Source organism: Silene latifolia, chromosome 7 (assembly GCF_048544455.1).
Source record: "Silene latifolia isolate original U9 population chromosome 7, ASM4854445v1, whole genome shotgun sequence".
Lineage (NCBI taxonomy): Eukaryota > Viridiplantae > Streptophyta > Magnoliopsida > Caryophyllales > Caryophyllaceae > Silene > Silene latifolia.
Genome location: NC_133532.1, coordinates 58,836,757 through 58,980,935, shown reverse-complemented (window position 1 = coordinate 58,980,935; position 144,179 = coordinate 58,836,757). Strand labels below are relative to the sequence as shown.

Genomic DNA, 144,179 nt, shown 5'->3' with positions numbered 1-144,179 from the left:
CTAGGACCCGGTCTATGGTTGATGCTAATATCGTAAAATGGGTATCTTTAAGCCTAAGCAATTGACAATGTTATTAGTACCAAGTTTATCATGATTATATGCTTACCTTTGCATGCGTGACCCGAACCCCTTAGACTCTATTTTATTATATAATTTATATCATTATTGTTATTAATCACCAAACAATCAAACCAACCCAAATCGTAATCGACCTTGATAAAAATCTACCCATAACAATTCACGACGCGATTCCCGTTTCCTTGTGTTCGACCCCTATTGCTACATTAACTTGTTGTTTAGGGAATTTTATCTTTGCATAGGTACGCGATAAGCCTATCACATACCTCATTGTGAATCTGTGATAGGACCGTGTTATCATCTATTGTTGTGAATCTGGGATAGGACTGTTGTGTTAGATGTTTTATGTTGGTAATCGTGACCAGTGAAAGTATAGTCTCATAGTTGCGTTGAAGCGTGTCTGAATAGTTCGATGTAGTAGTATAAACGATAGTCGAGTTGGTAATTCAAGTAGTGGTTCTTCGAAGGCTTGAGTGTGTGGTGTGTGCTAGACAATTGACGATGAAGATGTTTGATGGACATACGTAGTGGGATAATGCTTCTAGAGAGTTGTTGACCTGTGTCGGTGAACGGTGGTGTCGACCTTGGTTTCTTGTCGTTGGTTTTGGGGGAGAATGAGTCGAACTTCGGGACGAAATTCTTTTTAAGGGGGGGAGACTGTAATACCCGTCCGTTTAGGGACCCGTTGACCAACGTTGACCGACCTTTGGGGCAGGTGTTAGTCTTTAGGAATGCGTGCCAGAGATGTCTTGTGTCTTAATAAACTTTGGGGATGAGTGGTACTCGATAGAGTAGAGGCTACTCGATCGAGTAGCTTGGGTACTCGATCGAGTAGGGGTCATTCGATCGAGTAGGTTGGTTACTCGATCGAGTAGCGTCTTTACAGCGGGGATTTATAATCGTGTTTTGATAAACCGCAAATCATTTCCGCCTCCTTCCTTCAAACCTAGATGTCGCCTTCCTTCTTTCCCTTCACCATAATTCCTTCCATGGGAGCCTTTGAGGATGCTAGTGCCTTAGGGATAGATTGCTTGAGTCGGGTAGCGGTCTTAACGCCGATATGCGATGCGTAGGTATTTCATCATCATCATCTTTGTCTTTGTCTTTGTTGTTCCTTGTAGGATTGTGGTGGTAGTAATAGGTGTTTGTACTGTTGGTATAGGGGTTTTGCTTGCTTGGTTGATGTCATGTTGTTGAACAAGGAATCGATGCGGTTGGCTACAGGTAGGTTCGCCTACTCAGTTTCTGTTGGTTGTCTAGTGTGTCGGTTGCTGTATTGAGTGTAGTGTCGGTGTGGTTGTTTGATTTTGGTAATCGGTTGGTGTTGCGTTGTTTCGTTTGTTGTTTTTGTTGTGATGCAGTTGATTGTGACTGATTGTCTATGGTTCTCGAGGTGCGTCCTCGGCTGAGTGGAGTCACTTGCGGGAGTGGCTTCACGCCCTAGTTTCACCCTTCGTGGAACCCGCCACGGGAGGGGATGTGCACATTAATGGGACAGGGTTATCGCTCGGTATGATGAGCGGGGCTTAGGTGGGTACGGCTGCGGTCCCCCACTGGCAGGGTTGGTCCAGTGGACAGTCGGTGACGATGATTGGCTGGAGTGGTTATGGTTTGTGTGTATGCTTGGTTGTGTTTGTAGTATGTTGATAGTTGTTGTTGTATCTTGCCTCAGTTGCTGACCTTGTGTAGTTGTTTCTTGTTTGTTACTGTTGTGTCTGCCGTGATCCCTTATGGTGAGCAGTCAGTCTTAGCAGGTGATGTATTGGATGGTAGCTGGAGTCTTGACGGGATGAGTCTTCACGAGTCATGACAGGAGTAGTCTTCATAGTGTTTGATGAGTTGTAGCGGTTGTATCAGTAGTTTGGTTTAAATCACTTGTAAAGTTAATATAAATGTTCTTTTATCGACTTTTGATGATTACTTTCCTCGGGCGACCGAGATGGTAATGCCCTTATATGCCTTCGGAAGATCTTTTTAAGGCTCCTTGGTATATGGGGGTGTTACAAAATGGTCCTATCGCAAAGAATGCACTAGGACAATGTGGACAATGGGCCCACGGGGGCGTTTGGGAGAGAGAACAAGCGTTTGCATTTTGTGGAGTCGCCACCAATTTATTTTGGAAAATTGGAAACCGTTCGAATACCTCGTGCCATGTCAAGACACAAAGTAGAGACATGAACACCAAGAACTCGTTACCCTTAGCATTCTATGTCTAGAATGACTCTCGTGGATGCCAATGAACACGGATGTTCACAGAGATCTGGAGTAAGGGGTGAGGGTACGTATTAGGAAGCTCTTTTGATCGAACACCTAATCCCGCCCGCGTCGATAGCGGCCTCTACTAATGATTAGGGACATCATCTATACTCGATATATCGTCGATTATATGCATGCAATGCAACATCGAAGTTTTGATCCTAGCATGTGAAGATTAATACTAAGTTGGTTAACACGTAGTTTAGCAAACAATTGGGTCGAAGTGGGATTTAATGTTGAATTACATGTGAAGGCATGCAAGTAATACAATGACAAACACAATAAAATTACAATAAAAAAAACAATAATTACAATGGATTTAGCGATTTATGTCGAAAATACCTTTAAAACGGATAATTTGAGAAAAAGAATAAAAGAAAGGATTAACGAACAAATCAGTAGGCGATAATACGATTAATAGTCAATTATACGTAAACTAATTAAACTAAGTCAAGGCAGAACGGGAGTTCAGAGGCAGAAATCAACCTGGAACAGGCGCAGCAGGACTGCGCCCTTTGGAAGAAGCGCAACAGTTGCTGCGTCTGTTCCAAGGGTGAGTTCTTGCTGTGAAGCCGGAACTGCAAATCGTTAATATTAATTGGTGAATTTAAGGATTGATTAATATATTTACTCGGATGGAAGTGATTATCAGGTTATTTACATGTGATTGATGGTCATAAAAGCGATAAACATGGATGAGACGGATTAAGATGAATTATTTACATGGATGAAAGATTGATTAGTGACATGGGTGAACAAAATAGGTTAAACATGATGAATTAATGACAAACTAACGATGAATATGCGATAAATATGAAAATATATCAAAGGGCGAATTCCAGAAACCCGATATGAACGAATCGAATTTCTACAACCCGGATTGACTTTCATGACGAAAACCCGCAAATATGAGATTATAAGGGATTTAAGCCAGAATTAACGACGAATTAGACATATTAATGATGATGAATAATATACATGTGAGATGATTATGTTATTATATCAAAGAATCAACAAGAAACAAACAAAAGTTTGACGAATTACAGAAGACGAAGGAAGAAGAAAGGAAGCAGGAACTGCGGCAGCCTCACGAAGAGGCGCAGCAGGTACTGCGCTCCTTCGAAGAGGCGCAGCAGTTGCTGCGTCCTTTCTCGACGGTTTGTCTTCTGCAAATCCGTAAAAAGGGTTTTAAACGAGGTTTTAGAAATCGGTTTTAAGAGATGTTTTCGAAATAAACCTTACATTAATGATACAAAAAGGTAAAAAACAATAATAAAAGAGAGATTTACACCCTCAGACTTACATGTTTGACGAAACGAGATGAACTAAGTTTACGATTAGTGATGCTCGACTCGAATGTAACGAAAGTGCCCTCGTAAGAGGAAAAAGATTAAGATTAATTAAGTTGATTGATGTGGAATTGGTCAAATTGGTCGGTCATGCAAACGAGGCAGGTACTCAGAAGGATCCGAGCTTACGTGGTCGAATGTTCAAGCACGTAGACGCCAAAAAGTAAGAACAAAGGTCTAGAATACAAAGGGAGAAGAGAAGGGCGGACACTCGCGTGAGAAATATGAGGAGCGAAGGCTCCTATTTATACTAATCACGTGAAGGAATAGGGTTTTCGGAGAGACTTTGGAAGTGAATCTCGGAAATATATGAAAAAGATACGAAAAATACGCAGAAAAGGACCTGGGAAGAGGCGCAGATTAGCCATGCGTCTCTTGGAAGAGCGCAGAGACCGCTGCGTCTGTTCCCAAGTGGTTTCCTCCCGCGGAAGAAAGATTTCCGCGTTTAAGTTATGGAATAACGGGATAATTTGGTTTTCCTTAATATTTTGTATGAATATTACGGGAAATTGTTTACCAAAGATTAAAGATTGTGAAATATTTATAAAATATGGAATAGAAATATCCGGAACATTCCAGAACATTCTGACTCGGGATTTAGCGGTTATCAGAAAATGAAGACGGTTTTAGGCCCGGACTCCAAATGTACTCTAATTACTGTCAAAATGACCGTGTCGGCGCGTAGATGACAACTAAGAGGTAGACATCAGTGTTTGAGCAATCACTTGACGATAAACTTATGAACTGTCATAAATCGTTCCGCGTACTAAACATGCGGCCCAATCATCACCGGGTGGTTTGCGAGAGGTGCAGAAATGAGGTATCTACAGAGCCCCCACTTTGACTGAGGCTTGGACAAGGCAAAAGTCAAAGTATAGCCATCAGGTCAATCGAAGATTATAACCTGACGACTATGGCGACGCGAGGCGGCTCAAAGGGGTCTGAGCCAAGGACCTGTCGTCGGGAACATTTTAGAGTCTGTCGACTTTCGGGGAGGGTCGTTTAAAGTCCATTAGACTATGTAAGGAGGCTCGCCAGCCATAAGAAGAGATCATACCTGAGACTTCTGGATGAAACGGGACTGAAGAAGCTTCGGCGAAACTCTTTGGTCTGAAGATAACTTCGTGTTCTGAAGGTATGAAGGTTTATCCTGAAAAGGGGTATCTGAAGGATATGAAGGGTTTATCCTGAAAAGGGGTATCTTAAGGATCATAAGGAAACGATGACTTTGAGGAAAGACAGCAGGACACAGTCTTGAACTGCTGGGGGAAATCTGTTTGTGTTCAGCTTCAGACAAACTTCGGAAGAATTCGGGGTCGATGTTGATCTCCATGTCTCGAGAGGAAGTGACTGTCGGTCGTGAACTCTCGTTGGGGAACATAATCGGGAACTTATCTCCATGTCTCGAGAGGGAAAGTCTATCCGCTTACTCTCGTTGGGGAATATAATGAAGGCGTGTCGAAACACCTATGAAGAAATACCTGCTCGTTGTGACAAGCGAGATCTTGGAAGCGATAAATAATGTATAATAGTCAGTTGTTGGCTTAGAAATGCGGGTCTGAACGAAAGATAATCGTCAAACGGACCAAAAAAATAAAATGGCAACGGGGAAGAGGCACACCAAAGATGGGCCCACAAATAACGAACTCATAACGAATTTTTGAAAACTCGTATGGAGGGAACACCAGGAAGAGGCGCAGCAAGAGCTGCGTCTCTTGGAATAGGCGCAGCGCGGCCGCGTTGCGTCATTCTCGGAGGTGTCTTTTCTGCGTAAAAACGCGATAAACAGAGGGTTTTAGTTCATTTGTTCGAAACACAATTTCTTCAATTTCTCTCTCAAATCTTAACCATTTCCGCCAAAATTTGATCCAAGAGCTTGCATTCATCATGACTAATCGAGGTATGTATATTGTTCTTGCATCAATCTTCTATATTTGTTTAATCTGGATCGAAAAAATTAGTGTTTTCAACCTAATTAATTCGAAAATTTGGGGCTTTTCCCCCAAATTGATTTGCCTTGTAAAATTGGTATTATAAACGGATAATTGGTAGTATAAGGAACATAACCATGTATTTGTTTCGAATTTTTATTGAGTTTTGAGCATTTGAGTGAAATTGAGATGGTTTCACAGCTAAACCGTAAATTGCTTCGAAAATAGCCTTAAGATTGCCCATTTGCGATGAAACTTGATATTTGGGATCCTTGGATGATGGATAAACTTCCTACCATCTCGAAATTTCGGTTTGTGACGGCTTTTTCAGGACACTTTCTAGGGCATAATCGCCGTTATAACGAAATGCTGCCGAAATTTCGACTTGAACCCATGACTAGGCTTCAACTTAGGCTTTACTTGACCCTAATTACCACATGAGTGATCGGGTTTATGGGAATATGGCCAAAGATGGCGAGAAAAGAGCGATTTCAGGGCTTCCGAAGGCTCGAAAATCCCCTAATCCAGGCTTGTCGTCACGTGACGCGGCCTAAATTACTTTAATGTTGCAGGTGATGAGGCTTCTACTTCTGGGAGAGCTCCCATGGAGATAGACTCTGCTGTGGACCCTTCTCGTGTCATCGAGGAGGCTTTGGAGGAGGCTTTCACCGCTGCGGTGATGGCTGCTGGGGACGAGGTCCACGAGGAGGAGGCTGTCGAGGAGGAGGAGGCCCCGAGAAGGGCCAACGTGGGACGAGGAGGTCGTCAGCTGAGGGGAGCACCCGCGTGGCCGAGACACGGGACAGAGCACTTGCTTTGGGCTGCGGAGGGTCACCTGTCCTATAGGACGGTGAAGAGCTTGGTAATGTTGAATTCATTACTCATCACTCATCTTCTTTCATTTCACTTGCTCATATCTTTTCCAATTTTCATTCAAAACTAAAGATAGCTTTTTGTTTCAAATCACAATAGGATGCCGGGAACATCAGGTCGTTCTCGGGTTACACGATAGCGATGGTGCTTCGAGAGGCTGTCGCCGGAGGAGCGCGCCATGATCGAGCGTGGAGCGTTCGGTGCCTTGGTGCAGTCTTGGAGGGATATTACGAAGAGGAAGCTGCGGGCTAACCTTAGCCTGGTCTGCGCTTTCTTGGACCGATTCTGGGACACGAATCCACTTTTCACATGCCTTTTGGTGAGGTGGGATTCACTCTGGAGGACTACGGCATGATTTATGGTCTGCCGTGTGGGACTGAGGCGGTGGAGTGGCCGGAGACTGCCATGAGGGTGGACTCGGCCGAGGCTAGGAGGTTGATCGGCTGGAACCTGTCGCCGAAGGCTGTTAAAGTGCCTGGTGTGGTGGCCAGTTCCTATGTCCGAGACTACTTTGCGGGGAAGATCCCGGCACTGGTGACGATCGACGGGAGAGAGACGGCTCCTCCTCCCTGTACAGCTGAGCAGAGGGCTCGTTTGTGGCTTTGGTGGTTTCTGTCTTCGATCTACCTCGGAGACAAGGGAGAGAGGCTGTCGACGAAGCTTCTTCCCTTCCTTTCTGACCTGATCTCCCTAGGGCGTTGGACTGGGTCACTGCTGGTTTGCGGTCCTCATCCGCTTCATGAGGGCCATGGTTCGTCCGGAGCTGATGGAGAAGGGGACTTCTCCTGGTGCTGTCGACCCTGGACTGCTGCTGAAGGTATGAACCTTCATTTGGATTAAAATCAATTCTTTTCCTTATCAAATTACGAAAGATCGACATTGACTATCTCGCTTTACAGGCGTGGGTGTACTCCTACTTTCCGAGCCTCTCGCCCAAGAGAACGGAGCCGCTGGAGAAGGCCTATCCCGTCGTGAGGGATTGGGTGATGTACAGGATGAGGAGCAAGCGTTCCTCTCACGGTGCCTACCGGCGGGACGTGAACGCTCTTCAGCTGGACAGCGTGAGCATCTCACTTGTATTCATTTTGCTTCTATATTGCCTTTAATCGATCATAAGAATGATTCCTTATTTGTCTTGCCCCAGTGGGTGCCTAGGCCTTGGGCGGAGTACGCTGGAGCGCCTCCTTTTGTGGCTGAGGTCCTTCGACCTAGGAGCTCGAGCCGGCTGCTGTTCAGGACGTCGATGGGTCATGTGTGGTACTTGGACGAGTGCTTGGCTCGTCAGTGCTCCCGGGATGTGTTGACGGTTCCCATCGACCCTCCTTGGACGATGTTCAGGGAGCCTTCTGAGGCTGAGAGGGAGGCTGACTTGGCTGGCGTTGGTGGTGACGCCCTCCTTCTTCCTGGGGAGGACTACTCGGCGTTCCTCTACGGGAGGTTGGCGTACTGGCCGTTTGTGGTAAGCATATTTATCCTTCTTTATTTTTGATTTTGGGAATACGATTAAAGATCATCAAGTAACGAGAAACATCTGACTTTGCAGGAGGTTGAGGCGGCGGGCATCGAGCCCCTAGAGTACCCCGAGACCCTTGAGTACACTGACGCGACTGGGAGGACGACGATCTCCGAGCTGCGTGATTTTGACGTGGCTATGACGGATGCTGGCCTGGACGATTGGCAGCATCTGATTCGGAGGGTGAGCCTCTAATTTGCATGATATTTGTGTAAGAACACATTTGATCGAACTTATTCAATTATTGCAGGTTGCGCCGTCTCGGTTCGTGGCGTTGTGGAGGGTGGCCAACCGGCTGCGAGCTACTGCCGTCGAGGCACTTGTCGGCGGTCGAGGTCGTCAGGTATGAACCTTGTGTCTATTTCATTTTCGAATTTTGATTTTCCAAACTTCTCTTGTAATTGCTTGAAATGATTGACATGAGCCAATTTTGTTGTTTACAGGGGGACCGTGAGCTGGAGCGAGAGTTGGCTCAGTCTCGGGAGGAGACAGCTCGCTTGTTGAGGAAGCTCGAGGTTCGAGACACCGAGATTGCTGCTCACGCGGCAAGAGTTGCGGAGCTGGAGGGCGATCGGCAAGTAGTTTTGCTTTGTTGTTTGTGTCTTGTACATTTTGGACCTTTATTTTGGACATTTTGGACTTTGCTTGGGGCTCGAGCCCCCAGTTTGTTGTACACTTCCCTTTTTTATTGTATATATGATGGCCTGAGTGCCTTTGCTGCTGGGTTGCGTTGCTTGTACCTGCAGGTTAGCTGTTGAACAGGTTTGGTAGATGACGGTTTATGCCGTCATGCTGCCGAAATTTACATGGAAATCACGTAGAACATACATTTGTATATACACCCGGCCTGAATTAGCGCAAAACGAATGACTCAAAAGAGTGCGAAGATGCAAAAATGCAAAAAATTTGCCGGAAATGACCGGACGGTAGGGAGGGTTACCCCTAAAAAAAGAAAAAAAAATAGAAACCTATAAGTTAGAAATGAAATGATTAAAAGAATAAAAGAAATATAGAAATGAAATATACAAGTTTCGAAATGAATTAAATTACAATGAAAATTAGTTTCTAAAATAAGTTACAATGAAAATTATTTCCTAAAACAAAAATATACAAGTGTGTTAGAATGACGGGAATGCTATATTGCCTCGAAATGCGTGCCCGCGAAATTAGGAAACATGGAATATGGTAATTTCCACGTTTTTACCAAAATAATCACCCGTAGGAATAGGAAATTATCCGTCAAGGAATTTAGGAAAGATCCAACGCGGAAAATCACAGAAACCTTGCTGAGGAAGAGGCGCAGCACGAGTTGCGTCCCTTTGAAGAGGCGTAGCAGGTGCTGCGCCTGTTCCCAGGTGTGTCTGTTCTGGCAGATTTTAGGAAACAGAATTTAGTATAAATAGAGACGTCGATAGAGCTTTTATTCACATAATTCTCCCGTCTCTTCTTCGTCTTACTACATAAAAATTCTTAATATAATCACTCATCATGAATACTTTGGAGATTCGCCTAAAAGAGTGGACCAACGAGTTTTCCAACATGGAGAAGTACGACATGAGCGCCTATAATCTTGGATCTTTGTTGAGTTTGAAGCTTATCAAGGTTGTCAAACCGTTCTTGGATGCTTGTCTTGATTACTAGGACCCGAATTATCATGTTTTTGCTTTCCCTGGAGGCGACATTTGCCCGTTTCCTGAAGAAATTACTGCAATCGGTGGGTGGGATCCGGAACACTTGTCTGCCATTCCTTCTACTTCGCAAGGGTATAAGAGCAAATTTAGAGACTTGCTTGGATTGACTAGAATTGAGGTGGACCGTTTAGTGACCTCGAAGGGAGTGCGAATGTTGGACTTCATTGACCAATTCATTAACAGGGCCGACCCCACCGTTTCCTATGTTGCTAGGCGAATGGCATTTGGATTTTGCTTGTTACATGTTGTTAGGCCTGGAAATCCGCAGACCACCCTGATCAGCATTTCATCTAAACCCGACTGCTAGGCTCTCAGGGTGCCAGGCTCTCAGGGCACATGAAGATAGGCGCCAGGCCATGGAGAGGACAACGGTCCAAATATCAGGACAATATTTGACCATATCCGCATATATTAATGGAAATAAATACGCAGCATTAAGTATGAAGATTATGCAGTAAATACGGTAATTAAGAGGAAATATTCAAAGCAATTATTACCATGGCAATTATGGAGAATATTCAGCCTTCAATGCTTGATCATACAGCCGTTCAAGATAGGAAAGCTATATAAGAGACACTTTGAAGATATTGAAGACACATCATTCGTACACAAGAAGAAGAACACGTATTACTTAGAGAAATACAAGCATTGTTGTTATCATAATAATATTCTCTCAAATCATATAGTGAAATCCTCTCCTGGCTTGGTGCCCGTGGTTTTTTCCCATTCAAGGGTTTTCCACGTACAAAATTGTTTGTCTTGTTATCGTTGTTATCTTATTTACAGCTTAATATCGTACCCTGTCAACCTGACCAATAGTCTAATTAGAGCTAGTTAACCCTACATAATATTACGACCGATTTCGCCCCCGCGCAAAATCCACACAAAACAATTGGCGCCCACCGTGGGGCATCTAGCTCTTTAATCCTTTTTTCTTATCTTACAAAAACTTAAAAACCTACAAAAATGGCTCAACCCACCGTTGAAGAACAATTGAATGCAGCTCTCCAAAAAATCGCTGAGTTGGAAAGCCTCTCATTCTTATGCGAGTAGCTTCGCCCCTCTTCCTTAGCATGAAGATAGCCCAAGCTATCCTGTAGACATAGAAGGCCTGGTATAATGAGATAGAGAAAGAACGTCTGTTGGTGTTTTCGTCGGACATCCCTTTTTTCGATAATTTTAATTTTCGCCAGATAAATTGATAAGTCGAGCGTTCCCGACCCAAGAAAAAGTGGCCCAAACTGAAGCAGAAATCCTACAACTGAAAGAATCTGAGTCAGCCCTGAAGCAAAAATTGGAAAAAACCCAAGGGGCAGGCTCTAGATTCCAACCAGGAACCCCATTTTCATCAATCATCAAAAACATTGATTTTTCCAGTTTTGGGAGCCCAAGTACTCCTAAAATCACTAACGTAGATGGTGATGAAGAGCCAAAAAATGATGATAAACCTGATGAATCTGCAGCGGCCATCATGATGGAAGTAGTTCAGGAGATCAAGAAACTCAATGAAAAATTCGACAAGATACTGTGAGTACCGCCAAAGCATGGAAGAAGTCGCCCGACAAGTATCTTTGATTCACCCTTCATAGACGAAATAGCCAAAGTAGACCTACCAAAGAAATTTACAATTCCATCCATGAGGGTCTATGATGGAACCACGGATCCACAAAATCACGTGGCTCTTTACAAGCAGAAAATGTTGGCTGCATCCATTCCCAGCGAATTCAGACAAGTTTGCATGTGCAAGGGATTTGGAACGACCTTGACTGGTCCTGCCATGCAATGGTACATCAACCTGCCTACTGGCAGCATCCATTCCTTTGCCAACCTGATCAACAGTTTCAACCAGCAGTTTGCAAGTAGCAGGGAGTTGGAAAAACAATCCAGTGACCTTTACCGAGTTACACAGAAGCCTGATGAAACTCTCAGGACATTCCTTGCAAGATTCAACAAAGAAAAAGTATCTATACCCAGGTGTGACGTTGGAACAGCAGTGGAGGCATTTAGACAGGGGTTACTACCACATAGTGACTTATACAGTGAACTCACTAAGTATCCCTGCCACACCTTCGAGGATGTTCAGGCCAAGACCCTTGCCTTCATCAGGCTGGAGGAAGATAAAAGCTACAAACTTGGATCACCCAGTGGACCAAGGGATCATGAAAGAAGCAATAGGAAAAGCAACAAAGGGAACAACTACAGACCTACTCCATATTCCAGGCCAGACCAGTCAGAAGTTAACCTGGCCCATGAGTATCAAGGTAAGGTTAAAGTTTATCCACCTATCTCCGAACATAACTTCAGTATTGATATTGCAGGATTAATACAGAGACTCGACAACATGGGACCAGCTGTTAGATGGCCCAGGAAATCAGAAAATCCAAATCCCAGAAGAGACAATTCAAAATGGTGCGAAGTTCACATGGATATTGGACACACCACGGATGATTGTTTTACCCTGAGGAAGGAAGTGGCCTACCTGCTGAAATCAGGATACTTAAAAGACCTGATCAAGTCAAAAGGCAGGAATGCAAACCAGGATAATGAAAATGAGGAGCACAAGCAGGATCGAAATCTCCCTCCACCACCACCACTCTATGAAGTAAAATTCATATCAGGCGGTTCAGAGATTTGTGGCCTGACAAGCTCAGCAGCAAAAAAGATAGCCAGGACACCGAGGACCGTGTCACCTGCAAGCCGGATCTGTTCCAACAATCACTTTCAATGATTGTGACTGGTGGGCATCCGATGTTCATCACGATGGCCTGGTCATTTCTATGCAGATTGGAACGACCCACGGTAAGAAGGATCCTGGTAGATGGAGAGGCTCAAGTAAACCCGATCATGCTTGACGTACTGAAAGCCATGAAGATAAACGAGGATCAAATCACCAAAAAATCTAGCGTCCTAGTAGGGTTCAGTGGTGAAACCAGGAGCACTCTAGGAGAGATCCACCTCCCAACCTATGTGGAAGGAGTCTCATCCTATGAAAAGTTTGGGGTCCTTGACTGCTTGTCATCCTATAACGCCATCCGGCGGACCACTCGGATTCACAATGTCAAGGCCGTACCATCAACCTATCACCAGTGCATTAAGATACCAACAGACTGGGGCATAACCACAATCAAAGGGGATCACAAGACAGCCAGAGTGCTACACAGCGACCTTAAAGCCTTCCAAGGCGGGTAAGTCCCACGGCAAAGCAATTACAAGACTGTTAGGAGCACGTATGTAGCACCTCCTAGAATGGAAACAGATCAGGTAATTCTAGACCACGAGTACCCGACAGGTATATTTTAATAGGATCCGACGCACCGAGATAGTGTCGCCCGAACGGTAAAATTCCTTAAAAATAAATCATCTTGGTTTTCTTGGTCACATTTTGATATGACTGGAATTAGCGCTGATATTATTACTCGTAAGCTCAATGTTGACCCATCTTTTAAGCGTGTGCAGCAGAAAAGGCGCAAATTTGAAATTTGAAAGAAACACCATAATAAATGAAGAAGTAGAAAAACTCTTGGATATGGGGATGATCGGGAAATAATGTACCCGAGTGGTGGCTAACGTAGTTGTTGTGCGAGAAAAAGAATGGAAAGTGGAGAGTCCGTGTAGACTACACTGACCTGAACAAAGCTTGTCCCAAAGATCCATTCCCCCGCCTCATATTGATGCCATGGTAGACGCAACAAAGAGGCCACGAAATGCCGACATTCATGGATGCTTCCGGTGGATTCAATCAAATAAAGATGCACCTGGCCGACCGGGAGAGTCGCATTCATTACGGATCGAGGCATATATCGTTACACCGCCATGCCTTTCGGCTGAAGAATGCGGGGCAACGTATACCTCGCTGGTCAACATGATGTTTAAAGACCGGATAGGTGACATCATGGAAGTATACATAGATGACATGGTGGTGAAATCCAAGAATGCGGAAGATCATGTGAAGCACCTAGAAATAACATTTGAGATATTAGAAAAATATAACATGAAGTGAACCCCGCAAAGTGCCACTTTGGGGTCTCTGTGAGCAAATTTCTTGGATATATGGTCACAAAGAGAGGCATAGAAGCAAGCCCTGAACAGATAAAGGCCATCCTGGAACTACAGTCACCCAAGTCTGTCAAAGATATCCAAAAATTGACATGCCGGGTAGCTGCCCTGAACCGCTTTATATCAAGATCTTCTGAAAGATGCAAAACATTCTATAACCTCCTCAGGAAAAATAAATAATTCCAGTGGACGGACGAGCATGAGGCAGCTTTCCAGGATCTAAAATCCTATTTGTCATCTCCACCCTTAATGGCTAAACCAGAAAAAGGAGAACCTTTGTCAGTATACCTATCTGTCATTGACACAGCAGTCAGCGCAGTCCTGGTGAAAGAACAGGACGGACAGCAACATCCAGTCTACTATATAAGTAAAAGTCTGCTAGATGCTGAGTTGAGGTATGGACTACTTGAAAAATATGTTTTAGCTTTAATAATGTCATGTACTAAGCTGAGACCTTATTTTGAAAGTCACCCAATTATAGTCAGGACCAACTTACCTATAAAATCTGTCCTGCGTAAGCCTGAACTTTCAGGCAGGATGGCCAAATGGTCAGTACAGATTAGCACATATGACATCTCCTTTGAACCCAGGGCAGCGATCAAATCGCAGGCCCTAGCAGACTTTGTGGCTGATTTTAGCCCTAACCTAGAACCAGACCTAATAAAAGAGGCCAACCAACTAGAAAATAAAACCCTAGACTAAGAATGGACCCTATTCATATGGGTCATCCAACGCCAGGGGGACAGGGTTAGGACTAGTACTTAAATCACCACAGGGAGATGTGATAGCTCAGGCTGTAAGCTGTGAGTTCAAAGCTACCAACAATGAAGCAGAATATGAAGCCCTGATAGCAGGCTTAAAGGTATGTTTAGACCTTGGTGTTCAAAACCTAAAGGTAAAAACTGATTCACTCTTAATTGCCAATCAAATAAAGGGAATTTATACGGCTAAGGATGCAAAAATGATTTCGTATTTAGAATATGCAAAAAACCTTACCGCTAAATTTCCTTCATTTGATATAGATCAAATATCTAGATACCTAAATACCCAGGCTGATGCTCTGGCCAGCCTAGGTTCAAACTTTACCCCCGCTGTTTTTGATAAAATACCAATTGTGCACTTATTAGAGCCGACCATCAGCAAACCCGAACAGGTCAATCCTGTCAATCAGGACGATAACTCTTGGACTAAACCTTATTATGATTGGTTTCTCCGAGGAATACTACCTCAGGGAAGACATGAGGCAAGGGCCTTTAGAATTAGAGCTTTATCTTATGCTATAATCAATAACACCTTGTTCAAGAGATCGCAGGCTGGACCCTACCTGAGATGCTTGGAGCCTGACGAAGCCAAACTAGTACTTCAAGAGATACATGATGGACACTGTGGCAACCATAAAGGAGGAAAGAGCCTGGCAAGCAAAGTTCTCGGGGACAGGCTACATGCGGCCTACACCGAGGGCTAACCGCCGGAATACTCTTCAAAATGCGAAGCCTGCCAAATTCATGCACCAATCATACATCAGCCATCTGAACTCCTTCATTCAATTTCCGCGCCCTGGCCATTTATAAAGTGGGGCATGGACATCGTGGGAAAATTGCATGTAGCTCCAGGACAAAAAGTCTTCATGTTAGCCATGACTGATTACTTCTCCAAATGGATTGAGGCTGACTCTTACAGGCAAGTAACCGAAAAAGAAGTAATAGCCTTCATCAGGACAAACATTATTTGCAGATATGGAGTCCCATCAGAAATAGTATGTGACAACGGAACTCAGTTCGTGGGAAAAAGGACCCAGGCATTCTGCCAAGAATGGAATATCAATCTAGTAACATCGACCCCTGGATACCCAAAAGCTAATGGCCAGGCAGAGTCAAGCAACAAGGTAGTCATAAGCTGCCTAAAAAAGAAGCTGAAAAGAAGACGGGGCAGATGGGCTGAAGAACTCCCATTAGTACTATGGGCGACAGACAACTCCAAAGATCGCAACGGGCCGGACACCTTACTCCCTAGTGTATGGGCTGTGAAGCTGTCATTCCCGGAAGTACGGTACCAACATCCAGATGCAGTCTAAACAACGTTGAAACAAACAAAGACCTGATGCAAGATAACTTAGTCCTAACAGAAGAACTAAGACACGCTGCCAAAATCAGGATGGCATCATATCAACAAGCAGTTGCCAGGACTTACAATAAAAATGTCAGGGTCAGGGTCTTCAAAGAAGGAGACCTTGTCCTACGCAAAGTATTTCCAAATAAAAAGGAGAAATCAGCAGGTAAGCTAGCTCCCACATGGGAAGGCCCCTACTTAATTGATTCAATTATTGGACAAGGAGCATACAGGCTCCAAACACTAGAAGGGGAAATGATCCCAAGATCCTGGAATGTAACTCATTTAAAACTGTTGGGAAATGTGTCCTCAACAATAGTGCGATCACATGATTTAAATATCATTATTAAATCTCATACCAAGAATACGAAAGGGATGATTCATTACATATATAGTCAACTGGTCCACACATATCGGTAATGATTGGTTGGCTAGAGTTTGACATTCTTCGCCGTCGTGCGGACGGTGGTGACAGATTGATCCTTGAGGTCACACCTAAAGGACGATTCCCTTAATTGAAAAGGTTAATTAATTGTATACCGATACAGATTAATTAATTCCTTAAAATTGAACAAATTATCATAAGAGAGAAAATGACATCTTATTATAATGTGATTAAATGAGATTTTATTTAGTAATTTAAGAAGTTATATTACTAAAATTAATCGGTGTTTGCGAAACACGCGAGAAGAGAATGATAAGTTAGTTATAATTACAAGATATTGTGAATTATACTAACTAGTAATTTCATCTTCTAAAAATGGCAGGGTGGGTAGAATGGCGTTTAAAGCGGACATGAGCAAAGCCTATGACCGGTTAGACTGGAATTTTATTAGAAGGACTCTGGTTTTGATGGGTTTTCCCTGCAACTTCATTCAGCTGATTATGAAGTGTATCACGACGGTATCCTATGAAATTTTGGTTAATGGTGTTCCTTCTCGGCGTATCTACCCGAGTTGCGGACTTCGTCAGGGCGATCCACTTTCCCCATATATTTTTGTTCTCCTTTGAAATTCTCTCGTTAAACATTCTCGCGCATGGGAGAGGACTGGGCTTATACAAGGAATTAAGGTTAGCAGAAAGAGTATCCCTATCTCTCATTTGCTCTTCGCGGATGATTCTATGTTTTTTATTGAAGGTAATTCTAAGAGCTGCGTTAACCTGGACAAAGTTATTAAGGAGTACTGTCATGCATCGGGTCAGGTTATTAATGATAATAAATCTTCTACGACTCTAAGCTCGAGCTCTAATCTTTCCTTTGCTCGAACATGTTTGAAAACCTTCAACATACCGTGTGGTACTAAAATGGGTTCCTACTTGGGTGTTCCTACTGATGTGGGTCTCTCAGGGTGTAATAAAAGTAAAAGAGAAATTTTTGAGTTTATCATTGACAAGGTTAGGAAGCGATTATCATCGTGGAATTGTGTTCTTCTATCGTCGGCTGGTAGGTTGGCTTTGATTTCTTCGGTCTTGTCTTCCCTTTCTGTTTACTTTCTATCGGTATTCAAAATACCGATAAGTGTGACAAAAAGATTAGATGCTATATTGTCACATTTTTGGTGGGCGGGTCAAAAGAAATCTCCTTCTATTAGTTGGTGTAGTCGGCTATTCCTAAGCCAACCTAAAGGGAATGGTGGTCTGGGTATTAGACGTATGAAAGAGTTCAATCAAGCTCTCTTAGCAAAGATTGGATGGAGAATGATCACACACCCAGATTCTATTCTTAGTAGGTCTATTGGTGCCAAATATGGCCTAAGGTGGCGAGATGGCAACCTGATTTTTAATAATGGTAAGAGTTATTCTTCATGGGGATGGAAAGGTATTGTTTGGGGTCTGCAACTCATTAAACCTCTTTTAGCTTGGAACATCTCTCCATCTTCTGATCTTAGTGTTTGGAACACTAGAAGGGTTAATGGAAGGGTGCCGAAACCACGATGTTTAGAGCTTCTTACCGATCCCCCTAATTTGAGTAACTTGAGAATCAAAAACATTATTCTTAACTATAGGTGTTGGGACCGTAGATTAGTGTCTATGTTTTTTGATGAAACATCGGTGAAAGACATTCTTGCTATTCCGATTCGATGCTCTGAAGGCAGTGATAACTTCTTTTGGTCGGCTTCTTCGTCTGGAGATTACTCTGTTAAGATTGGCTACCACATTGCTCTAAAAAACTCCTGGAATACTTCAGCTACACCGAAGGACCTTTCAAGAGTTCCAGCTGCGTGTATGGGTGTTTTTCAGAAAATCCTATGGAATCTTCCAGGGCCGAAAAGCTGGATCATTCTTATTTGGAAAACTCTCACTGAAACTTTGCCTTGTGGGGAGGGTTTCTTAAAGAGGGGTTTTGATGGTCCATTTACTTGTGTGCTTTGTGATTCACAAGAAACGGAAACGCCTGATCATCTTTTCCGTGATTGTTCATTTGCTAGTAGAGTTTGGGCTGGAAGTGTTTTGGGGATCCGGGCTCAATCAGGGGATAATTTGAACCTCCGGTCTTGGGTTTGCAATTGGCTTTCTGTTCTTTCTAAGGCTGATAATAAACAAGAGGCTTGTCTTTCCTTTTTGTGTACCTTTTGGACTATCTGGGTGGTAAGGTGCAGAAAGGTTTTTGATAATTCTGAGTGTTCCCCTATTGGTGCTATCTTACTATACCAAGATTCTCTTAAATGGGCTCTCTTGGCTGAGGATAAGAAATCAGAGTCTATAACATTCCAAACACCTTTGGAGGAAGAATTGACTAACCTTAGGAATGGAGTTATCTTTCCTTTGATCCAGGGTTCTCTTAACTGCTCACAATCTCATATTTATGTGGATGCTGCATGGTCAAAAGAGCTTGTTGCTGGTTTGGGTGGGTGTATCATATTTGATAATGAGGTTGTGTCTGAATTCTGTATCAAAGGAAGCGCTGAGAATGCTGAGCAAGCTGAAGCTTTGGCAATTAGGGAGGCCTTGAAGTGGGCGCTCTCTCGCAATATCCTCCATGTTACAATTTTATCTGATTGTCTACAGGTTCTTGCTCAAGTTCTGAAGTGTTCTCAACTCAAACATTGGATTAGGAATACTGTTGAAGATATCACTGAATTAGCGGCAAACTTTCACTGCGTTTCTTTTGCTTATGTTCCTAGAATTTGTAATAAAGCCGCTCATAGATTAGCTAAGCGTGCTGCTAAATTGTAGAACTCTTTTAACCCGATTGTCAAAAAAAAAAAAAAAAAAAAAAAAAAAAAATTAATTACTAGTCAATTTGTTAAATATGATTTATTTAATTTGTAAATGATATTTAATTTGTTAAATATGCATTTTAAATTAAAACATGACATAAGACATGTCACATGTCACATGACATACAATTGTACAATTCACAAAAATAAAATGGACTCCATATTACACACATAAACCGAAATTGGTGGGCATTGTGAGATGTTTTGTCTTTTTCCATTTGTCTTATTCATTTGTCCAAATTGCATGATAGTGACATGACAATGCAAAAGACTTACACCTATTTGTCTTGTGAAGACAAAAAGAAAAATAATAATGGTCCTAATATACATAAGGCCACCGGTTTTGTAAGGGGTGGATAGAGAATTTTTATTCTCTTAATTCATTTATCATTCATTCATATAACACATGCAAAAAGTTCATGTATTTTTCCTCTCTTCTCTCTCTTTAATATTCATCAAAAAGATAAGTTTTTGATTCAAATTTGTTCAAAAGATTACTAAAATTATTAATGTAATATATGAGTATTAGTAATCAATTTTATGGTAAACCACAATATAAATATCTAGTACATATTAGTTTGTGGGATTAAGGGATAGTTTTGGGTGCTACTAATTGGAGGGCTTCTATTTTGAGGTCATGTATGTTCATCCAATATTGGAAAGCTCAAAAACTAACAAGAAGGAGATCTTGTTGGTGCCCATTTGACCGAAATTTATTTGGTGAGAAAACGATTTCTTCACTTATTTATTTTAGTTTGCATGCATAAGATTTGTAATTAATTTTATGACTAAATTAATTTAAAACATATAAGAATATGTTAAGTAATGAGATATAGATTTCTAACAAGCGGTATCAAGAGCACAAGGTTATTTGCATGCAAATCGGTTATAGTTTTTCCGAGTTATACGATTAACATATAAAACTTGTAAATTTGTGTTATTATGATATATCACGAAAATAATTTATGCATGTTAAAGTTTCTGATCCTAAAATGTATTTATGATATTTTGGTTAATTTATGGATTTTTATTGTTCATTTTATATAATATTGGCATTAAAATGTGATTTTTATGATAAAAATGTCATTTTTGGACGAAAATTAGCTAGACTTCGAATTTTCCAGTGGTTTTTGGATATGTTTTCACATATATTATTTTTAGATGATCTGGAAATGTTCATAATTTTATGAGTTCTTATGCTCGAAATATGGATTTTTCATGTTAAAAATCGAATTTAGATGAAAAATAGGTTAATATGAGAAATATTTCGAATCTGGTCATAGAAATTTAGTATGTTGTCACATGCAATTTTACAAGATGTGTGTAAAATAATAGGCTATAATAAAGTCTTCATGCATGATTTATGGATTTTTGATGAAAAATAGCATAAATAGTGACTTAATTAGTGAATAATTGCTAAAACATACTTCATGACTAAGGAAAAACGTCACATGTTGCATTTTATTATCTTTTTCAGATCTAAAATTTAAAAGTTGATGAATATAATTTTTCTCATGTTTTTATGATTTTATTGATAAATCCGAAAAACCGCAACATAGTTTTTCCGATAATTTTTCGAAATTTTTAACCTAAGTTTTTTAATATTATGAGTGTCATGGTATTTTTCCAGAATGTTCATGAGTTTAAATTTCAAATTTTGAATTTATTTGAAATTTTTGTGATTTATTTGAAGTTTATAGCATTTTATTGTAATTTTGAGTCCTTTTATGAACAATAATAAGAAATATGAGTTAATTATGGTCAAATGGTTAGTGGAGACTAATTTTTGAGTCCTAAGAAGTTAGGGTAATTAACTTGTGCATAAATATGAATTTATGTAATTTTAGTGATTATAAAACGTTGAATCACGCAAATCCGTAAAAACCGTGTAATATACGATATTGGCTCCTTAAAGGCGATTTAGCAGGGCATGTTCATACATATTATAATGCTGCATTTTATTTATGATTGTCATAATTTTATTTTATGTAATTTTTGAATTATGTAATTTTTACTTAGTATGGCCTTAGTTTTTAATTGATATTACCCGAAATGTATGGGAATATCGATTCGGTTGTAATTTATTGTGATCTCGTATCACCGTTTTGTAATTTAATAGATTTATTTTATTTTAATTACAAATGTATAATAGGAAATTATGTAATTTATTATGTACTTTATTTATTTCGGAGTTCCTTGAAGACGGTGTCACTCAAGAAGGAAATCCATTAAAGACGGTGTTACCTCGAGATGCGTGCCTCAACCGAAGTTCAAGGGACCATTGGAGTTGGTTTCCGAATATGTAATAGTTAAATAGTTTTTATATTTTAGGAAGGTCATACTAGGATTATTTTATTTATGCTTTGCATTTTATTTATATGTCGCATGCATCGCTAAATCGCCATAACTAAAACATGCATTATCATTTTAATCGAGTATATCGACCGTGTCAATTACAATTATCGTAGTTCACCGCTTTAGTTCACTTAAAACGTGATAGATAATAAATTGACATGACCTCTCGCTAAAAATAAACAATTGAGACTTGGCCTTACCAAAGAGTAGAAACCATAAAAACCTATTTCGTGAGGGAATGCGCTCGGCCACACCGGGGTACAAACCTTGTTACGTAGGGGAAGTGGGTGATAAATGTCTATCCACCGAATTCATGTTGATAAGGGATGTATCGGCCACACCGTGCCCAAGTTGATGTGGATTTGGATCATGGACACATTTATTCGAAATTTGGGTTGAACTCAACAAAAGTTTTTGATAAGGGATGTATCGGCCACACCGTGCCCTTGTCGGATGTGTTTTGGGCTAAAGATAAATGTTAATGTAATTTTATCGACCAAGAGTTCTAAAAGTAGAATCGATTAAAGAGTTAATCCACCGAGTTATATTGATAAGGGATGTATCGGCCACACCGTGCCCAAGTTAATATGAATTTGGATCTTGGAATCATTTACATAGTTGGGTAGAGGTCACTATGTAAATGCTATACTTGTTTACAAGAATTATTATAACGATAAATGTTTTGTTTTCATTATTCCGTTGACGTATTGTTCTATTTCTTTACCACAATTCATATACGATATCATTTCGTTTTTTGATTCAAATCTCAATTAAAACATCGTAACTAAAGACAAATATGGATTTGCTTCTAAAACCTCAAATGAACCATTGCTAAGGATCTCTTGTAAAGAGTATAGATTAAAGTTATTCATTATCAAACAGGTTTTTGATTCTTGACTAACATATCTACTTACAATGAATTGTTTCTCATATGCTTAATTAAATTAAGTACCTCGAAGCGATAAATTGTTTTGGTAATTAGATTTGTCAGAATTCGTAATTGACCAAAATAACGCAACCACGTCAATGAAAGTTTTAAGACTAAAACGAACAAATGAAGAGTAATCTTCATGAATTCAATTTTGCTTCTCAAAGCAAAGACTCATTGAAATGAGTGGGAGCATTCTCTTAAACCGTTAAGATGAGGACGAGGTTCAAGAAGTAAAGATTATAATGGAATTGATACAAGGTAATGTTAAAAGTAAAGTTGTTGAGAATAGCGATACTAAACCTACCAATCCCAACCGATAAAGTTTCCACTGTCTTAAATGTTGGACACTAGAAAGGAAACTACCCCAAATTATTGAAGAATCAACAAGTTAGTTGTGGGACATCTAATGGGACCTTCTTCTTTAAATGTTTATTTGATTAAACATAAATTTTGCTAGTACTACTACGTCAATATTAGAAACCAGTGGTGGTTTTCATCATTATGTTTGATACATAGGATGATTAGAATATGACGACTAGCAACAATGAAGTCGAGAGATAGAGTCATTGTGTACTTAATCTAGTTTTTGGGTTTGGAGTTGTACTTAATTGTGACTATTAAGTACATAAACTCTAAATAAGAATACAAACTTGTTAAGATATAAAAGAGATTTCACTTTTGTGACCCTATACACCATAAGTTGATGTATGGCTAGCCCATTATCAAGGTGATTATATTCTAAACCAAACTAGAATAATATATCATGAAGATGATGCAAGACTCAAATTGGTAACCCAAGATCAAACCTTAGATTCTGGAATGATTAACGCAAAGAGTTATCGAGTACTCTTGAAACCATTAGATCTTATGGTTTATGCGTATCTTGTATTCAAAGCAAGATATCTCGTGCCTTTTGGTTGAAAAGGAGATCGAGGTTGTAAATCATTGATCCATAATAGGTTGATCATTATCTTTTACCAACGATTTAAGTTGAGACTAATATGTTCACTTAATAAGGTAAATAGAGAAATCTTTGAAGAATTTCAAAGAGTTCAAGGAATCACGATTTAATCGCGATGAGATTATCAAAGTGAAGACTTTGATATAAGCCAAAAGAAATGTGATATAGTATCACAAGTTAATCTCTCGTAACACACATTATGGGATAATGTGTGGTTGGATAAGAAATCAAACGCTATTCGATATGGTTTGGACTTCAATCAAGTTACTTTGAGTTACTTGATCCTTTTGGGGATTTTATCATTTTGTCTAAATTATTTTTCCACTAAATCGAATCATATGAGATATGAAATGGTAAGGGTACCATGCTTGTAAGTTTTCACAAGAAACAAATGCTCATTTTTCCCTTTTCAATTATCACGAGTACACCGTGTTTGTGGCAAGTGAAGCTGTCTTTCTAAAAATACAAGTTTATTTCTAGAAGACAGAGTGGAAGAAAATTATTAAAGAGCCCATAAAGAATGTTATGTCGCAAGAAACTGGTCTTTCTTGGCTACATGAGACGTTTTGTAAGATGTTGTTTCTTTAAAACCTAGGAAGTTAAATTCGTCACTTGTTAAAGATGATGAATTTATGCTACTTTTAAGAAAGTAAAGAGCTTATAACTTACAAAAGAAATTGTTTGATTCAAGTTGATTACTTCTGGAAAGTAATAAACATATCACTTACATGAGAGTGTTTAAGTCACAACTCAATATAAGGCTTAGAGCCATGAAAATCCGAAATAAAAAGGCTTGATTAGTGACAAAGGGTTTTGCACTAATAAAGAGAGATTTCAAAGCTTGATTGGGAGCAAAGTGTTTTGCACTAGTTGAAATGCTTAAGTCTATTTGGATCTTCTTAGGGATTGTGTTTCATTATTATGAAATACATAGCAAGTGAAATCTAAAACCCACTTCTTCAATTAGAAGGAATGTATTCAATACATGTCTTGAGTTTTATAGATTCTTGCAATCCTAAGATAATGTGAAACTTAAGAGAAGATCTTAAGTAGGACATCAATGAGTTGGAATCAACATTTTGATCATGTGATAAAACATTTCTCGATAAGTCGAGAAATTGTGTTTATACATGAAGTTTAGTGGGAGTTACGGAAATTTTAATTAGTCTTATATGTGGATGACATATTGATCATTGCGAATGATTTAAGACTTTTGGAGTATTATAATACATCTTTAATATCCGGATTTATGAAGATAAATCCACATGATATTGGCGTCAATAAGAAGTCTTACGTTGATAAGATTCATGACTAGTTCAATTAAATTGAACTTATTTGATTGATTCCATTTGCTTCCGCTGCCGGATCAATTAAAGAAGTAATGATGTATAACACTTCATATACCTTGAGTATGATGAATTGTTTTCAAAATCGAATTTAAGTAATCTTTACCAAGTAAGCAATAAAGATTACCCTTAAGTGCTTGCAGAAGCATTAAGGAAGTAAAGCAAAGTGTTTATGATGCAATTTTGTGTAAGGGTGTTACACAAGTGACAATTGACAATTGAGATTGCGCATGGTTTCCGACAAAACCATAATCAAAATACATTAGGATGGTTAAGATACCATTGTGGCTATGTTAATTAAGAAGTAGATTTTCTAGAATCGTTCTAGGCAATAAAGAACAATGAGAAATATTTACAACGGAAATTGAGTACACTTGCAATCATGAGATGTGCAAGAAGGAAGCGTCCCACACGCTGTGAAAACAGTAGGAGCTATTCTAAGGCTAGAGGGCCTATGTCTTGATTGAATCTCGACACGTACTCAGAAAGTTTTGTAATGCAAATGTATACATTACAAAGGAAAATGAGTATGTAGTAAGGTTGGGTAAGGTACAAGAAGTTGATAAAACCTACTAACCAAAGCCTTCTCATAGGCTTAACATGATGAGTCATGTCATTTCAATTCAATTGAAATGAACAACTACATACAAGATCAAATTAGATTATAGAACATGAAATAGTAATCAGGCATTGACTATTCATATGTGATAATCACATTTGTCGTTCGAGTTTTTACTTTAAAAACTCCTTTTATACTTTGTTACATCCAAACGGGTTGTAGAGACAACATTGAACCCCGTTAAAGTGAACACGGATTAATATTGTATTCGCCCATAGTCACTTGTATGAGGTGACGTCTCGAAGTGACTAGAGTGTGATGCGATTGATGGCAAGTTCAAGTGCCATAGAGTCATGAGAGATGACTAGTCGATCACATAGGCAGACTGTTAGGAACACTTTGTTGGGCAGTGACCGCCTATAGAGTTCTGGCAAATTTATATAGCCTGGTCGTGGCGAGAGCTACTATAGTATTCTAATGAGTCGATTCTTTTGACTAAAGACTGTTCGCCTAAGATGGCACAGATTCAGATTAACTTTGATTTGTGTTACTACGACCTTCGTAAATGGGTTCAAATGGGCATATTTTGGGTTATGATGGCTGTGGCTAGTCGAAGGGAATAAGTGCGATAGGAATTGTCCACCCCCTTGTCAGGGTTAAAACAATATCTCAGGGCCACTCGAGGAGTAATGAACTGGAAATGCGTGGCCACGCTCGGAAGGTATCCAAGGTGGATAAATTCCGGTCAATCAGTTATTCTCCAGATCGAGGAAACCACTCTCGATATGATCACTTGCAAGTACGACCCGAAAGACACCTTGCATTGAGTGGGAGATAGTAATAGGACAAGAGAATTGGTGACGCACACTTGTCGAGGACAAGTGGGAGATTGTTGGGAAATGTGTCCTCAACAATAGTGCGATCACATGATTTAAATATCATTATTAAATCTCATACCAAGAATACGAAAGGGATGATACATTACATATATAGTCAACTGGTCCACACATATCGGTAATGATTGGCTGGCTAGAGTTTGACATTATTGTCGTGCGACGGTGGTGACCGATTGATCCTCGAGGTCACATCTAAAGGACGATTCCCTTAATTGAAAAGGTTAATTAATTGTATACCGATTAATTAATTCCTTAAAATTGAACAAATTATCATAAGAGAGAAAATGACATCTTATTATAATGTGATTAAATGAGATTTTATTTAGTAATTTAAGAAGTTATATTACTAAAATTAATCGGTGTTTGTGAAACACGCGAGAAGAGAATGATAAGTTAGTTATAATTACAAGATATTGTGAATTATATTAACTAGTAATTAAATGACCATTTTATGAGAAAGTAATTTTAATTACTAGTCAATTTGTTAAATATGATTTATTTAATTTGTAAATGATATTTAATTTGTTAAATATGCATTTTAAATTAAAACATGACATAAGACATGTCACATGTCACATGACATACAATTGTACAATTGACAAAAATAAAATGGACTCCATATTACACACATAAACCGAAATTGGTGGGCATTGTGAGATGTTTTGTCTTTTTTCCATTTGTCTTATTCATTTGTCCAAATTGCATGATAGTGACATGACAATGCAAAAGACTTACACCTATTTGTCTTGTGAAAACAAAAAGAAAAATAATAATGGTCCTAATATACCTAAGGCCACCGGTTTTGTAAGGGGTGGATAGAGAATTTTTATTCTCTTAATTCATTTATCATTCATTCATATAACACATGCAAAAAGTTCATGTATTTTTACTCTCTTCTCTCTCTTTAATCTTCATCAAAAAGATGAGTTTTTGATTCAAATTTGATCAAAAGATTACTAAAATTATTAATGTAATATATGAGTATTAGTAATCAATTTTAAGGTAAACCACAATATAAATATCTAGTACATATTAGTTTGTGGGATTAAGGGATAGTTTTGGGTGCTACTAATTGGAGGGCTTCTATTTTGAGGTCATGTATGTTCATCCAATATTGGAAAGCTCAAGAACTAACAAGAAGGAGATCTTGTTGGTGCCCATTTGACCGAAATTTATTTGGTGAGAAAACGATTTCTTCACTTATTTATTTTAGTTTGCATGCATAAGATTTGTAATTAATTTTATGACTAAATTAATTTGAAACATATACGAATATGTTTAGTAATGAGATATAGATTTCTAATAAAAACTATTCCATATGTAAAGATCAGATCAGGCTACAGTCAGGTACAAATTCAATCACTACTAAACCTGATGTGCTATGTGATGAACTACATGCTTTATATGACTTGGCTGTATTTTTTACCTGTTCAACTAACCCGCCTATTTACTTTTTGAATCCTGAACAATTATACATAATAAAAGATTACACGCATAAATATTCAGGATTGAGGGCTACTCTACTATATATTCCTGAAACAAAAATTTTGCACTTAACTGTGCCTGACGAGTTGGTAACCACCACCAGATATAGTAAAAAGTCAGGACCAATCGGGCATGAAATAATTGCCTGCCCTGACTAGGTTTACTGCCACGGATTACAACCGGCTGGACGCAGCAAGACGGTGCAAGGGTGTTTTATCCCGGCCATCAGTCTAAAATGCCCTCTTAACAGGTCGAATACCAAGCCCTCCAGCTAGGCAGGGGACATAAGCCCTCCTGACAGGCCGGATTTCCCACCCTTTCAACCATTATAGCAAAAAAACTATACTTGGTTGAAATACTCATGACAAAAATTGAAACGAAATGTACAGGTTATTTAACCAGAATAATGTGCAGATCATGCAAACAAAATATTTGACAGGTCCAACAGGATGAAACTCACAAATCAAGCAAAGACAAAAGTGAAATCAGCCAAAAGAAGGCCATCATGCCTATATTAATAAACCTTTACCCCCTGGGGCAAAGGCGCCAAAATATTCATAAAAGCCCGGGAGAGCCTCCCTGACCCAAAACAGGAAAATAAAAATAATGTCTGTCCAGGGACATCCCCCTTGGATGGGCCAAAAAACCAACTGAGAATTAAAAAATATTACTGCTTCTCCTCAGAATCAGCAGCATGAACAACCTGCTCCCCACTCTTAGCCGGCTCAGCCTCAACGTTCTGCTCCCCTGGAGAGTCGACCTCCTGTTCATTTTCCAAATTATGCAGGTCAGGATATTTCAAAGCAGTAAAAGCCATTTCAACTGCAGGATCCCATTTTTCCCTGGCCTTGACAGGCTCCGACATGGCAGCCGCCCTTCCCTTGATGTAAAAATAGAGGGAGGCATCATCCAACTTGAACTCCAAGTCATCCCTCTCCTGGGTAAGCTCTTCATTCCTATCCAGGGCCTCCTGCAACAGCCGCGTGCTTGAAGCTGCCTCAGTCTTAGCAGCATCCCTCTCGGCCTGCACCTTTGTCAAATCAGCAGTTTTAGCAGCCAAGCCAGCCCTTGCAAATTCCAGCTCAGACTTCAACCTATCATAATCTGATCTCATCAGATCAATCCTGGCTACCAAAGAAGTAGCCTGATAGGCATTATGGAGACAGGCTGCAGCACCCTGATCAAAAAACAAAAGAAAGAATGAATAACTTACCATAAAAATAAAAAACTACAAAAACAAAGTACACATAAAAGTTGTCCCAACCTACCTCCCTTACGGCAGCCAGGGCACCAGCCAAGAGGCTGACCGAATTATCCACTGAAGCAACTGCCTGAGTAGCAGTCTCAACAGGGTCAAGGGTGAGCATGACATCCGATTTAGAAGCTGCATAGTCCCTGATTTTCACCCTAGCAGCCTCCATATTATCCAACCTGGCTCTCACCTCCCTGACCGGGGCAGAAACGTCAACATCTTCAATTCTCCTCTTATGGGCTGCTGAACTTGTTTCAGAAGGGACAGCATCCCCGCTCCCCTGGGGACCTTCCTCCTTGATCTTCGCCAGCCTGGCTGAAAGGTCAGCCATGCCAAACCTGGCAAGGCGAACAGATGACCTGGTAGCTGCAACACGAAAATCTTTGTATCGCAATACAAACCAAACATTATCAGGAAGCCCAGGTAAAAAGGAAGGAAAAGATTAAAATAGACTTACTGCCCGAAGTGCTGGCACCAGCAGCCCCTGACACTTTAGCCGCCCTGGGAGCACCGTCAGCCTTCAAACAGCGAGGAAGGTGACCAACCCCGCAACAAAGAGGCCAGGACCTCTCCAAAGGAGGGATAGCAAGGAAAGCAGAAACATTGGGAGTAGGATACTCAGTTTCAGTAACCTAGTCGTCAACTGCACACATAAAAGGTATGACTTATTATTTTTTCATTTTTTCACTAACAGAAAAAACATGCAGGTCAAAGAAAGAAACCAAAAGAATCACCAGCCACACAGGCCTAATGATTCATATACGCCAGGTCAGGACCCATAGAATTGGTCCTGACAAACATATAGCCAGCAGCCCAGCCCTTATCATGGTCGCTGTCCAAATTACTTAGAAGAGGAGTAGTTGACGGCCTGACCTTAAAACTTATACGGCCAGGACTGTTTGTTTTAACAGCATAACAGGTCTTCAAATCGTCAAGAGAAAAAGAAATATTGTGTTTTTTACAGAGGTTCTCAATAGAACATACAACTTTCTACACCATGGGCATTAATTGATAAGAGGGAACACCAATCTCCTTAATAACCTCAACCATAAGAGGAGAAAAAGGAAGCTTACAGCCTGCCCTGAAGGCCCAGTCATGGATGCAGAACCAACCAGGACAAGCCCAGTCGGCCCTGATAGGAGAATCCTCAGGGATCCAGACTTCAAAGATCGCAGGATAATCCCCTTATCCTTCAAAATTTTCTCGAACTCAGGCTTCAAATGGTTTGCAGGAGACTGATCTTCATTTAAAGCCTTCGTGGGCTTAAATTGAAAAGCACCATGAGATATTGAGATCATCTCCAATGGAGGATCACTCAGCTTGTTTACTGTGGGAGATGGAGCAGCAGAAGAAGCAGGCAAGGTTTCAGAAGAAACTTCCTCAGGATTCTGAGGAGGAGGAGTTGCAGGAACCGCTGGCCTAGTAGATTTTTTCTTTGCAGCCATTACTTGAAGAATTATGGAAGATTGATTAAAGATTTGGGAAATTAGGAATTAAGAAAACTGAAGAGAAAGAAAGTTAAGAGAAAGAAGACGAAGAAATTGTGTTGATGAGTTCAAATTAATGAAGCATCCAAGTATTTATAGCAAAGAAGATCAGGGTTCCAGCCGTAAAATCATCAAGGAAGTTGCAGTAAATATCCACGCGTCACAAGAATCGATAAAAAAGAGCCGTACGGTGAAACTGATCAGGGAAAATTTAACCGTTGGGTGATCTTATCAAAACTAAAGTTATCTCCTCATTTTTTCGTCCTGGCACTACTAATAAGGAGATAAGGGGCAATTGTTAGGCTTGGAAATCCGCAGACCACCCTGATCAGCATTTCATCTAAAACCGACTGCCAGGCTCTCAGGGTGCCAGGCTCTCAGGGCACATGAAGATAGGCGTCAGGCCATGGAGAGGACAACGGTCCAAATATCAGGACAATATTTGACCATATCCGCGTATATTAATGGAAATAAATACGCAGCATTAAGTATGAAGATTATGCAGTAAATACGGTTATTAAGAGGGAAATATTCAGCAATTATTACCAGCAATTATGGAGAATATTCAGCCTTCAATGCTTGATCATACAGCCATTCAAGATAGGAAAGCTATATAAGAGACACTTTGAAGATATTGAAGACACATCATTCGTACACAAGAAGAAGAACACGTATTACTTAGAGAAATACAAGCATTGTTGTTATCATAATAATATTCTCTCAAATCATATAGTGAAATCCTCTCCTGGCTTGGTGCCCGTGGTTTTTTCCCATTCAAGGGTTTTCCACGTACAAAATTGTTTGTCTTGTTATCGTTGTTATCTTATTTACAGCTTAATATCGTACCTTGTCAACCTGACCAATAGTCTAATAGAGCTAGTTAACCCTACATAATATTACCCTGACCTGATTTCGCCCTGCGCAAAATCCACACAAAACACATGTGTATGTCCTCCAAGAGCATGTTGATGAAGACTTGAGAGGTGATCCCCGTCTCTTGGGCCTAGTTGAGCAAATGGAGCTGCGCAGGAGCCCAGCTTGTTTATGCCTAGGAGAGATCCTGTTGGGCTTGGATAATAGGAAAGCCAATCGTGACCTACCGTACTTGGGAAGTCCCGTTATTTTGCAGGTAAAAGAACTTTTTCTCTTTTTTTCTTTTTTTTTTCTTTTCTTTTTTTTTCTTTTCTTCGTTTTTTTTTCGTTTTTTTATTTTTTTGATGTCTAATACCTGCTTTTGGTAGGTTTGGCTTATGGAGCGTCTTCGATTGATCGAGCCCCCAGTTCATGTTCCTTCTTATCATGCTCATTCGATTGCAATGAGGACCAGGCTATACATGGTGGATTTCACTCGAATCTGCAATTATTGGGAGAACAAATTGAAGAGTGATGATGGCCTCTTGATTAGGTGGATCGTACCATGGTGGCACCTCAAATCTGTCACTGGCGTGTCTTCTTTGGATCCTACTCGATCTGTGCGCATTCCTGGCTTGGAATTCATGGTGTGCATCTTCCCGGAAAGGCTGATGAGACAGGTTGGACTAAAGCAGACGATCTTGAAGCTTGACACCGTCCCGTACACTGCCGTGGCGCTTACTACCGAGAGCCGAAGGGAGTGGGCCATTAAATGGGCCCAAAGAAACGTGTGGTTCTTGAACTCTTCTGCTAATGCCTTGTGGGTGTCGGATTCTTATCTGCGATGGAGGAAAGCTACTACTCCGGAAGAGCGCGAGAGATTGAGAAAGCGCGAGCCTGTTGACTACAAGGTGCGCGAGGTGGAAAAGGAGAAAGAGAAGCATTTGACTGAGGGAGAGGAGGAAGACGGGTTTCGAGTTGTTCATCCTTCGAAGAAACCGAAGACCTCTCCTGTCATGGATAAAGTGATTGATAAGAATGGGAAGTCTAGGCCTCGATAAAGACCGTTGGTGATTAGGTCCGAAGTGGCGCAAGAGCGTCCGGCTCGAGGTCGTGACAAGAAGTATGACAAGAATGACAAGAATGACAAGGGCAAAGGGAAAATGGAGGAATAGCCCAAGTCTTTATTATTTATTATTATTATTGTAATAAAAAAGTGGGGTTTTTAGAATCCTAGCCTATTTTTATTTTTATTATGTAACGTATTATTACTACTAGAAAGTGAATAAAATAAAAAAGGTTAATTGGTTATGAAACCGTTGTGATTTTCTATTTATTATTCTTGTCGAATTCCAAATGCAATGCAAATGTCCTTCTATTTACATTTTGAAAATAATGGGTTGTATCCTTTGAAGGATTGCCTACGTATTCATTTAAGAAAAGAAAATCAAACCCTTGCGCGTAGTTCGAGTAAATGTAAAAGAATAATTGTTCTAAGCAAGAGCCTGTAATGAACTAAGAAAACAAGCATGAGCTTTTTACTTACTCTTAAGGTGCAAATTTAGTTTATTCGATGATATGAGGATGACAAATTTGTCAAAATGCAAGAGCAGAGTGACATTAGCTTATTTTAGCTTGGCCAGGGGATGTTTATTTAGTGCCACAAGAGCGACACGTGAGGTTACGCGAGGCGCGTTTTTGTTCCTATTCTAGGCATAATACCGTTTTAGTTGGTCGAGGTTTGTCGGGTTGGAAAACTCATTCCCATCTAGGTCTGTGATCCTAACCGCACCCCCTGGAAGTATGGACTTGACTAGAAATGGCCCGGCCCAATTAGGTTTGAATTTTCCCCGTGGATCGACAGGTAAAAGAGCTCTAACCGACTTGAGTACCAAGCCTCCTTCCTTAATGTTTCATGGCCTAACCCTTTTATTGAAAGCTCGTTTGATACGTGCTTGATATGCTTGGACATTATGCAAGGCGTGTAGCCTACGTTCATCCAGGAGGATGAGTTCTTCATATCTATCCCTCTTCCAATCGGCTTCCGGGATTTGACTTTCGAGTAAAATACGCAAGGATGGTATCTCTAGCTCGGCTGGCTGTACAGCTTCCATGCCGTAGGTCAGATAGAAAGGGGTGGCCCCAGTGGGCGTCCTAACAGACATGCGATATCCCCACAAAGCAAAGGGTATCTTGCTTGGCCAATCTCGATAGTTGTCAATCATTTTCTTGAGAATCGTGACAACGTTCTTGTTTGCTGCCTCTACTGCACCATTAGTCTGAGGTCTATAGGGCGAAGAGTGGTGATGCCTAATTTTGTACTTGGCTAGCAATTGCTCAGTCTCAGCTTGGAAATGTGATCCATTATCACTAATGATCTCATGTGGGCAACCGTATCGATAGATAATGTTGTTTTGTATGAATTTTGCCACGTTTTTAGCCGTGAGACTAGTGTAGGAAGCCGCTTCTACCCATTTGGTGAAATAGTCGATTGCCACTAGGATGAAACAGTGACCTCCCGTTCCGGCTGGGGTTATTTTCCCGATTATATCAATTCCCCAGGCAGAAAATGGCCAAGGAGATGTCATCGTATAAAGCAACGAAGGAGGGACATGTTTTACATTCCCGAAGATTTGGCAATTGTGGCAATGTCTTACGTATTTGATGTAATCGGATTCCATTGTGGTCCAATAATACCCCAAACGTGTGATATTCTTTGCCATCATGGGCCCACTCATGTGAGGACCGCATTCTCCATCGTGAACTTCTTCCATCACTTTCCGTGCCTGTGAATGATTAAGGCAGCGTAGGATTACACTGAGAGGTGTTCTTTTGTACAAATCTCCTTGCATGAGAACGTATTGGGAAGCTAGTAGGCGTATAGCACGTTGTCCACTTTTGTCCATATCCGGTGGATAGGTACCGTTGAGCTTGAAACTTAGGATTGCTTGGAACCAGGGTTCCTGTGCGATTTCCTCTTCATCGGTGATTTGGTGGACATAAGCTGGCTCTGACCGTCGTTCGATACATAAAGGCATTTTCACCATGTCATCTGGCATATTAATCAAAGATGCAAGTTTTGCAAGAGCATCTGCAAATTGATTTTCTTCCCGAGGTAGGTGTAGATAGGTCACGTGATCAAAGAATTGGGCAACTTGGTCTATTCTGGCTTGATAAGGTGCTAGGCTTTTGCTTCGAATTTTCCAAGATCCCGTAACTTGATTGATGATCAGGGATGAATCCCCATGTACTCGGAGGTTTTTAATGCCTAGACTCACTACCGCTTGTAGTCCAATGAGATAAGCTTCGTATTCTGCAGCGTTGTTTGTCACCTCGAAGTCGAGTGGGTGTATGCTCACCTTCAGGAGAAATGAGCAACACTCCTATTCCAAATCCTCTTATGTTTGATGCCCCATCAAAGTAAAGGTCCCAGGAGTCTACATCAGTTTGGAGTATATCCTCGTCTGGAAATGACCAAGTGTCTATCGTTTGTGCATCGTTGATGGGATTTTCTGCAAAGAATTCGGCAACGGCGCGCCCTTTTATAACTTTCAGGGGCACGTATTTGAGGTCGAACTCTGGGAGCATCAAAGTCCATCTTGCTAGGCGTCCGTTGAGGACAGGTTTCTCGAAGAGGTATTTGACTGGATCCATTTTGGAGTATATTTTGACGGAGTAGCTAAGCATGTAATGGCGTAGCTTCTTCGTTGCCCACACAAGAGCGAGGCATGTCTTTTCGAGTTGTGAGTATTTGCACTCGTACTCCAAGAACTTCTTACTAAGGTAGTAGATAGCCTTTTCTTCCATTCCTACGGTTTGAGCTAGCATGGCACCTATGGCTGTTTCGGTTACTGTGAGATACAAACCAAGAGGTTGATCTCGTTGAGGTGGCATGAGCACTGGTGGTTTAGCCAATATCTCTTTGATTCGGTCAAATGCCTTTTGACAATCATCATCCCACATGGTGTGGTCCGTTTTCTTGAGATTTTTGAAGATAGGCTCGCAAATCATGGTGAGTTTCGATATGAATCGACTTATATATTGCACGTTTCCCAGGAATCCTATGACTTCTTTTTCTGTTTTAGGTTGTGGCATTTCGATCAGAGCCTTGATCTTGGAAGGGTCTATTTCTATACCTCGTTGGCTAACGACGTATCCCAGGAGTTTACCTGATGTTACTCCGAATGCGCACTTCTGAGGATTGAGCCTCATGTTGTACTTTCGTAGCCTTGCGAAAAAATTTGCGAAGGTTTGTAATATGCCCCTCTCTATCCTTGGACTTGACAATCATGTCGTCTACGTATACCTCAACTTCTTTGTGCATCATGTCATGTAAGAGTGTAGTTGCGGTGCGTTGATATGTAGCTCCGACGGTTATTAACCCAAACGGCATTACTGTATAGCAATAGGTTCCCCATTGTGTGACAAAGGCGGTCTTATGCATGTCTTCTATAGCCATCTTGATTTGGTTATAACCCGCATATCCATCCATGAAGGATAGTAATGCGTGGTTTGCGGTATTGTCCACCAATATGTCGATGTGTGGTAGAGGGAAGTCGTCTTTACGACTTGCTTTGTTTAAGTCTCTAAAATCAACACAAACACGGATTCTCCCATCCTTTTTGGGTACAGGTACTATGTTGGCTACCCAGTCAGAATACTCGGAAACTTTGATGAACCCGGCTTTGAATTGCTTATCGACTTCTTCCTTAATCTTGAGAGCCCATTCCGTTCTCATTCGACGAAGCTTCATTTCTGAGGCTTGAAACCCGGCTTAATTGGGATTCTATGTTCGGCGATATCCCGTCGATCCCTGGCATGTCTTTGTAGGACCACGCGAAAACGTCTTTGAACTCGTGTAGGAGGTCTATGAAGTCGGCCCTTTCGGTAGAGCTCAAGGTAGTCCCTATCCTAAGTTCTAGGGGTTCTAATTCGGTTCCTACATTGATGGGTTCGGTATTCTCTATTACTGGTCTCCCTTCCCCTTCCTGTAGTATTTCTTTGGCTACGTAGGGAGGTACCTCAATTGAGTCTGGGTCTTGGTCATCCTCAGTATCATCGTAAACATAATTGCACTTAAGATAACACAAAGAGTAAGCAGAACCTGATTTATTCATATTAAAGTTTGAGAAAAGTTGAAACAAAGAAGCCATCTGATTTGTGGTCAGTGGCGGTAAAGGGACAGTGGTTGGGATATTTCCCGAACTACTGTTACTATTTGAGGCTAAGCTAGGAGAAACAAAAGAAATGGGAATGACGACAGGAGGAGACTCCTTAGTGACTTCTCTAGACTCTGACTCTGACTCTGACTCCGACTCTGACTCTGACTCGAATTCATCGTCTTCTGGTTCTCCTTTGAACATTTCTCCCTCTCAAGTGGTGAGCTTGAAGAGTCTTCCTTGATTGTTGGTCCACTTGATTGATTTTCTCCATCCTTTCTGCTGACTCGCGTTTGTTTCTGTGATTAACACGGTAGGGTTGAAGCGATCGTCTTAAAGTATCATGGTAATGATCTCATCCTGCGCGGCTCTAACAAATCGATCCTCTCTAAACAATAGGCTAACAGCTTGTTCGTCTAAGTAAGGTGCTTGACGGGTTTTGACGGTAGGAACCGTTTCTGGAGGGATGAAGTAGCAATCGTGAAAGATCTCGATTCCGGCTAGCTTCCTTTCGAGATAATGCCAAGGCTCGGGAAATCCGTGAAAGAGTTCTAGACTTCCTTCCTTAACAAAGTATCCATTTAGGGTAGGGAGATAGGGTCGCATTTGGACTCCTACGTACTTACGGTTTTGAACTTGAGCAAGCATCTCGAGAACTTCCTCTTTGGTGGGTTTGTACCCTAGTCCAAGTGGTATCCTTTTTGAGTTACCTTCCTTGTATGGTGCGAAGGTGTTTCTTCGAATAGGGTTTAAAGGCATTCCAGGGAAGTATCCCTGGGATTTGAGTATGTGGTTGACCACTAAGTTGGAGTAGGGATCGTAGTATAAGGGTGCCAATTCACTTTCTATGACACTTATGCTTTGGAAGCCCCCAAGTTCATATACTGGATCTGCAAGGACTTGATTGTTCGACTTCTTTTCGATTATTGCCTTGATGGGTGACGAAGTGATCGTCACCACTTTGCCATTTAGTGGGATCTTGATCTTTTGATGAAGGGTAGATGTTACCGCTTTGGAAGCGTGAATCCAAGGTCTTCCTAAGAGTATGTTGAAGGAAGCTTCAATGTCCACTATTTGGAAGTTAACCTTTCGCTCGATTGGCCATGTGGCTATGGTTAGGTTAACGAGTCCTACTACCTTTCGTCGTGTACCGTCATATGCGCGAACACCTTGATTGGTAGGGGTCCAATCCGACTCTTTCATGCCTAATTTGTATGCCGTTTTGAGGGGTATGACGTTGACCGCGGAGCCATCATCTACAAGGTCATTGGCACATTCTTCTTTAGACAAATGACAATGATGTAAAGAGCCATGTTGTGACTAGCGCCAAAAGGTGGAAAATCTTCATCTGAGAAAGTAATAGGATTACTTAGCTTTGGTGATTCTTGGAAGACCAAGTTGACTACATCTTCGGGTGTGGAGTTATGTGCTACATTTAGTTTGGCCAAAGCTTGCAGTAAAGCTTGGCGATGTGGAAATGAGCTTGCTACTAGTTGCCAGACTGAAAGATCAGCCTTTGTCTTCTGTAATTGCTTGAGCAAATGATCAGTGGAGTCATCTTCGTTATCACTTGGTGTGACAACGTTGGTTGGACCGTTTTGAGTAGTGTTTTTATATGGACGCCTTGAACGAGTTAGGTGGTCCACATCTTGGTCTTCACCATTTTGGACTATTTCTTTGACTAGGGAGTTTTCAATGAGATACTCGTCCTCATCATCATCGGCCCATACTCCGTTGATTGTAGCTAGTTCCCTCATTCTCATGATTTCGTCTTCTAATTGCGTGATTTGGTCGACTAATTTATCAACCACGGCGACTATTTCTTGCATAGTAGCATTTTGAGAGAATATTAGTGGCACATGCTCCTTAGGTGTTGCGTTGGGGTCATGTAAAGTTGTCACCACATTTTCTAATTCCCAAACTTGTCTATCCACACTCCTTGCCCATGTGATGAAGTCAGAAATGGTATGGGAGATAGTAGAGTAGAACCCTTCATTTTCGATCGCGTAGATCTCATCTTCAATTGGAGAAATGAGGTGTGAACAATCTAAGGTAGATTCTTCACTTGTGATCACTAGAATCCCAAGAGGGTTCTGAGTGTTATTGGGTTTACCTCCCGGTGGTATTGGTAGTCGACCATCCTCAATCATGTCTTGAAGCACATTTTTCAATTTGTAGTATTTTTCTGTGTCATGCCCCTTGCCCCTATGGTATTCACAGTACGAGTTCTCGTCCCAGAATTTGGATTTCTTTTCGGGTTCGGGAGTAGGTCCTATGGGTTGGAGTTTGCCTTGTTTCATTAACCTCTTTAGAGCGTTGGAGTAAGTGTCCCCAAGATTTGTGAATTTCCTTGGTGGGGTACTTTTCTTGGATGGCTCGAGGAGGTTAACCTCATCGGTCTTGATAGTGGAGCCGTATGAACGACTTGTTGAGCCTTGATATCCTCGACCTACCGTTTTGGACAAGAGCCCTTTATGGATGTCATCTTCGATCCTTGTTCCTAGTACGGTTAAGTCCTTGAAAGTTTTGATGTTTTGGTATCTCAAATGATTGGCATAGATGGGCTTTAAGTTGTCCACAAATTTCTCCACGAGGGTAGCCTCATCCGGGCGTTCAACTAGTTGGGTACTAGTCTTCCTCCACCTACTTAGGAAGTCGGTGAATCCTTCTTTGTCATTTTGGGTAAGAACCTCTGAAGTGCGCATGTTAACTTGGATCTCAGCATTATCTGCGTATTGCTTAGAAAACTCGATTGCGGCATCTTCCCAATTGGCGATCTTCTTGTGTTCTAAAGAGTAGAACCATTGTTTTGGGATGGTGTCAAGAGATGAAGGAAAGATCTTTAAGAACATCTCGGGTTTGATGCCTTTGATAGACATGTAATCCTTGAAGGCACGGATGTGGTTCAAAGGGTTTTCGTGCCCCTTGAATTTAGGGCTATCTGTCATATTGAAGTTGGTTGGCAATTTGGAATTGACGGCGTCATACTTGCGACTATTCTCCCTATAAATGTCATCCCCTTTAAGATACATCAATTGCTCCTCTAAGTGGAGTCTTTTCTCAGCTACAGTCATTCCCATGGGAGGATTTTCGTCCTTGGATTCATCCGCGAAATCACCTACTACTTCACTTTCTTGAGGAGGCAACCTCCCCTCTACGGCGTAGATCCGGCCTCGATGGTGTCAAGGCGATCATACACTGGATCTTGGGTAACTTAGATTTGAGCTAACGCGGCTAGGATTCGATCATTACCATCTTGAAGTTGGTTGAAGTTCGCGTCGCTTGTTTCAGGCATCTTTGAAAAACTGGACAAGAGATCGATGACGAATCAAAACACGATCGACCATTCTAACACACTTGCTAAGAGAAGAAATGTTTTGACTCGTGAAATGGATGTGTGCCACTTGTGTTGAGTGAGCTTTGAAGAAAAGACAAAGTTCTGAAAATGTGTATCCTAGTCAACTATAGTGTAGTTGTAGGAGTGGACTCGAAGTGAGGTTTTGAAATGGGCTTGGGCCCGAAATTTGACTCGACAAACGGACAGAGTTTTGACTGGGTATTGCGCTAATCAATGGCCTTTTTCGAAATTTTCATTTAAAAAAATGGGTTTTGATTTTTACAAAAATCGTCATGGTTTTGTTTAGGAATGGTGATCACGTAAGGTAGAAACATTTATACAAGCATTATAACGGGATGCTGAGTGCATTTAAAAAGGTTTTGGTTTAAAGGGTGGGTTGCCATACCGAACAATCAAACCCGGAGTCTGTGGAGAGGCTCGTACCAAACAAGAGTAGGGCCGATTCCTAGTCCATTTCCTCAAGTAGTGAAAGTCCTTGATACAAACAAGAGTAAGCATCATGGTATAGATGACGTCAATCGATATCCATCCTTAGGCCCAAATAAGAATTAGGACCGTTTAGACGGGACGATTGGTCGAGTTGGGCCTAGGAAGGCCGAATAAAACGGTCTAGGAAGACCGAGTTATGAAAACCGACAATTGTCTTGTACAAACTATTCCCTAACCTTGTTCAAGTTTCACCCTTGGCTACACGTAAGTGTATTATCCCCAGCGGAGTCGCCAAACTGTGGACAATGGGCCCATGGGGGCGCTTGGGAGAGAGAACAAGCGTTTGCATTTTGTGGAGTCGCCACCAATTTATTGTGGAAAATTGGAAATCGTTCGAATACCTCGTGCCATGTCAAGACACAAAGTAGAGACATGAACACCAAGAACTCGTTACCCTTAGCATTCTATGTCTAGAATGACTCTCGTGGATGCCAATGAACACGGATGTTCACAGAAATCTGGAGTAAGGAGTGAGGGTACGTATTAGGAAGCTCTTTTGATCGAACACCTAATCCCGCCCGCCTCGATAGCGGCCTCTACTAATGATTAGGGACATCATCTATACTCGGTATATCGTCGATTATATGCATGCAATGCAACATCCAAGTTTTGATCCTAGCATGTGAAGATTAATACTAAGTCGGTTAACACGTAGTTTAGCAAACAATTGGGTCGAAGTGGGATTTAATGTTGAATTACATGTGAAGGCATGCAAGTGATACAATGACAAACACAATAAAATTACAATAAAAAAACAATAATTACAATGGATTTAGCGATTTATGTCAAAAATACCTTTAAAACGGATAATTTGAGAAAAAGAATAAAAGAAAGGAATAACGAACAAATCAGTAGGCGATAATACGATTAATAGTCAATTATACGTAAACTAATTAAACTAAGTCAAGGCAGAACGGGAGTTCAGAGGCAGAAATCAACTGGAACAAGAAAGAGATCGCCCTTTGGAAGAGAGGCGCAGCGATTCTTTGCGTCTGTTCCAAGGGTGAGTTCTAGCTGTGAAGCCGGAACTGCAAATCGTTAATATTAATTGGTGAATTTAAGGATTGATTAATATATTTACTCGGATAGAAGTGATTATCAGGTTATTTACATGTGATTGATTGTCATAAAAGCGATAAACATGGATGAGACGGATTAAGATGAATTATTTACATGGATGAAAGATTGATTAGTGATATGGGTGAACAAAATAGGTTAAACATGATGAATTAATGACAAACTAACGATGAATATGCGATAAATATGAAAATATATCAAAGGGCAAATTCCAGAAACCTGATATGAACGAATCGAATTTCTACAACCCGGATTGACTTTAATGACGAAAACCCGCAAATATGAGATTATAAGGGATTTAAGCCGGAATTAACGACGAATAAGACGTATTAATGATGATGAATAATATACATGTGAGATGATTATGTTATTATATCAAAGAATAAACGAGAAACAAACGAAACAAACAAAAGTTTGATGAATTACAGAGGACGAAGGAAGAAGAAAGGAAGCAGGAACTGCGGCAGCCTCACGAAGAGGCGCAGCAGGTACTGCACTCCTTCGAAGAGGCGCAGCAGTTGCTGCGTCCTTTCTCGACGGTTTGTCTTCTGGAAATCCGTAAAAAGGGTTTTAAACGAGGTTTTAGAAATCGGTTTTAAGAGATGTTTTCGACATAAACCTTACATTAATGATACAAAAGGGTAAACAACAATAATAAAAGAGAGATTTACACCCTCAGACTTACATGTTTGACGAAACGAGATGAACTAAGTTTACGATTAGTGATGCTCGACTCGAATGTAACGAAAGTGCCCTCGTAAGAGGAAAACGATTAAGATTAATTAAGTTGATTGATGTGGAGTTGGTCAAATTGGTCGGTCATGCAAACGAGGCTGGTACTCAGAAGGATCCGAGCTTACGTGGTCGAATGTTCAAGCACGTAGACGCCAAAAAGTAAGAACAAAGGTCTACAATGCAAAGGGAGAAGAGAAGGGTGGACACTCGCGTGAGAAATATGAGGAGCGAAGGCTCCTATTTATACTAATCACGTGAAGGAATAGGGTTTTCGGAGAGACTTTGGAAGTGAATCTCGGAAAGATATGAAAAAGATATACGAAAAATACGCGAGAAAGGACGGGGAAGAGGCGCTAGCCATCACTGCGTCTCTTGGAAGAGCGCGGCACCTCTTTGCGTCTGTTCCCAAGTGGTTTCTCTCTGCGGAAGAAAGATTTCCGCGTTTAAGTTATGGAATAACGGGATAATTTGGTTTTCCTTAATATTTTGTATGAATATTACGGGAAATTGTTTACCAAAGATTAAAGATTGTGAAATATTTATAAAATATGGAATAGAAATATCCGGAACATTCCAGAACATTCTGACTCGGGATTTAGCGGTTATCAGAAAATGAAGACGGTTTTAGGCCCGGACTCCAAATGTACTCTAATTACTGTCAAAACGACCGTATCGGCGCGTAGATGACAACTAAGAGGTAAACATCAGTGTTTGAGCAATCACTTGGCGATAAACTTACGAACTGTCACAAATCGTTCCGCGTACCAAACATGCGGCCCAATCATCACCGGGTGGTTTGCGAGAGGTGCAGAAATGAGGTATCTACAGACAAGGATGGATAAACAAGCAAATAAACAAACAAAGCCTAGAGACAAATAATCAATCTAATCCAATATCACCGTCCCCGGCAACGGCGCCATATTGATACCGAGTTTATCGTACTTCTCGGTATGCAAACAATATTTGTAAACTCAATACCTAACTAGTGAATGTAGTAGAGTAAGGAGGTCGATGTTTGTTGTGTGTTGATTGTGGGACGAATGAAGGTCGAAGATGGGGATGGAAATGGTGATGGCGGGGTGCGAAAATGGTGGGTTGCAGGTCAGAGGAGCACGGTGGAATTGATGGTTGTTGTTGGTGGCATCTGGGCTGGTGGGAAGTGGTAAGCACAGGAGGCGTGGTGGAGTGTGGTAATGTTGGTGTTGTTTGTTGGTGATTGCACCTGGTGGTGCTTGAAAATGGAGGTGGTGATGGAGATGCGGACTAGTGATGAAGGTGATACATTAATGGTGATGGTGAATGGAATGACGATGGTGGAGGGAGTTGTTAATGGTGGTAAAAGCTGTTGTTGCTTATTGAAGATGGAGTTGATGATGTTTGTCAAAAAAAAGGAGGGGTTTTCTTGTCAAAGTCAATGTTTGACTTTGGCCTTGATTTTGGTCTTTTGTTTGTATTATATTACTCGTTCCGGCTTGCTTCGTATCACTTCGGACTCGGTTTCCTTTAAATTAACGAACCAATTCCTACAAAACCAATATAACACCCCACATTACTAATTCTATAAGGTTAATAATTATTTGCTATAAAATGTAAATAATAGTAATAATGCTAATATAATATAAAATCGACTAATTATTAAATGAGACTAAGATGACTAATTATTATAAATTAGTAATTAAATGAGCTATTAAGTCGATTATGTATACAAAATCGAGTCAGAATAAATGATTAAATAAGGGGTAAAATGACACTAAAATTATACTTATCACCTTGATGGAACAGTAATACATATTGCCAATATCATCGTGGTAGGGGACATGATACGGAAGCATGGTTTTGTTTGAAGCATATGATCCAAGACATGATTGAAAGTGGGAAGTTGTCCCTCTCAACTTTTAACCCACATGGCAAGTTAGGCAATCCTCATGGATATACCACTTATCAGGAAACTCTTCTTGACTGTTATCCTTCTATTGTTCCCAATGATGAGGACGAGGTGCTCAAATGGGTGAATGCTCAAAGCTAGATGTCGAAGCCAGTTGCTGGAAAAGAAAATGTTCAAGCGTGGGCCGATGATTACGAGTCTGGATCTGAGATTGAGTCAAAGTCCGAGTCCGAGTCCTAGACTTTCTTTCCCGTAGTTTTTCTAGTGTCTTTCTTCGTGTCCATTTCCATTTCTAGTGATAACCTGGGGGCTGTCCCACGAGTCACATGTCTTCTCGAGTCTATACAATTATTTTTCATTTCAACAAAAGTACAATTTTCAATCCACTTATTCTTCTCTTCGTTTACCCCTTTTCCTGTGACAACAAGAATTGATTTGAGACATTTTAAAACAAACAACACATGCTAGTCGATGTGAGTACACTTAAACGATGTTCCATTCCGAGTTATAGAGGACCTGAAACTCCATGTTCATTTTCCTTACCTATTCCATGTCTGGCAATAGAAACCTTGTTATATCCTTAGTTTAGTACGAGCATATCTCAAGAGATTCTTGGACGAATCTAGACCATCTCCCTTGTTAACAATCTATGACGGAAGATAAGCCCATTCCCCCATAATAAACAACCTGTTTACTTAAAACCAACCTGTTTCACACCAAAGGTGCTAGTCTGACCCAAATCCATGCTAGAAAACAAATCCAAGACGATACGAGCCATGATCAAAGACAAAGGCTCAATCAAGAGAAATGACCAAGATCAATATCCAAGACAAAAGAGTCAAAAGAAGAAGGCTAAATCAAGCAAGTCAATGTCGATATCCAAAGTCAAAGTTATCTTCAAAAACCTGAATCAAAAATCTGAGTCTGAATCAAGAACGAGTATGAAATCAAATGCTGAACAGAATACTGCTGAAGTCTATGTAGAATCAAGACACCAATGAAGATGGTCAGCTAGGACCCTCGCTTAGCCATTCACACGCCCTAAGTCCCTCCCGATACCGTTACAGGGAGATAGTTAGGAATTTTGAGAATCCTCTCAAGCTCGTCAAGTATACCCATCCTTTAGAGCCAAGACATGGAAACTTGATACCGCATCAATTAACCTACCTTCATGTGCTCAGGCTACATCAAGCCAGGAGACTCCATTTTCAAGACATATTACAAGCCATAATCCCATCAAGCCTCAACTCCATAAAATCAAGCTCCAGAGATTTGTCCATCAAAGCCTCTTATTTCCGAGCTCCACATTCCAAATATCCAATCCAGTTTTAACTTGACCCAGGCACGGAGTCTTCAAATACTTTGATACCGGGACGGGACATACCCAATTCATCCTTAGGGTCCACTTCTAGGTATGCTCACATGCAAGGAATTTTTTACAAAATTAGTTATACCTCTTTGGTCTACGATCAGAGGGAGTTATCTCAAATCGATTCTTCGAGTCACCAAAGGAGTATACTCTCCTGACCCATGCACTTTAAGGTCCTAACAACACAAGCTTACGCACACACCAGAACTACGAGCATAGTTTGATTTCACCTCTTCAGGTGGATACGTAGGCAGTCCTTTCTTACACAAGAAGGATACAACCACAACACCCAAACAAAATTAACCAAACCTCAGAACTACAATCTGGTTTGATTTCACTCCATGTGAAAACGTAGGCAGTCCTCATGGACACAACTGTCCCAACTTTTAACTTTTAACCTCAACTATCAACCACCTCAAACATCAACTTTCAACCTCAATTTCAACCTTCTAACCACAATTTCCATTTCTACCTCTTTACTGGGGGCTCTGTTGGGTTCCTTTGATTGATGATAACATGCCCATTTAATGTGTGCCTTCTTAGTTTACCTTTTCAGGATTTTTGATCAAATCAAGCTTGGATTAAGAAGTGTTGAGTTGTTGATCATCCCATTGTATTGCGTCTTAGGCGTCATCTAATGTACAAGTTAGAAAGTAAAGTATTTTAGAGTAATAGAAATAGTCAAGACCACTGTTACTTTTACAAGTAACAGTAGCCTGGACTGTTGCTTCAATTCGTAACAACTTGAGCACTTTCTTATCATTCAAAAACCATTTTCGTGTCTCATATTTTGAAAGATAAACTTTCAGATTTTTGCAAGGATTTGGCCTTCTAGAAAAAGTGGTTGAGTAATTATCTTTTTCAAATTGTTTCCTCTTACTGCTATTTTGACCCTTTGATCTTTCATAAAGAAAGGTTTGGTTTTTGCCATTTTTGTGAAAACTTGTCATCATGTGACTTGTTTCACATCCTTTGTTTTCTGAAAACTTGTGGTCACTTTTGGGATAATTTCAAACACTCTTTCTCTCTTTTGCCTTTTGAATAAGAACCTTCTTTGGTGCAAGTTTGGGAGGTTGTTGAGACTCATCACATGTGATGGTCTTTGACCCTCAAAACCCTAACAACTCCCTTGCTCATCCTCTCTATAAAAGGCATGCCTCATCCTCTCAAAACTCCAAGACTTTTCTGAGATTTAACTTAAGTTTGCAAATCGTTTTTTCAAAGCTTAAAAACTGAGTGTTTATTTTGCAAAACTTTTAAAAGTCTTCAAGTTGTTACAATCACGGCTACTGTTACTTTAATATACTAGACTCTCTCACTTATGAATTGTTGATCTTGTAAAGTTGTCCACCTCAATTCTTTTTAAGAATGAGTTAGTGGAAGCTTGATCCTTATAACATTCTTAGTGTGTGTGTGTGTGTGTGTGTAAAGTTTAGGACGGAGTAGTCTTCAACTGTTTGGCAACCGGAGTAGGTTGCGAGTTGGCTTGTTCTAGAACGGAGTAGTTCTTGAACTTGTGTCACAACCGGAGTAGGTTGTTGTCTTTTTATTATACGGGTTTTTTAGTAGTCGGAGTAGATCACTAAAATAAATCAATAAAAAGTAGATTGGACGTAGGCACTTGAGTTTCTTGCCGAACCAATTCAAAAATCTCGTGTTTGATCTTCTTTATTTTATTTCGCTGCTCTTTACTTTTGTTTGCTTTGTTTTGTTTAACTTTCAAGTAATGTTCCACATCTTTGTCACATTTGGATGATCGGCAACTCCATCCATAAACTGAGACAAATAGCTACAGTCAGAACGATTGTTACTTTCATACTTCAGCAAACATTCATTTTTAATACTCGTTTAATCTTGCAATATTATTCGAAGTATTCTCTCATCTCTTTTGTTCATATAACTCACTTTAAATCAATAAAGTTGAAGTTAAAATTTTTTAAATAGTACCTAATTCACCCCTTCCCCCTCTTAGGTACTTGAATCCATAAACTCTTCAATTGGTATCAGAGCCTCGTGCTCTTGATCGAGGTTAATCGCCTTAGAGTTTGATTCGTGGGTAATGGATTCCGAGAAACACTCCAAGATCCGTGTCTTTACCGGTTCGAATTTTGGATGGTGGAAACTCAAAATGGAACATTACATTAAAAGTATAGACTATCAATGTTGGAACATCATCCAAAATGGACCTCTTGTTATTGAGAAAACCGATATCTTAAACGGTTTCACCAAAACGAAAGAGGAAAGAAATTACAATGAGAATGACTTCAAACTTGCCGAAAAGAACTCCAAAGCAATGTCGATTCTTCAACGTTGTGTTGGTGAGGGGGAAGTTAGTCGAATTTCTGGATGTCCTACGGCAAAATCTATTTAGGATTCCCTTGTACTTGCCTATGAAGGGACGTCTCAAGTAAGAAAACACCGTGTTGACCTTCTCATGCAACAATATGAGATGTTTAGAATGTCAAAGGACGAGTCCATAAATAGTTTCTCGTCACGTTTTTCTTGTATTATTAATGAGCTTAAAAGTCTAGGAAGGAATTTCGAGTCCGAGGACATCATTCGAAAAATCCTTCGTAGTCTAACCTCTAAGTGGCAACCCAAAGTCACCGCCATAGAGGAAGCTAAAAACTTGTCAACCCTATCTCTTCATGAACTAATGGGATCACTAATGGCTCACGAGTTTAATCTCGACAAGCATTCTAGTGAGTCCTCAAAGGGAAAGAGTCTCGCCCTCACATCCTCTCTAAGTGATGGAGAAGATGAGGAGGAAGACGAGTTTGCTATGTTCACAAGGAATCTAACCGGGTTAGTCAATGGTCAAGGAAGCAAAAGGTTCACTAATAACTACTCGAAAAAACGCTTTCCTAAGAAACGACCTAACTCCACCGTGGGATGCTTTAAATGTGGTGATAAAACTCACCAAATTAAAGAATGTCCCAAGTGGAATGATATCAAATCAAAGGAAAGAAGAGAAAAGGTTAAAAAGGGCTATAAACATAGAGTCATGAGTGCTATTTGGGGAATGTCCGACTCCGAGGAAGATGAGGAACTCATCGAGGAGGAACTAGAGGCTAAAATGTGTCTTGCAAATCATCTTAAAGAAAAAGTCTCAAAAACCTCAAAAAACGAACACTTAAGATGCCTCATGGCTAATCCCGATGATTCCGAATCCAATTCCGACAACGAGGTAAATCATCTAAAGGCCAAGGCTAGAACTTACTCCAAATAAAAAGTATGTAAGCTTCTTGACCAACTTTTTGATAAGTGTCGGTTTCAAAATGATAAGCTTGAGGTAATGCAAAATGAGATTGAGGAAATTGCTCAAGAGAACTTTAATCTTAAAAATGAACTAAAAGCAACAGGCAGCGTCATTGTCACCTCTGAGGCTTATGATGAAGTTAAAAGAGTCAACAAGTTAAACAAACATTTGACTAAAGAACTAGAGCGTCTTAGGATGACCCCCACGGACGTCTCTGACCTTGAAAATGTCAACACTACCTTGGTGACGCAAGTTTCCTCACTAACCAAGGAACGTGATGATCTTTTAAAGGACAAAGATGCTCTCGAAAATGAAGTCTATGACCTTGTGGTTGAGATTGTCGACCTAAGAGAAACAGTCTCTCGGACTGTTGCTTCTGACAAACACTTAGACAAGTCCAAAGAAAAGGTCGAATGCTTGGTAAATGAAAACAGGTGTCTAAAAGATGAGGTAGCTTGTCTTAAGAAAGAAATAGAGGTTCTTCATGAAAGGCTTACTTTTCTTCAAAAGGGTATGCCCGAATGTAGCACTTCTAGATCTACTCCTCATCATAGATCCGATGAATTCGTTGATCTAAACAAACGTCTTGATGAGATGACGACTAAATATGAAGAGTCCAAAGAAAGAATCATGTATCTTGTGTCTAAACTCAACAACCACACCCATGACTTCATAGTTGAGAAAAGGTTGTCTTTAGAAAGTGTAAACAATGATGAACTCAAGAGGGAAAAAGAAAAGAATTTGCATCTCCTCTCAAGAGTCAATGACTTGACAAATGAACTTGTAAAAGCTAAAAACATCACTGAAAAATGGGAAGGAAGTCAAACAGTGTTAAACTTTCTCACAAGTCAAACCGAGAGATGTAACAAAGTTGCTGGTTTGGGCTTCAAATGGAACGGTCAGACTGACTGTTGCATCCAGAGGCCTAAAACTGATTTTAGAAGAAGGAAATATGTGGGTCTTCCCGAATACATTATTTGCAATTATTGTGGTAATAATGGTCATGTATTTAATGGTTGTAGAAAAAGGTTTGAGGACATTAACAAGAACATCAAAGTAATAAAGCAAATATGGATTAGGAAAGACACCGTAAGATATGTTGATCACAAGAGGGGACCCAAGTTTGTTTGGGTTCCTAAACTCAAAATCTAATCTTGTGTAGGGCTTGGTGAGAGGCGGCCGCAATTGGTACTTGGATAGTGGATGCTCTCATCACATGACGGGTGATAGAAGCCAATTCCTCTCACTTAAAGCATACAATGGTGGCACGGTAAGGTTTGGTGACAACAAGAAAGGTGAAGTAATTGGCATTGGAAAGGTTGGTAAGTCATCATTACTTTGTGTCGACAACATGCGGCTTGTCAAAGGTTTGAAGCATAATCTCCTTAGTATTTCTCAACTTTGTGATAAGGGTAATATTGTAGAATTTAGTGCCAATATGTGTCGAATAATTGATGCCACTACTAATGAACTAATACTCGAAGGAAGACGTGTCAAAGACGTGTACTTAACTAATTTGAACACTCTATCCGGTCACACCATGTCTTGCATGAGTGTAATGAACAATGATCCTTGGTTATGGCATAAAAGGTTTGGTCATGTTAGTACTAAAACTCTTAATACTCTTAAAAGACTCGACTTAGTTGAAGGTATTCCTAATATGAAGTTTGATTTTGATAAAGTATGTGATGAATGTGCTAGAGGCAAGCATGTTAGAAGTTCCTTTAGATCCAAAAGAATTGTGAGTACATCTCAACCTTTACAACTTCTACATATCGACTTGTGTGGACCAATGAGAACTAGAAGTAGAGGTGGTAGTCGTTATGTGTGTGTCATTGTTGATGATTACTCTAGGTTTGTTTGGGCACTCTTCTTAAGCTCTAAGGATGAGACATTTGATGAGTTTCTAATTTGGTTAAGAAAGATTCAAAACAAACTTAATTTAAAACTTGTTTTAATAAGAACCGATCACGGAACCGAATTCGAAAACTCATCATTTGGTGCTTATTGTGATGACAATGGTGTAGACCATAACTTCTCGGCTCCTAGAACCCCACAACAAAATGGTGTGGTTGAAAGGATGAATAGGACCCTTGAAGATATGGCTAGAACAATGTTATTATGTAGTAAGTTGCCTAAGAACTTTTGGGCCGAAGCGGTAAATACCGCTTGCTACATTCATAATCGTGTCATGATAAGGAGTATATTGAATAAAACTCCCTATGAATTGCTACGTGGAAGAAAACCCAATATTTCATATTTTAGATGTTTTGGAAGCAAATGTTTTGTTCTTAACAATGGTAAAAACAACTTGGGTAAGTTCGATCCACGTAGTGATGAAGGAGTATTTATTGGCTACTCCGATCATAGCAAGGCCTATAAAGTTTACAATAAATGAACCATGTTGATTGAAGAAAGCATCCATGTCATTTTTTATGAATCTAGTGTGCTTGGACAGGTACAAAACATGGATGATGATGATGATGATGACGACGATGAGTTTGACATTGGACTTGTTTGAAAGGACTTCGTGTTCGAGGATGAAGAAGCTCCCAACGCTGACTCGCAACAGACACAGGGACTGTCACCTTCAAAGAAAATCAGCAGCTTAGGGGGAACACGTAGCACACCTGCTACTGTTTCTTCTCTGGATGCAACAGACCCAACGACTGTTGCTTCTACCTCCAGAATTGAATCAACCCAAAACTGTGCTGATGAAGAACACCCAAGGCAAATGGAAACAGTCACTGTGACTGATGCTGCTGAGGGGGAACAAGAAACCGTTGTTCCAAAGAAGTGTAAACATCAAAGCTCTCATCCACTCTCTAATCTCACAAGCAATCTCAACTCGGGAATTCGAACAAGATCATCCCTCAACAATCTCGCTCATCTCAACGAATATTATGCCCACAATGCCTTTCTTTCTCAAATTGAACCCTCAAATGTAACAGTCGCCTTGACTGATGTAGACTGGTTGCTTGCTATGCAAGAAGAACTCAACCAATTCAAAATAAACGAGGTATGGCACTTAGTCCCTAGACCGCCTAATCGTACCGTCATTGGTACTAGGTGGGTCTTTCGCAATAAGCTTGATGACTCGGGAGAAATTGTAAGGAACAAGGCTACGCTAGTGGTGCAAGGTTATAACCAACAAGAGGGTATTGATTACGATGAAACCTATGCACCGGTAGCTAGACTTGAGGCCATACGATTGCTTATAGCTTTTGCGGCTCACAAAGGCATTAAACTCTTCCAAATGGATGTTAAAACCGCTTTCTTAAATGGATATTTGGAAGAAGATGTCTTTGTAGAGCAACCACCGGGTTTTGAGAACAATGATTTGCCTAACCATGTTTTCAAATTAGACAAAGCTCTTTATGGTTTAAAACAAGCACCTAGGTGTTGATATGATAGATTGTCTAAATTTCTTATTGAAAATGGTTTTAAAAGAGGCTTCGTTGACAAAACATTGTTCTTAAAGTCACATCATGATTTAACTGTTGGTTGTACAAGTATATGTTGATGACATTATATTTGGTGCAACAAATGAACTCCTTTACTTATATTTTTCGGAACTAATGAAATCGGAGTTTGAAATGAGCATGATGGGTGAGCTAGGATTTTTCCTTGGGCTCCAAATTAAACAATCAAAGGATGGAATCATGATTCATCAACAAAAGTACATTAAGGAAATGCTTAAGAAATTTGGGATGACAAATGGTAGGTCACACGATACACCTATGGTAGCCGGGTCCAAATTGGACAAAGATGAACTCGGTAAGAATGTTAGTGAAAAGGTGTATAGAGGTATGATAGGCTCACTTCTCTACTTGACCGCAAGTCGTCCCGACATTCTCTTTAGTGTTTGTTTATGTGCTAGGTTCCAAGCAAATCCGAAAGAATCCCATTTTAAAGCCGTTAAACGAATTCTTCGGTATTTGATTGGAACACAAAATCTCTACTTATGGTACCCCTTACATTGTCCTTTTGATCTCATAGGCTTTTCGGATGCGGACTATGCGGGGTGTACGGTTGATAGAAAGAGTACCTCCGGAATTGCAACATTCTTGGGTCCTTGCTTGATCTCTTGGGGCTCAAAGAAACAAAACACGGTAGTTCTTTCAACGGCCGAAAGTGAGTACGTTAGTGTCGCACATTGTTGTTCTCAATTACTTTGGGTAAGACAACAACTCTTGGATTTTGGTATTATTTTTGACTCCGTTCCCATAATGTGTGATAATACGAGTGCAATAAATATTTCCAAAAATCCTGTCCAACACTCTAAAACCAAACATATTGATATTCGTCATCATTTTATTCGTGATCATGTGGAAAAAGGACATGTTAGACTTATCTTTTGCAAAACCGAAAATCAAATTGCCAATATTTTCACTAAGCCACTTGCAAGAGAACATTTTGAGAAATTTAGACTAGAAATTGGGTCAATTAATTGCTTGTGATTTTTAGTGTGAGTTTTGCTAAATTCTCTAATTGATTAAACTAAAATGGATATATGTCTTTAAGTATCTTAAGTGCATTCATATTATTTTTAGACCGAAAATTGACACCATACTCGTGAGTTGGTAATCACTCAACCTCATATCTAAATTTACGTTTATAATATACTACCTTGCGTTTTATTTCGAGTGATAAAAATTAATTATTTGGGCCAACTACCCCACTCACCTCATTTAATGTTTGGGCCATCTTCTATCCTCAACCCACCGCCCAAACTCCCTCAACCCACAAACCTTTCACCTTCAACTCTCTCCATCTCACCTACCCATTAAACTCAACAATAACCCACCATGGTCAAAACATCCTTCAATACTACCATCCCCATCAAACCCGCGAAAATGACTAACCCATCTACATCAACAGACCCACCACCTACCTCTCAAACAATTCCATCTCAAAAAGACTCATATGCCTTTCCTCGCCATCAAAATCCTTCCACAACTCCATCACCCACACCTAACCCAGAACCCGTAAACCCTCATCCAACACCTATTGCCACTCTTCCACCAACCTCGGTCCCATCTGACGACATCCCCATCTCCACCATGTCGGGCGTCGTACTCGAGGAGGTCGGAAAAAGGGTGCTACTGTCTCAAGCTTCTCCACCGAGACTGTCACTATGAATATCGATGAAATTGAAGAAACTCCAAGTGATTTGAATGTGGATCCGACTAAGTCTACTGATTCAGTTCCGATTCCGGCAAAGAAAGGTAACAAAAGAAAAGCAACCGTGAGTGAATCCTTTTTACCTCCTATTTCTGAAAGCATTAAACAAAGTGAAGTCGAAACCGCACCTGTTAATCCTCCTGTTGGACCACCCAGTGAACCTCCCTCGAAAAAATCGAAACCATCAAAGAAAAAATTAGTGTATCTCTCACCTTCTGATTCGGTATCCCTAATCTCTAAATGGGATGTGGCTCATGTTTGGGAGCAACTAGAAAGCTTGGATCTTCCCACCTTCATCTACAAAAATTGTGAACGTTTGATGACACCCAAAGCCATTCACTCTCCTCGAGTGTACAAACAGTCCTGGTTCGAGTCTCCCGCCTTTCACAATGTCCGGGATATGATTTTAGCTCAAGGATGGGAAAAATTGTTAGAACTTCGTGAACCCGTGTTTGTCAGTGAAGTGGTTCAATTCTTTGCATCGGTACGAGTGGATAAATCGGGTGATTTCCTCACGGCTAAGGTTAATGGTATGCCCCTTAAACTATCTCAATCTGATTTTGCCACCGCTCTTAATATCCCAGCCGAAGGTTATGATAATCTCCCCGCTGAAACTTGGATTGCCCTACCTTACGCCTCACCCCTAGCCGTTGCTAAAGTTGTGTGACCAAAAACTGTCACGTGTGGCCCTGTTAGCAACACCTCTATACCCCCTCCTCTCCGAATTGTTTTAACATGCTTTGTCGCTCCATTTACCCTTCGGGTGACCGGGGCAAATTATCCATAGCCCAACAATACCTCATATATCACATTGCAACACATAAAAAGGTTAATTTGATTGGGTTAATGTTTAAGCGATTTGATCTCATTTCGACCAAACTCCGTAAACCCTCCTCTAGTGTGCTCCATTTACCCTATGGAATGTGGTTGTCAATTGTGCTCAAGGCACACGGGGTGTTAGTGAGTTCTAGTTTGGGTTCATTGGATATGTGCGACATCATGAGTGATGGTCAAATGGGGAAAATGCTTACCAAGTGGATAATGATGAACTGATTTCTGTGAAGATTAAGTCCGATCCAGAGGGTGGGTCGTCTAGTCAAGTTGGTACGGGTAGTTTGCGGGAAGTTTGATTTGAGTGCTTGGATCAAGCACGATGCTAGTCAAAAAGACATGGCTATCTCGGCTCTTGCCTCCACCGTGGACTTGATTCGTGGTGAAGTGGATATCATCTCCACTCGCGTCTCAACAAAGGAACATGGTGATGATGCTCGTGCTAACCCGTTGGATGAAGATCCCTTGGGTAGTGACTCAGATGGTGACCAAGCCTCCTCTCCTTGACCTATCCTATCCATTTCAACCTCTTGACTTTATCCTTGCCCTATTATTTTTTCCCACCTTGTTGCGCCTCTCTAAGACTATTTTTCTTTCACTCGTTATTTTATGCTTGGTGATGTATTTTAAACTACTTTTAGCCGTGGTGAACTACGGTTCGACTTTGATTAAACCGTATGTTTGTGTTGACTTTGTTATCTTGTCACGGTTATATGTGTCTTTTTGTGTTTTCTTATGGTTGTTTGCTCTTGAATGCCATTGACATCCCTATCCTTTTTGGTGATGTCAAGAGGGGGAAAAGGTAAACTCATGCTCTTAATCTCCTTGCACTTTGATTAACTAATGTCTAGGCCTAACCTTCACAAATTTTACTCTTGTTTTGGGGCAATGTAAACTTGTCATGGTTAGTTTGATTTAAGTTCTTGCTTTATATAAGGTAATATAGTCCCTTCTCTTATATGATCTTGCTTGATTAAATCTTGAAATGAGTTGTTTACATTGCTTACATTCGTTTTAGGGCTTGTCATCATCAAAGGGGGAATTTGTTGGGTTCCTTTGATTGATGATAACATGCCCATTTAATGTGTGCCTTCTTAGTTAACCTTTTCAGGATTTTTGATCAAATCAAGCTTGGATTAAGAAGTGTTGAGTTGTTGATCATCCCATTGTATTGCGTCTTAGGCGTCATCTAATGTACAAGTTAGAAAGTAAAGTATTTTAGAGTAATAGAAACAGTCAAACCACTGTTACTTTCACAAGTAACAGTAGCCTGGACTGTTGCCTCAATTCGTAACAACTTGAGCACTTTCTTATCTTTCAAAAACCATTTTCGTGTCTCATATTTTGAAAGATAAACTTTCAGATTTTTGCAAGGATTTGGCCTTCTAGAAAAAGTGGTTGAGTAATTATCTTTTTCAAATTGTTTCCTCTTAATGCTATTTTGACCCTTTGGTCTTTCATAAAGAAAGGTTTGGTTTTTGCCATTTTTGTGAATATTTGTCATCATGTGACTTGTTTCACATCCTTTGTTTTCTGAAAACTTGTGGTCACTTTTGGGATAATTTCAAACACTCTTTCTCTCTTTTGCCTTTTGAATAAGAACCTTCTTTGGTGCAAGTTTGGGAGGTTGTTGAGACTCATCACATGTGATGGTCTTTGGCCCTCAAAACCCTAACAACTCCCTTGCTCATCCTCTCTATAAAAGGCATGCCTCATCCTCTCAAAACTCCAAGACTTTTCTGAGATTTAACTTAAGTTTGCAAATCGTTTTTTCAAAGCTTAAAAACCGAGTGTTTATTTTGCAAAACTTTTAAAAGTCTTCAAGTTGTTACAATCACGTCTACTGTTACTTTAATATACTAGACTCTCTCACTTATGAATTGTTGATCTTGTAAAGTTGTCCACCTCGATTCTTTTTAAGAATAAGTTAGTGGAAGCTTGATCCTTATAACATTCTTAGTGTGTGTGTGTGTGTGTGTGTAGAGTTTAGGACGGAGTAGTCTTCAACTCTTTGGCAACCGGAGTAGGTTGCGAGTTGGCTTGTTCTAGAACGGAGTAGTTCTTGAACTTGTGTCACAACCGGAGTAGGTTGTTGTCTTTTTATTGTACGGGTTTTTTAGTAGTCGGAGTAGATCACTAAAATAAATCAATAAAAAGTAGATTGGATGTAGGCACTTTAGTTTCTTGCCGAACCAATTCAAAAATCTCGTGTTTGATCTTCTTTATTTTATTCCGCTGCTCTTTACTTTTGTTTGCTTTGTTTTGCTTAACTTTCGAAGTAACAGTTCCACATACTGTCACATTTGGTCTGCAGTCTGTACTCCATAAACTGAGACAAATAGCTACAGTCAGAACGATTTTTACTTTCATACTTCAGCAAACATTCATTTTTAATACTCGTTTAATCTTGCAATATTATTCGAAGTATTCTCTCATCTCTTTTGTTCATATAACTCACTTTAAATCAATAAAGTTGAAGTTAAAATTTTTTAAATAGTACCTAATTCACCCTCTCCCCCTCTTAGGTACTTGAATCCATAAACTCTTCAGGCTCCTTCTTGTCGCACAGTCTCTTTTTTTACCAAGGTCTAGAGTCATCTTCTCATCCTGGGGGCTTCTCTTCCGAGATGCCACTCTTCCTTCATCCTCCTTTTTTGTCTTCGAGTCTCATTTGAGTCAAGCTAGTGCTTAGTATGGACAATGACAAAGGTCTTAGATTGATTCTCCAAGTTATCATGCCTCAAGAGGGGTCTCTTTTATAGCAAGTGGCAGCAAAGGATGTTCGAGTAAACAGTTGATCCATGGCTCATGCCTTGCCTTTATATGCCCCCATCTTTCTTGCAATTCTTCTACCTTTGGAACTGATACGCGTTGTCACCCATACTTGGCTAGGGGTTGCGCATGCCTAGATAAAGTCTGTTAGAGTCATCCTTATGTTGCGTCGGTTGGTCCTATGTCTATATTCCGTCTACATTTCGCGTCCGTATAGGGTCTGCATCCACGTCAAGTCTCATGACTAAAGCCCATTGAATATGCATAACGCTATACAAACGACAAATTTCTTTGAGAAAATTTTAAACAACTTTTATAAAGAAACAACTTTTGCAAAACCTATGTGTTTCCTCATTCGAGGTCCATGTGATAATTGCTTACGTGCATATGTGTTTATGTGCTATTTTTTCCTATTAGATCGCATTCTTGTGTGGCTACTAACCATGCAGGTAAGTATCAGAAGCAGTGCTCGCTCCAACTGGGGGCTTCGCTCAAGTCTTCATTCTCCACAACGTAGCAGTATTTTGCAGTATTGCTCAAATCTTCATTCTCCCCAGCGCAGCAGTATTTTGCGGTATTGCTCAAATCGTTATATCCAGCGCAGCAGTATTTTGCAGTATTAATCACTCAAGATTTCTCCCATGATTATCAATATGTTCCTAATCGTCAATATATATGTTCTCCGCGGCGGCATTTTGCAGTAGTGATGCTCAAGGTTTCTTCCATGACGATCAAGATGTTCCTAATCGTCGAGGTGTTCCCCAGCGAGATTTTATTGCCACTTACATCCCACGTATTTATCGGAAGCACGATTCGCTTGAGACCGATGAAAGCATATTCAACCTCAAGTTTTTACCAGAGTTCGCTTGAGACCGACGCAAGCTAATTCCCCAGCAGTTTCTACCGATGTCCTGCTACCTTCAATATTATTGTTTCCTCACGGAGTTCAGCAAAGGTGTCGTTCTCCAGAAGTTCCTAAACCAGAGCCTCCTTCCTTAGGTTTGTAAACCCAAAGTTAGGATTCATACCCTTAAATTCTTAGATCCTAAAATAGCTTCCCTTAGGTTCGTAAACCTGAAAGCTCTCATACCAAATGTCCTTAGGTTCATAAACCTATAAATCCTTTTGAAGTTCCCATACCATAAAAAGCTTGGATGCGTGTGTCCGAAACCAAAATTAATATCCCAATAGCTCCTAAACTAACCCTTAGGATCCCATCTCCTTTTAGGTTCATAAGCCAGTCTTTTAGGTTCATACACCCCAACTTCCCTTGAGTTCATACACTTCTACCCTTAGGATCATTTTTTTTTAGAGTTCCTAAACCCAAACCTTGGTTATCCCTTAGGTTGAACTTATATTTGGCCTCCTTCCCGTCGATGTTTTCCTTTAGGGCCCCACACCCTAGCACAATTCTTACATATGTTTTAGGTCTTACCCTCAGCTCCTACGCACCTCCGGAAACATCTCGGGAAAGAAGTCTCAGATATGATTTCTTCTTATGGCTGGCGAGCTTCCTTACGTAGTCTAATGGACTTTAAACGACCCTCCCCGATAGTCGACAGACTCTAAAATGTTCCCGAGGACAGGTCCTTGGCTCAGACCCCTTGAGCCGCCTCGCGTCGCCATAGTCTTCAGGTTGTAATTTCGATTGACCTGAGGGCTATACTTTGACTTTTGCCTTGTCCAAGCCTCAGTCAAAGTGGGGGCTCTGTAGACACCTTGTTTCTGCACCTCCCGCCAAACAGCCAGTGATGATTGGGCCGCATGTTTAGCATATGTCACGATTTTATGACGTTTTGTAAATCGGTTAATAAAGGGTAAATCATAAACTCTTGTCTACCTCATGGTCGTCATCTAGGTGTCATTACGGTCGTTTTGGCAGTAATTAGAGTACATTTGGAGTTCGGGTCAAAAACCGTCTTTATTTCTTAAAACCGTCAAATCCCGAGTCAAAAGCAATATCCTTATCTACCTAAGGTTAGGATGTCATAAAATTTTAGGAGTATATCTCATTTTTAGTCCCATGTCACTTCTTTGAGCTAAACTTAAAGTTTACATTACGAAATGTGCATTTCATTTAGCCAAAATGATAGCCCGACCTTTAGGCCCGTTTTACGAGGTGATAACGACTTTTTTGGGTTTGTCCTATTTCATAGAAAGTTCTATATCTTTCTCTTAGCTTTCGAACGCCACCAAAATCACCTTAATCCGAGTCTTGTAGAGAAAGTTATGCCTAAAATACGACAGGCTGTCAAACGCGTTTTCTCGCACAGAGAATCCTACCCGAGAAAGGACGCAGTAAGTACTGCGCCTCCTTCTAAGGAGCGCAGCACCTGCTGCGCCTTTTCTCAAGGCTTTCTTTTTGTCCAAGTTTCCGTGTTTCAACTAAGTCGGTTGTTTCCGGATCTTTCTTCCCTATTCCTTTCCAAATCCTATTCTTACCATAATTCTTCCGTGTGATTAGTATAAATAAAGGCCTTTGCCTCACATATTTTTCACGCGAGTGTCCGACCTTCTCTTCTCTCTTTGCATTCTAGACCTTGCTCTAAGCTTTCGACGCCTACGTGCTTGATCAATCGACCACGTAAGCTCAGATCATTCTGAGTACCAGTCATGTTTGCATGACCGACCAATTTGACCACTACACAATCAATTAATCAATCTTTTTAATTCCTTTTCAAGGGCACTTTCATATTTGCATAGATCGAGTCGAGTTACCACTAAAAGCCGATTTAGTTAAATCTCGCGACGCTAACATGTAAGCCTGGGGGTGTAAAATCCCATCTTTTATTCTTGTTTATGTAATACTACGGTTTTATGAGTCTCTGGGTACTCTATCGAGTAGGTCTTACTCTGTGGAGTAAGGGTGTGTTGCGTTTTAAAAATAGTTTCTGACCTGTTGGGTACTCGATCGAGTAACCTTGATACTCGATCGAGTAAGGGGGCACTCGATCGAGTACCTCAGCTACTCGATCGAGTAGCCGGTTTACGGGGGATGATTTGTCGGGTTTTGTTAATAATGCGATTAAGTATATAATTACTTCCGTCACTTTTCTTTACACACTTTTAAAACTTAATTGCTTTCAAAAGAGAAAACAAACTACGTTGTTCGCATCAATCGCATTGTTGGCAAATCCCGGAGCTTGGAAGGTCGGATTTTACCTTTCTTTATACCTTTGTGATCCTTGCGTCGAGGGTAAGATCTACGTAACATTTTTATAGTGTTTCGTTAAAGTTGGTTAAACCCTAATATTGGGATTTGGGGGTTTTGTTGTATTTCGTGATTGGTAGTGATTATATGTTTGTATGTTAGGAGGAGGATTCATAGAAGAAGCCTTTTGATATCAGCTGTTGAGACCGTCTGATTGTGTTGCTTTCCAGGTAGGGTTTCCCTACTCAGTATTAGTCCCATAATGCATTGTTGGTGTTTTGTGATTGTTGAATATTATCGTATTCGTATTGTGACGGTTGTTGGTTTTGATTGCTGTTTAATGGTTGTGATTGTTTGTCTCTGGTTCTCGAGATACGTTCTCGGCTGAGTGGAGTCACTTGCGGGAGTGGCTTCACGCCCTAGTTTCTCCCTCCGTGGAACCCGCCACGGGAGGGGATGTGCACATTAATGGGACAGGGTTATCGCTCGGTATGATGAGCGGGGATTTGGTGGGTACGGCTGCGATCCCCCACTGACAGGTGTGGTCCAGTGGACAGTCGGTGAGGGAGATTGATTGGAGTGGGTGTGATTGTGTGTGTGACCGTTTGAGCTGCTTGTTTACTGAGTTGTTGGTTATATAAATTGTGTGATTAGTACTGACCCCGTTTAATGTTTTAAAAACTGTGGTGATCCATTCAGAGATGGTGAGCAGTTATTGAGTAGGTATGAGTCGAGTTACATGGGATAGCTGGGATGTTCCACCGTCTGATGATAGAAGTCTTCCGCTGTAACATTAGTAGTTTAATAAACATTTCATTTAGTTGATTAGATAGTTGGTTTTGAGAACTTGTATTCGTATTTTGGTATTTGGTTTTGGTTTGTAACCTTTCACTAAAGTTATACTATTTAAATGTTGTTTCGTTATTGTCTGATGATTATCATTGCCTCGGGTAACCGAGATGGTAGCATCCTTATACCTGAGTGGTCCTGGTAAGTCACTTGGAGTATGGGGGTGTTACAAAATGGTATTAGAGAGACGATCCTGAAACCTGTAACCAATGAATCTAATGAACATAGGGAGTCAATTAAAATGAACCCGGGGTAAAGGTTGTAGGAGCTAATGCAAAGGCTTGGGAGACGTCCTAAAGTCGCGAACTCGCCCTACAATTTTGAACCGGTCACATGGGGGGTATAAGTCAAGGTCGTATGTGATGTTTGTTAGTTTGTATGTGAATGTGATGAGGTATGTTGTAATTGTTGGATGTTTGGAGTAAAAGGTCGAGTTTGTGAATGAAAGGTTGGTGAAGTATATAGAACTGTTGTTTGAACAAGAAGCATGTTGGATGTTTACTATGTGGCGTTTGATAATATGATATAGTTATTTTGTTGATCATATGAAGAGTTGGTAGAATTTCATCTTAACTATATTATAATGTTGAGTTTATAAAGTTGCATAGTATGTTGGGATATGTGAGATAACATGCGGGTAGTATATACGAGTCAGCATGACTCGATCGAGTAAGGGGGTACTCGATCGAGTAGGTGAGATACTCGGTCGAGTGGGTCTGACTCGATCGAGTGGGTATTTGACGTTTTTACAACCAGAATCGTGTTTTTGGGTACTCGATCGAGTACATAGGGCACTCGATCGAGTAGGGGGGCACTCGATCGAGTAGGGGGTCACTCGATCGAGTAGCTGTGCTACTCGGTCGAGTATGTTAGAGATCAAAAGGTCTGTTTTGGGTCTGATGTCGGGGCACTCGATCGAGTAGCCTCTACTCGATCGAGTAGGTTTAGGCACTCGATCGAGTGTGTTCTGGGCAGTCTGCTTTCGTGTTTTGAGGTTTTAGTGCGTATGTTTATATCTACCCTTTCTTATATAGTTTCAAGATGCCGCCCAAGAGAAACGCTTTGTATGCGAGAGCTGAGAGCATGAACATAGATGATATCGTTAAGATGTTAGAGCATCAGGATGCTCTTACGGAGGCCTTAATGAAAGTGGGAAAGGACATGGAGGTTGATCACTCTAAGATCAGCCTTTATATAGCGAGGTTTAACCCAAAAGAGTACAAGGGAACCGGGGAACCAAACCTTCTTGACAACGGCATCGTGAGATGGAGAACATACTAGACCCGGTTCACCGTCCGATGAGATGAGAGTAGAACAAGTCGCGTTCTATCCGAGGGAAGCGGTGGCGGCGAGTGGTGGGATAAGGTGAAGGTGAGTGCTAGGGAGATATATGCGAACCAGGGCTTACCTGCTATACCTTGGGAAGAGTTTCGGAGGGCTATGAGGAAAGAGTTTTTACCGGAACATGTGAGGAGTAAGCTGAGAGAGGAGATTGATGGGTTTAAGATGACATTTGACATGTCTGTGGCTGAGTACTACAAGCAGTTTAATGAGAAGTCTAGGTATGCTGAGGATATGGGTTTGAGTGAGGAGAACCTGGCGCTGAGGTTTGAGAGGGGGTTGACCCCTAAGATCATGGATAAGCTACCCGTGGGAGTCCTTACCGATGTTAAGGAAGCTTATGAGAGGGCTGGGAGAGCTGAGAGGTTGGTGGAGATGGCTCAAGAGAGAGTGGTTGAGAAAAGAAAGGCTGAGAGTGAGGGTGGTGGCCAATCTAGTCATAAGAAAGGCAACCACAATCAAGCTAGAGGGTTTTCTTCGGGTCGGGTTCGATCTTTGGGGCTTCCTTTGGGCGTGGCCATATGAGTAGTAGTGGTAGTTGGGGGATGACCTGCTATGGCTGTGGCGGTGTAGGCCACAAGAGACATGAGTGCACGAGTATGCCTGGAGCTTTTTAGAGATTGGCTCAGGGGAGCTATTCTCAGGGACCTGCACAGAGTTATGTGAGCAATAGACCGTCTGGGTCATGGTCTAACCGGGGAAGTCAGAGCTATTAGGATGGAGGTAACCGCAATGGTGGTAATTCTTATCAGAAACCAGCTACGAACAAGAACAATAATTAAGGGTCGGGTGCTAAGCCGACCACATCAGCCAGTACTGTCCAGGGAGGTGGACAGAAGACCAGTGGAAAGCTGTTCATGATGGACAAGAAAGCAGCTGAGGATGATGCACATGTTATCACTGGTACTTTTCTTGTTAACGGTATTCATACCTTTGTTTTGTTTGATTCGGGGGCGTCTCAGTCGTTTGTATCTTCGAGTCATGTTAAACGGTTGGGTTTGAGGGTATATGAGTCTGTAAGTGAGAAAGTTTTTATACCTTCGGGTGAGTCTGTATCATGTGGGAGGTTGTATAGAGATGTGTCTATGATAGTTGGGCAAGTTGATCTACCTGTAGACTTGCTAGTGTTTCCTTTTGACGGATTTGAGATGATAGTCGGGATGTATTGGTTGGGAAAGTATAAACCTAAGATAGACTGTCATCAAAAGAAAGTATCTTTAAGAGGTCCTAAGGGTGTTAGTGTGTCTTATCATGGGTTTGTGGTCAAACCTGTAATACCCGCCCTTTTAGGGACCCTTTGACCGTCGTTGACCGACCTTGGGAGCGGAAGTAGTCTTAGGAAAGTATGCCAAAACCTGTTTGAGCTGCGTGTTAAGGGTGGTACTCGATAGAGTAGAGGCTACTCGATCGAGTAGCTAGGGTACTCGATCGAGTAAGGGGCCACTCGATCGAGTAGGTTGGGTACTTGATCGAGTACCGGGTTTTCAGCGAGGGTTTTATATCGCGTTTTGTTAAATCCGCAAATCACTTCCGCCACTTTCCTCCTATCCTTCAGTCGCCCCTTTCCCTTCCCTTCACCTCAAAACCTCCATGGAAGCCTTTTTGAAGATCTTTGAACCTTGGGAGGGCGTCACTGGTGTCGGGTAGCGATCTCTTGCTGAGCTTTCCCCTAATAGGTATGTCACAATCATCATCCGTGCCTTTGTCTCTATAGTTAGGGTTTGCTTGTTAGTAATAGATATTTGTATGGTGGTTATAGGCTTTGCTTGGTCGCTGGATATGTTATCTGTCGGCGTGGATTGGTTGCGGTTGCTTAAAGGTAGGTTCGCCTACTCAGTTTCTGTAGATGGTCTAGTGTGTCGGATATTGTGGCTGTGTTGTGTTTGGTTGTCTGCTATAATTATTGTATCGTGATGGTTGTGGTCGTTGTTGATGGTTCTCGAGATGCGTTCTCGGCTGAGTGGGGTCACTTGCGGGAGTGACTTCACGCCCTAGTTTCGCCCTTCGTGGAACCCGCCACGGAAGGGGATGTGCACATTAATGGACAGGGTTATCGCTCGGTATGATGAGCGGGGCTTAGGTGGGAACGGCTGCGGTCCCCCACTGGCAGGATCGGTCCGGTGGACGATCGATGATGTATTGATTGGATTGTTGTGATTGCGGTTGGGACTGATATCATTGTTTGTATTGTTGATTGTAGTTGCCATTGTCTTATTTTGTCTCAGTACTGACCTTGTGTGGTTGTTTGTTTGTTATGTGTCTGCCGTGATCCCTTATGGTGAGCAGTCGGTCTTAGCAGGTTTTGATGTTGTTGACAGCTGAGGTCCGGGCAGGGAGGAGTCTTCACGAGATAGGATGGGCATAGCGAGTAGTCTTTGAGTTGTACCTTTGTATCGTATTTTGGTTTGAATCACTTGTAATATAACTTAATAGTTCTGTTATTGACGTTTGATAATCACTTTCCTCGGGCAACCGAGATGGTAACGCCCTTATATGCTAAGGAAGGCCTAGTTAAGGCTCCTCTGAATATGGGGGTGTTAAGTAGCTGCAGAAAAGGAAGAAAGGAAACATTCTGATCTCGGGCTACTCGATCGAGTAGCCAAGACACTCGATCGAGTAGCATGGCACTCGATCGAGTGCCGCTACATACTCGATCGAGTAGCACTGTTACAGGAGGTTTTTGAAAATTAAAAAAATGTTCAATTGTTTTATAATTGCGAGTTTAATGTTTAAAGTAGTTATGAGTGCGTAGTAACACCTTTGAACCGTTAATTTCATATGTTACAAGTCGTGATTGAAGTGCCATAAGCGTATTTGTCACAATTAGTGAAGCGGTAATAATTTCTTGTTACGATTAGTGAAGCGGTAATAATTCCTTGTTAATATTGCATACGCCTCATTACGATTTATTTATCGGAGTTGTAACTCTGCCTATATTTGTGCATATCATTTTAACGTGTGTTGTCAACAGTAACTAGTTGTTCCGGTGACTTGCGTATGATTTCTAACTTAACGAGTGTATAATTAGCGAGTAATGTCCACAACAAATAATATGGTTTTCTTTAACGATTAAGATGCAAATAATAAATGATATGCGTTGATATTTGGGTGGTGAACTTCGGGGACGAAGTTCCTTTTTAGAGGGGAAGAGTAATGTCGCGAAATAAAAAGGTTGTTTTGAATAATGTTTTGCTCGTTTATAATGTTATTGGTAATTGTTTATAATGTGGTTGGTATCATGTAAAAAAAAAAAAAAAAAAAAAAAAAGTATAACGACTTGCTTTAGTTCTTAAGGGAGTGTGGTTGTATGTTTCAAAAGACGGTTATTATAGTGCGATGAATCGTATTTGCATCACGTTACCAAGTAATATGGTGGCATTAGTTGTACCACGTGAAAGTTGATATGAGACATGTTCTAGATCGATAGTTTGATAGTTGTCACTGTACGTCGGGTGATCGTGGGTGGTGATTCGCATTGCAGGCTGATGTTTATATGTATATAAAGTAACGGTTAACGGTAATAGTGCTTGCATGATAGTGTAAAAGTCATTAGATATAAGTATAGACGGTGATGATGATGACATGGGGGGGAATGGTGTTTCCAGGGAGTAATGGGTTGAGCGGGAAGATGAGTGAGGACGTGTTGTTCTCGTGTCTCGAGCGGGAGATGGGTGAGGTGAAATTCGGGGACGAAGTTCTTTTTAAGGGGGGAAGACTGTAATACCCGCCCTTTTAGGGACCCTTTGACCGTCGTTGACCGACCTTGGGAGCGGAAGTAGTCTTAGGAAAGTATGCCAAAACCTGTTTGAGCTGCGTGTTAAGGGTGGTACTCGATAGAGTAGAGGCTACTCGATCGAGTAGCTAGGGTACTCGATCGAGTAGGGGGTCACTCGATCGAGTAGGTTGGGTACTCGATCGAGTACCAGGGTTTTCGCCGAGGGTTTTATATCGCGGTTTGTTAAATCCGCAAATCACTTCCGCCACTTTCCTCCTATCCTTCAGTCGCCCTTTTCCCTTCCCTTCACCTCAAAACCTCCATGGAAGCCTTTTTGAAGATCTTTGAACCTGGGAGGGCGTCACCGGTGTCGGGTAGCGATCTCACGAGCTTTCCCCTAATAGGTATGTCACAATCATCATCCGTGCCTTTGTCTCTATAGTTAGGGTTTGCTTGTTAGTAATAGATATTTGTATGGTGGTTATAGGCTTTGCTTGGTATTTGGATATGTTATCCGTCGGCGTGGATTGGTTGCGGTTGCTTAAAGGTAGGTTCGCCTACTCGGTTTCTGTAGATGGTCTAGTGTGTCGGTTGTTGTGGTTGTGTTGTGTTTGGTTTCTGCTATAATTATTGTATCGTGATGGTTGTGGTCGTTGTTGATGGTTCTCGAGATGCGTTCTCTACCGAGTGGGGTCACTTGCGGGAGTGACTTCACGCCCTAGTTTCGCCCTTCGTGGAACCCGCCACGGAAGGGGATGTGCACATTAATGGACAGGGTTATCGCTCGGTATGATGAGCGGGGCTTAGGTGGGAACGGCTGCGGTCCCCCACTGGCGGGATCGGTCCAAAGTGGGATGATCGATGTATTGATTGGATTGTTGTGATTGCGGTTGGGACTGATATCATTGTTTGTATTGTTGATTGTAGTTGCCATTGTCTTATTTTGTCTCAGTACTGACTTTGTGTGGTTGTTTGTTTGTTATGTGTCTGTCGTGATCCCTTATGGTGAGCAGTCGGTCTTAGCAAGTTTTGATGTTGTTGACAGCTGAGGTCCGGGCAGGGAGGAGTCTTCACGAGATAGGATGGTCATAGCGAGTAGTCTTTAAGTTGTACCTTTGTATCGTATTTTGGTTTGAATCACTTGTAATATAACTTAATAGTTCTGTTATTGACGTTTGATAATCACTTTCCTCGGGCAACCGAGATGGTAACGCCCTTATATGCTAAGGAAGGCCTAGTTAAGGCTCCTCTGAATATGGGGGTGTTACAAAACCCAAAGTTAAGTTGATTGCAGCTGTCACCTTGAAGTCTTATCTGAGGAAGGTATGCCCTTTGATCTTGTGCCATGTGAGAGATGACCGGATAGAGAGTCCGACAGTTGATCAGATACCAGTGGTGGGTGATTTTGCAGATGTCTTTCCAGAGGAGATTCCGGGGTTGCCACCGAAGAGGGAGATAGATTTCACGGTTGAGTTGAAACCGGGGACAGGGCCAATCTCTAAGGCACCGTACCGGATGGGTCCTAAAGAGATGGAGGAGCTCAAGAAACAATTAGATGATCTGATAGAGAAGGGATACATTAGACCTAGTGTATCACCGTGGGGAGCACCAGTTCTTTTTGTGAAGGAGAAAGATGAGAGTTTGAGGTTGTGCATAGACTACAGAGAGCTGAACCGAGTGACGGTGAAGAACAAGTATCCTTTGCCAAGGATAGATGACCTGTTTGATCAATTGAGTGGTGCATCAGTCTTTTCCAAGATTGATTTGAGGTCGGGGTACCATCAGGTGAAGATTAGAGAGGTGGACATACCAAAGACAGCTTTCACGTCGAGGTATGGCCATTATGAGTATGTGGTGATGTCGTTTGGGTTATCTAATGCACCGGCTGTGTTTATGGATTTGATGAACAGAATCTTCAGACAGTTTTTGGACAAGTTTGTGGTGGTGTTTATCGATGACATCTTAGTCTACTCCAAGACTAAGGAGGAGCATGAGGAACATCTGAGGATTGTGTTGCAGACTTTGAGAGAGCATGAGTTATATGCTAAGCTGTCCAAGTGTGAGTTCTGGTTAGATAAAGTCGCTTTTCTGGGGCATGTGATCTCTAAGGAGGGAGTAGATGTGGATCCGGCAAAAATTGAGGCAGTGACAAAGTGGGAAGCACCAAAGAATGTTGCTGAGATCAGGAGTTTCTTGGGTTTAGCTGGATACTACAGACGATTCGTGAAAGATTTCTCCAAGATAGCTAGACCTATGACAGCTTTGATGAGGAAAGAAAATAGGTTTCGTTGGGATGAGAGTTGTGAGACGGCGTTCCAAACATTAAAGGGGCGTTTGACCACAACCCCTATCTTAGCATTGCCTGAAGGGATCGAGAACTTTGAGGTTTATACAGATGCCTCAAAGAATGGGTTGGGATGTGTGTTGATGTAGAACGGTAAAGTGATTGCCTATGCTTCTAGGCAGTTGAAGCTTATGAGGAGAACTATCCTACACATGATCTGGAGTTAGGTGCAGTGGTGTTTGCTATCAAGATTTGGAGACATTACCTTTATGGGGCGACCTTTAAGGTATTTTCGGATCACAAGAGTCTCAAGTACATCTTCACCCAAAAGGAGTTGAACCAGAGGAGGTGGATGGAGCTGATTGGTGATTATGACATGGATATTATCTACCATGAAGGGAAAGCCAATGTTGTTGCAGATGCTTTGAGTAGGAAGAGTGTGCATTCTTTGTGTACAGCTCTATCTTTAATGAGGTTGAGAGATGAGGTGGGGAAGTTTGGGATACATATGATGCAGAAAGGGGATGCCGTGGGAGATTTGACAGTACAGCCTGATATTTATGATGATATTCGAGGTAAACAGGCATTGGATCCTAAGTTGGTTGAGTGGAGAGCTGGAGTAGAGAAAGGGACAGTGTCTCGATTCTCTATTCATACAGATGGTAGTTTGAGGTTTGATGGCAGGTGGTGTGTCCCTAATGATGAGGAGCTGAAAAAGACAATCATGACAGAGGCACATTGTACACCATATTCAGTACATCCAGGTGGTGACAAGCTGTACAAGGATTTAAAGAACACGTTTTGGTGGCCTGGGATGAAGAAAGAAACAGCTGAGTCTGTGGGCCCGTTGTTTGACATGTCGAGAGTTAAAGGGGAACAAATGACGACCACAAGGTAAGATTCAGTCTCTAGAGGTACCTGAGTGGAAGTGGGAATCCATTTCTATGGATTTTATCGTGGGTTTGCCAAAGAGTCAACAGGGTAACAACATGATATGGGTAATAGTGGATCGACTGACCAAGTCAGCTCACTTTGTGCCAATTAAAGATACATGGACTAAAGCACAATTAGCTATGGCTTATCGGAAGAATGTGCTTAAGTTACATGGAGTCCCTAAGGACATAGTGTCTGACAGAGATGCGAGATTTATCTCAAGGTTTTGGAAAGAGTTGCAAGAATCTTTGGGAACAACTTTGAAGATGAGTACAACATTTCATCCCGCGCTGTCGGGCCGATCGAGAGAACGATCAAGACTCTTGAGGATATGTTACGAGCTTGTGTGATGGACTTTGGTGGTAGCTGGGAACAGAGGTTGGATTTGATAGAGTTTTCTTACAACAATAGCTATCACACTAGTACTGGCATGGCACCGTTTGAGGCTTTATATGGGAGGAGATGTAGGAGTCCGATTTGTTGGGACGACAGTGCTGAGGCAGTGGTTCTAGGACCAGAGATAGTACATGAGATGGTTGAACAGATTAAGATGATCAGGGAACGGATGAGGGCAGCTCGGGATAGGCAAAAGGGTTATGCAGATCTACATCACCGGGATATAGAGTTTCAGGTTGGGGACAAGGTTCTTCTGAAAGTGTCTCATATGCGTGGGGTTATGAGATTTGGGAAGAAAGGAAAGTTGAGTCAGAAGTTCATCGGGCCTTATGAGATCTTAGAGCGGGTTGGAGAGGTTGCATATCGTCTGGCTTTACCAGCTGCGTTAGAGAGAGTGCATAATGTGTTTCATGTATCTCAGCTGCGGAAGTATGTGAGTGACCTTTCACATGTGTTAGAGGCAGAGAGCTTAGAGCTAGATGAGTCCTTATCATATCTTGAGGTACCTAAGCAGATTCTTGACTGGAAGGTTAGGAAGACTAGGAGTGGTGAGACAGTTTTGCTTAAGATCCTTTGGTCTAACCACGAGACTGAGGAAGCTATATGGGAGGCAGAGGAGGCCATGAGAGAGCGTTACCCTTTCCTTTTTGATCAGGTATGTATGGTTACGGGGACGTAACCTTGTTTCTTTTAGGGGGGTAGGAGATGATCGCGAAGAGTTTTTAAGAGTTTTTATACCCTTTTTATGTTGTGTCGGTATGTTTGTTGTGGTTGAGTCGGGTTGAGTTTGGGTTAGTAACTTGTTTTATGTTGAGTTTTGTTTTGGTTGTTGAGTCGGGAGTGTTGTAATGTGTGTCTTTGTTTTGTTGTGGTTTGAACTTCGGGGACGAAGTTCTTTTTAAGGAGGGAAGACTGTAATACTACGGTTTTATGGGTCTCTGGGTACTCTATCGAGTAGGCCTTACTCTGTCGAGTAAGGGTGTGTTGCGTTTTAAAAATAGTTTCTGACCTGTTGGGTACTCGATCGAGTAACCTTGATACTCGATCGAGTAAGGGGGCACTCGATCGAGTACCTCAGCTACTCGATCGAGTAGCCGGTTTACGGGGGATGATTTGTCGGGTTTTCTTAATAATGCGATTAAGTATATAATTACTTCCGTCACTTTTCTTTAAACACTTTTAAAACCTAATTGCTTTCAAAAGAGAAAACAAAGTACGTTCTTCGCATCAATCGCATTGTTGGCAAATCCCGGAGCTTGGAAGGTCAGATTTTACCTTTCTTTATACCTTTGTGATCCTTGCGTCAAGGGTAAGATCTACGTACCGTTTTTATAATGTTTCGTTAAAGTTGGTTAAACCCTAATATTGGGATTTGGGGGTTTTGTTGTATTTCGTGATTGGTAGTGATTATATGTTTGTATGTTAGGAGGAGGATTCGTAGAAGAAGCCTTTTGATATTGTTTTATTGAGACCGTCGATTGTGTTGCTTTCAGTAGGGTTTCCTACTCGCATTAGTCCCATAATGCATTGTTGGTGTTTTGTGATTGTTGAATATTATCGTATTCGTATTGTGACGGTTGTTGGTTTTGATTGATGTTTAATGGTTGTGATTGTTTGTCTCTGGTTCTCGGAATGCGTTCTCGGCTGAGTGGAGTCACTTGCGGGAGTGGCTTCACGCCCTAGTTTTGCCCTCCGTGGAACCCGCCACGGGAGGGGATGTGCACATTAATGGGACAGGGTTATCGCTCGGTATGATAAGCGGGGATTTGGTGGGTACGGCTGCGGTCCTCCACTGGCAGGGCTGGTCCAATGGACAGTCGGTGACGGAGATTGATTGGAGTGGGTGTGATTGTGTGTGTGACCGTTTGAGCTGCTTGTTTACTGAGTTGTTGGTTATATAAATTGTGTGATTAGTACTGACCCCGTTTAATGTTCTAAAAACTGTGGTGATCCATTCGGGGATGGTGAGCAGTTATTGAGCAGGTATGAGTCGAGTTACATGGGATAGCTGGGATGTGCCACCGTCTGATGATAGAAGTCTTCCGCTGTAGCATTAGTAGTTTAATAAACATTTCATTTAGTTGATTAGACAGTTGGTTTTGAGAACTTGTATTCGTATTTTGGTATTTGGTTTTGGTTTGTAACCTTTCACTAAAGTTATACTATTTAAATGTTGTTTCGTTATTGTCTGATGATTATCATTGCCTCGGGTAACCGAGATGGTAGCATCCTTATTGTTATATTTTATTTTACGAGTTTACATCATATTAATGCCAAGACGATAATTTGTTAAGACAAACGCTTCAAACCTTATTTCGTCAAAAATGTTCAGATATGACGAGTAGAAGAAACGCAGTGTCTGCTGCGCCTTCTGGAAGGATCGCAGCTTCTGCTGCGCCTCTTCCAGAGGCTACTTTTAGCTGCTCTGTTTCTTCTTCTCCTCGGATTCGATCTTTTCTCCTTCTTTCTTTTTCAATTCTTTTCTTTTCTTTCAACGTACATCTTTTAATTAGCTTTCATCAAATTATTTTACCCGTCAAATTATTTTTCTTAAACCTTTTCTTCTTTGGTCGGTTTAAATCGCTAATTATTCATATTGGTTGGTTTATTCTGTCTCATACTCAAATCTGGGTTTTAGTGACTCGGTAATTAATACTTGGTCTCTTAAACTCACTTTTTGTACATTAAAGTTTCTGTTTATTTTTTAAACTCAACCTTTAAGCTTTCAAATCCGTTTAATTCGTCTTATAATCATTAGTAATCGATATTAATTTATTTGAGACGGTTTTTGTACATAAAATTCATTCTTAATATTTATCATTCGGATGTAATCATTAACATGTAAAATCATTTTTTATAATCAATCAACCATAACAACCAACCGAGTCTGACTTTCAGAGTCAGAACCAATCCCGGAACAAACGCAGTGGGTGAAGCGCCTCTTCCAGAGGACGCACCCATTGCTGCGCCTGTTCTAGGCTGGCTTCTGCCCCTGAACTCATTCCCGTTTTGACGTAGTGTATATATTAATCGACTATTATACGTATTATCACCTATTTAGCTATATTTTAAATCTTTTAATTTATTTTTGTCAGTTTTGCTTATTTTCCAATTTTCCTTATTTTCCAAATTTTCCTTATTTTCCAATTTCCTTATTTTCCTTTTCTTTTATTTCCTTATTTCTTCAAACTTCCTTTTCTTATTTATTCCCTTTTTCTATTTATTTCCTTTTCTTTTAAATTTTCTTTTCTTTTAATTCTTTCCTAAATCCCGTTTTTGGCATTTATATGATGTTCATTCAGTTGTAAATTATATTTTGCTCTTTTATCTTAGCTTTTTCACATGTAATAAATATAAATTCCAACTTCGACATAATTAATTACTAAAGTCTTTGTTCACCGACATAGTCTAATCTCACATGCTAGGACTAAAACGTTGGATGTTACATTGCATGCATATAATCGACGACATATCAACTATGAATGATTTCTCTAATCATTAGTAGAGGCCGCTATTGAGGCGGGCGGGATTAGGTGTTCAGTAAAAGGACTTCCTAATACGTACCCTCACCCCTTACTCCAGATCTCTGTGAACATCCGTGTTCATTGGCATCCACGAGAGTCATTCTAGACATAGAAGGCTAAGGGTAATGAGTTCTTAGTGTTCATGCCTTACCAGGACCACTTAAGGCATGGAAGTGCTACCACCTCGGTTTCCCGAGGCAATGATAATCAGAAGACAATAACGAAACATACTTAAAAGTAAATAATGTTTAAAGTGATTACAAACCAACTACAATACTAATAAAAGAAATACAAGATTCTCAGACGGTCTACTGCTAAAACTATCAAAGCTATAAAACATCGTCTAACACAGCGGAAGACTTCTAACTGCCACGTCCCAGCTATCCCATACGCGTCATATCATACCTGCTCAATAACTGCTCACCACCCCCGAATGGATCACCACAGTTTTTAAAACAATTAAACGGGTCAATTACTAATCACACAATTTATATAAACCAACAACACAGTAAAACAAACAGCTCAATCATCACAGATATTCTCCGAACTCCAAACTCAACTCCACAATCCTGACTACACACTAAAGTGTATAGCCCTGCCAGAGTGCCCATCGCAACAGGTCACTTCTCGCCGCCAGTGGGGGACCGCAGCCATTCCCACCTAAGCCCCGCTCATCTCCATCGAGCGATAAACCCAAATCCATTAATGTGCACATCCTTCTGTGGCGGGTTCCATGTATAGGCGAATCATGGGCGTGAAGCCACCCCGCAAGTGACTCCACTCACCAGGGACGACGCACAGAAGAACACAGCATGATACAATCAATCACAGCTACAACCAACAATCAAAGCCAACAACCGTCACAATACGAGTATGATAATATTCAAAAATCACAAATACCAATCAACACATCATGGGACTAATACTGAGTAGGGAAACCCTACCTGGAAAGCACAACACAATCAGACGATCTAGCAGCTGTCTCAAAACCTTTCCTCTACGAATCCTTCTCCTATACACATAATCATACAATCACTACCACATCAACATAAACATAGAAAACCCCCAATCCCAAAATTAGGGTTTAACGAAACTTAATGAAATACTATAAAATTGGTATGTAGATCTTATCCTTGACGCAAGGAACACTATGATGCAAAGAACGAGATGATTCGACACTCCTAGCTTTGGGGATTTGCCAACAACGCAACGAGATAGAACTACGTAACTCCTTTTTCTTTTGAAAGGTTTAGAAAGGATAAAAGTGATTAAAGAAACTGATGGAAACCTTTTATATTAAACTCGCGTTATTAGCGAAACCCGACAAAACAACCCCGTAAAACACACTTACTCGATCGAGTAATTGACGTACTCGATCGAGTGCCGCCTACTCGATCGAGTACCAAGGCTACTCGATCGAGTATCCTACAGGTTAGAAACTATTTTAAACTGCAAACTACCCTTACTCGACTGAGTAAGGCCCACTCGATAGAGTACCCAGAGACTCATAAAACCGTAGTATTACAGTCTTCCCTCCTAAAAAAGAACTTTGTCCCCAAAGTTCAACCCATACATAAAAACAAACATACTAACTCGGTCAAGACGCAACAAAGCTACTAAGAACTCAAAACCAAAACCCCAACTTATAAAACATGAAACCATGAACTCTTAACACCAACTCCACCAACTATTCCTACCTCCACACATCGCTCACGATGTCGTATCAACTACATCATAAACTCTCCCGACACTAACTCCATACACTACCAACTACCATCCTCTAACGCTGCTAGCTCCATAATATATCATCCACTACCAAATCCAATATCAAGACACTCATAGACATCAAACGGAATGTTACATTCTACCACCCTTAAAAGCAACTTCGTCCTCGAAGTTTACTCACACTCATAACCTCATCATCCAACTGTCAACACTAGTGAAATATTCCCACACTCCTAAACATCACACTACTACAAGCACGGCCATGGCCTTTTAACAACATCAACCACAAAATATACAACTTCATTCTTTATGCTACACCAACACTCTACTGCGAATATACTACCATATGCACAACCATCAAAATCTCTTTTATCGCATCCTACTCCTCTTAAGATAAATGTTACGTCCTCGTAACTCACTAATACTATATCCTTAGTTATATCTTCTCATTATTCCCATCACCATCACATGTCATAGATAACCACCAATACTCTAAACACTCGCCATGCATATATCCAAGGCTCTCTTACTTAAACAATTCTCATACTTCAATTCACTCGTCACACCACCTAACCTATACCTCAAAATCTTTAGCTTAACCCAAAACTTCAACTTTTCCACATTACCGCAACATGACATACCTCTCTATATAAACTATATAAAACTCCCTTCGTCAAAAGCATAACTCACGATCCACACTTGTTACGTACACTCACACTAGCTCCTCAAGTTCTTTTCTTTAATTACCACAAAACTCATACATAACTTAACATGACACCAAATCCCAAAATTAGGGTTTAACGAAACTTAACGAAATACTATAAAATTGGTATGTAGATCTTACCCTTGACGCAAGGAACACTATGATGCAAAGAACGAGATGATCCGACACTCCTAGCTTTGGGGATTTGCCAACAACGCAACGAGAGAGAACTACGTAACTCCTTTTTCTTTTGAAAGGTTTAGAAAGGATAAAAGTGATTAAAGAAACTGATGGAAACCTTTTCTATTAAACTCGCGTTATTAGCAAAACCCGACAAAACAACCCCGTAAAACACACTTACTCGATCGAGTAACTGACAACTCCATCGAGTGCCGCCTACTCGATCGAGTACCAAGGCTACTCGATCGAGTATCCTACAGGTCAGAAACTATTTTAAACTGCAAACTACCCTTACTCGACAGAGTAAGGCCCACTCGATAGAGTACCCAGAGACTCATAAAACTGTAGTATTACAGTCTTCCCTCCTTAAAAAGAACTTCGTCCCCGAAGTTCAACCCATACATAAAAACAAACATACTAACTCGGTCAAGACGCAACAAAGCTACTAAGAACTCAAAACCAAAACCCCAACTTATAAAACATGAAACCATGAACTCTTAACACCAACTCCACCAACTATTCCTACCTTCACACATCGCTCACGATGTCGTATCAACTACATCATAAACTCTCCCGACACTAACTCCATACACTACCAACTACCATCCTCTAACGCTGCTAGCTCCATAATATATCATCCACTACCAAATCCAATATCAAGACACTCATAGACATCAAACGGAATGTTACATCCACGAGCTTCATTTTAGACATATAATGCTAAGAGTAACGAGTTCTTAGTGTTCATGTCACTACTTTGTGTCTTGACACGGCACGAGGTATTCGAACGGTTCCAATTTTTCATAAAAATTAGTGGCGACTCCACAAATGCACGCTTATTCAAGCGCTTTCGCGCGATCCGCTTGTGGCCCATTTCCACACATTATGAGACTAGCAACCATTGTCAACTATCATATTATAATGCACATAAAGGATGATGTGAGACCAACACTAATTATCCATTATCATGCCACAAGGAAATCCCACCAATGTCATGAAACCAATATCAAATATCAACTGACCATGCTATAATGTAACAACATCAATAATGACATATGTAAACACTCGTATTATCGAAACCGAGTAGGTAAACCCTACCTTTAAGCATACTCCATAAGTTACTCGAAACAAGCAAGATCCCGCTTCATAAAACCGTCTCATCCTATATAAATTACATAACAACTATCACAATACATCCTATGTACTTTATAATACAAAACCCCTTATTATTACCCTTTAATTACCCACATTACTCATACTAATCCATAATTAATAATTCCTATAAAAACCACCAAAAGCTAGGGTTAAAACAAAAGAAAGAGAAAAAGGTAGATCTTAACTTACAAGGTGAAAGGAAGAAAGATAAGGTGTATAATCCTCTAATCCAAGCTTGAATCCCATGAAGAAGGTTAGGGAAGGTTTTAGAGAGAGGGGAGAGTGTTTGGAGGCTTTAGAGAGAAGGAAGGAAATGAATAGGGTTAGGTGGAATGCGATCCGAGCATAGGTTATATCGCCTTCTGATGAGCCGCACTTGGTCGAGAACTGAGTCTACTTGGCCGAGTGCCACTCCATGGGTCGAGTACTCTTCATAATCGGCCGAGTACCCCTCACTCGGTCGAGTACTGCAAGTACTCGGCTGAATGCCACTTATTGTCTTCAAAGGTGATCTTTAAACGATGCAACTACCTTTTACAATCTTGAACCATTTGATGATGGTGGGTGGTGGACGTTAATGATGATGTTTTATAGTGAATAGTGAGTGATGAGTTATGAGTGATATACTGATATAGTGGTGGTTGGGGCCTGGGGGAAGCTTATGGTGCATCTGACGTATAGTGAAGGATTAATGTTAATTTTTGGAAAGTGATGACCTATAAACCAAGTAGCCAGTTATCTAGTGTGTTGTAAGAGAAAGGTACCTAAAGTTTGGTTTATTTTGGAATAAAATGTCGTCAGGATAATTGTAAGAAGGTGGGTAATAGTCGCGTTATTCCCATGAATTAAGCCATTGTTTAAATAGTTAATTATCTGTTGTAGATAGGTAGAGAAGTGTATATCATTGAACAAAATATGTGGTCTGAAACTTTCTACAAAGTCCTTTGAATTGGTTTTATGTATTTTTTTTTTATAAATTAATGGGGTCTACGGTCAGGTTTCATAACTGTAACACCCCTATTTATTCAGGAGCATTTAGTTAGGCCTCCCAAGTAAATAAGAGAGTTACCATCTCAGTTTCCCGAAGCAGTGATTACAAAGGTAAACGAAACAACAGTACTTTAGATAAATATAACGTTTAATGACCTTTATTACATAGTTCCCAAACTTAAAGACTGTAAAGTAAATAAATACAACTGCAGCAGAAATTAAATAAAGTGAATAGCTAAATAATAATTGTCCAATGCTAAGTGATCTAGACTACTAGGTAGCTGTCCAGTGTCGCCATCCCGTGCTCTCATCTAAGCCGACTCAAGTACCTGCCGGTCAATCTGCTCCCCAATTGTAATACTATGGTTTTCCTAAGCCTGGTACTCGGCCGAGTATGGCCTACTCGGTCGAGTAAAGTGTGTCGTGTATCCTGTTTGGCTACTGCCCAGGAACACTCGGCCGAGTATGTGGAATACTCGACCGAGTAGAGGGTACTCGGCCGAGTATACTCTATACTCGACCGAGTATCCGGTCGGACGAGTGTTTTTCCACGGTTTGATTTAGAGATGGTTAGAATTATATGATACGCATAATCAGTTTCTAATTACATTTTTACAAAACCTAAACACTCAACAACGCTCTAATTCTCTCCAAATTTCTCCCTATTGTGTAGATCGTTCGTGAGTCTAGTTCACCTTTCCTTGCGTCGATTATGTCGGTAAGCCTCTGATTTCGTAAGTTTCATTAATTTGTTTTTAAGGTTTGTCTTTGATTATGAATTGGGGGAAATGGGGTTTTGCATATAGTGATTGTGTTATGTGATTATTGATTCGGCGGAGACTTCGTAGAGGAGTCGTTCTAGATTGCTTGCTCGCATTCCTTGCTGTTGTGCTAAGGTAGGGTTTCCCTACTCAGTTCCTGTTTAATTGACTTGAGATATATTGTTTTACTGTGTATGATTGTTGTCTGCTGATCATCATTGGAGTGTTGGTGTGGTGGTTGTGATGGTGTTTTGATGATTGTGGTGGAGTTACTTGCGGGAGTGGCTTCACACCCTAGTTCGCCCTCCATGGAATCCGCCACGGGATGGGATGTGCACATTAAGGGACAGGGTTATCGCTCGTTGATGAGCGGGATTTAGGTGGGGATTGGCTGCGGTCCCCCACTGGCAGCGAGGATTACCTGTTGCGATGGGTAATCTGGCAGGGCTACACACTTCGGTGTGTAGTCGGTTACTGTGTGAGATCGGGAGACCGAGGATGGAGGATGATCAGCTGGTTGTTTTATACGCTTGTCTTATTTTGATTATTCAGTAACTGACCCCGTTGTTGTTTTATAAAATCTGTGGTGATCCATTCGGGGATGGTGAGCAGATTGTGACAGGTGATGCAGATGTTTAGCTATGGGGCAGTTAGGGGGAGTCATCACTTCGAGTCTAACTTCCGCTATTACGAGTTTAGTTGTCTTTGATTTCAGCTGTAATGAGATCCTTATACTTTTATTTAGAGTTGGTTTGAGATAATGTAATCGCTAACTCTTTATACTTTAATAAATTTTGTTTGGAATTGGTCACTTTGATATACTAACCTCGGGAAACCGAGATGGTAACAGCCTTTCATGCTAGGGTAGTCCTTGGTATGAGGGGGTGTTACACCAATAATTGGTTCATCACAGGACTAACAATATCAAGACAATAAATAAGGATAACATGACAAGGTAATTTATGCAATGCAATAGTAATGCAACCAAGCTTATAACCCTCAAACTCAAGTTGAGTAGACACACCAGCGACAGGCCTGCAGTACCCGCCTGAGGCCTTACACCACCATGAAAGTATATAAACGGTGTCTGTCAGAATAAATCTGAATACGTCACCCGAAGACTCTTACCACGACGTCTGCTAGTAAGTTTATAATAAATCACCGGCTCTTACCCTGATGTCTGCGAGTAAGTTTATAATACATCACCCGAAGGCTCTTACCATAATGTTTGTCAGTAAGTTTATAATACATCACCCGAAGGCTCTTACCGTGATGTCTGCCAGTAACTCAAATGACCAATGCATGTATCATACCAATGAATGCAACCATGATTATAACAATCTGTAACCAATCATAGAAATAATAACCCTACCCAATCAATTGATCAAATATGCATAAAGCTCATATAGTCGAGATAGAACAAGTAAGATAGTCAAGTAGAATTGTTATCCTACCTTTTCAACAAATCTTCAATAATCAAGCAACTTCAGCAATTAACCAATTAGAAGTGTTCCTCCACCAAATCTTCCCCTAATCAATATAAATTACATATAATTATAATCTAACAATTTTACTTAAATTAAGATGTAAAAACTACCCAACAAACACCACAAAACCGCTCCATAAGAACGCCCCCTTTACGTCGGTCAAACGGTGGTTAAATTGATCGGTCAACGCCGGTCAACGGTTAGATGTCTGGGTCAACAGTGGTCACAGTGGTTAAGGGGTTGGTCAACGACGTTAATAAAATAAGATTAATTAATTATAAGACGGTTTTGCGAGTTACATACCTTTAGATCCTAAGATGATGAAAAGATGAACAAACCTTCCTTAGTTTTCTTTCTTTCTCTTAAACTCTCTCTATATATATTTTGTGATTTGTAATTGTGAGTAGTAGAATATAAGGTGATAGGTGAAGGGAATATATATAGTGACAAGGGAAGTTTATAGGAAGTTTCTAAGCCGTAAGATATAATAATAGAATATCTAAGCTGGGTGGAATAAATAATAATAATAATAATAATAATAATAATAATAATAATAATAATAATAATAATAATAATAATAATAATAATATAATAATAGTAGTAATAATAATAATAGTAGTAATAATAGTAATAATAATAGTAGTAGTAATAATAATAATAGTAGTAATAATAGTAATAATAATAATAATAGTAATAATAATAATAATAATAATAATAATAATAATAATAATAATAATAATAATAATAATAATAATAATAATAATAATAATAATAATAATAATAATAATAATAATAAATAGTAATAATAATAATAAAATTGAGATGTTTAGGAATATTCTAAGAAAGTGTGGAATTAGGAAAGAGTATATATCAATGTGTAACATCACTTAGCGAGCTCAGTTTTACGCACTGATTTTCAAACAACTGCCATTTCTTCGTTACTTATCGGAAATAAGCTTGTGACCATGCGTTGGAAAGCTAAGACAATAAGCTTTCACTTCAAGTTGAATCACCTTCATAGAAGATCTACAACTCTAGATATGACCGTTTGAAAATGTCCCTAAAACAAGTGATTACATTTCCAAGTATGACAAATTTGTGCAAGCTCTCTATTAGTCTTTCATAGTCTACCTTGTACTCAGGCACACATCAAAGGTCCCATAGCCTTAGAGTATGAGGGGTATACAATAACCAAGACCCGCACCTAAACCCAAATTGTATTTAAAGGATTCATACTTGACCCATATCTTTGGGTCTGAAAATGGGTCCTGCTATACGTCGTCGACATTTTACTAATTATCGTCGACAATTAATGTAAATTTCCAAGTTTGCCCTCCATATCATAACTCCATATCCGTCTCACCAAAATGCAATTTCCGTCTCAAAACACAAATGCAATTTCCATCTCACTAAAACACAAGTTACCATCTCACTAAAATATTTCAAACAAAAAAAGAAGACGGGTTTTGTAATTAACAACATGAACGGGAATGATTTTAACAACGATTCCAACAATAAAGCTAGTAACGAGGTTAGTTTACGATTTAGTTTTGTTAAAAATTTATGTTTTATTATCGATTGAATCCCGAATTAGGATAGATGCCATGAATGTAGACGGAATTATGATAGAATTCGTGACGGATTTTTGTTGAAAATGCATTCAAAAAAAAAAAAAAAATAAGACGATTTGGGCCTGGACGAAGAGAATTTTCGTCCAGACCTGGTGTTGGACGAAAAAATCTTTCGTCCACTATGGGCCTTGGACGAAAGAATTTTTCGTCCAACACCAGGCCTGGACGAAAAATTCTTTCGTCCAAGGCCCATAGTGGACGAAAGAATTTTTCGTCCAGGCCTGGTTTTGGACGAAAAATCCTTACGTCCAGCCCAATTCGTCCTATTTTTTTTTTCTTTTTTTTTTGCTTCCATCTTATATATATATTTTTTTTTCCGACTCGTTTTGTATAAAACAATTAAAATAATTAATTCCCGTCTTTGTATTATATTTTTTTATTTTGTATTTTTTCCGACTCGTTTTCTATAAAACAATTCAAATAATTAATTACCGTCTATATATTTATTTTTTATTTTTTCCGACTCGATTCGTAGAAAATAATTAATTATTAACTAATTTATCGAAATGCGTGCGCAGGTGAATAACGATGGAGACGGTATTGATTACTCAGATCATTTTACGACTACTTTGTACTTTGCATCAAGTCTGGAAGCGTTTAATTGGGCATATGAGATCGGACTTCGACTCGGGTTTGGTATAAAAAGAGCAAGCAACAAGAGAGTTGGTCGTAACTCGAATTTGAGACAAGATTATTTTGTTTGTCGGATGGGCGGAAGAGGTCCCGTAAATAAGGATGCCGATTCTTTAATGAGGGGTAACACGGCTACCGCGTGGTGCAAATGCAAATTTTCAATGAAAGTTATTGAATTAGAAGAAAATAAGTGGAAGCTTGTGATGAGATACGGGTTTCATAATCATGCTTTAACGTTGTATTGTGACGGCGACAGATACTTTGCAAAGTTTGATGAAGAGGAGTTGGCTTATATCGATGCCCAAGTTAGAGCTCACGTTAGACCGGCAATTATTAGTGCGGGTTTGCATCAGCGGAATCCGGAAAAGTCAAGACCTAATCGGCGACAAATCTACAATCGTTCTCAGAAAGTAAGGGCCGAGGAAAGAGATGGGAGAAACCCCAAGACAATGATGTTAGCACTTGCGGTTCAACATAAGTACGTTCATTATTGGGTCACTGATCAGGAGACCGATGAGCTAACCCACGTGTTCATGGCTCATCCAGAAGCCGTTAAGATGTTTCGATCATACTATTATGTGGTACTGATCGATTTCACGTACAAGACAAATGAATACCGTCTTCCGCTTGTTGAGATGGTTGGAGTCACACCCGTCGGGAAGAGCTTTGTCATCGCGTATGCTCTTGTGACGCATGAGTCCGAGGATGGATATCTGTGGGTCCTACGAAAACTGAAGGCCCTTCTCAATGATGTCGTTCAACCTAATGCTATTGTTACTGATTGCGAGGCAGGTTTGTTGAACGCGATTCCCACTGTTTTTCCGGATTCGTCTCACTTGCTATGTCTTTGGCATATATATTCTAACGTGGAGACGAAAGTACTTGATATCATGGGTCAGGATAGTTGTGCTAAGCACATAACTTGTAACTTGTTTGAAGCGGTTGTCGAGGCGGAGACCAAAGATAAGTTTAATGTGGCGTGAGGCAATTTGGCAAGGCAATGGGCGGGAGTGGCGGCTTATATTGAGAGGCAATGGTTCCCGCACTTGGAAAAATGGGCCAAGTATAGAACGAACAAGATAACTCATTTTGAGAACACTTCTACATCCCGGGTTGAGTCGGCTCATGCGAATTTGAAGAGATGGCTGAATAGCGCGAAACTGGCCGTTGATAGCATCTGGATTCGGTTTCATTCTTTGATGGAAGCGCAACATGTTGAGATCCGACACTCATTGGAGTTATCTAGATCGAGGCGGTTGACGGGGATTCAGCGATTATTTTCGAGACTTTCCTATAAAATATCAAAGAATGACATCATTGAATTGCGTGAAGAATTCGAAAGAGGTGCCAAGATGACGGAAGATGCCTTGATGATCGATTGCGGTTGTGTAAAGGTTACTACACTTGGTTTGTTATGTGCTTGTTCACTTCATCGCATTGCTAGAAATGGATCTCGGGTCCCTGTTGATGTGTTACATGCATTTTGGAGGAAGTTGGAGTACGATGGTTCCGAGGCAATGTCGGCTTGTGACGATTATCGATTGGAGGAGTTATTCGATGAAATTCGGAATGCAGATCCGAGTATGAGATCATCGATGTTCGATGCCCTTTACTCTCAGATACATCCGGAAGAGGAGGATGTAAACGAGCCTCGGGTGAACGAGAACCCTAGAGGACGTCCGAGTAGGGGAACTCGTAGAGATCCGTCCGCCGTTGAGCATGCACGGGTTCGGGTTCGAGTAGGCAGATCTACGCCCCAAAGAAACGCGTCTTCCCAACGAACTCCGTCTATTACTCCCCGTTCAACTCCGACGGTTCCTGTTACTCCGTCTACTACTCCCCGTTCGACTCCGACGGTTCATTTTACTCCGTCTAGTACCCCCCGATCCACTCAAACGGGTCCCGATACACCGTCTACCACTGCTACCACAAGTACGAGGAGTTTCGGCACATCGTATTGCGCACCTCTTGAGGTAGACTACACTATTGGCCATTCGAGGTACTTTCCTTATCTTCACTTTTTGCCTTCCTGGTTTCACGAGCATCTCGAAGCGTGGTTTAACCCTTCCGGAGACGGTCATTGTGGTTTTCGAGTTCTCTCACATGCTGTTCGGGGTGACCAATCTCATTTCACGATGGCTAGAATGGATTTACTTAGGGAAATCCGTAGTCCCCTTTACCGTGATCATATTTATGGCCCAGGGAGATTTGATGCGGAGGTAAATAGAATTACATTTATAGATCAGATACCGTGTGGCTCGGGTCATTGGATGGACAGTTTCGATCTATATGGTTATGCTACGATGTACAATTGGGTGATATGTTGTATTTCTTCATTTGACGATCAAGAAGGTCACCGACATTGGAATGGTAGTTATACTTATTTGCCTTTACGAGCCCCCACCGGAGTACGTACCCATATGGTGTCTTATGGGTATTACATGCGGGAAACCACTATTTGCGGCTCCGGGTACGCCCCTTGTCACCTATGCCTCCAATAGCCCCTTGTTGGGTACATGATGAAAGCGTAGCTCATTATAATGGCATGTATCGACATCAGCTATCTTTATGGCGCAGTTTCGCGAGTTGATCTTAGCTTTTATTTGTCCGATTATTGTACCTTTTATTTTATATATCCGAATATTGTACCTTATATTTTATTTATCCGATTATTGTAGTTTATTATCCTCTGCATCCGATTAAATGACTTAAAACGTAATTTAATTAAAACATTCCTTAAAACACAATTTGACATATTTTAATTAAAACATTCCTTAAAACACAATTTGACATAATTAAAACATAAACCACTTAAAGCATAATTAAAACATACTATAACCCAAACCCCAAACCCTAAACACCAAACCCCAAACCCTAAACCCTAAACCCTAAATCCTAAACCCCAAACCCTAAACCCTAAACCTCAAACCCATACCATAAACGATTATTACTTAAAACATAACATAATTAAATAACTACCGAACTTAATTATCTTCCGATGATGAAGATGACGATTCCTTATCTTCTTCATGATCTTGAATCTCAATTTCTTCAGGTTGGGTAGACATATATTGAGTCAACAAATCATTGATGTAGAGATAAAGAATTCCTTGGTTGGGCATTCTACCGGCACATAAGTCTGATAGTCTTGGGTAATCGATCACGGTGAGAATGCGCTTAAAATATGTAAAGATATCACTTCTTAACCTGCGAAACTCCCACATCTTCTCGTTTAGTACTTCATCAGAAACAACCTCATCTCTAACTGCTGGAGTTAGAACATGATCCGGGTTTTCGGCTAAAATTATACAAAGGCTACCAATTGGAGGCTCTTCAAGCATGTGCCATACAGTGTCACTGGGAACCACTGATTCAAGACGCTCAATTAGAATTGGTAAATTTTGAACAATTAGATCGATTCTTATTTGATAAACTCTGATTTTTTGAGCATTTGTGAGAACCATTTTAGTATTGTAGTGAGTGAATAGGATTGGATGTTGTGATTGAAATTGACATAGAATGGCCTATTTATAAGCTATTAATTGTAATGACTATTTTTTAATTGTAACGGCTATTTTTGAATTGTAACGGTTATTTTGAATTATAACGGCTATTTTTGAATTATAACGGTTACTTTGAATTATAACGGTTTTTTTGAATTATAACGGTTATTTTGAATTATAACGGCTATTTTTGAATTATAACGGTTATTTTGAATTATAACGGCTATTTTTTAATTATAACGGTTACTTTGAATTATAACGGTTTTTTTGAATTATAACGGTTATTTTGAATTATAACGGCTATTTTTGAATTATAACGGTTATTTTGAATTATAACGGCTATTTTTGAATTGTAACGGTTATTTTTGAATTGTAACGGTTATTTTGAATTACAACGGTAACATTTTCCCTATATAAACATCTACATATTGTTGTATTTCTGAACTCATCTTCAACTTTTTCTATTTTCCAATCATTTTCATCTTCTTCCATTTTCTTCTTCAACTCTCTACTTATGTCAACATCATCCTCAATGTGGGGAAACCACCCAATTGAAGGCCTTGATTTTAAGAATCAAATTTGCAATCGTTGTCAAAGAAACGCTATCATCAAGATTTCCGGGTCAGTTACTAATCCGAAAAAAGCGTATTTTAAGTGTGTACCTTGCGATCATTTTGTGTCGTGGTTGACTGAAGATCATTTGACAATAACAAAAAGGTTGAATATAGCATGTGAAGATGAAGGTGATGATGCATCAAGTGGAAATGTCATGAAAGAGCAAGTGATAGGTATAAAAAAGGAGATTTCGGAAATGGCAAGGATGACGAAGTTTTATTTCAAGTGTATCTTGTATTTGTTTGTTTTCATTATGTTGGCCATTGTCATGAAGTAGTGAGTATTTCCAGAAATGTATGAATTTGCATCAGTTGCTATGTATTCAAGAAATTTAAGAAATTTTAGAATTTAAAACCGTCATGTTTTTTGAATTAAACAAGGTTCAAATAGTTAACTAACATAATCATCCAACATAAAAAATGTCTTCAAAAACGTACAACATAAATGAAATAAAAAAAAACTAGTCTCCCGACTACTGATCATCCTCTTCCTCGCTATCAGTGTACACACCATCTGATCTACGCTGAACACGATCACCGGGTGTTTGACGAGGTCCTCTATTACGTATAATCTCCCTAGCCCTCTCAACAAATGGATCGAAGTTCTTTATCATATTGCGGAAATAGGCAAGTTGTTTCTTGTCATCGACAATCTTTCCGGCTTCGGCCCACTGAAACATTACAGCACGTGCAGTCTGCAAATTGGCAAAAACAACTAAAACATTATAAACATTATCCCCGAACAGTAAGAAAGTTAAACAATTATTACAACAATCGTAAGTAAAATTATTACCTCGCGGGAATATCAAAATCATCCCGTGGCGCGGGGCATCATGGTGGTCGGGATCAATGATCAACGGGTGAGAATTTCCATTATACCAAGCCTCATAATCTGGCGCCGTCTCACCCGGAAACTAATCGGTCTCGATCTACGAGAAATGTGAACCACGTGATCCGCCAAAGAATCCCAAAGATGATCGGTCTCCGCAACCCCAACCCTAACCTCGTACCCTATCCCCGAAGCAGAACGATGCGCTACCAATCTCATAATGGGATTGGGTATGATCTCGCACATACTCAAACCGTCGTAAACACCGATCAGCCGGGTACGGCTTGGCTATGTCCATGAAACGAACACAACCGCAAAAAAGAGTACGAGGATGATATTCCTCCCGACGCGGCCCGTACGGATCCCACCTAATGGAAGTATAAGTAAGCCCATCTAACAACCTCCGATACTCCAACAATTTCTCCGCATTTTGAGCGAAGGGACCAACGGATCTCCAAGAACACGACCGAGGCTGAGTAGGGTCAATTACCGAAGGTGGACCGGGTCTGAACATAGGAAAATACTCATAGATCCACGATTGCAACAAAGTCAAGCAACCACCAATAGTCTTCACACCAAAGACGTGAAGCCATACCCAACCTGTCGGTACATGAAGGCTAGTACACCGCTCTCCCCAAGCGTAGTGGTGTACACAATCAGTATCATACACTAAAGGAAACAACTGAGGACGTAACCTATCACCTGATTTGTCGACAAAAAGTGTCGACCCCAACACTGCAGCCAAAAACCCCTGAGCAAAAACAACATCACAACTAGCTGCCGCCATGTCACAAAATACATCTACCAATATACCCCCACTCTTGTAAATAGGGACCTTCTTACTAGGGTTTAACGGCAACCTCAACTTGTCTGATGAAATCCCAAAGAAGCCACAAACAAACATAAGGGGATCCGCCAACTTCCCGTCATTATTCTCCACCTTACAACAGTTACCATCAACCCGAACACCTAAGATCTGCGCAACATCGTGAAGGAGTATGGACATCTCCCCAAAAGGCATGTGAAAGCTGTTGGTGTCGGGTTGCCATCTCTCAACGAAAGCAGAAATAAGGGGCATGTTAAAATGCTCAGCCATGGAATCTAATAGGTGAGAAAGACCACTACCGTAATAAATAGTCTGAACGGCCGGAGGTAGTTCCCAACAACTCAACAACCTCGTCTTACCAAACCGGTGGTAACCCGTCAAAACTGGTCGACCGACCTCATTAGGAGTCGGCCATAAGGTGTTGGCAATGTGGCCCCCAAAGCTAGGAATCACGTGGGGAAACATCGGTCCACCCGGAACACGATGATCGATCAACCAAGAGACATCCTTACCCGACTTCTTCTTCTTCGGAGCCACCACACTACTAGAACTACCATCCGACATCCGCTGAAAACGCCCCTCCTCATTCCGTCTACGTGGCACCCTACGCACTCGCTCATCACCCGCCTCCTCCTCACCTATCACATCACCAGACCGAACCAGCTCCTCCTCCAACCGCTCCTCATTCTACGACTCGGTACTACCATCTCCAACCTCAGACTCAAACTGGAGCCCCTTTCGAGCTCGAACGTGACGGTCATTTCCTCCACCGGCCATCTATTCAAAAAATAATAAAAACGCATTGATTACTTAAATTAATAAAACAAAGAATTTATAAATATAAGTTTAAGTAAATTAAAAAATTAAAAAACAAAAAACAAAATAACCCCGAACGGGGTTTATTAGTAATAATTAATAATTAATATTTTACGTAAACAAAACGAGACGGAAAAAAAATAAATTTACAAAGACTTCGCCACGGACGAGAATTATTATTAATAATTTATTAGTTTTTAACACTAACAAAAAAGACGGAAAAATAAGTTTTTAAAAATTTAAAAAATAAAATAAATAATTTTACAACGAGTTCGGCACGGACGAGGTTTATTATTAATAATTTATTAGTTTATAACGATAACAAAACAAGACGGAAAAATAAGTTTAAAAAAAAAAAAAAGGAAACGAGAAACTCAAAAACAAAAACAAAAAAAAAAAAAAACCAGATTTTGGGCTTGGACGAAGAACATTTTCGTCCAGGTCCAGGCCCAGACGAAAATGTTTTTCGTCCAACACCCATAATGGACGAAGAACATTTTTTGCGGGCTTTAACGGGACGAAAATGTTCTTCGTCCTAGCCCAGATTTCGTCTTATTTTTTTTTTGATTTTTTTTTTCCGAATTTTCCGCATGATTTTGACATAAAACGACTTATTCCGATTCAAATCAAAGCATCTATCCTAATTCCGTCTACAATAAAGGCATCTATCCTAATTCCGTCACAAATTTACAATCTAAGAAAATACTAAAAAAAATATTAATAACAATCACATACCTTGTTGAATGTTTGAATTCGTGACGGAATTGATGCGGTCGATACGTTTTTTTGTTGTTATTTGAGTCGGGTTTTTTTTTTTCAAAATTTGGAGTGTGAAAGGTAGTTTTTGAATAAAAAGGAAAATATAAGGGGGAGTGTGAGGGAGGGGCAATTTTGGAAGTTCATTAAAATTGTCGACGATATTTAGTAATTTGTCGACGATCTTTAGCAGCTAGGCTGAAAATAAGACCCAAACCCGCCTCATTAAGGTCCATTCAGCTGATTTGTATCGGGTCTTGGACCCATTGCCATCCTACCGGCTACCGGAACTATGCTAGTCGAACACTCGAATCATTAGCCATCCGCCCATCCTAATTGTACCTCACTCCCTCGTTCCCTTACGTTTAACAAATCCTTAGCCGCCATTGATAGTACCTCTGATACTGAAACTGTCACTGTCTCGCAATCTCATGTTGAGGACATTGCCATTGCTTCCTCGTTTCTCCATTACCGTCTCTCGAAGGTTCGCCTCCTCCTCTCTCTTCCTTTTTCCATATGAATTTATGCTTATTTCTTCTTTAACGTTGAATGTTGATGATATCCTTCTACTTGCTACTTTAACGTTTACTTACCCTTTCAATTGCAGGATTATTTGATTGTTTTTCTTGTGCGTATTGCGAATTTCGTTGCTTCTTCTTGTTAGTTACTCAGTTTAGTGACACTGTTTTCTAAGCACTAATACGGACGGCGGCTGTATTCAGAGTCACCTTGCACCTTTGGAGATTAAGGCTGTAGTGGGAATAGTAAATACTCCCTTTGTCCCGGTCATTTGTTGTCCTATCCATTTTGAATGTCTCAGTCAATTGTTATCCTTTCTATTTTAGGATTGCATTTGATGATCAATTTGATACTTCACACTCAATTTGGTCCACTTGTCATCTTATAATTGGTTCCCTTCTCTTTCCTTGGTCTTTGTGCCAAAACTAAAGGACAACAATTGACCGGACGGAGGGAGTAGTATTATGGTTGGTTAGGCGAGGTGAGGAGCTACAACGTTCGATTTCGCCACAAATGGCAATATGGCACTGGCTGTACATAGATATGTCCAGAACTTCGGGTTTTCGACTTTACATTGGATTTTCTTTGCTATAGGTATCCATTGGTTAGCTCTAGTATTCAGAAACACATATTTGTAGCTGCTCTTCTATTTGTAAAATTACTATCGCTCAATGTCATGTTAAGTTGCACCAAACAGCTATTGTCATGGTATTAGATGTCAACTTGAGGTTTGATCTCGGAATTGGTTATCGCAGCATGATCTTTGTAATTGTGTCATCAATAGGGGCTAATACCTCCTTAAAATTCGGGTGTGGTAACCTTCATTACCTTATAATTAGTCGTGATACATTGTCTCGGCTTAGATTTAATACCATGGTTATGACCATTGTTGTATACAGGAGTAAAAAAATAGTTTTGCTGAAGTGTTCATGCTTCTTATTTACTGTGAGACACCATTTAGTTGTTGCATTTCTTATCTTGGCCTAGTAAGAAAAAATGTCGTGTTGCGATAGAAGTAAGATGGGTGCATCTGAATTCCCGTTCTCCCACCTTATCCAGGCAGAGGCCATTTAGGACGTTCTGTTATTTGTGATGGCGATTTTATGATTATTGGATATCAAGCCTTGTAGGACAATACTTAAGCAGCAGTTTGAAAATATAAGGAATTGAGTTTGCCATTTACAGGTAATGAATTAAAAATGTAAATAGAGTAAGTTTGGTCTATAGTTCGTACTTCGTAATATGTTGTATGTATGATAATATGTTGTGAGAGTTTGTGACTACCTAATAGGCTCGTATCGACTAGGGGAATTGTTGGTTTTTCTATACTGACGGGATATTTTTATTTTGATTATACATGTTACTATATTTGACACTGACCCAATGACCCAGCTTTCTTTGTCTCTAGAACTAATGGTTTCTATTACTGATTGTGTCAGAATGTCTCTTGCCACAATGTCGACACAAGCACCACCTATATGTCCCGCATTTGTACCTGTTGAGCAAAGTGAAATTACTTCAATCAGTAGCTCTGAAGGTAAGATTATGTCTCGTCCAACTATTTTCTTATTAGTTCTCAACTGTTATGTAGTAATGTAACTCATTTCTGTGGTGCCCCACCTAACTTGGACCTAGCTTTTATTGGCTCATTTTTAATCTTACATCTCAACTCCCTATCCTGGTTCATAAGTGTCTGATTCTACTCTTGCTAAGTCATACTTTAATTACCATGCATGCCCCTTCTTATTGCAGGATACAAATTCAGTGTTGTCTCATATAATATTTTGGCGCAGGTATGATTCATATTAGCAACAAATAGAAATACATGACATGCTAGGTAGCACGGACACTCCTCCTAACTAGCCGTACCGTGTCCGACACCCGGACACTCGACACTCGTCGGACACACGCCTAAAAATGTTATAGTTTAGACGAGGAATAAATTGTCAAAAGAGATTGATTAGAAGATTGGTTTGGGTGAGAAATGAGAATTAGTTATAGTTAAGCTCGAATTTTACCTTCAATTACCTAAATTTAGTATTAAATACATTAAATTTAGAATCAAATACATTACAAAAATAAAATCATACGTTATTTATAACCATAAAATATGTTTTTTTATTAAATTTAAATAGCGTGTCCCGTGTCCTAAATTTCATGGGATGCCGTATCACGTGTCCGTTTTGGTGCTACCTAGATGACATGTAACATATGTTCATACTATGAGATCTTATATCACTATCTGATGTCCTAACTCCTAACCCAATAACTCATGATTGTAATGAGCTAATTTCTTATTAGTACTCCCTCCTCCTCACAATGGTCCTATTTACTTTTATGTGGTTTCCAAGACGACATTTTGACCATAGTTTTTTTCTTTGCATTTATCTATTACTTGTTGAAAATATAATTTTATGAAATATATTTAATAACAAACGTGACTAAATATAATATCATAGTCATTTATATTTTGGTGGCATTTATGTTACGACTGACATTAGTTAGGCCATGATGACTGATGAAACCAAAATTTGATGCCATGGTTCTTATTCACTTTCTTGAGTTCACTCTCATTTCCCCCTTTTTCACATTTGATAGCTTGACACCCTTTCTTCTTACTTGCCTCCATTATGTTTGTCTTTTCCATTATGCCTTTGTGTTTGTTTTACCTCATACAAGCAACCGGTCCATAGGGTTCAAATTTTTCGTATCCAAGTGATTTGTGATAGAGGCTTTTTATTGTTGTTATAACAACTGCAGGTTGTATTCTTGCAGTAGCTTCCTTCTTCCATATATAATTTAATAAGCTTAACATCGTTGTTCTTCTTTCATTTTACTATTTATCACTAATCTTTTGCACCCTGGTGATACCTTTTATTTAAACTCTTTGTATGCGGTATTACAACTTGTATCAGCTCTCTTCTTCCGTCCATGAAGCATCTGTGATGCTCGGACTCTTCACCTGACCCCGAGGATCCGGTGGACAGGATCCGGATATGGATCCTTGACGGATCCTTCTATGAGAAATCGGTGTGAGAGTGTTTTGTTTTTAACCTCTGTTTTGTACAGCGACTTCATATCAAGAGTGATCTTGACATGAATTTAATATGCTGTAATAAAGTCTTCATTCATGTTAAACATGAAAAAACGACTTTTCCTTTCTTTTCTTTGACTTTTTTGACTAATAATCAATTTATTTTCAAAAAAATAAAACATTAGCCGAGTCCAAATTCAAATTAGGATCCTCGTATCCGAGTCCTTGTTTTTGAGATTTCAAGGATCGGACCCTCGGATCCGTGTCCGTGTCGGATCCTCATATCCGAGTCCGAGCATCACAGTGAAGCATTACATCTTTGTTTATGAACTCTCTTATATTACCTTTGGTCACTGATCGTCTGCGTGTCATGGTGACTTGTATTCGTCCGTTTTCATCAAGTCAATTATTTAGTTCTTTTTGAACCACTTACCTTAAGGAGGGGAGATAGTGAAAGAGGAACTATGTGAACAAATCTCAATTGTCCCTTTATCATATCAATATAATCCTGAATTAGTACTTCTATACTTTCCTTGATGTTTACAACAACAAATCTAAGTTCTTATGGTCCTCTAAGATGGATTGTCATTTGAAACTATCAAAATGAAAAGAAAATAGAAAAGAAAGAGAAAAAACACAATAAAAAGTCAGATATATAAATTAAAATAGATAATTTAAAATGGCATAAAAAAGGTAAGAAACCATTTGAAAGAGAGTTAAAAAAAATTTAAAATCGAAAAAAGTAGTGAGAAGAAAAATGATCAGAGGAAAGTATTACAAAACATTGGGAGAGATGATTAAAAAAATCAATATCTAGGTTTGAAAATTTTTATAATGAAAGAAAAATGAAGATTGAAGAGAGAAAAATTGTTACAAAACATGGGGCTAGATACTATAATATATATCGAGGTTTGAAAAATAAACAAAATAAAATTAAGATCAACAAATAATAAGGTAAAAACAGTTAAGAAGTCAAGCCTCCTCATTCACATGAATTCTTTGCATCCACTTTGTTCTCTCTAATGCCATATATTTTTTAATACCAAATAAATTCATAGTTTCAATCACCTCTATCCATGTTTTTATTAGGCCTTCACCTTTTTTATGATGCTTATATGACATTAACTTTTGTTTTTCCCTTCTAGAGTTCAATCATGACTACACTTCAAATTGAGAATGCCGTAAATTTTATGTTTTTTGGCCTAATGAGTATAGGCAGATTGTGGAATTTCCTTGATTTAATGAATCCGAATAATTTGAACTATGCCTTGAACTGTTCGTTGCTTGCGTAAATCTGTGCTTCTAAAAGCATTTATTATTATTCCAAGCCGACACCAGAAATGTATTTGATTTGTGAGGCATTTAAGTTTTATGAGTGACCAAAAGTGCAATATTGCATCCAGTTTCCTTTTTCTGTCTTCTTATCCAACCCTCGTCATGACCTGTTTTGTATTCTATTTATAGGTATATGTGAAGAGTTCCCTTTTTCCACACTCACCAAAACCTTGCCTTAGGTAAGGTTTTCATATGCCTGATGGGTTGTTTGTTTGACATTTGTTTATATTCCTAGATATGGTGGTCTTGATCTTCAAATGGTAATCTATCTTGATTAGATTTTTTTCCCTCATCTCTATATTAGTGTATTATTAGGAGTTTCATGGAACACGATCATGTATATGGGGTTGCCGCTTCAAAACTTATAAACTAAATTAGGCCAAACTTAGTCTATTACTCAATTATATGCTTTAATTATTGCCATTATTTCATCTATATTTAGAGTCAAATTTGAGCTCATGATTCTACCTTTTTAGGTTCATTTTTGCCACTGCTTAGCTGGTTAGATGATAGAAGTGACTCTGTTTAAGCAAGCATCTTTTGTATATATGACACAAGCACAAGTTATGCTATTATGACGGACTTCGAGACCAAGTATTAAACCAATCTACAATACAATGATTGCTCTTACGTCTTTGCTTCTATTTAACATCCTGTTGGTTAAACAGCTGATGTAACTAGTTCACCCACCACGAATGTCAAATAATAGCTAATAATTTTCTCATTCTATATTTCTCGTAATTCTTTTTCCATCCCTATCACTGTTGTAGTTGAGCTTTGTTTTAACCTTACTGGGTGTGTTTGGTTCGCATAAAAGTATCGGTATGAAATCAGGAAAAAACTAGGGTGATTTGGGCCTGGAACTCTATTCATGATACCTTGTGTTTGGTTCAATTATGGAATAAGGAATCCAATCTTGTTGTATGTCTATTTTATTGATTTTGTACTAGGATGAGGAATCCAATCTTGTTGTATGTAATCAGGAAAAAACTAGGGTGATTTTTCTCCTTTAAATTTTCATGTATGATTTACTTGAAACTTTTATATAGTTTTTCTTAATATATTTTAAACTTCTTTTTTCTTAATATCATAGTGGTTTTAGTCTTAAGTGTATTAAATATGTCAAAAAAAAAAAATCATTGTTTGTATATTTCACGGGAAAAAAATCTTTAAAAAAAAATTTATGGATATTTCTATTTTTGTGAGAAAAAATATGGATTTTTTCACAATATTTTTTTAGTTCTCTTCTTTGTTTTGATACACAAGGTATCACTCTCATGCCCACCTCCCCCCTTGGGTATGAGAAACCCATACCTCACGGGTTTGAGGTGTGGGTATGAAAACTAATGTTTTTGCAAATATACACAAGGTATGGGTTTAGCTCATTTCAAACCCATACCTTATACGTAGAATGGGTGAACCAAACCACCTGGAGTTGATCTTGGCTCCTTCAATGGTCTCTCTGGTCACTGTTTTACTATCAAACAAACTCTTCTGTAACATTATCTGGCATTATCCTTGATTGATGGGTAATTTTTTTGGTTGGTTAGAGTAGAGTCTCGTTGATCTGGAACTTTAACCATTAGGACAACATAATGCAAGTATAATCAATTCTGTAGAAGTAATTGAAACAGACCAAATTTGAACTTTTTTTTGAAGTGTACCAAATTTGTACTTGCACAATGCTTTTAACCCAAGATACGTAGATGGGATAGTTGGATATGGTTATGATTCTCATGTATCTCGTAGCTGATGAAACGCTCTTGCATTACAGTCAGAAAGTACATAAGCATCTTTCTTCTGTGAACCATTAATTGAAGCAATTGGGCATTGGGTGGGCAAACATCTCTAACTACATGCTTTACTTTTACTGCTCGAACTTTGCTGTTCTCTGTTTTATATCAATCTTGTTTGTTTGCAGATGGAAAGCTCGTTCTCAAGCAGTTTTAACTGTTTTGGAAAATCTCGGAGCTGACTTTCTTTGTTTACAGGTCATTTGATATCTTCTTAGAGCATAGAGCTTAAGCACCTTTTAGATCTAGTGTTGGTCCACATTGTTGTCAACTATCATGTGAGTGTGTCTATGCCATGTGTTAAAAATACAATTGTTGTGGTTTTATCAGGAGCTAGATGAGTATGATGACTTTTATAGAGGAAATATTGAAAGACACGGATACTCAAGCATCTATATCCAAAGGAACGGTCAGAAGCGTGACGGTTGCGGAATTTTTTATAAGCCGAGCAGGTAAACTTTTCGGTAGTCTTCATATTGGTCTCACTCTGTATTTTGTCAAAAGGGTTTTGGACAGCATTCCCTTTTGCATCCAACCTCTGTAGGCTTTGGCACATTGAGTTAATGTTGATGCTTACAGCCAACTATTTGAAATGGAACTAGGTATAATTTTCATATGATGCAAGTACTCTCAGAGAAAACTTTATGGAGCAAGCACCCTTGTCATATAAGACAGTGATTCATGAATAATAGCTTTGCAATCTTCGCAGTAATTGAAAGAGGTGCTACATAAAGTGTAAAATGTAAATGATGAGATATTGGTCAACCTATGCACGCATTACATTTTTTTCACACAATTGCCAGATGTCCACTAGCTTAGTTGGTAAAGTCATGAGAGGTGGTGCTCGTGACCTGGTTTCAATTCCCATCAGCATCAAAATCGCCCTTCTAGCTCCCTTTAGACCAAATAAAATAAAATAAAATTGGCAGTTTAGTTCCTAATAGTTGACTCTTGGTCATGACGCAAGAAACTCATCGTTTGTTTTTAATTTGCTTAGTTTTTTTGGTCAATTAATTTTGATAACCATAGTTTTTAATCCCCTAGTTTAAGAAAGCGTAAGGCAGCAAAGTCTCATGGCGACGAGTGTAAGGTGTAAGATGAAGGTGTGCGCCTCATGCCCACGAGGCACATCCATACATTGTTTTTACCAACAAACTTGTTTCTTGAAAATAACATTTGTGCATGTGATGCTCGGACTCGGATATGAGGATCCGACACGGACACGGATCCGAGGGTCCGATCCTTGAAATCTCAAAAACAAGGACTCGGATACGAGGATCCTAATTTGAATTTGGACTCGGCTAATGTTTTATTTTTTTGAAAATAAATTGATTATTAGTTAAAAAAGTCAAAGAAAAGAAAGGAAAAGTCGTTTTTTCATGTTTTAACATGAATGAAGACTTTATTACAGCATTAAATTCATGTCAAGATCACTCTTGATATGGAGTCGCTGGACAAAACAGAGGTTAAAAACAAAACACTCTCACACCGATTTCTCATAGAAGGATCCGTCAAGGATCCATATCCGGATCCTGTCCACCGGATCCTCAGGGTCAGGTGAAGAGTCCGAGCATAACAGATTTGTGCAACTATACCTTCTTCTGTTTCAAAAGAGGATCGTGTCAGTAATACTCCCAGTGTGCGTTTGCTTTTGGATCAGATTTTTAGGAGATCAAGTGTGTTCTAGACATTACAATTAGCATTTAAACTTACCTATCTTTCCCTATACCTTCTGCTGCTTCATCCAAACACATCCTCGTCCTTGCCCACTAGAAAGAGAGTGGATATCCTATACCATTTTTCATGTCCCATTACCTTTACGTTTTGAGACCTCATCTACTTAATGTAAATTACACAATTTGTTTCTATGATTAAGGTGATGTGTTAGAAGGAGAAATAGTGGGACACGAGATGGGATATGCAAATAGGACAAAGTATCCACACTCTACCACCAGCCCAACCGCCACAAAGGCACCCCTTAGGCCCTTACCCACCGCGTCGTCCACTACCCCACCACTTAGACCACCACAACCACTGTAATCTCTCTCCCCATAACCAAAAACGTCTCCCACACCCCAGACAATGCCTCCACTCTCGGTAGCCCTCTTCCCAGCCCAAAAAAGTCCCCCCCGCCTTTGAAAATCCCTCCCTCAACCACGAAACTCCCTCTCCCACCCTTGAAAACCGCTGCTGTGTCAGTGAGGAGGGTGTGGCTGTACTTTTTGAGGGAGGAGAATGGGTTTCAGGAGCAGAGAAGGGGGAGACGTCATTGGGGGTGCAGGGGTTCACCTGCCTGGCTGAAGTAATAAATGCAGTTAGGATTGCCTAAGAGTCTGTAGTATCAACTAGTATGCATTGGTGTAGTGGTTTAGGCAACCATCTTCTTTCCTCTGGTTGTTGTGTTCGACTCTGGCAACTACCTCGTTTTGTTCTGTTTTATTTTTTTATTTTTCTTGATTACCAATTGGCTGGCAGAATTGCAAATCACATTTGATATTAAGCTTATTAGAAGTTGATGTTCCGGCCCATTTCCTTGCAAATTAAGCTTGTTAGCTGTGTTACTCAGACACGCTGACATGTGTCGGTGTCCGACACGTGTTGGCGGTGTCGGCGTGTCGGACATGGCTATTTGGGGTGAATTTTCCTGTTTTGTGGTCTAAATTGAAGTGTCGAAGTGTCGTGTCGTGTCGCACACCGACACGTGTCTGACACGCGACACGGACAGTTAAGTGAAGTGTCGGAGTAACATAGCTTGTTAGGATGCTTTTTATCATAATTTATTTTTCCATGGCAATTATTTTTAGGTACTTGGACAGTTGGACATATGACCCATTAGTTCTCTTATCTTTGCTAATATATGTGTTCAACATACTAACTCTTAAATAAATATTAAGTGTCACTCATAATAACATTAAAGCTAAGTTGTTTAAAAACTCCCTTCTAAAATTCAGTTTTTGATGCCTACTACTTTAAAAAATCTTTTTAAAAACTTACTGTCACCATAACAACTTGTGTTCTAAAATTGGTACCATAAATGATTTCCAGCCAAAACAATAAGTAGATTACCGAAATACCCTTTGTTGTATACCCAACCCTTCTCTAACATTCCCAAAACAACCACTCTCACTAGCATACTCATCCCACCTTCACCACCAAGACATCCCCAGGATCATTGAACCACCCACCATTATTTACCACTGATCAACACCACCTTCCCTACGGCCGAACACTGCCACTTTAATCGGCCATCATCGAGTACACCACCAGCCATGGCCTACTAGCCTTTCTCATAACCAACGAAACCTCCCAGCAACAGCTATTCTGGTGATTGTAGGGGCTGACGAAGAGGTTGGAGGCAGTATTGGAAATGCTGGTGGCTGCACAAGTCATTGAAAAGCGAGGAGGTGAGAGGAGTGGCATGTGGTGGAGCGAGTCGGTGGCTGAAAAATCGAGGTGGTGAAGGGTATATCCGGATAGGCACGGAGGTGAGGGACGTGGCTGGAGAGGTGTTGGGTGGTGAAGGATATGGCTGGAGAGGCGCGGTGGTAGGCGGAGTGCCGGAGAGGCAAGGTGTTGTAAGGGTGACCGGTGAGTGACTCTAAGAGAGTGGTGGTGGTGTGACTGGGTGGGGAAGTGGTAATGCGGGTGGTATTATGCATTTATGCGCACTCCCATTAGCCCATTACTAGAATTCTATGATCCCCAGTACCTTACGCAGACAGGCTTAAAAAACTAAGATCCCACACAGGACAATGTTTGCTGCTTAGTTGGAAAATGTTATGATTATGATTGTAACTCATGAAGATTAGGATTACAGATTATTATTGATATCCTTTATCATGAATTCATGATAATGAATGTTTAACGCTACAATGTTTTGCCATTTGTGAATGGTTGTGAGTCTTGCCACTTGTTAGTAAATTATTACTCTCTATTTATTCGTTATTTAAAATCTTATTTTCCCGGTTTACCAATTTCTAATAGTATCTTTTGCACTATGTCCTATTTCTTGTTCTACCGTAATGTTTTGAGGTTGTTTCAGTGCAGAATTGGTCTTACAGGAGAACATTGAATATAACGATCTTGTGAAATCTATTGTAGAAGATGATGATTCAAGTGACAAATCTGAGAAACAAACTCATGGTCTGTACTGAACCAATATTTGACTTATTTAGAAATACTTGTTGCTGGAGTATCTGATAGGTGAACCATCTCAACCAAAACCTTAAGGTGATGGTTGAGGCCCAACTATTATAAGTATTCGTATTATGCTCCCTCACTCAAATGCCCATTGGGCTTGAAGAGTGGTTAGTTGTGCACCGGCTCCCCCGTACCGCTCTGATACCATGATAGATGAACCATCTCAACCAAAACCTTAAGGTGATGGTTGAGGCCCAACTATTATAAATATTCCTATTAGTATCAACATTTTCTGAAATGTGGAATTTTATTGTATCAACTAATAATAATGCTTGTTCATTATCTCACTTTTATTGTTTAACTTGGAAACTTGGAAGTTATCCTTGCATTTTGCTTAAATCATATGGAGTAGTTTATCATTTATGGAGAGCATCAAAAGATCTTAGATAAAGACTAAGGCTTAGTCCTGGGAGTTTTGCATTGATCTATTTTTTTTTTTCTATGGAAGATTGCTTTATGAAGTTTCTTGTCTTTGTTTCCCATCTTTCTGATTGTAAATAAATTTGATTTTTAGGAATCAACTTGCCTTAATAAAACTGATAAGCATGCTACTGATGTTTCAAAAATAATTATACATGATTGAATTATTTCTTTTGTACCCATAGTGGAGCCAAAGACTCGTTACTCTTTGGTTCTGGTTTATGATAGAATAAATCAAATTGGCTCACTAAAGTGATTCCGCTTCTTTCTTTTGTGAAATAGCGGTCTTTCAATGCAGTTATTGACACAATTTGCATCTCGAGTCATTCGAAAACAACCTCTTTGTGTTGCTAACACAAGGTTAAGGCTTCATACATCCGACCCCCCCTACCCCACAATTTGCGAGAGCCATTGAGGCGCTAGGGTAATGTTGTTGTTGATTGAGTTATGTCTTTTAGTGATGGTGTTTCTCTTCTTTATCAGGAATTCTGGCTCCTTTGTTTTATAAGTTGCGGTTCTCTAGTTTTTTTATCTTCTTATTTTTTATGCCTTTTTAGCTTCTTTGACGAGAAATGGTTTTACTTTTTGTAGATGAATGTACTAAAGAAGATCGTGGAGACCCCAATGACCCTCGTGTGAGACTCAAACGTGATTGTGTCGGAATAATGTCTGCATTCCGGCTGGCAGATGCTTCTCGGCATCTTCTTATTATTGCAAATACACATATTTATTGGTAGGAATTGAAATATCTTCTGCATTCTGAAGATAGTTTCACCACTTAGTTTGTTGACTTTTACTGGCATTATATTCTTCTTACAAAAAGGAAATGCTCGAGTGTCATTTTATCCATGTAGTTTTGTTTTCTGGTCCAGGGATCCTGAATGGGCTGACGTTAAGCTGGCACAAGTTAAATATCTTTTGTCCCGTTTAGATCAGTTCAGAATTCTGGTTTCGGAAAGATTTGAGTGTACACCTTCAGTTATAGTTACTGGCGACTTCAATTCAACACCGGGATCTGAGGTACGTGCTATATATATACATACTCTTGGTTTTTTTTTTTTGGTATGTGCTGTTTTTTTAATTTTTTTTTCTAAAAGCTTTTGTTTCCATTTTTCTATGGAACCAAATATTCGATATAGTTTTCGACGCAATTTTCATCTTGGGTCGTTTGGAAACAGTCTCTTTATGTTGCTAACATAAGGGCAACATTGCGTATATCCGACCCCCTAACCCGCAATTTGCGGGAGCCATTGAGGCACTGGGGCAATGTTTTTTTTTTTAAGCTTTTCTTAGTATCTCTAATCCATCCTTTCTCGTTCTTCTTATTATTGTTTATTCCATTCAAATGAATCACACTCCTCATATAGTGACCTGCAACATGATGCCGGACCCTAGAATTAATACCATGCTTACTGTGCTTGACATGATGATAGGCTTGTGGCATTTCTTACTACTACTTAGGTGATCTATTTTTGTTCGCCAGGTATATAACTACTTAATCTCGGGTAGTTCTGGAGGACAACATACAGTAGAATGCCCAGATAAGTTGCCCATTCCGTTGAGCAGTTTTTATGGATGCTCCAGAGGAGAACCACCCTTCACCAATTGCACTCCAGGTTTTACGGGTACCCTGGATTACATTTTCTTTACACCTTCAGGATCCATAAAACCAGTTCGGTTCCTTGAACTCCCGGATTCAGACTCTCCCTCTGTTGAAGGCGGATTGCCAAATTATCAGCATCCCAGTGACCATCTGCCCATTGGTGCAGAATTTGAAGTCATTGAAAAGTAGCAGCGCATTTTACTGTGTTACCCTTTCCCTAGTTTTTTTTTTTTTTTTTTTTGTTGTTGACACCAAGTAATAACTCATTGGCGATTGGTGTAGTTATTCCAATATTAAGGGGAGAAAGAAATATTCCTACAAATTTAATAATGAATGCATGATTAATCTTGAGTTGAATAGTTTTCTCATCACTTAGAATTAACAACGTACCTTCCTTAGTTCCATGTGATCACAGGTCAGAATAGAGATCACCTAAAACATGTTCTCATGACATCCGCCGAAAGTAAGACGTGTATGCGCTTCATGCGTACGATTCTCTATACGGTCCTATACAATAAAGTTGATCCAAGGACCCAGAGTCCAGATTTTAGTTTTAATTATCTTCCATTATAACAAATAGACCACGTTTAATAATATATCTAAATCGTTATATAAGTTGATTCATTTCCGTGAAGAATATATAATAAATTAACATGATGTATTTTGTACCATTTTGTCCCTCAACAAATCTCATTGAAGACGGGTGATATCCGTCGCGAAACTCATGACGGATGTTTCGCTTTCCTCTCAAAACGACCCATGAGAGGTGAGAGGGAACCACATGGAAGGTCCCCACCTTGTCCCCTCTCCTTTTTTTTGTGAGAGGTCTTTCACTAATGAAGGGGATTAGCGTCACAAGCAAGACGTTTTGTTTGTCCCTAGCAGCAATTTACAATTACCTTAATTTTTTTTATAAAAAAAAAATCATTCAGTAGTGTATAGTTATGTTTTAAACATATTTTGGGTCGTAAAAATCAGTTTGAGATACTCTTATCTAGGCTCTGTTTGGCAAAACTAATTTGAAAAAGCTAATCAAAAACCGAAAAGCTACCTAAAACCCGAAAAATTAAATTTGAAACACTGAAAAATGGCGAAAATTAGGAGCTAATAAGGTAACTGATTATAAAAAAATGTTTGGCAAACTAGCTGGAAAGGTAGTTGATTCTTGATAAAATGACGTAAAGGATATGATAATTATTTAATATTATAAATTCAAAGAGTAATAAATGGAAAATAGGTTATTTCAGGTACCTGAAATCTCAAATGCTACTCTAGGTAGCATTTCATTTCAGGTAGCTTATTTGACCAAATAAGCTACTTGCCAAACACTTGCAGAAAAATCAGGTAGCTGAAATTTTGGTCAAATAAGCTACCTGAAATGTCGTGCCAAACAGAGCCCTACTTTAATGTTTTTAAATCTGTTACCTACCCAAAAAACAAAAATATTTTAATTTGAAGTGAAAATCTAGAAAATATATACATATGAATATATAATCAATTGACCCACCCGGCACCCGAACTTGACTTGAACCCGAATTGATCCAACTCGAATGTTTATTCTTTCAAACTGATTTATTATCGTAAAAAAATTGATAATAGTTGACCCCAAAAAAAGCCGAACCTAAAATGACCCGGCCCGACCCGATCCGAAGTATATAGTCCTGAAATTGATCCCATTCGATTGACCCGCTTGTCAGGGCTAACTACATGTTATATAATCCCTTCGTCATAGTCAATTGTTATCTATTTCAAATTTAGGTGTATTAGTCAATTGTAAATTATTTGTATATTTGGTAAAGCTTACACAACTTAATAAGTTGACATGTGAAGTGACAAGTGGCAAGTTGACATCTAGGTAGCACCAAAACGGACACGGACACGACACAGATGTGATACGGCATCCCATGAAATTTAGGACGCGGGACACGCTATTTAAATTTAATAAAAAAACATATTTTATGATTATAAATAACGTATGATTTTATTTTTGTAAGGTATTTGATTCTAATTTAATGTATTTGATACTAAATTTAGGTAACTGAAGGTAAAATTCGACCTTAACTATAACTAATTCTAATTTCGCATCCAAACCAGTCTTCTAATCAATCTCTTTTGAGAATTTATTCTCGTGTAAACTATAACATGATTAGGCATGTGTCCGACGAGTGTCGGGTGTACGAGTGTCGAACACGGGACGACTAGTTAGGAGGAGTGTCCGTGCTACCTAGGTTGACATATATAATGTAATACTACGGATTTTTATAAGCTAAGTACTCGACCGAGTAGAGCCTACTCGGCCGAGTAGTGTCAAGAGTGTAGTCTGTTTGGGTTCTGCCGAGAAATACTCGGCCGAGTATAGTGAATACTCGACCGAGTATAACTTTACTCGACCGAGTATCCGGTCTGGCGAGTAATATTTCAGCGGTTTGATTTGGAGATGATTAGGGTTATATTAAAACGTAAATCAGTTTCTAATTACACTGTTCCACAACATATCACTCAACGACGCTCTAATCTTCTCCAAATCTCTCCCTATGGTGTGGATCGTCCGTGAGTCTAGTTCATCTTTCCTTGTGTCGATTGTGTCGGTAAGCCTCTAATTTCGTAAGTTTCATTAATTGGTCTTTTAGGGTTTTGCCCTAATTTGTGATTTTGGGGGAAATGGGGTTTTGCAGTTAGTGATTAGAATTATATGATTGTTGTTGTAGGTGACGATGTGGTAATTGTTATGCATTTGTATGGTTGATTGCAGAGTAAGCGGATTGCGGAAAAGGTAGGGTTTCCCTACTCAGTTACTGTTAATTGATTTAAGACTGTGCTTGTGTTGTAATTGTTGTTATCTGTTGATCATCGGAGTATGGGTGTTGTGATGACGGTGGCAATGTGGTTGTGTTGTGACGGTTGTGGTGTTGTGTGTTTGTGATGCTGTGTGTGTGATTGTGGTGGGGTCACTTGCGGGAGTGGCTTCACACCCTAGTTCGCCCTCCGTGGAACCCGTCACGGGAGGGGATGTGCACATTAAGGGACAGGGGATTGTTAGTCGCTCGTTGATGAGTGGACTTGGTGGGGATGAGTGCGGTCACCCATGGCGGAGTGGATTACATTGCGATGGGTAATCGCGGGGCTACACACTTCGGTGTGTAGTCGGTCACTATGGAGGATGATCAGTCCGTTATATTGTTTGTTCGTCTTACATTGAGTGAATGGTACTGACCCCGTTGTTGTTGTTTTGTAAAACCTGCGGTGATCCATTCGGGGATGGTGAGCAGACTTGACAGGTATTGCATTTGGTGAGCTTGGGCGGTCATGGGGAAGTCGTCATCACCAGTTCTAGTATCACAGTCACGAGTCTTAGCTATGATTTTGTAGTTGTCCTCAGTTGAATTCACTTTATTGGTTTTTGTTTGGATTTGGATTGTTGTAAACATTAATACTTTATAGTATTTCTAATAAATGTGTTTAGGACGGACGCTTTTGATATATACCAACCTCGGGCAACCGAGATAGTAACAGCCTTTCATGTTTGGGTAGTCCTGGTAAGGTACCTTGGTATGAGGGGGTGTTACAAAGTGGTATCAGAGCCGAAGATTCTGCCACCTAAAACTTATGAACCCAATGAACTTAGGGAGTCTAAATAAAATGAACCCGGGGAGAGTTGTTTGGAGCTACCGCAAAGACTTGGGAGACGTCCCGAAGTCGCACTATGGCCCTCACAATCTCAAGCCGGTCACCAGGGGGAATTTGTTGTGAGTCTTTTCGATGCGTGTGTGTGGTATGTGGAACTTGAATGGTTGAATCATGGGGAAGGAAGTGAGATGTGTGGAAATATGTGTAAGACATGGTGAAACTTGTTGAAACGGATTTGGTATGAAGTATGTTGGCATGTTAAGTGTTTATTATGTGGCTTTCAAAAGAGTAGTGGTACATGAGTACATAATCATGATAATGTTAATGTTTGGTTGTTGGTAGTAGCATGTGGTTAAGGTCATGCGCCTATGCATATGAATGTCGTGTTTAATTTTCATGTGGGTATGATAAAAGTTTACCTCTGTACTGGTTTTTAGAAGTATTGGGTCGTTATTATTTGTTTTATGCATGTTTAAGTTGTTTTGTTAAGGAATTTTGATTTGTATACAAACCGATTTTTGGAAGGGTTGTCTTAAAACTGTCATAAGTCGAGTTCTAGAAATGATATTGCTGTGATTCCAAGTTGAGGTGATAGCTTGTCCACTTACGATTCTAACGATAGGTCACACGCCCAGAATGACCAAGTAACGAGTGAGATATGACTGTTTTACGAAAACTGGACGGTGCTGAGAACTGCGCCGATACTCGACCGAGTAGTCCCTACTCGGCCGAGTATCTTTTATACTCGACCGAGTATTCCATATTCGGCCGAGTAATCTCTCCGTGATAATCTTTTGTTTAGCGTGCCGGAGTCGTGAACTCGGCCGAGTAGTCTCATACTCGACCGAGTAAGGTCTACTCGGCCGAGTATTCCCAATACTCGACCGAGTAATCCTTCTGCGACAATTGAGTTTGCTTCTGGAGTCGAAAACTCGACCGAGTAATATAGTTACTCGACCGAGTACCTTGTACTCGACCTAATATGTTATGTACTCGACCGAGTACCTCGTTGGGCGGCCACTTTGAGTCGGTGGCTATGTTCTTACTTTTGTTTTGAGCCGGTGGCTATGTTTTTACATTGTTTTGAGTCGTAGGGTATATACACATGTATGTTTTGAGTCTTAACGCATTCTTTTATATGTGAGACGGTCTTGATACGTAAGTTACCGGAAGTTATGACATGGAGAATGACGGCTTATGAGGGACATGTGTTGGGTAAGGAAGACATGTGTTAATGTGGTTGTGAAGGATAGAGGAAAAAGAAAAAGGAAGAATGTGAGCTAATTGAGGCAAAGAGCATGTTTTGTGGGATATGGTGAATGATATATCGTGTATTGAGTAATATAAAAGTAAGTATATATGAGCAAGGGTGATGTGGGTGTAAAGAAACGTGAGAAAGAAAAGATTGAGATGAGGGATATGAATAGTGATATAGTGGTATGTGTAAGGATTTATGGAGGGAGACGGTTAGGATTGTGTTGGTTAAGGATATATGTGGGAAAAGGCCATTATAGAGGAATGAAAACAAATGGTGTATAGTGAGATCGAGTTATGCCGCGATGGGTAGATAGTGGTCGAGTTTGGGAATTGGTGTTATTAAGAGGTGAAACTAACGTGTGATTTCCTTGGGCAATTAACGGTATAAAATGAATTTTGATTTCTAGAGATGTAAAAAGGGAGATGCAATTGTTGAACAAATAAACGTTGATTCTATGGATGGATTGGTGACAAGGGTGAGTGATAGCATAATAAGAGAATATTTATGGTAAGAAAGAGTTAGATGATATCGATATGAAATAATGAGATGTGAGTTTTGGAGCAATGAGAAGGTAACCGGAGCATTAAAGAGTTAGGTAAGAAGTAATAAGGAGTTGAGTGGTTAATTGCTTTTGTCGAGTGTAAAAAGAAAAGAATGAGGGGAGTAAAACTAAGAAAATGTTCACCGGAGTTATGTGATATAAAGTAAGGAATCGTCGAGATGTATGATACTAGCATGAGGTTTGAGTTAATGGTTATATAGGAGTTTCAAAACAACATGATTAGTCAGGAGTTTCGAGGAATTAAGTAAAGTAAAAGTTGGGTAGAGAATTTGCACGATATGAAATCTTGGTGGTGAGTCGGGTAATAGTACAACTAAGAATAGTATTGGGAAGAACGTTGAGGTAATTTTGTTGATGGATTTGATGTTCGTTCTTAGGGATGTTAACTGCTCTAAAACGAAAGGGAGCCCTCTAGGTGGTCCGAAATAAGATCAAAACAGGTTGCAAATTACCAACGAAAATAGCAACAAAAACAACATTGTTTAAGACCGTCACAAATGACCCAAAACAACATAAAAAAAACCGTGCCAAATGTAATGCAAAAGGGCAGTTTTCGAATTTGATTTGCTCTCGGTTTTAAGGGGCTGTTTTTGGGAGGTTTTATTTGAAACATAAAATGAAAGATATGACTTAAACAAGATCACAAAGCATGTTTAAGCCTAGGATAATACTCTTCCAAAGCACTAAGCAAATGAAAAGAGTTCATCTCTAAACACTAAGTAATGGAGGTTGTTCAAGCACAAAGCAATGAACTAATGAAAGGGTTTTCAAAAACCTCATATTCTCATTTCTCTTAAACTTCAAATCTGAAATTATTACAAGGGATAGGTGCTCTTTAAATAGAGACTCAAATTACATCCAAACCATCCATCTAAAAGTAAATCTAAAGGCTACAATTGAAAGCATAAATGGACAAAAGTACAAGTAGATATTTTACACACAAAAGCACAACAAATGGGTCCAAATAAACAAGTTGGGCAGCCTGTTTAGGCGTGACAAAATGCTGCCCATTTTGTTGTTTTTGCTTCTTCAATTGCTTTGGCCTTTTGCTTGTACAAAAAGGGGACCATATGATGTCACTTTGTCCATGGAATCTTGCAATTGTGCTCTTCATTTCTCATGAGAAAGCTGGCTGTTTTAACACAAAATGTCGGCCTACCATATTTGCTTCATTAACCAAAGTTAGGAAAGAAATCGTGATGTTTAGAGATGAGTGTAAGAGGTTGATGTCCGGACAATGGTAGTGTTATCGTTTGTGACTAGTGATTAAGGGCGATGGTATATTAGAAAGGTAGCAATTCTAAAGAGGTTGATTTTATAGAGACCAGGTTGATATGTATAGTTGTGAGAGAGCATAAGATGTGGTTATATGAGGCGGTTGTTAGTAGTTGAGTATTAATGGTATGGTTACATTTGGCATGGGGTGATGGATATGCGAATGGGAGAATGTGTTACGAGAGGCATACGAGTTAAACTCAAGCGAGAGGTAACCTTTATCAGGGGGTAACTTACGTGATCATGATTGACTAATTGGATGTGATTACGGGTCTATGATATGTGTAAATGTTTGTGTGAGGTTCTGACCTCACAAGAAGTGGTATGGTGTGATAATTATAAAGTTGTTATACGAATGTTTTGTAATTTATGTTGGGTACGGTATACTAATGGAATGAGGTTCAAAAGGTAATAATTTGATTGATCTGGCATGGATAGTTAAAATTGTATGTGTATTGATGATACATGTTATTCCGTGAAATGGTAAGGATGATGTTCATGAGATTCTTGTCAGTTTATTCCGTATAATATGTTGTGTTATAATCTAGTAAAACGGTTTTGAATAAGTTTTCTTGTTCGAAATGTCATACTGAGTCAGTGTTTATGGGAATTATATGTGATTGTGATGTTTATCGATGTGGTTGTTGTGCCTCGAGTGGTGATCCGGGCATGGTACTTCATGTTGTGATGCGGGCATTTTCGCACTGCGGTGCGGCTTTTTGTGGCGGTGTTGCGATGCCGTCACCGGTTGTGGTGGAGTAGGCGGGATGATTATGATTTGAGTTCGACAGTACATACCAGTTATACATAGATTGTTGTTTTGTTTGATGTTGCTCCCTGAGTTTCGGATTTGTGCGAGATAGACGAGTTGTCTTGTTTATTGATGTTTTCTTTACCAGGTTAAGTTTGGGAATGAGGGTAGAGTATGATATGAAATAGAGTTGTATATGTTTTCGTTGTTGTCATGGTATAGTGATATTTACGTTGATGGACACGGTTGTGAGAGGTTATTCTGATAATTTTGATCTTGTTCTAGATAATGCTTTAGTAGACATGGTAATGGCAAGTGATTCGTAAAACATGTGTGGTAATGACCTGAAAGATGCAGGTGGTTCATAATCCTTTGTTGAGACATTGAGTGTAGGGTGTTGGGGAATTAGTGTCATGTTAAGTTATGTATGAGTTTTGCGGTAATGAAGGAAAGAACTTGAGGATCTAGTGTGAGTGTACGTAACGAGTGTGGATCGTGAGTTATGCTTTTGGGAGATAGGTGCTTTACATAGAGAGGTATGTTGTTTTGCAGTAATAATGGAGAGTTAGTATGGTGATTTTGCTACGAGTTTTATGGTATAGGTTAGGTGGTGTGCCGAATGAGTTGAGGTATGAGAGATGTTTAAGTAAGAGAGCCTTGGATATATACGTGACGAGTGTTTAGATTATAGGTGGTTATTTTTGACATGCGGTGGTGATGAGGATAATGAGACGATATAGCTAGAATTTAGTATTAGTGAGTTACGAGGACGTAACATTTATCTTAAGAGGAGTAGGATGCGATAAAAGAGATTTAGATGGTTGTGCATATGGTAGTATAATTGGAAGTAGAGTGTTGGTGTAGCATAAAGGACGGATATTTGTTTTGATTGATTTAATTAAAGGTCATGACCGTGCTTGTAGTAGTTCGATGTTTAGGAATGGGAGAATATTTCAATAGTGTTGACAGTTGGATGATGATGTTATGAGTGTGAGTAAACTTCGAGGACGAAGTTCCTTTTAAGGGTGGTAGAATGTAACATTCCGTTTCGATGGTTGATCTTGTTTTGTAGATTGTCTTGGTATTGAGTTGCTAGTGAGTGTTATGGAAGTGAGACAAGGTTGGCAACATTATATTGTGGTTATTCGATAATATTATGGAGTCAATATCGTGAGGATATGTTAACTAGTAAGCGTGGTTGGTGGAGTTAATGTTAGGTGTTCATGTTTTATAGGTTGGGTTGGAACTTCGGGGACGAAGTTCTTTTTAAGGGGGGAAGATTGTAATACTACGGATTTTTATAAGCTAAGTACTCGACCGAGTAGAGCCTACTCGGCCGAGTAGTGTCAAGAGTGTAGTCTGTTTGGGTTCTGCCGAGAAATACTCGACCGAGTATAGTGAATACTCGACCGAGTAGAGGATACTCGGCCGAGTATAACTTTACTCGACCGAGTATCCGGTCTGGCGAGTAATATTTCAGCGGTTTGATTTGGAGATGATTAGGGTTATATTAAAACGTAAATCAGTTTCTAATTACACTGTTCCACAACATATCACTCAACGACGCTCTAATCTTCTCCAAATCTCTCCCTATGGTGTGGATCGTCCGTGAGTCTAGTTCATCTTTCCTTGTGTCGATTGTGTCGGTAAGCCTCTAATTTCGTAAGTTTCATTAATTGGTCTTTTAGGGTTTTGCCCTAATTTGTGATTTGGGTGAAATGGGGTTTTGCAGTTAGTGATTAGAATTATATGATTGTTGTTGTAGGTGACGATGTGGTAATTGTTATGCATTTGTATGGTTGATTGCAGAGTAAGCGGATTGCGGAAAAGGTAGGGTTTCCCTACTCAGTTACTGTTAATTGATTTAAGACTGTGCTTGTGTTGTAATTGTTGTTATCTGTTGATCATCGGAGTATGGGTGTTGTGATGACGGTGGCAATGTGGTTGTGTTGTGACGGTTGTGGTGTTGTGACAGCTGTGATGCTGTGTGTGTGATTGTGGTGGGGTCACTTGCGGGAGTGGCTTCACACCCTAGTTCGCCCTCCGTGGAACCCGTCACGGGAGGGGATGTGCACATTAAAGGACAGGGATTGTTAGTCGCTCGTTGATGAGCTGGACTTGGTGGGGATGGGCTGCAGTCACCCACTGGCGGAGTGGATTACCTGTTGCGATGGGTAATCTGGCAGGGCTACACACTTCGGTGTGTAGTCGGTTACTATGGAGGATGATCAGTCCGTTATATTGTTTGTTCGTCTTACATTGAGTGAATGGTACTGACCCCGTTGTTGTTGTTTTGTAAAACATGCGGTGATCCATTCGGGGATGGTGAGCAGACTTGACAGGTATTGCATTTGGTGAGCTTGGGCGGTCATGGGGAAATCGTCATCACCAGTTCTAGTATCACAGTCACGAGTCTTAGCTATGATTTTGTAGTTGTCCTCAGTTGAATTCACTTTATTGGTTTTTGTTTGGATTTGGATTGTTGTAAACATTAATACTTTATAGTATTTCTAATAAATGTGTTTAGGACGGACGCTTTTGATATATACCAACCTCGGGCAACCGAGATAGTAACAGCCTTTCATGTTTGGGTAGTCCTGGTAAGGTACCTTGGTATGAGGGGGTGTTACATATAATCCACTTACCGAGGTCACGTTCTTTCTAACTTAATTTTAACTCGTTTCATTTCTACTCAGCGCTATTCAATTCAGTTCAATTTAGTTTCATTCAGTTCAATTCAATTCAACTAATCTCTTTACAATTTAATTTTTATTTCAACTCTATTTAATTTAGCTAAGTTTCATTCAATTAAGCTCACTTCAGCTCAACTTCATTAAATTTAATTAAGCTCACTTCAGCTGAAAAGAACGAGTAGACATGTGAAAACAATTTAATTTATTATTATTTTTTTCTTATTTCCGTGATTTTTGTGTAAGTTGAATAGATAACAAGCGGAGTATCGCTTGATGTCTTCTAGTCTATAGTATGAGAGTCAAAAAAGTGAATGCGTTGGTGGTAGGCGAAAGAAGTCACCCAAAAATCCAAAAGACCACGACTAATTGCATGACATAATGATATGAACACGGAGTATGTGACTTGCTTTTTCGAACACTATTCCTTTCATAAGACACAGAGTCATATTATTCACATAATAATAACAAGAAACTTTTCCTCTTGATCTGGCTTTATATTTCAGTATCCCACCTTACGCGCACCATAACCATCTTACAAACAATACCAACAACTAACTTAGGGAATTGAATGGGAGACTAATGAAGATGTGTTTCATATTTGTCATTCTTTTGGATTATTTTTAGTGTGTACATATTTACAAAATGATTAGGGTTCCCAGGAGTTATCGCAGAAGCAGAGCCCGGTCGTTTTCATTGTCGCCGCCTCGTGATTGTGCTTCCAATGCTGAAAATGGCAGTAGCTCATCAGGTATACTGTTTTACCCGTTTTGCTCAATTCACCTATTTGCTTTTTACAAAAAATTCGATTGCGACTATGTTAATGCAAATATTATGTATGTAGAGAACCTGTCACATTTATCTGGTTCGACGTCTACCAAGCATTACAGCTGGAAGGTAATCCAAAAAATCCGATCAATGAGAACCATTAACGGATATGGCAGGTTGGTAGATGGGCCTTCGTCTGAAACTGAAGATGACTCCGGCTATATTAGCCCTCCTGGTAAGTCATGTTCTGTCCATAACGTGAGATCAACCTAGCTCGATCCAAAGTCGTGGTCGGGAACTTCTGTTCTTAAAGTTTATTTGTATAATACTCCCTTCATTCAACTCCACTTTACATGATTAAGGTTCATTCAAAGTACGGTACAGGGGTGTGTACTTAGATAGTTCAACAAACATTGGTTGCTTATAAGTTACCCCCTCAAGAGTCAAGTCTCTCATCCCATCCCCTTTCTTTTTGTGTATAAAAATTAAGGAAATGAATTATTTGGACCAAATAAAACGCACAACCCGGCATCCAAAAAAGAAGAGAGACATGAAAAAGCGACTTGAATGAAAAATAAAAGAGTGAAGAAATGAGAGACTTGGAGGAAGTATAAAAGTTGTTTTAAAATAAACGCCATTTCCTTAGTATAATACTTCGTTGAAAGATTTTTGGGTATACCGGGTGTACAAGATTATCGTACACCCTAACCAATGATAAACTTTTAATCATATTCCACCTAGATTTTTTTCCTTTATTATTTTATGAAAAGTGTGGTAATTCTAATAATCTTATTGGTTAGGGTATACGATGACATGGTACACCAGGTGTACCCAAAATTTTTCTACTTCGTAAAACAAACTGAAAGAAAATAAAAAAAGTTTCCTACTGTGGAATAGATGTTTGCGATACGGTTTTTAGATTTTGATATTTCACTTTGAATGCTTCAAATTTGAAATGCAGTTTTGATAGGCTTATTGTGTACCTATGCAAAGATAATATTTATACCCTAGACAACAAATAAATATAGTACTTCGGGGTCGAACCCAAAGGAGACGGGAGTTATTAATTAATTGTTATGGATTGAATTTTACCTTGGTAGATTAAATGTCTAGAGAGGTCGGATCACACATGCCAATTACGTAAATATATGATTATGTTAAACTCGGTAATAACAATATTGTCAATTGTTTAGGTTTAAAGACACCCACCTTACGATATTATTGTCAACCATAGACCAGGTCCTAGAGAAACTCTCGTCCATGACTAGGTCGTCCTACTACACATGCTTAGTCTAATTCGATTTCATACCTCTCGACTTTTAGAACGAATGAACAAACTTAATCTACGATTACGGCCAATAACCAAAGATTAAACGTGATGTTGCAAACATGTGATAGAAACAATTTATCAATATTAACTTAACCTCATTTTGACATTTATATATTACTTAATCATGCATAACTTCCCTTACTCCTTAGACAAATGCAACTACTCTAACATGGTGGAAATGTAAATTAGACTAATGATAAATGAAATGGCAAACATAACGAAAATATGAATAAGAAATTACCTTGCAATTGGAAATGGAAATGGAAGAACAATACTTGTAATATAAATAACTTGTAAATGTAAATTGTTTTAATACTTGAAATGTAAATAGGAAATGTAAACAACATAAAGTAAATCTAAACTAAACTAAACTAAGAGCTAACCTAAACTAACTACTAAATTTAGAGAGAATTTCTATGTAAAAGTGTGTAGAAAAGATGGTGTCAAATGCTTGTGTCGAGGTTCCTTTATATAGGATTTGAGTGTGACGTAAACAATTGAGAATCCCACGTCCCCGATCAGGGACACCCAACCCCGATCGGGGTTACCATTGCCCGGGTATTTTCTCTCCAATTCTTGGTTTAATGCTCAAGGAATCCAATGTTCATGTTTTAATGCTCCTTTAATCACCCGGTTGAATGCATGTTTGACATCTTAGAAAGGATCTCTATGTGACTTTAGCATCCTAGGCATTTGTTGACTTGTGAATTATGGGCTTGACTTTGCATTTGTAATTTCTTCAAATTAATCCATCATTTTGTCCATGCACATCTTCCATGTTGGTCTATCATCTCTTATTTAGCTTAGCTCATGCTTCTAGTATTTGTATTTGAGTAGAATTGGGCTCATTTTAGCTCATTTTTCTACAAAACATGAGAAAACATACAAATGAAACTAGAAAGCAAATATTAGCTCATAAACACTAAAGGTAGTGCAAAATACATATAAAATGGAGCTAATCTAAGGAGTAAAAAGTATGTAAATTATGCACTTATCAAGTTCGGCTTTGGTATTAAGAATTGAGGGGTCGTTTGGGTTAAAAATATACAATGGGAAGGCAAGGAATATGAGATTTAAAATTCGTACTTGAAAGTGTTTGGTTCTTTATAAGTTTATATAATGTGAGTGAAGTTTGAATGAGATATTCTCTTGTTTACACTTGAACTTTTTTGTTTGTTTTAAGGTGTATTATTCGTTTTTCACAAAAAAAATTGACCGACAATAATTCTCTATTACGAGTTCAGAAAACGGTAATTTTTTTTTTTATCAAACCAATTATCTCGTCAAGGCCTTTAATTTGAAAAAAAAAATTCACCGCCTTTTGAACTCGTAGCCAATAGTTATGATTGGTCAAAACTTTTTTAACGAATAAACATTGACCGACTATAATTCCCGACTACGAGTTGAGACGTAAGTGAATTCTTTTTCAAACTTTTAACTTCTTAAGTAAATTTGAAAAAAAAATATCATATTCTAAACTTGTAGCTAAGAGTTATTAATGATCAACGTTTTTTTTGCAAGAAAAGAGGGATACATCTTATAAAATGAAAAAGTTGAAAGGTACACGGGAGAATATTCTAGTTAAGTAGCTATCTTTATTCCAAAATACTGCAAACCAAACAAACACCCTTGAATAGTTTCACTGTGTGTCTAAGGGAGTAACTAGTTTTGTGACCCGTGAAATTCACGGGATCTTTTGTTTTTTAGTATGATATTTTTAGTGAATCAAATCATAACATTCTACAATATGGTTTCATGTTTTAAGACTTCTATAAAATCAAGACAAATTAGTTTTTTTTGTACAATAGTTTTATGTAAAATCAGAAACTAAAGTGTTATATAGTAAATACTTTTATCAAAACCATGCCATTATTTGACGTTCTTTTATGAGGGTTTTAAATGGTAAGTGGTGTTACTCAAATCCTTTTACGTGATTTGTGATAGGTCAAATATGCGCAAATGAAAGCTGATTAAAATCAATTAATAATACAGGTATTCGCATAATCGAAAACTGAAGTAACTCAATGGAAGCTGATTAAAATCAATTAATAATACAAGTATTCGCATAATCACATTACATGAAACCATAATATTATCAAACAAAGATTGCCAAACATGCAACACCCTCACTAATTAGATTTTAAAATTTTATCAACAAATCCGAAATTAATATAAAACACACGATTAGAATTGTTGTGACAAAAACTAACATTTCACAACACCCATAATATTGTAGCTAGTACTATAATAAATTGCGGAACTAAGAATTTGAAAGGAGCAACTCGTAATAATTGGATCATTAAGTCCCTATACTTCATCCATTAAACAATATTAAGCAAAAATGTGCTTTGACATTTCTCCAAATTTTCCACCTTCGGGATTCAACCGTATACTTCAGAATAGGTAAACTAAGCATTCCACTCAATCATGTTTTCTATCAAAAGTCATTTTGAATAGGCATGTGTCTCATGTGTATAATTAAAGAAAATGAAAATTAAATTTAAGGTGTACAAAAGAATAATGTAGATGTAAATAAACTTTTTAGATTCCTCTCATCTTTATAGTTATTAATAATTGATAATTAATTCACCTCACTAATTTAACATCTAACTCCTTTCTTAAATGATAATTTTTGGGCTTTTCACTCCATTATTTATGCTACATATTATCCATGTCAATAAGATTGAGATCCTCGCAAATTCAATTTCATTCTATGAGTGTTATTTTTCTAAGAAAAAATGATGATTAAAAAAACAACACATATCAAAATAAAGCATACATTTGAAAGTTTTTGAAATACTAATTTTTTTTATGAACCTAAAAACAATTAGTCATTTACATTCATGTTGTCAATCTTATAGTTAGTTTATAATATAGTATTGAGTCGAATGAATAGAGTATTTGTTTAAATAATTCTAATATTTCTCTTCTTAGTCTTCTTTCTTCAATAAACCATCCCTACATAAAAAAAAACCACTTAGTCATTAATTTTTGTTATTAATTTAAGTTTCTCTTAAATAATGGAAGAAAGATGACATTGAGTCTAAAGATGTAAGTATATTTACCTTTGAATAGCACAACACCACAAATCTCAATATCCCTAAATAAGAAATAAACAACAAATATGCAAGGTTTAAAAATGTGATGTACTTCATAACCAATGGAAAATAAAATAAATAAATGAATTCTTAATTTAAAACCTTAATACATTTACGTCTTGGTGCTGATACAATGATAAAAAAAAAAGTTAGTGACATATACAATTCTTTTTGCGATAGCGGTACAAAAATATTTACTTAAATGTTGTCTCACAAATGTTGTCTTCCGTCAAAAACTTATAGTCAATCTTGTAGTTAGTTTATAATATAGTATTGAGTGGAATGAAGGGAGTAGTTGTTTAAGCAATTCTAATATTTTCTTTCTCCATATAGTATTTTTTCTCCAATGAACCATCTCTAGGGGAAAAAAAGGACAAAATCCACCGAGTAATTAATAAGAAATAAAATGGTGAAATTTGATTTACGTGATATTAATCTTATCGTTATTAATTTAAGTTTTTCTTTAAATAATAATAGAAAAAGGGCATTGAGTCATAAAGATGTAAGTATATTTATTTACCTTCGAATAGCACAATACCACAAATCTTGATAGTTCCTACATAAGAAAGTTTTAAAAAGTGATGAGCAACCAATTGAACTTAAAAACAAATAAATGAATTATTAATTTAAAACCTTAATACATTTACCAAACCTTAATAGATTTACCAACCACAAATCTTGATAGTTCCTACATAAGAAAGTTTTAAAAAGTGATGAGCATTTCATAACCAATGGAACTTAAAAATAAATTATTAAATTATTAATTTAAAATCTTAATACATTTACCTTACCTTAATACACTTACCTTGATGTTGATATAATGATAAGATTTAAAAAAGACTATTTACATATACAACTACGATTTTGTTGGCGATGAGGGCAAAAAAATATTAGCGTGAAATTTGGCTCACAAATGTTGTCTTACATCGAACATTTATATCCAATTGAGGATGCATGTTATGACTCTTGGGTGTCTTTTTATTATTATCATCAAATTTAATATATATAATAATTATGTAGTAAGGTTTTAGGACTTTTGAGCATTCTTTTTCATTATTAGCAAATTTAATATAAACATAAATATGGAGCAAGGAGAAATAAAATGTTAAAGGTTTGCTTTAATTTTTATTTTATTTTTTATTTTTTTTGTTGACAAAAGCCACCTTATTTAATGTTAAATATGTTATTATTTACTCTTAATATTTACAAACTATTTATTTTTTTAATAAACGGAGTAAATTAGAATTATGTGATATTTATTTGTTGCTTAAAATATTCTAACAATAAACGTCGAAATTTAAAATTTAATATGAATTTTGATTTTAATTGTTGTTTAATTTATCTACAAACTTAAAAGTCCAAAGTTTAATATTTGTTATGCTATTTGCATTTAATTTTTTTTTTCTTTTTTACTTTTAAAATTAGAAATAATGATGTAAACTTTGGTGTAAATTTTAATTATAAATTATGAAATTTTGATGTAAATTTGAAAGGGATATATAAATTTTGGAAAAAAAATATATTTAAATTAATGTCATATAATAATAAGTTGATGATTTATATCACATTAACTCGCCATGTCATATTAAAATTTGCCATGTCATGTGTAGTAAGTGACGTGGCTTTTTGGTAGTGTAAGGTGGCATTTACTACGTGGCATTTTAAGTTCCCCTTTTAATAGTATTGTATAGATTTATATCACATTAACTCGCCATGTCATATTAAAATTTGCCATGTCATGTGTAGTAAGTGACGTGGCTTTTTGGTAGTGTAAGGTAGCATTTACTACGTGGCATTTTAAGTTCCCCTTTTAATAGTATTGTATAGATTAAGCCGTGACGTATGAGCTAATTTCAATTTAAGTTCCTAAGTTTTGAACATAGTTTCGACTTGGATACCTCTAACAAAAATTAATGTTGGTAAACTCAGAATTAAGATGATGTTTGTGTGTTAATATTATGAGAAGACAAAGGAAGCATCACCTACAAAAATAGAATAAGAAACAAACATACATTTAAGGATAATTCAATTAATCTAGTAAGAGGGTTTACATAAAGATAGTATAAAATAAATCTATCACAAAGCGATATTAGTTGATAAATTACAAAAAACTGTGCATTTTACAATAAGCTTATATAAATTACACAAACAAAACTCGTAGAACATACCTTATGTATAACGTAATTAACTGCACAATCCAACTTTGCAATAATAAGAAAATTGTACCATTTCGTCAAATCAAGGTGAGAAATACAAATTGACATCAATAAAAGTTATTTAAACAATACCAAAGAAAACACAAATCTTATGTATGATATAACTTTATTTTTTTCACAAATGCAAATGATTAATAAAAATTATATGCAATGGAAAGTTTCAATAACATATGAATATGCCAAAAGGTTAGAAAAAGAGGGTAAAAAATAAAAGTGTTTATTTTAAAAACTTTACTTATATTAACTTAGCATCAAATAAGAAGTTAAATTTTATGGGGAGAAATGAATCATCAAAAAGGAAAAGGAAGAGTTAAAGAGAAAAGAAGAGTTAGAGATGAATAAGGGGTCATAAACGTGATAATAAGTATTTTATCTTAATTCTATAAATGTGTTATGAAACATTAGTTAGATGGATGTCCATTGGGCTTATACCCATTATACATGTAACTAGGGTATTGATAAACCCATCATCTATGTACTATATATACCCCATATGAGATGAATAATAGACAACCACTCTTACCTCTCTCAATTGATTTGCTTAATTCTCTTTAAGTTCTCTCTACTCTTTATTCTCTATTTCTTATTTCTTATTCTATAACACGTTATCAGCACGAAACTCTAATCGTATGAGCATAAAATCAAAGAGACCATTATCTCTACAAATTTGCCCCACCTTATTTCTCTTATTGAGGTATGTTTCTAACAGGTTTGCTTAAACTTCTCTCGTATTAGAACAATAAAGGTATACTTTTAATCCGTAAACGCATTTCATTCATTAGATTTTTACGTTTGTTTAATCATATGAAAAGTTTATAGGGCTCGACTCTTGTATTATTAACGGGGTGCATCTGACCATAAAATTTAGGATTGGTTTGATCTGCCTTCAACTTAAATCGGAATTTTGATTATGTTGATTGATTGTTTACGTCTTACAACATATCTTATATCACGGAATATATCAACCCATCCCACAAATTGATCTTTAATAAAGATTTTATACCAAAATCACATTCATTTAGTAGTAAAATATTCGTGTGTATGCAGTATGATATCAAGCATTCAAGTTGGATGTACTCATTACATTTTGACGCATTTGTGATATAAAACACAATGATAGAGTTGTTATTGAAGTTTTATGTTATACTTTTACTACTTACCATTTTATTGTACTACCCCTATTATTATTAAATGATGAGCGACAATATAATGTCTTTTTTTTTTTTTGGTACATCTATAATGTCTTAATGTGATAGATCGAGACTCCTATTTATTTAATGTGAGACGATCTCATATCTATTTAACATAAGACGATCGTTATTATAATTTAAGACGGTCTTCTATCAATTTAAGTGAGACAATCTAATGTCGTTATGATACGAGAGGGTCTTCTATCTATTCAATGTAAGACCGCGTCCTATCTATTTAATTCGAGATGATCTCATATCTATTTAATTGACGAGTTCCTATATCTAATTAATTTTAGACGATCTCATATCTTTTTAACATGAGACACGATCGTCACTATTATTTAAGATGATCTTCCATCAATTTAATGTGAGACAACTTCTCATCTATCTATTTCGAGACGATCTCATATCTATTTAACGTGAGACGGTCGTTTATCTATTTCATGCGAGATAGTCTATAGTTATTATAATTTAAGACAATCTTTTATCAATGTCATTATAAGAGATATAATATCTCATCACATTAATGTGAAATAGTAGTCTTCTATCAAAACAACCTTATATCAGTTCACTATCTCTATAATGTGAATGAGATAGTAGTCTTCTATCAAAACAACCTTATATCAGTTCACTATCTCTATAATGTGAATGAGTCTCCTATAACTTTAATGTAAGACTAATAGTTTATGGAGTAGTCTTACCCATATTTTTTCATTCTTCAATCGGAAATCATATTTTCTAAATTCTTATGACTTAATTATTTATCATCCGTCATATTTCCCAACGAGGATATTAATTCTTGCCAAGTTACCTTAGACACTAAATGTGCCATATAACAAATCATATATTTGGCAAGATGACGATGCATTATTTTGAGCACATACGATATAATAGCTAACTATAAGTTAGCATCCAACTGTAGTTTGGCAAGTCCGTAGTGCACAATTGCACATATTAAGGCATATCTAACCCCAAATATGGAGGATTATAATAAATTGCTTGCGAACTACCATCACAAGTTGACATGGAATGACATATATGATCAACACGTGCTTAAAGAACTTTGATGTAATATTGAGTTCATATGGTTTTTACTATACCCGTTTATTATAAAGATAAAGCTTATAATGTGCTAAAACTCTCATGTGTAGCATATAAATATTACTCCGTATTACAACAGGAGACTACACTAATAAGTATGGTTGATATTTGAAGATCTAAACATGTGTTTCACATTAATACTCGAGGTTAAAAAGACCTAATAAATTCAATTTACAAATTGATATTGCTTTTAGTGGCTTGAAAACCACGTAGCAAAATACGAGTAATTGTGCAATAACATTTCAAAGTTTGATTATTATCATGTGAACAAGTTGATCTTCTAAATTGGGCGTCTTGATTCAGCACATTAAGAGCCAATTACATTATTCACTACTCCCCAAAATATTTTATGATTTTACAAAATGCCCACTATTGTATCTCATTTATATATGATATGAGAAATCGGATTCTAAGGTGGTTATGTAAATGATTGCAATCTATCTTGAATATAGTTTTTACCACCTTAGGGGAGAAAGTAAGTGAAAAGTTGGTAAAACAAAAGAAGTTTTATCATATTAAATTACACCTACAGTGTAATATATGAACAATATTGATTCTACAAATTCTAGTATATGATCATAAAAGTATATCCATATAAAACGGATACACATTTGCGCGCACTATTTAATTGCCATTGAATTAGGACTTTATAAGTCTATTTGACCGTCGACATACTTATGGTTATGAGCTCATAAACCTGAAATCCATCCAAATCATGGATATTGAAAATAAAACTGTACAGTTTGCATTATTATCGAGTCATCATATGCATATACATAAACTAAGTTAAGCATTTGCATTTTATTTTTCTATTACATCATTGCATTACTTCATATCATATAGTTTAGAACTTAGTCACGTATCATATGCATGCATATTATTGTTGATGATATGATCATTCAAAGAAAAGGTGCAGCATTACAAAAGTGACAAGATTATTTGAAGTGAAGACGCAAAAATCGTTATGAATTACTATCTTCATATTATGAAATTTGAAGCAATCAACGACTCCTAATAATTGAAGACATATATCAAGTTGATTAAGTACGATGACACCTATTTTCAAGATCGAGAAAATTTGTCACACCATGAGTTGTATTGACGTTCTACAACTGATGTAATCATCAGGGGGAGTGTGCACGCGTTGTACTCTTTTTCCTTATCTATGGTTTTGTCCCACTGGGTTTTCCATAGAAAGGTTTTAATGAGGCAGCTTATTCCTTTGCGTGCTAGAGGAATATTGTACTCTTTTCTTTACTAGTGTTTTTCCCATAGGGTTTTTTTAGTAAGGTTTTAACGAGGCGTGTTCTTCAGTAATGTACATCCAAGGGGGAGCGTTATGAAACATTAGTTAGATGGATGTCCATTGGGCTTATACCCATTATACATGTAACTAGGGTATTGATAAACCCATCATCTATGTACTATATATACCCCATATGAGATGAATAATAGACAACCACTCTTACCTCTCTCAATTGATTTGCTTAATTCTCTTTAAGTTCTCTCTACTCTTTATTCTCTATTTCTTATTTCTTATTCTATAACAGAATGAATATTATTAATTAGTCACATATATTATCAAATGAAAGTTTCTTAGTGATTCTACGCTGTCGCATGTCTTATACACATGCTCAAGGTAGCCTTTTTATATTATTGTATAGATATGACATGTATATTATGATAGTTAATTTAGCATACCTTTAAGTTAGATATATAGATTTTGTATTTAGATTATAGAGTTATTGATTTTACATACATAAATATGGAGCAATGAGAAATATAATGTAAAAGGTTTGCATGAGAGTGGTTCATAAATTATCTTATGAAATTAAAATAAGACATATAGTTGATGGTTGATAGTTTGACTTACTTTTTAGCTATATTTATAGAGTATTATTATTATTAAATCCATTTTGCAGAGAATGATTTAAAAATTATCCTATGAAAATTATCTAAATTTTGTTTTTTACCATTAATTATGAGAATAACTTTTAAATGTGGAATTGATAATTTTTTTTTCATGTATACTACTATGCTAGTAATTCCACGTGAAGTATATTTTGCCACGTCACAGTTAATTGTTGTCATGTCACATTTGTCTATGTGACATTTAATGTCTAGCCTTTTAATAATATTTATAGATATATAAAAACCTTGTATTCTACTCCGTAATATATAGCATAGTATATAGTAAATTACCTCTTCGTCTATTAATAAACGTAAAACTTGTATTCTACTTGTATCTTTTTTGTTATTGACTGCATATTTCTGCTTAAAGAATAAAGAAACCAGGAGATTTTCACACTTGCGGACTACATTTCTCCAAACATTAGTTTATATCGAGTCGATTTTGGCGATGAAAACCTACTTAGATATGGTAGAATATATTAATAGTGAAGGCGAAACCTCTGGTGTGAATTATAGTGTTTGTGAATGATGATATATTGGGTGAGAATATATATAGTGCTAATATTCAGAAGTTTCTAAAATTCTCATTTGAACGTATAAAATATTTAATACGGAGTAGCTCAAATTTTTTTATGAAATATTAATATTAGTTTCGGTTACCATAATCTTCTCCGAAAACCCCCTATTAAATCTTTGATTTAATGATCTCAAATGAGGAAAGGATAATGCAATTGAATAGTCAGACGTGATATTTTTGCTATGGGATTTAAGTTTTAAAAAGTGATACGTGATATATTATTGATTCTTGATAATGTGTTGATGATAACACAATCTCATTTTATGGCAATATTAAAGTATCCTAGTTATTATGGGAATATGGTGAAGGCCAATCACAGAGAATTTTCCTCATTTAATGTTATTATAACTTCCTCTTATAATCACGGTATAATCATGCTAATTCTTTTTTTAATTTCTACGTATTATGGAAAGGAATCAATAATTGACATTTTATTTTAGTTTAAAAAAATATGAAAATGAAATATAATATATTTTGTGGGAATGATACATGACAATTGGAGAGGGAATGACACGTGGCGATTAAAGGAGTAGCTGGTGTTGCTTTAATATAATATATGATATATGATATGATATGACGATGATGATGATATATGAATGATGTGAGTGAAGTTTGAATCTTAGCTTGGTGGAGGGTGGATATGGAATTTCATAGGGTTGGGTTGGAGAAACCATTAAGGGGGCGTTTGTTTCACATATGGGTATAGGTTTGGAATCATGAATTATAGCTGGATGGTATGGGGTTTGATCTACATTCCTCATACCTTGTGTTTTTTTCAGTTGTAAGCGGTATGGATTTGAAACTATGTTAAAGTTGAAATATGCAAAATTTAATATTTTAAATAATAATTTTTAACATACAAAATTATGAAAATAAAGGTTTAATCAAATAATTATATAAAATACTTTATTTTTGACATGTCATAATATTTATTTTCATATTTTTGTTTAGTATAATTTGATACCCATTGGTATCAATCTCATACCCACCCCCTCCTTGGATATGAGAAACCCATACCTCACGAGTTTGAGGTATGGATATGAAACCTTCAAATTTGTGAAACAAACACTGAATATGGGTTTGGCTCATTCCAAACTCATACCTCATACCTTTTGTGAATGAACCAAACATCCCCTAAGTAGCTATCGTCAGACGTTAATTCAGAATATCCCAACCAACCAAACACGCTTTGAATTGTTTTACTTTGTGGGTCGAAGCGGCCTCTAAGATAGCAATTAAGGTGTGCCTTGTGAGCTAATTCCAATTTAAGTTCCTAAGGTTTGAAACTAGTTTCGACTTGGATACTTCTAACAAAAGCTAATGTTGGTAAACTGAGAATTAAGATGATGTTTAATTTGTGTGTAACTCCGTATGTTCTTATATGCAGAGCACTTGTCGAATTTTTCAGGGTCAATATCTACCCGCAAACAACCGACAATGCCACAAAGAAACGGTCCAAAGAAATGGAAGATAATAAACAAAACGCATGCACCAAGAGCCATTTCCGACGATGAGCCAGTCCACCATTCTTGGTCCGAAACTGAAGATGGTTCTGACTATGTCAGCGCACCTGGTACCTCATTTTCTTCCCGAACATGGTTTATAACATGACATCATTATACCCAATAGTAAATCTGCGTGGCTGCTCAAAATTTCTAAATAACCAATTATGTTGGATCCACTAGGATTGAAAAAGAGTACTCCGTATTTCTTTTTTATGGAAATATCCTAACACTTGCTCATTTAATCCGAGATTGGAATAGTTAAATCCAATTTTGTCTAACGCCAGACCATAAGAAATTATGATTACCTTAGATTTCTACTTTCAAGCTATAAAGTTTTTCTTTTCTTTTCACTAGCAAAGATCAAATAGTTATTTATCAAATTGAAGTGAGTATTATCTTATTCAGAGGACGAGTCACATCTATTAGACTTGGCATCTACTAGACGTATCTCAAACGTTCGCTCGCAAAGAATTGGTTCAATACACAGAGCTCAACCTGAAAGTGAAGATGACTATGAATGTGACAACCAGGGCGAACCCTATGTTACGAGGTCCTCCGACTTATCCATCCATAGAAGAACAACAATTCAGAATCGCATTTATAACAACTATTACTACATCGACAATAGTCGATCTTATCAAGTTGGTGAAAATTCAAATGGCCCTAGCGAACAATCGATCGGTCCTGTCAATATCTACGACCACTAGTCTAATATTTATACTATACAATCCTCTATATATAAAAGCCAAGTTATTTAAAGGGTTGTGGTTAACTCTCAAATTTTGCTAACGTTGTTTGTTAACCACTAGTTGCTGAGACAGAGCTGTAATTTCATTTTTTTTTTGCACGTTTCTTCCATTTTTATGCTATTTATTTATTTAATTCCTACAAAAGCCTTAGAAAATTTATTATTTCTGACCTATTTCTCAAATTTTGTGATAGTCAATTTTCATTGAATTTTCTTCTAAATGTTTTTAAGTATGACAATGAGATTTATCATAGCATCTTCATACGTGAACTAACCAAACCAATCAGATTCGTATGCTGCATAATTACAATGACAATGAGATTATGTTTAACTAGTTTAGACACCGTGCAATCCACGCACGGTATATATAAAATTATGTTAGATATAAGTTTTGAAAAGTAGGATAATGATATTTAATTATTATTATTAAGGGCAAAATGGTCATTTCATGTATTTTTTTGAGAATTGGTATTAAGTTTGGAAAAAAATAGGATTTTAGGTATAAGTTTAAAAAAAAAATTATGTTAGGTATAAGTTTTGAAAAGTAGCGTTATAGTATATATAAGTTATCAATTTACCCTAATTAATACTACCTATAAAACCCTTAAATTATAGGGTTTATAAACAAGGGAGGGAAAAGGGTGTAAACTTAACTTGCCATATAAAATAGGTGAAAGGTAGAGTGGAAGGTGTAGGATCTTCTATTCTGGCTTAGATTCCATGGGAGAAGTTTAGGGAACGTTCTAGAGAAATTTGATACGGTTTTTAGGTTTTAGAGAGAAGTTAGGGTTTGTAGGAATGAAGAAGAAAACTGAAATGGAAGTGATAAGTGCATATTTTATATACGTTCAACCCCGATATTAGTTTCATTTTACATGTCATTTGGCACTTATCATAGTGTTGTGAGCTAATATTTGTTATTCTAGTGTGTTTGCTTGTCTTAACATGTTTTGTAGGATACTTAAGCTTTTTGGAGCTAAAATACTACAAGATGAGCTACTAGAGTACTATGGCTAAATGAAACCAAGTTTTGGACTAGCATGGAGTATTGGCATGGGTTTGCATGAAGAAATTGGTGGATCAAATTGTGTAATTCAAATGTTGTCAACAACCAAAATCAAGCCCAACTTCAAAGTCCAAGTCAATGGGAAAGCATGAGATTTTAAAGTTCCTAAGATGCCAAATGCTAGCATTAACGGGTGATTAATCGCACAATTAATCACCAATATTGGATACCCTTTGCAATTAAGAGGAGAATTAAGGGAATTAACCGAGAAACACACGACCCCGATCGGGGCCATGCAACCCCGATCGGGGCCGCAGTCGTCTTGATTGTTTACGTTTCTTCTTCCTCTCCTATAAATAGGAGAGGTGTTCTGAGGTCTTTACACTACTACAGAACAGGCATTTAACGGCGCTCATTCAATGCTTTTAGCGACGCTAAATAGCGCCGCGAAGGGTTTTACCGACGCTTTGAAAAGCGCCGGTTTTGCCTATGCCGCTAGCACTTTCAGCGGCGCTTAATAAGTGTGTCGGTATACATAAAATAAAAGCGCCGCCAAATTGACGCGCTAAATTTAGTGATTTCCCGGCGCTTCTTAGCGCCTTTAATTGTTAACAATGTTTTTGTAGTACGCCTTCATAATTATGCTCGAGTATTTAATAATATGAACATCTAAAGTTCAATCATCACTTAAAAAACTCTATCATTACCCAACTCAGATATAAACAATTTATAGGCTAAAAGAAAATACACATTTATCATAATCATCGATAAATGAATTCAATTATATTAAATAATAGTGTCAAATACATATTACATTCTATACATTAAAATGGAATGTATCATAAGAACACAATACAAGAAGTCATAACTAAGGTAGTAAATTGAACAGTTCACCAAACGCCCCGAAGATAACTCGCTCATAACATAACCAATTGTCAAATAGCATGCTTCCTCCGTCGCTTCAATGTCCAATTTGGTTGTTACTTTTGAACTTTGATCTGCAATAACAAGTAAAAACAAAAATTAGAACATTGAACCTTTACACACTTTTTATTTGTAATTTTAAAAAAAAGACACTAAAGACCACAATTTGAGAAGTAGGATAACAATTGTGGTGTCAGCTTCTCTTGTATGATCAACCTGCAAATTATGAGCAGGAAATCGCCAAGTTACAATCTGATCATAACTAATGAGTCTACCTAATAACTAATACAATGTTCATAAGCATATACTTTCAAATGTTAAGCGTTCAAATTCAACGGTATCATGTATCACAAGCTAAACAAGATTTTACGCCATCCAACTTTTGCTGAATATACCAATAGCTTACAAATAAGCTAAAACAGTCAGTATACAAATAAGCTAAAACATAATGAACCTATCATCGCACAGCAACATGAAATTAAGCCTGGTGCAACTTTAATTTGGTATGCTAAAGTATGATTTACCAATTCCTTTCTATATAACCTTGTACCATCTCACTGTACTAGACATGAAGTTGCAGCAGTAAGTGAACTAATCTCGGCAATTCAACTATATTGCTAAGCGAAAAGTAAAAATTTAACTTACCCGTAGTTACTTTTCTAACAAATGGGCATTATACTCAAGCTAACACCCATTAGATAAAGCTAATTGTCCAGCCAAATATGTTTCTTGGTCAAACAAATATGAGTACTTCTTAGGCTTTTTAATGGGCAAGCAATTTGTATTCTTATTTCATATTCTCAAGCAGGCTAAATTTTGCGTCTTTCGTAGAGTTGTTGTAAAGCATTTACTTGGTTTAACATAAAGAACATAGGACTTTTACATGATAAATTCTGAAACAATACAAGAAGATGGGTTTTTGCTGTACACCAATCAGTAGTTCAATAACATAGAACAATATTGAACAATAGAGCAACCGCAACACATCAAAATCTAGTTTATTGTACACTAATAATTTAAACATGGTTCTACCAAGGTCTGAACTTAACAATCAGTAAATGAAATTAAGAAGAGATTAGAATGATATACCTTTTACATAACCATCCTTTTTCTTACGAAACTTATTCAAAAAACTTAGCTCCTTCTGCAATTTTCCCAATAAAACATGGACGCGTTTTTAGCAGAAAAAGCAATAGCGACTGATACAACATCGCCGTCATCAGACGCTCTGTGGCCGTTGTCATTCCTAAATGAATCAAACAAAAACACCAAATAGAAACCACTGAATAAATATTTACTCAATACATTAATCAACAAAACCCTAGATTTCCAATCTAATTCGTTAAATTGCATCAATCTAAACATAAAAATGGATGTTTGAAATATCAATAACCAAACCTCAAACTTCGAAACTCAATTTGAATAACTTAAGCTCGAAATTAGAATTCCTCCGCTGCAAGTGATTTGAAATAATTAGGTTTCGGTGAGATTGATTTGAAATAATTAGGTTTAGCAAGAGCAGTTTGGGGTTTTTTAGAAATGAGAAAGTTTAGGCAGGTGAGATTAAGGGTTGGAGGTTGGAGCACATCTTATAAATTAAACCCATCATTCCAAAGATTCATGCGCTATTGGGAAACGCTTTTTTAAAGCGCCTCTTTTTTTGGTAAAATTTAAGTCAGTCAGCACTATTACTACTAGCGCCGTAAACAAAGAGCCTCTATAAGTCTTTCTTGTAGTAGTGTTATCATCCAATTTTACGTCCAAGTTTTAGTTTACAATAGCCTTAAGCATTATAATTCTCTCAATAGTTTTCATATTAGTTTACAAATTAGTTAATCTTGTAGTTGTTCAAACATTTGGTTCTAAGTTATTTCAAACTTTTGGTTATACATTGTTCTTCCATACAAGTTCTCTATTATTAAGGTATTTCTATTTCTAGTTTGCAATTTTACATTTCTATTTTAGTTACCACATAGTTTATAATCAAGTATTCCATTTTACATTAGCATTGTTCTTTTCTCATGTTATATCATCTAATTAATATAAATCTTATAACCATGTTTAATATTTCTTACAATATAGTTTGCAATTTATATTTTAGTATGAGTAGCTAAATCTCTTAGTCTAAGGGCTAGAGGAGCCATGCATAAATCTAATATATAAACATGATAAAATAAGTTAATAATAATATTGTTCATATTGCTTCTATCACATGCTTGCATCAGTCACGTTTAATCGTTGTTTAAGGCCTTATTCAAATGATTAAGTTTGTTCATTCGTTCTATAAGTCGAGAGGCACGGAATTGAATTAGACTAAGCATGTATAGTAGGACGACCTAGTCATGGACGAGAGTTTCTCTAGAACCCGGTCTATGGTTGATGCTAATGCCGCAAGGTGGGTATCTTTAAGCCTAAGTAATTGACAATGTTGTTTGTACCAAGTTTATCATGATCATATGTTTATCTGTGCATGTGTGAACCGAACCCCTTAGACTCTCTTTTATTATATAATTTACATCATTATTGTTATTAATCATCAAACAACTAAACCAAACCAAATCGTAATCGACCTTGATAAAAATCTACCCATAGCAATTCACGACGTAATTCCCGTTTCCTTGTGTTCGACCCCTATTGCTACATTAACTTGCTGTCTAGGGTAATTATCTTTGCATAGGTACGCGATAAGCCTATCAAATTTTGGCGCCGTTGCCGGGGAAACGGTTTTATTACTTTTTGAATTGTCGATTTTTATCTTGTTTTCCTTTGTCTTGGGGAACACTTGTTCCTTGAGACCGTTACTTATCACTTCTCTAGAAATTGTTGTCTTATGCCCAGGTCCTCTCGTAGTGGAGAATTGCTTTCACCGGATTCCGATCCCGAGAAAACATTTAGGAGAAGACGACGTTTTTGGAGGGAAGTGAAAGAAGCCACTTCTCCCGTACAAGTTGAAAGTGCTAGAAAGTCTTACTTAGACGATCTAGAGGCCCTTGAAGAGGAGGAGGTTTCAAGTTCATCATCTCCACCACCATCACCATCTACTACCAAAAAGATGGTGAAACTTTCCGATCACTCAAAGCCCACCGCGGCCATGCTTCCGGCCGGAATCACAACCACTCAAATCACCGCGCCGGAATTCGAGATCAAGCCGGCTTTCATTAGCCTTGTGGAGAGGAAGCAATTTGGGGTAACTCCTTTGGAGGATCCCAATTTGCATGTGCAAAACTTTTGTGACTATTGCTCCATGATCCGTCAAACGGGCGTCACTCAAGCCCAAATAAGGGAAATACTTTTCCCTTTCTCTTTGAAGGACAAAGCCAAGCTATGGATCAATAGCCTTGAACGCACCACCTTGGGAATCACCAATTGGGAGACATTGGCTCTTGCTTTTTATCAAAAGTTTTTTCCACCGGAGAAAACTCAAACTTTGAGGAGCCAAATCACCGGATTCCGTCAACAAGCTCTTGAGAGCTTATATGAGGCTTGGGAGAGGTACAAAGAGCTTCAAAGGCAATGCCCACATCATGGGCTAGATGATTGGTTTCTAGCAATAGCATTCTACAATGGATGTTGTGCCGAGTCCCGAAGGATTCTTGATTCCGCCAACAATGGGCGGTTTGATCAAATTGACACCGATCTTGCTCATTCCACGATCGAATCTATGGCGATCCATGATGCCCAATATGTCAATTCCCGAGTTGTGCCATCCAAAGGTAAAGAAGAATCCTCCAACAACTCCGTTTTGCTAACTCAAATTGCCTTGCTCCAACAACAATTGGCGGAGAGAGATGCTAAAGATTCCATTCAACAACTCAATGCCGTGTCTTCAACGAGCCAAATCATCGTTTGTGATGGATGTGGAGGTGCGGGTCATTATGCCGCACATTGCCGAGCCCCCATTGAAGAGGTAAATGCTTTTCAAGCTTTTAGACAAAGTTCATATCCACCGGGTACATTTTCCAACACCTATAACCCGAATTCAAAATTTCATCCGAACTTGTCTTACACTAGCAATAATGTGCTTAACCCTCAACCTCCACCACAACAAAATGCCTATGTACCTCAACAACAAAAGTATATCCCTCCACCGGGTTATCAAAATCAACAAAGGCCCCCACAAAACAATTTCCAACAAAATCCACCACAAAATGGCCAACAAAACAATCAAGGAGTTGGTAAGCTCGAGGGCATGATCATCCAAATGCAAAGGGAATTGTTGGCTCAAATTCAAAAAAATGATCAAGCTCATAGTGCCGCGGTCAAGATGTTGGAACAACAAGTGGCTCAACTAGCCGCTTCTAACTCTCAAAGGAAGAATGGTCAACTACCTCCCCAAGGTGAGCAACCACATGAAACTGTTAATTCTATTTCCTTGAGAAGTGGTTCAAGCTATGATGGGCCATCCATGACTTTGGATGATGAGGTGGTTGTTAAAAAGGCTAAGCTTGGGGGAAATGACAAAAAGAAGGCTAGTGAAGAGCCTATTGTTAAAGATCGTGTGCCATTTCCTCATCGATTGTTGATGCTAAAGAGGAAGAGCAAGCTTGATGCTAAAGATGTTGGCTCTCCTATGCCAAAAGAAAGTGATGAGGTGGTTGTTGAAGAACTATCTCCTAATGCTAAGGAGAGTGATGCCATTTCGAAGAAAGTGGATGCTCCTAAGGAGAATGAGAAAGAGATAGTGAAAGATGTGGAGGATGCTCCTCCAAAAGAAGTTGTTCAATTACCATTTCCCCATCGCCTAGCAAAGCACAAGGAGGAAGGTAAGTTTGCTAAATTTTTAGAAGTTTGTAAGAATTTACAAGTCACCATCCCGTTTATGGAATTGCTTACCCAAGTCCCTTCCTATTCAAAGTTTATGAAGGAAATCCTCTCAGAGAAGCGATCCTTCAATGAGGTTGAGACCATTGCTTTCACCGAAGAGTGTAGTGCACTCTTACAAAACAAGTCTCCCCCGAAACTTAAGGACCCCGGTAGCTATTCTATTCCTTGCACTATAGGCAAATATACCATTGATAAGGCCCTTTGCGACCTAGGTGCTAGTGTAAGTGTCATGCCCTATTCCCTTTGTGAAAAACTTAACATGGGTGCTTTAAAATGCACAAGTATTACATTGCAAATGGCGGACCGTTCTTTAAAGCGACCTCTAGGTGTCTTAGAAGATGTTCCCGTCAAAGTTGGTAAGTTTTTCATACCCGTTGACTTCCTCATACTTGATATAGCCGAGGACTCACAAACCCCAATTATATTGGGTAGGCCATTTTTGCGCACCGCGGGTGCATTAATTGATGTGAAAAATGGGAGGTTGACGTTGGAAATGGGTGATGACCGGGTTTCCTTTAGCAAAAACAACACCATTAGAAGCCCAATGTTACAAGAGTCTTGTTATTTATTTAGCACTGTGGACTCTTCTTATGCCTCTACTTCACTAGGCTCCTTACTAATGGATCCGTTGGAGGACGATGTTGGTGTTGTTTGTTTTGTAGGTGACGATGCTAAGGGCACTAATGCTAGGAGTGCCAAGAGGAAAAGGAAATTTTATTTGAACAATTTCAAATGGTTGCGGAATGCAAAGATAGCGATGAAATGGAGCTTGGTTGGTGGCAAGCTCAAGAACACATGATAGGCTATCGCACACCTATACAAAAATACCCTTTGGTACAACAAATGAATGTAGTATTTAAGGGGTCGAATTCCACAGAGAGCTCGGTGGTTATTATTTAGTTGTTATGAAATGAGTTTTATCCTAGTAGAAAATGGTTGGTAGGATTGAGTTGGTTTATAAATAATGATGTAAAAACTGTGAATAAAACAATATATGAAAATATGCAAAAACAATATGATTAAAAGATTGTCTAGGGAAATCGGGTCACACATGCAAATTTATAAATGTTTCATATTAAACTCGGATTAGGTAACGTTAACTAATTGTTTAGGTCATTAGACACCCACCTCTCGGCATTAGTGTCCCAACCATAGAACGGACCCTAAAGAAACTCTCGTCCATGACTAGGTCGTCCTACTACACATGCTTAGTCTAATTCAATTCCATGCCTCTCGACTTTTAGAACAAATAAACAAACTTAATCGATGAATAAGGCCTTTAAACATAGATTAAACATTATGGTGCAAACATGTGATAGAAACAACTATACAATATTAACTTATCCTTATTTTGACATTTACATATTACTTAATCATGCATGGCTTCCTTTATTCCCTAGACAAAGGAAATTACTCTAACATGTTGGAGTTGTAAACTAAACTACTGTTAATTAGAATGATAGATAACATAGTGCAAATAAGAAATAGAATTACCTTGAAGTAGGAAATGGAAATGAAGAACAAATGCAAATGGAAATAACTTGAAATGAAGCTTGAATATAACTTGAACTTGATAATAGAGATGTTGTAACAAACTAATATAAACTAAAACTAAACTAAACGAAACTAAACTAAACTACCCACTAATATTTAGAGAGAATTTAGGAAGAAAAATATGTGTAAGAGGTGTCCAAGAAGTGTCGACCAAAGCTTCTATTTATAGGAGTGAAGGGAGTAACGGAAATAAGCTACAGGGGGCTAACCCCGATCGGGGCCACCCAACCCCGATCGGGGTCGTGGTATTTCTCAAATTTCTCTTAATTCCGTCTTAACTTTGCACTTAATGTTGATGCGGAATCCGATGCTTATGTCTTAATGCGTCAGTCTAAGGTATCTTAAGCATCCTTTGGCATCCAATGCAAACTCTTATCATGGGCTTTCATTTGGATTTCATTTACATATCCACCAACTAAGATTGGTTTCCTCTTGCTCGGGTTTTTCAATTTCTTCCCAAAATGCCCCTATGCTTCCCGAAACTCCTTTGCATGATCAAGACTTGCTCTCATTAGCCTCGTGAACTCTTGTACTTGCTACTTTGACGGGAAAAAGCTACTAAAAGCTTAATTTCCTACAAAACACAATAGAAAACAAGCAAGCACAACTAGAACACGGAATTAGCTCACAAACACTAACATTAGTGCAAATGACATGTAAAATAGAGGTAAAATAAGGAGTTAAAATGTATATAAAATGGACCTATCAAACTCCCCCAAGCTAAACCCTTGCTTGTCCTCAAGCAAGATCATCCCAACATTGCAAATCCCAAGTAGCTAACAAGCAATTGATTCAAATCCCGAAACAACATGGGCATAAGGATAAGCAAAATCATGGATGAGATTTACATGGCGGCGTAGCGTAGAAGACTTCAAGTAAACTTTTCGGCTCTTGCATGATCTTTTGACTTTCGGACTCTCACGATCCACTCATAACTCAATTTTGTGTAAAGGACATTTTTTTGTGAATAATCACTCAAGCTATCCTCGACTCATGAGAATGTGCCCGCAATCTAATATGGTAAACAATCAAATCATAAGCAAAGCCATCAAATGCAAGCAAATAATGAAGCCAAAGGGTTAGAAGAAGGTTTTATTGTGATATGGGACATAAGGGGGAACAAAAGAATTATGGTAAGTGGAGCTAAGGTTAAGCTAGCAACAACCATAAAAGGATGCTTAATCCAACCCAAATAACCCAAATAGAAATCAAATTGACAAATGACTTCTTACATTACTAATCATGAGAAATTCTCCATAAGATATTGATAAACACATGAGAACTCTTAATAACACAACCTCTTCTTCCTTTCTTCCAAATTACATCACTTTATTCTTTTTCATTTTTTTTCTTTTTCTCTTTTCATCATTTTTTTTCTTTTTTTTCGGACTCTTTTTTTTTCCTTTTTTTTCTTCTTCTTTTCTTTTCTTGCTCCAATTCTTTCTTTCATAACTCCGGACAATAATGACAAATCCGGCAAATCAATTTCACAATGATATAGATTTTAAAGATCGTCCCAATTTTGAGTATCCTATCACCGAAAGAACTTAGCTACTAGCTTAACAAGAGTAGGCTATTTATATGTAGCTAGGGAATAAAAACATGTGAAAGGGGCTAGAAAATTGGCAAATTTATCAATGTGAATTTGGCTTCAAAAATGCATAGCAAAATGAAAGTAATGCTTAAAAGAGATGAAAAGAAGACCATATTTGTGCGTTTTGATGTAACACACACCATAAGGAGACCTACCACTCACCTAAGTGAGACCAAATAAAGATGAAATGGTCTTTAAGGAGGTTCTACCTTACCAATTTTGTAGCTTGCCAAAAGTCAAGATCAAGCCTACTTGGTTTAATTTCCATCTCCCACCTACTATGTCAAGACATTCCCATGCATGCTATATCCCGTCAAAAGTAGCGAATCAAGAGCTATAAAGCCAAAAATGGGACAAACAAGAGGGCATAAGTAAAACAAGCAAAGAATTAGAAGCAAAAACAACACAATTTTTTTCAAAAATTCTCAATAAATCTACACTAACTAAATGAAAACCAAAACAATTTTTCAATTTATTTGAAAGTAATAAAATAACTAGACACACTAAATGTTGGAGCTTGTGTCCTCCACAAATTAGTGTGATAACATTTGTAAATCTCTTACAGGTTCACAAGGGTATATGTAATACTCCGTATTTATAAGTCTTGGGGTACTCTATCGAGTAGCCCTTACTCTGTCGAGTAAGGGCAAGTTGCGAAATAAAATAGTTTCTGACCTGTTGGGTACTCGATCGAGTAGCTGGGGTACTCGATCGAGTAAGGGGGTACTCGATCGAGTACCTTGGGTACTCGATCGAGTGTCCGGTTTTACGGGGAGTTTTCTCGGGTTTTGTTAATTATGCGATTAAGGTATTTAAACATAGTCGTCATTGTTTTAAATCACTTTTACAAAACCTAAAACCCTGTTTAAGAGAGAAAGCAACAAGTTCATCTTCCTAATCGCATCCTTAGCAATTCCCGGAGTTCAGACGGTCAGTTCTTGTCGTTATTCGTATCGTTGAGTTCCCTGCGTCGAGGGTAGGCTTTTAATGTAATTTTTATAATGTTTTGTTAAGTTTGGTTAAACCCTAATTTAGAGATTGGGGGTTTTGTGTGTAGTTTGTGATGTGTAGCCTCTATGTGTTATATGATAGGAGGAGGGTTCGTAGAAGAGACTTTTTGATACAAAATTGTTGATACCGTCTCGATTGTTGTGCTTTCCAGGTAGGATTTCCTACTCAGTATTAGTCCCATAATGGGATGATTGTTGATGTGTTGAGATTGATTGTTTGATATAGTGATTGTATTGTGACGGCTGTGATTGTGATTGTGATTGGTTGTCTATGGTTCTCGAGATGCGTTTCTACCGAGTGGAGTCACTTGCGGGAGTGGCTTCACGCCCTAGTTTCGCCCTTCGTGGAACCCGCCACGGAAGGGGATGTGCACATTAATGGACAGGGTTATCGCTCGGTATGATGAGCGGGGCTTAGGTGGGAACGGCTGCGGTCCCCCATCGGCGGTGGTCGTGGTCCAAAGGGATCAATGATGAGATGATTGGAATTGGTTGGTTGTGTATGTGTGACAGATTGTCGTCTGTTTATCTTATTGTTGATATATGTATTGAATTGTGTGATTAGTCCGACCCGTTTAAATGTTTTAAAAGCGTGGTGATCCATTCGGGGGTGGTGAGCGATTATTGAGAGGTGTGTGATATGACGCGTATGGGATAGCTGGGATGAGTCATCACGTGGCAGTTAGAGGTCTTCCGCTGTGTCAGGCGAAGTCTAGTAGCTTTGATAGTTTTAGCTGTAGACCGTATGAGAAGCTTGTAATTTCTTTTATTAGTGTTGGTTTTGAACATATAATCACTTAAACTATAATTACTTTAAAAGTACGTTTCTTTATTGTTTTATGATATTCATTGCCTCGGGCAACCGAGATGGTAGTACCCTTATACCTGAGTGGTCCTGGTAAGGCACTTGGAGTATGGGGGTGTTACAAATGGTATCAGAGCGACGATTTTGGAACCTGTAACAAATGAACATAATGAACGTAGAGAGTCAAATAAAATGAACCTGGTGTATGTGTAATGGGAGCCCCAGCTGATGCTAGAGTTTGGGTGAGTAGGCGCCCTCATTTCAAAATCTTGGCCCCATGATACTTAAGCCAGACACATGGTATGGGAACGTGGAGTCCGTGTGTATATGTGCGACGTGTATGTTAATTGTGCTGTATATGGTTTGTTGAAAGCATGTTGCATGATAGTTGGTTTACATGTTGATTGGGATCGTTGGAAAAGTATATGAGAATGATGAATGATATGGTAGAAAAAGAAAGTAGTTCGTATATGATGATGTGTGATGAAGTGTATTTGTAATGTTGTTGTATTAGCAACATGGAAATAGGATTTGTAGTGTATGGGTGTGGTTTGTGTTATGAAAAGTTATGAAAATTTAAAACATGCGGGTAATACATGATTGAAAGTTGAATGTTATATGAGCATGATAGATGGTAATGTTTGGCTTTGGTAAGTAGTAACATGAAGAATAGAGGTTCAATGATATGTGTTTTATATAACGAATTGGATGAAAAGCATGATGGTTGTTTATAACGTGGCACTTGATAATACGAAGTAGATTATTTTGTTAGTTGTATGAGGAGTCACGCAGATTTGAATGCGTAGTTGTAATCATAATGTTGAAATAATAATGAATGCATAGTACGTTAGGGTATGTGAGATAACATTCGGGTAGTATTCACGAGTCTGCATGACACGATCGAGTGGGTTTGATTCGATCAAGTGGGTATTTGTCGTTATTTTGACCAGAATCGTGTTTTTGGGCACTCGATCGAGTACCTCGGGCACTCGATCGAGTATGGGGTCACTCGATCGAGTAGCCGGGCTACTCGGTCGAGTGTCGAGATCGAAGGTATGTTTGGGTTCGGAGTGGGGCACTCGATCGAGCATGTTGGGCACTCGATCGAGTAGCCTCAACTCGATCGAGTAGGTTTTGGTACTCGATCGAGTGGGGTCCGTGCGGCAGTCATATGCGTGTTTGGTCATATGTTTGTCTTTTGACATTCGTTGCATATTATGTTTAATTCAAAGGTGTTGTATTACTTCTTTATGCCTTGTTTTACGTATGTGTTGGTCCTGAAGCGTAAGTTACCCAATCTTATGATGTAAAGAGTGGCACTATGATGAGTATGAGTTCGGTGGGGAGGACATGAGTTATATGTGATTATGATAGATGGTGGAAAAAGAAAAGGAAGATTGGTATAGTTTATTGAGGCATGGCGCACGTTTTGCGAGACGGGATGAGTGATATGATTGTGTGTTGAGTAATGTAAAAATAAGTGAATATAGACAAGGGATGATGTGAGTATAATGAACGTGAGAATGAAAAGATTGAAAGTAAGAATGTGGATAGTGGCAGCTTGAGATGTGTAAAGAGTTAATGAGGGAAATGGTTAGGAGTCGTGTGGGTTATGGATTTATGTAGTGAAAGTTCGTTTAAAGGGGTTGAGAAGGGTAATATATAGTGAACTTTGTGGAGACATGTCGCGAGGTGTATTTGTAGACAGCGAGTGAGTTTGGGAGGTTTGGTTTATTAAAGGATGAAACTACTGTGTGATTTCCTTGGGTAATTAACGGTATTAAATGAATTCTGATTTCTAGAGATGTAAAAAGGGAGATGCAATTGTTTGAACATTAAACGTTGGTTCTATGGATAGATTAGTGGCAAGTATGAGTGATAGCATAATAAGAGAAGATCCATGGTAAGAAAGAGTGAGATGATGTCGGTAGAAAATAATGGAATTAAGTTTTGGAACAACGAAGGGGTAACCAGATTTCTAAAGAGTTAGCTAGAAGGAATAAGGAGTTGAACTATTAATTGGTATTATTGAGTGTAAAGAGAAAAGAAGGATAAAAGTAAGCTGAGGAAAATGTTCACCGGAGCTATGTGATATAAAGATAAGAAATCATCGAAATATGTGATGGTATCACGAGGATGTTAGCTAAAGGTTATATAGGAGTTTCAGGGCAACATGATTGGTAATGAGTTTCGAGGAATTAAGGGAGTAAGAAGTTGGTGGAGTATTGGCACGATACGAGATATTTGGTGGATAGTTGGATGACAATACAAATAAGATAGCATTGGGAATAATGTTGAGGTAATTTTGTGGATGGGTTTGATGTTCGTTATTTGCAATGTTAACCAAAAATGGTAGAAAAACCATGTTATTTTGATATGAGTGTAAGAGATTTGATATACGAGCAGCGGTGGCATTGTGGTATTATCACTAATGGCTAAGAGTGATGGAATATTAGAAAGGTAGCAATTCTAAAGAGGTTGATTTGGTAGGGACCTGATTGTTGTGTATGATTGTGAGAGGGTATAAGATGTGGTTAGATGAGGCGGATGCTATTAGTTGAATAGTAAAGGTATGGTTATATTTGGCAGGAAGTGATGGTTGTGCGAATGGGGGAATATGTTGTGAGGGGCATATGAGTTAAACTCGGGCGGCAGGTAACCTTTTTCGAGTGGTGACTTACGTGGTCAGGATTGACTATTTGGTTGTGATTACGGGTCTATGATATGTGTAAATGTTTGTGTGAGGTTCTGACCTCACAAGAAGTGGTATGGTGTGATAATTATAAAGTTGTTTTATGAATGTTCTGTAATATATATATGTTGGACACGGTAATTTAATTTAATGATATCCAAAAAAGTAATAATTTGATTGATTTGACATGGCTAGTTATAATTTTATGTGTATTGATAACACATGTGTATTCCGGGAAAAGGCAGAGAGGATGTTCATGAGATGCTTATCTGTTTATTCATATAATATGTTGCGTGGTGATTTAATAAAGTGGATTTGAGTAAGTTTTTCTTGTCTGAGAAGTTATCTTTGAGTCAAGTATTTATGGGAATTGTATGCAGTTGTGATGTCTATCGGTGTGGTTGTGGTGCCTCGGGTGGTGATCCGGGCACGGTACATAGTGCTGTGATGCGGGTATTTTCGCACTACGGTGTGGCTGTTGGTGGCGGTGTTGTGATGCCGTCACCGGTTGTGGTGGAGTAGGCGGGATGATTATGATTCGAGTTTCGAAAGTACACACCAGTTATACATAGATTGTTGTTTTGGTTGATGTTGCTCTCTGCGAGTTTCAGTTTGTGCTGATAGACAGTTGTCTTGTTTATTCATGTTTTCTTTACCAGGTTAAGTTGGGAATGAGGTAGAGTATGATATGAAATAGAGTTGTATATGTTTCGTTGTTGTCATGGGATAGTGATAATCTGTTGATGGGACACGTGTTGTGAGAGGTTGTTACGGTAATTTTGATCTCGTTTTCAGATGAGACATCGGTAGACATGGTAATGGAAAATGATTCGTGGAACATGTGTTGTAATGATCTGAAAGCGGCAGGTAGTTCATAATCTTTTGTTGAGACAGTGAGTGTAGGGTGTTGGGGAAATTAGTGTCATGTTAAGTTGTGTATGAATTTTGCGGTAATGAAAGAAAGAACTTGAGGATCTAGTGTGCGTGTACGTAACAAGTGCGGATCGTGAGTTATGCTTCTGGGAGATAAGTGCCTTACGTAGAGAGGTATGTTGTTTGGCAGTAATAATGAAGAGTGGGTATGGTGATTTGCTACGAGTTTATGGTATAGGTTAGGTGCGCTGCCAAATGAGTTGAGGAATGGGAAATTTTTATGTATGGGAGCCTTGGATATAAGAATGGTGAGTGTTTGGTTTATAGACGGTTATCTTTGACATGTGGTGGTACAGTGGGTAATGAGATATAGATATGGTTTGGTATTAGTGAGTTACGAGGACGTAACATTTGTCTTAAGAGGAGTAGGATGCGATAAAACAGATTTTGATGGTTGTACATATGGTAATATATTCGGAAGTTGAGTCTTGATGTAGAATAGAAGATCGATTCGTGTTGTGGGTGATTTTATTAAAGGTCATGACCGTGCTTGTAGTAGCGTGATGTTTAGGAGTGTGAGAATATTTCGCTAGTGTTGACAGTTGGATGATGAGGTTACGAGTGTGAGTAAACTTCGAGGACGAAGTTCCTTTTAAGGGTGGTAGAATGTAACATTCCGATTGATGTCTATGAGTGTCTTGGTATTGGATTTGATAGTTGATGATATTATGGAGCTAGCAGCATTAGAGGATGGTAGTTGGTTATGTATGGAGTTGGTGTCGTGAGAGATATATATGTGGTAGATACGATATAGTGAGTCATGTTGTGGAATAAACATAGTTGGTGGAGTGGGTGTTAAGAGTTCATGTTCTATGTTCGGTCGAGTTCTTGAGTCCTTAGCTAAGTTGTTGTGTCTTGGTCGAGTCAGTATAGTTGTTTTTATGTATGAGTTGAACTTCGGGGACGAAGTTCTTTTTAAGGAGGGAAGACTGTAATACTCCGTATTTATAAGTCTTGGGGTACTCTATCGAGTAGCCCTTACTCTGTCGAGTAAGGGCAAGTTGCGAAATAAAATAGTTTCTGACCTGTTGGGTACTCGATCGAGTAGCTGGGGTACTCGATCGAGTAAGGGGGTACTCGATCGAGTACCTTGGGTACTCGATCGAGTGTCCGATTTTACGGGGAGTTTTCTCGGGTTTTGTTAATTATGCGATTAAGGTATTTAAACATAGTCGTCATTGTTTTAAATCACTTTTACAAAACCT

The 144,179-nt window shown here is 38.8% G+C and overlaps 3 protein-coding genes, 1 long non-coding RNA gene and 1 other non-coding gene across 6 annotated transcripts; 3 read left to right on the top strand and 2 right to left on the bottom strand.

Annotated features, from left to right (window-relative positions):
• The first annotated feature begins 82,650 nt into the window (after positions 1 to 82,650).
• On the top strand, positions 82,651 to 83,760 carry LOC141590132 (protein FAR1-RELATED SEQUENCE 5-like). The gene has a single exon (XM_074410743.1). It carries the CDS (start codon positions 82,651 to 82,653, stop codon positions 83,758 to 83,760), a length of 1,110 nt encoding a protein of 369 aa, XP_074266844.1.
• Positions 83,761 to 90,404: 6,644 nt separating this feature from the next.
• Positions 90,405 to 103,382, top strand: LOC141592203 (carbon catabolite repressor protein 4 homolog 4). The gene is made up of 10 exons (XM_074412802.1): positions 90,405 to 90,605; positions 92,080 to 92,177; positions 92,393 to 92,433; positions 95,139 to 95,188; positions 96,931 to 97,000; positions 97,133 to 97,254; positions 100,845 to 100,945; positions 102,014 to 102,155; positions 102,295 to 102,442; positions 102,906 to 103,382. Exons 1-10 carry the CDS (start codon positions 90,553 to 90,555, stop codon positions 103,212 to 103,214), a joined length of 1,134 nt encoding a protein of 377 aa, XP_074268903.1. The 5' UTR covers positions 90,405 to 90,552; the 3' UTR covers positions 103,215 to 103,382.
• A 10,276-nt stretch (positions 103,383 to 113,658) lies between these two features.
• LOC141591097 (uncharacterized) lies at positions 113,659 to 127,750 on the top strand. The gene is made up of 4 exons (XM_074411531.1): positions 113,659 to 113,939; positions 114,033 to 114,191; positions 126,767 to 126,952; positions 127,290 to 127,750. The coding sequence occupies exons 1-4, from the start codon at positions 113,834 to 113,836 to the stop codon at positions 127,589 to 127,591; spliced, it is 753 nt and encodes a 250-aa protein (XP_074267632.1). The 5' UTR covers positions 113,659 to 113,833; the 3' UTR covers positions 127,592 to 127,750.
• A 1,664-nt stretch (positions 127,751 to 129,414) lies between these two features.
• Positions 129,415 to 131,209, bottom strand: LOC141591095 (uncharacterized). 2 transcript variants are annotated; one of them, XR_012520654.1, is made up of 3 exons: positions 130,961 to 131,209; positions 130,652 to 130,808; positions 129,415 to 129,778 (listed from the first exon to the last, which is right to left on the bottom strand). It is a non-coding gene; the product is annotated as an uncharacterized LOC141591095 (long non-coding RNA). The 2 variants fall into 2 exon arrangements; XR_012520653.1 differs by having other exon boundaries at positions 129,415 to 129,636.
• A 1,777-nt stretch (positions 131,210 to 132,986) lies between these two features.
• On the bottom strand, positions 132,987 to 133,093 carry LOC141593789 (small nucleolar RNA R71). The gene has a single exon (XR_012521853.1). It is a non-coding gene; the product is annotated as a small nucleolar RNA R71 (small nucleolar RNA).
• Positions 133,094 to 144,179: the final 11,086 nt, after the last annotated feature.

Excerpts from the sequence above, each read along its gene's own strand:
- LOC141590132 (XM_074410743.1), top strand. The coding sequence starts at position 82,651 with ATGCGTGCGCAGGTGAATAACGATGGAGACGGTATTGATTACTCAGAT.
- LOC141592203 (XM_074412802.1), top strand. The coding sequence starts at position 90,553 with ATGTTGAGGACATTGCCATTGCTTCCTCGTTTCTCCATTACCGTCTCT. Across the intron at positions 100,946-102,013 it reads ATCTGAGAAACAAACTCATG|ATGAATGTACTAAAGAAGAT; the intron begins GTCTGTACTGAA and ends TACTTTTTGTAG. Across the intron at positions 102,156-102,294 it reads GCAAATACACATATTTATTG|GGATCCTGAATGGGCTGACG; the intron begins GTAGGAATTGAA and ends TTTCTGGTCCAG.
- LOC141591097 (XM_074411531.1), top strand. The coding sequence starts at position 113,834 with ATGATTAGGGTTCCCAGGAGTTATCGCAGAAGCAGAGCCCGGTCGTTT. Across the intron at positions 114,192-126,766 it reads CGGCTATATTAGCCCTCCTG|AGCACTTGTCGAATTTTTCA; the intron begins GTAAGTCATGTT and ends TCTTATATGCAG. Across the intron at positions 126,953-127,289 it reads TGACTATGTCAGCGCACCTG|AGGACGAGTCACATCTATTA; the intron begins GTACCTCATTTT and ends TATCTTATTCAG.